This window comes from Podarcis muralis, chromosome 11, assembly GCF_964188315.1.
Source record: "Podarcis muralis chromosome 11, rPodMur119.hap1.1, whole genome shotgun sequence".
Classification (NCBI taxonomy): domain Eukaryota; kingdom Metazoa; phylum Chordata; class Lepidosauria; order Squamata; family Lacertidae; genus Podarcis; species Podarcis muralis.
In genome coordinates, this window is record NC_135665.1 from 21,607,869 (window position 1) to 21,752,047 (window position 144,179).

The window sequence follows — 144,179 nt, forward strand, 5'->3', positions numbered from 1 at the left end:
GTGGAGCAGCATTTCCGAAATGAGGGCTTGCATACAGCTGACCCAATGTGTTCAGTTGCCTCCTTTGACCCCATTGCCAGGTATGGCCCATCTGCCCCTCCCCCAGAATTACAACACACTGTGTATAAGCAATTGTATGCAGTTAGAATATCTTGATATTCTATATCATTGATATTAACTTCTCTTTTTGTTGCAGATCAGTATCATGCCATTTAGTAATTTTATTCAGTTTCAGTTTTCACATTGTTTGGATGTATTTGTATTGAAAACACTTGAGGGCCTCCCTGGCTATGTTGACACATGATACTTCGGCACACAAAGTCCTTGCATGTGAAAGCACAGCGTGGATTTCTGGGCAAAGGGGCTGTTTATTTCTTAATATTAGCAGCACAGAACCTGTTGGCATGTGAAATGTTATTTATTTCCCCCCTAACACTGCAAAGAAGAATTGTACATGGGACTTAAGGAAATAAGCTCCCATATCTGCTGTATCAGATGAAAGGCCCATCTAGCACCTTATCCTCACAGTGGCTGACCAGATATCTGTTGAAAGCCCACAAACAGGCCATAAGTGCAATGAACGCTTGTCATTCATAGCAACTGGTATTAACTGGCATACTGACTCTAACATGAAGGCTCTAAACTTAGCCATCATGGATAGTTGCAACTGATAGCCTTATCCTCCACGAATTTACTAAATATCTATTAAAATCATCCAGTGAAATATACTCTGAGTCGAGTGTGGATTTCATGCTCTTTATTCAGCTCATAGTTGTGAGGAATGAATGTTCCCCCAAAATATCTGCTTTATATACATTATTTATACAATGGGTCGCACGTGATTGGCTAATTCTGGGATTCTCCTGTAGGCCAATCAGGTTGTGGATTCACTTCCACCTGGAGCTGGATTGGGTGGCTCCTGTGGACCAATCATACTGCTGCATTCTGTACCCTATTGTTCTAGGACCAATCAGACTGCTGCATTCTGAATCCTATTGTTCTAGGACCAATCAGACTGCTGCTTTTTGGATCCTATTCAATTCAGTACATAACATCCAGGTTGGTGGCCATCACTACATTTTGTCAGAGAGAATTCCATCATTTAACTATGCATGGTGGGAAGAAGCATTTTTAAAAATTGTCTATCCTGAATCTTCCAACATTCAGCTTTCCTGGATGTCTATAAGTTTCAAGTATTGAGGGATATTTTCTGTCTTTAAAACTAGCCCCTCCCCGACTGTAACCTTTCATCACAAGGGAATTGCTTCATCCCCTTGCTCTTTTTGATTCTCCAGTTGTGAACCCTTTCCAGTTCTAGTCTCTTTGATGAGAAGTGACCATAACAATCAACATCATCCCAAGTGTGGTTGCACTGTATTCTTGTAGAACGGTGTGATAATACTGGCAATCTTATCTTCATTCCCTTTCCATTTATCCCTATCGTGGAATTTGCCTTTTTCAAAGCTGTTGCACAGCTATCCACTGCGACCCAGTGGTCTCTCTCATTCCTAGTCAGCCAGCACCAGTTTAAGCTCTCTTAGCATAGCATATACCTGTGAAATTAGGAAATTTTTTTGCCCTAATGTTCATCAGTTTTCACTTGCTTACACTGAATTGCATTTGCTATTTTACTGTCCATTCAATTTGGAAAGATCCTTTTGGAACTCCTGGCAATATTATTTTAACTGCCCTGCACAATTTGGTGGTTCTCAGCAAACATGGTTACTTCACTGCTCACTTGTAACTCTATAGGTAAAGGTAAAGGGACCCCTGACCATTAGGTCAAGTTGTGACCGACTCTGGGGTTGCGGCGCTCATCTCGCTTTATTGGCCGAGGGAGCCGGCATACAGCTTCCAGGTCATGTGGCCGGCATGACTAAGCCGCTTCTGGCAAACCAGAGCAGTGCATGGAAACGCCGTTTACCTTCCCGCCGGAGCGGTACCTATTTATCTACTTGCACTTTGACGTGCTTTCGAACTGCTAGGTTGGCAGGAGCAGGGACCGAGCAATGTGAGCTCACCCCGTCGCGGGGATTCGAACCGCCGACCTTCTGATCGGCAAGTCCTAGGCTCTGTGGTTTAACCCACAGTGCCACCTGCGTCCCTGTAACTCTATAGGGGTGTTCTTATGTTACCTTCAATAAGTGTGCAGTCTTTGTACCTGAGTACACAAGCAGTAGGGCTGTACATTCATAGTTCTTCACATGTAACATTCAGCAGGTGAACAATCTTTAGTCTGCACACATCTGCTGCAAGCAAAAGGAAATAGATTCAATGACTTATTACAATTGAAACAATTCCATTTTACTGGCAACAAGGCAGGGCATGTCAGTCATGTTGTACTTCCTGAAAAAGTTTCTACAAAGGTTTACATTCAATAGTAAGAATTGCGGCAGTGTGGAATCTAGTGTTGCTCTTCATTTCCCCTCTTTCTCAAACTTGCTCCAGTGAGCTTTATAACTGAAGTTCTTCTCACCCAGTGGGGTGAGAAGAACAGAGGTCATAAGACTATTAAGTCCAAGGTCTAAAATTAACTAGCTTCACCACTGGAGCTTGGAAAATAGGAAAAAAATGAAGAGCAACATTGCATCCCACTCTGCCACTATTCTTACTTGGTAGGAAACTGTTTCAGGAAATACATAAGGACTGGTATGCCCTTGTCTTGCTGCCAGTAAAAGGGAATTGCTTCAAGGACGCATGTGATAAGAGTCATTGAAGCCATTTCCTTTTGGGGCATCAAATGCATGTTGGCTAGTGATTACACATTCTGTGAATGATGCATGTGAATATATGAATGCGTGTACACTCCCTGAATGTAATGTATGAATATAACTAATGAGCAAGTTAAAAAAAACTTGTTCATAAAGCTGATCTTTGGAGGATCTGCACCTCATACATCCCCCCTCTGGGAAAACTGTCCATTTTCTTATTCTCTTACTTCCAGTTCCTTAATCATTAACTGATCCATAGGAGAATTTGTTGTGCCGCAGAAGATGATTTCCTACAAGCGGATAACACATCTGAATTCTTAGAATCCGGGTAAGGCGGTGATTCGCACCCAGCACTTAGCACAGGCATTTCCCGGCTCAAAAGAGGCAAAGGTGGCATTCTGCGTGAAAGCCAAAGCCTTTGAAGAGCACGCTGCTTCCCGATTGGCTGGAGCCGCGTTTCTGATTGGCTGAGCATGTCCGGCGGGGGCTGGAGGAGGAGGAAAGCCCTTTTCCCATCACGCGGCCGGCGTTCCAACTTTCGGGGACCGGCGGGGTCCTAGCGCCCTCTTCCGAACGTTCCGGGGCAGGGCAGAAGCGATGGAGGGGAGGGAGACGCCGGCAACGGACGCCGCGGGAGGCAGAGAAGACGAGGAGCCGCTGCTGAGGCCTTCGGCTCCGGCGAGCGGCCCCGAGGAAGAAGCGGAAGACTGCGGGGGCCTCTGGGAGCTTCCCGTGGAGCTCAGCGCGCGGAGGCCGGAGTGCGGCCGTTGCGGGTGAGTGGGATAGAATGAAGACAGGCCGCCGCGGCGCGCGGAGGTCACGTGACACCGCCTGTCCGCCCGCGCCCCCTAGTGGCGGAGAGGCGGCGGTGCACCTTCGCCGCCTCTTTCCACCCCCCGATTCTCAGTTTTATGGCGCCTCTGAGGAAAAGGAGGATTTCTCTCTCTCTTTCCCTCCTCTCCCCGCTTTGTTGCTACCTTTAAATAGAGAAACAAAATAAAAAAAAATTCTTTCCAGTAGCACCTTAGAGACCAACTAAGTTAGTTCTTGGTATGACCTTTCGTGTGCATGCACACTTCTTCAGATACACTGAAACAGAAGTCACCAGACCCTTATACAGTATGGGGAGGGGTATTACTCAAGGGTGGTGGGAATGGCTGATAGGTGTGGTAAACCTGTTAACGACTGCAATTGGTCTTACAGGAAAAAGCAAGGGGTGAGATGGCTAAAAATAGCTTCATCATGTATAATGAGAAAAGAATCCAATGTCTCTATTCAGACCAGGTCTCTCCATGGTTTTAAGTTTGGTAATAAGTTGCAATTCAGCAACTTCTCTTTCCAGTCTGTTTCTGAAATTCTTTCGTAATAAGACAGCTACTTTGAGATCTTGTATAGACTGTCCTGGGAGATTGAAGTGTTCTCCTACTGGCTTCTCTGTCTTGTGATTCCTGATGTCCATTTATCCTTTGGCGTAGGGTTTGGCCTGTTTGTCCAATATAGAGAGCTGAAGGGCACTGTTGGCATACACAATGTTAGAAGATGACCAATTGAATAGTCCTGAGATGGCATGTTTGATGGTGTTGGGACCAGTAATGGTGTTATTCCCACCACCCTTCTGAGTAATACCCCTCCCCATATAAGGGTCTGGTGACTTCTGTTTCAGTGTATCTGAAGAAGTGTGCATGCACACGAAAGCTCATACCAATAACAAACTTAGCTGGTCTCTAAGGTGCTACTGGAAGGAATTTTTTTGTTTGTTTGTTTCGACTACGGCAGACCAACACGGCTACCTTCCTGTAACTTTAAATAGAGAGAGAGATTAGATAGTCGGCTCGTTTGGATAAGATAAGATATGATAAGATACTGCTCCCCCCCCCATGCTGCTGCTATCAAGCAAGGCAGCTGTGGTGCATAGTGGTTACAGCAAGGGTCAGCAAACGTTTTCAGCAGGGGGTCAGTCCACTGTCCCTCAGACCTTGTGGTGGGCCAGACTATATTTTTGGGGGGAAATGAACGAATTCCTATGTCCCACAAGTAACCCAGAGATGCATTTTAAATAAAAGGACACATTCTACTCATGTAAAAACATGCTGATTCCCAGACTGTCCGCGGGCCAGATTTAAGGCGGCGATTGGTACATATCCGGCCCCCGGGCCTTAGTATGCCTACCCATGGGTTAGAAGAGGGTCAAACTGTGAAGTCCAGAGTTCAAATCCCTACTCAGCCACGAAGCTCACTAGGATGCAGTGAGGCATACCTCTGAGGAAATATGCATAGGATCCTCCCATTACATTTGGGTTTGACAGAATATTACATCTAATGATCTAACCATATACTGTAATGTGACCTTTTTGAAGGCATATGCGATAGCCACTAAGCAACATGCATTGGTGACACTGTGCTGCCATCTAGTGAGCAATTGTGTTCTTGCAAGTTTTTGTATTAAAAAAACCACCCCTGAATCTAAAAACACCCCTATGCATCTTATTTATTTTGGCAATTGAAGTAATCGTGGTTGACTGTGGTCCATGAATTTCATCGCATCTACTCAGAGTACTTATTTAGCAGTATGCAACCCCTTGCATGTTTATAGAGGCACATGTGTGCTGTTACTGTTGTCAATTCCAGATAGGATAGGATCTTGTTTGACGAAAGGTACTACAGTGGTGCCCCGCAAGACGAATGCCTCGCAAGATGAAAAACCCGCTAGACGAAAGGGTTTTCCATTTTTTAGTTGCTTCGCAAGACGATTTTCCCTATGGGCTTGCTTCGCAAGACGAAAACGTCTTGCGAGTCTTGCGATTTTTTTCTCGCTCCCCCCCCCTTTTTCTAAGCCGCTAAGTCGCTAATAGCCTTTTAGCCACTAAGCCTCTAAGCCTTTAATAGCCGCTAATCTGCTAATAGGGTTGCTTCGCAAGACGAAAAAACCGCTAGACGAAGAGACTCGCGGAACAGATTATTTTCGTCTTGCGAGGCACCACTGTATTGGAGATGGAGGAAAAAATCATTTCCCCATGTTTCTTTCACCTTCCACAAGCCGCCCACTTCAGCAGCATTTCAAATAGAAAACTACAAATGGGACCTGCACAAAAAGTAAACTAAAATGTCTTAACCTGGCACCAAAATAGTTGTAATGTTGGCGGAATATTTATCTCCTTAGGGGGGCATTTCAAAGTTGGGTGTGCCACCACAGAAAAGGCCTTCTCTTCCATGTGACTACATAAAAGTAAAACCAGCCTCTTCACCTACTTGCGCAAACTGGGGTGTCCCTTGCCCTTCTTGCACCCTTCCCCACTGTCCCAGGAGGATGATGCAGCCCTGCAAGGAGCTATTATAAAACTGCTAGACCAGGGGTGTCAAACTCAAATTCATCGGGGGCGGCATCAGCAGTTTGGTCACCCTCAAAGGGCCGGTTGTATCTGTAACAAGTGGAGGTTTCCTGTGTAGAATGGCCGGCGCCGCTAGAGGGCAGACGTTCTCTGGTTTGTAGGCTGCCGCGCATGCGCAGAAGAGGTGGCTTTCTTGTGTCAAAAAAAGAAAGAAAGCGAGAATAAAAGGTGAAGGCTGGCGGCCGGCGGCAGCTACACGGGCCGCATGACGAGGTCTGGCGGGCCAGATTCGGCCCGCGGCCCTTGTGTTTGACACCCGTGTGCTAGACCAAGGATGCTGGAACTGGCAGCAGGGTCTTTGGAGAAGGTCACAGAGGAGAGGAAAGCAGGTCCCAAAGCTCACCTTTCCTTATTTGGCCCAGAGCAGGATTAAGATACTCTGAAGCCTTAAACTATGTCAAATTTAAGTGGCCACATAGCATTACCTTAAAGGTTGATTGTTCAACAGACAATGAAAGTGGAAAGAATGAAGTTTAGTATTTGCTATATAGGTTTGTAGGTGAGGATGCAACTAAAAACAGACTATCTGAGTAGCTTTTTGGGGGCAGTGGTATTTAGAGGCACCTCATAATCTGAGGCCCTAAAATGTAGACTACATAAAAGGTAAAGGGACCCCTGACCATTAGGTCCAGTCGTGACCGACTCTGGGGTTGCGGCACTCATCTCACTTTATTGGCCGAGGGAGCCGGCATTTGTCCACAGACAGCTTCCAGGTCATGTGGCCAGTATGACTAAGCTGCTTCTGGCGAACCAGAGTAGCTCACGGAAACGCCGTTTACCTTCCCGCCGGAGCAGTACCTATTTATCTACTTGCACTTTGATGTGCTTTCGAACTGCTAGGTTGGCAGGAGCAGGGACCGAGCAACGGGACCTCACCCCGTCGTGGGGATTCGAACCGCCGACCTTCTGATTGGCAAGTCCTAGGCTCTGTGGTTTAACCTACATAGCTTGTGCATAAATCTGGCATTGCTCAGATCAGATAGTCTCATCCCTTTCTCTTATTGGTGGGCTGCCACAGTTGCTTAATTTGTTCTTCCTTTTGGGGGAGTTTGTGGAGTTTTTTGGTTTCTCTTGAATTGTGAGAATGGTGGACTAGAAGTTAAATTAAATCAATATATACTTGGCCACAGAAGTTAGCCCTCTTACCTATTTTATATATCCTTGGGCGGGCTCTGGCTTCAGTTCACCTAAGAAATTAGATATATGTATAAAATTTGCCTGTCTGCTTTTCCTCATAGACTTTCTTGCTGCCTCCTCAATTTTCTAATTGGATTATGAAATCTTAGCTTGTATTCATGAAAGTAGAAAAGAAGAAGAAAGAAACCTGTCTAAAATTATTTATGTATTATATGTATGTATGTGTCAGTCCAAAAACTATGATTCTAATGTTTTAACAGACCAGGTGGAGGATTCAATTAATTTGCACAGTGGAGTCTTGCAAATAACTGCCTTGTGCTCTATAGCTATGAAGTTGACTGAACTGGTGAAATTTAGTAAATCAGGGTTCTGTTATAAACTATTACCGTATTCCACAGTCACTCTGTGAACTTTCTATCATAATCATGCCAGTGCTTCTGGGCCTTAGAGATATCTGCTAGCCTTGACATTTTTGCTCGTGTGAGTCACGGCTGTCATCACCAAGAGAGTTTTATTAAATTTAACTTTTGAGATTTGTCAGTCAAAGAGAGAGAGAGAGAGGAGTATTTGAAATAGCTCATTCGTAATTCAGTGGAAAGGCTGCCTTGATTTAGAGAATTAATGCACTGGCTAATGTGCTAGATGGTGGGAATAAGCTTTGCAGGTGATGAGAGATGTTTTAGTCCCTCCTAATTAAGTCCCTAATGGGTATGTTTACAAGCCATCAGGGCTTTTCAGATGTAAGCTTTTCAGAAAAAGATAGGCCTTTCAGTCCATCTCGTGCCTTGACAGGGTAGAATTACTTATATGTACTTCTTACAGTGCTTCCTCTAACATAAAATTGACCTGGATAATTGTTGCATGGTGATGTTAGGTGCTCTTTTTGCAACAATTTTCATCATTTAATAGATATATCTGTATAATCCACCAGTTCTTTGAAAGACCCTGCTATTTCAGGAAGCCTTTCTGAAGACCTTTTTAGAATCAGTTTTTAGTTCCAGTCCTCTTTCAGACATCCCCTCCATGTCCGTCTGAGTAATAACCTCAGTTTGTGCATGTTTTGGTCTTGTGATAACAATGTTACTGTATGTACTGACACATGAGCAGCGTTTCCCAAACTTCTCCAATTCCATTTCCCCTTCTAAACCTACTCTACCTTTCCCCTTCTCCCAATGCTTTGCATACAGAAGGTCCAAAACTCAGTCTCTACAATCTGTCCCAAGCTGTGAAAGACCCTAGTCTGAGATTCTGGTGAGACATTGCCAGTGCTGAGCTAGATAGATCAGTGGTCTGGATTAGTTGTTTGATTCGGTATAAGGGAGCTTCAGCTGTTGGTTGGCAGATGTGCGGAGATTCTCGTATGTAGCAGAGTGCATATTAGTCTGCTTTTGTGTACAAGGATGTATATATGAGATAATGGGATATTATTTTGTTGTAGAATGTGTCCCAGTCCTCCAACTCTTTTTGCCCATCTTCTGCCATTTATCTGCTTATGTGATGCATACAGCTCTGAATTTTGTATAGGAATGATGCTTTGCACTCCCCTAGAGCATCTAATGCATGGGTAGGCAAACTAAGGCCCAGGGGCCGGATCTGGCCCAATCGCCTTCTAAATCCGGCCCGTGGACAGTCCGGGAATGAGCGTGTTTTTACATGAGTAGAATGTGTCCTTTTATTTGAAATGCATCTATGGGTTATTTGTGGGGCTTGCCTGGTGTTTTTACATGAGTAGATTGTGTGCTTTTATTTAAAATGCATCTCTGGGTTATTTGTGGGGCATAGATATTTGTTTATTTTGTTTCCCTTTCAAAATATAGTCCCTCCCCCTCCACAAGGTCTGAGGGACAGTGGACCAGCCCCCTGCTGAAAAAGTTTGCTGACCCCTGATCTAATGCCTGCGAAGGGGACATAAAGATGCTCTTGGAATAGAAGAGGATGCAGAGGATTCAAGTTTTTCAGGAAGTGACCTGAAGAATGGGAGGTGAAGTGGTCCCCCTCCTCCTGCTTACTAAGTGTTCCCAACTCTCTCCTCAATGTACACTCCATGTACCAGAATCAAAGTTTTGTGACTTCCAGGGATGAGCAGTTCTGGCAGTGGTAGCTATGGGATCTAGGCCATGTTGCAAGTGTGTGCACATGCTGTTCATCTTGCCCAGATGCATTGGACCATCGTCTCATAGTTTCTGTACCAGCCTATTTTTCTCATATGGGCGAATGACATCATTTCACTTATATGAAAGGATATAAAGAAAATCAAATGGATGCATCCTTGGAATAGGAGATAAGCAGTTTCCTGCCTCCAGTAACACCAAATGAGCCAAACCTCTGAACCCTGTCTTGGGTTTTGTTTTGAAACACTGCAGTCCTTTGCATATGTACTCAGAGGTCTTTTGAGTTGTCACACAGTGTTTAATCCTGTGGTAAGTGTGCAGCTTTGTCACGTAGCATTGGTAGTCTGGGAAATGATGTTGGGAACTGGATGGATAGGTAGATATTGGGAATTCTTAGATAAACTTGAATAGGAATAGTTGGTTTCACATACCTTCTGATTTGTTTGGCATTTGTTTAACAGTTGTTACCAATACTTGAACATCTGTTTGACTAGTAAAATCTAGTCACTGGAATATCACTTGGATATCTCCCACCCTGGAGTAACTCTCTGACACCAGAGAAATCTGAACCAACATATTTGTTTTTATTTCAATCTCATACTTGCATCAATATTAGTATTTGTTGTTTAGTTGTTTAGTCGTGTCCTACTCTTCCTGACCCCATGGGCCAGAGCACGCCAGGCACTCCTGTCTTCCACTGCCGCCCACAGTTTGGTCAGACTCATGTTTGTAGCTTCGAGAACACTGTCCAACCATCTAGTCTTCTGTCGTCCCCTTCTCCTTGTGCCCTCCATCTTTCCCAACACCAGGGTCTTTTCCAGGGTGTCTTCTCTTCTCATGAGGTGGCCAAAGTATTGGAGTCTCAGCTTCAGGATCTGTCCTTCCAGTGAGCACTCAGGGCTGATTTCCTTAAGAATGGATAGGTTTGATCTTCTTGCAGTCCATGGGACTCTCAAGAGTCTCCTCCAGCACCATAATTCAAAAGCATCAATTCTTCGGCGATCAGCCTTCTAATATTAGTATACTCGGGGCTTTTTTTCAGTTGGAAGTTGCCAGAACTGAGGTACCTCTCAGGTAGGCACCATTCCCATTATAAGAGAAAAAGGGAGGTGTTCATGGTGAGTTCCGGCACCTCTTTTTCTAAAAAGATTACACTGGGTATACTGCATGTTCAGTTCTTAAATGTGGTAGCACAGTGAGTTAGGATCACATTTTAAGACTTGGTTGGGGGTTGATTATTACATGATGAGTTCTGATCTTTTCAGGCCATCCGCCCCGCGCTCATTCCATTTGGCTGCTACCTGTTTTGATCTGTTGACATTAAAACACACACACACAATTAGACACCATTGGATGGCCGTGTCCCTTGACTGATGAGAACAAAGGGCCTCTGCCTGTAGCAGTGACTAATCTTGTTAATTAATGTCATTACCTTTTGATTGGCTTTGTCTTCTGTGATTGTATTAACTGTAGTCTTGCCTTGAGGAGTATGGGATTGAGAAAAGAAGGATATTTCAGTGCAGATTGAAACATCATAAGCTGTATCAGTATTGTTATAAGTCGTAGGGTCCCAAATATAAAATAAGCATTCATAAATTTACAAGGCAAACACATACAGTGGTACCTCGCAAGACGAATCCCTCGCAAGACGGAAAACTCGCAAGACGAAAGGGTTTTTTGTTTTTTGAGCTGCTTCGCAAACAATTTTCCCTATGGGCTTGCTTCGCAAGACGGAAACGTCTTGCAAGTTTGTTTCCTTTTTCTTAACACCGTTAATACAGTTGCGACTTGACTTTGAGGAGCAACTCATAGCACGCGGTGTGGTAGCCTTTTTTGAGGTCTTTGAAGACTTTGGTGATTTTTGAAGCTTTTCCAAAACTTTTCCGACACCGTGCTTCGCAAGACGAAAAAAATCGCAAGACAACAAAACTTGCGGAACGAATTAATTTCGTCTTGCGAGGCACCACTGTACATAAGTATATAAACCATGTGTCTAAAATAGTACAGGAGAACAATCCTGAAGTCATTTTGACTCTCCCAGTGACCTCAAATATTTCTCTGCAAGGTGGAAGGAAATGGGAAAGTCTCTCCATTGTCTTTTGCTTACCTGTCTTAAGGGTGTACTTGTGTGGGTGAATAGGATGAGCTTGTGACCTGGATTCAGGAATTAAAGTGTTTACCACTACAAAAGAATGGTCTGGCTGTCCAGGTAATGCAATCAGTGACCAGTGATCTGGTATCCTGGCAGACAGGCTTTCTTCTGTAGACCAGTGTTTCCCAACCGGTGTTCCGCGGCACACTAGTGTGCTGCGAGACGTTCCCTGGTGTGCCGTGGGAGGGAGGCGGGCGAGTCGGGCGGCGAGAGGCGGGGCGGCGGCGGCGAGGATCCACGTCGAGCCGGGGGTGGCTCCGCGGTGGTGGTGCCGAGGTTTCTCTCTCCATTCTCCCCTCACACACACACACAGGAAATAACACAGGATCAGCTGACAGGACCCGGCCAATGGGGCGGCGGCGGGGCAGCGCGCGCAAAAGGGAGGAGCGCGAGACAGCGGACGAGGAGGAGGCCGGCATGTCCGGGCAGCAGCAGCAACAACAGCAGCAGCAACTCCCGGCGACGGCTCCTCAAGCCCCGGGCAACCCTACTCCCTCACCGGCCTTGGCCGCCCTCCTGCTCCACCCGCCGCCGCCTCCCCCACCGCCGCCGGCCACCTCGGCCCCGCCGCCGCCCCCTCCTCCGCCCGCTATCACCACCACCACTACAACAGCCGCCGCCGCCTCAGCTGGGCCCATGCCTGCCGGGAGCGGCGGCGGCAGCAGCAGCAGCAGCGCCCCGGCGCCCTTCCCTCCCGGCGTGACGCTGCGCGCTGACGTCACGGGGCTGTAATGGTGGTGTGCCTCAAGATTTTTTTCATCAAACAAGTGTGCCTTTGCCCAAAAAAGGTTGGGAAACACTGCTGTAGACTGCCTCTTTCTGTGATGTATGTATGGTGTTTTGGGGGTGGTCTCTGGCTACAGGGTGAGCAACTTCAAAAGTCTTTATAAGAGTTTGCACACCATTGTTCTGGGTTCCTCTCCTCCCTCCCTGCATGGCAGGAGTGGGGGACCCTGTTGCAACAGTTTAATAAAGATCATGCTTACTAGCTGCTTTGCTTCTCTATATTCTCTGGTTGGTCTCTGTTATTTTCTCCTACCAATACAGAACCTACATAAGGACTCTATACGGGCAGTATACAGGCTCTTGGATACCCCATAAGGGATAAAGGAGCAGTTTTTCCCCCTTATAACAAGTACCGGTATATTCACTGGAAAGATGACCTATTTTTGAATAACCTATTTTTTGCCTTTCACCACATTTCACATATTGTGGTAGTGGGAAAAGAGAAAATTGTCCCCTCAAATTGTCCACTTACGAAGTGTATTAATATTTCCCCAATAACATTCCATTTAATGAGAAAATTAAAAAAAACCCAAAACCACTGTTCCCAAGATTTGTATTAATGAGCCTTTGGATCATAGACTGGAGGTGTCTTATTAAACATGTTAGAAAATGCTAAGATTTTATCTCTTAAAAATATACACTCTGTTATAATTGGTGAAAGGCTTTTGTAGTATACGGTAGTTTGTAAACTCTTACAAAAAAACAACAACAATACCCACAGCAAAATAAAGTCAATGCATGATGAATCTATTGATATCATTGGAACAATTATATTTGCTTTTGCATCCTGAAAAATCCTTTAAAAATACATATTTGACCGACATATATGTTGATCATTATCTGGCTGTAATAACCCTAATAAAGGTAAGTCGCTGCTTGCCATTCTTGAGGCAAAAGTGTCCGTCTTCATCAGCATTTACATCCTGCTTGATATCTCTTTAATCTTAATTGCTTCTGCCAAGTCCTCAAAGTTTAAACAAAGATTCTGGCTGCAGGCTGTGCGTATAAGACATCTAGGAATGAATTGCTGCCCGAGACAAATGTGATAAGGCCTTCAAAATACTGAAAGAGAAATGTTCAAGAGGCTTTTGTTTAAAGCAGCAAACAGTGTAAAATACTTGCTATTATTCTTGCCCTGCCACAAAGATATGTCCTAAGTATCGGATGGTTTTTTCCAATGGAATATAGTGAATAGTTTTCAAGAGGAAATAGGCTCTTGGATAATCCCCTTTGTCGTTGCTCTCACAATCAGTTTAGGTACTTTTCTCCACTGGCTGCTTTTTTTCTTTGTTTTGGAAATTCTTGGCAATATTCTCGAATTTGCAGAGTAGGGATTTGCAGTGAGAGAAAAGGGAGCAGTGAGCCAAATGTATTTTCTCTGCAGGTACCCCTTGTAGAGAAATATTAGAGCAGGTGGGCCTGCGGCAACACAAGCTGCTCTAAAATGGAGATCTCTCTCCCGTGAAGGATCCACAGGGAATAGCAGTGAGAGCCTCCTGCATCCTGACTGACAGTGTTTAATAATAGTAAATAATAATAATAAATTATTATTATTATTATTATTATTATTATTATTATTATTATTATTATTCCCCGCCCATCTGACTGGGCTTCCAACAAAATATTAAAATACAGTAATGCATCAAACATAAAAAGCTTCCCTAAACAGGGCTGCCTTCAGATGTCTTCTAAAAGTCTGGTAGTTGTTCTCTTTGACATCTGGTGGAAGGGTGTTCCACAGGGCGGGTGCCACTACTGAGAAGGCCCTCTGCCTGGTTCCCTGTAACTTGGATTCTCGCAGTAAGGAAACCGCCAGAAGGCCCTCAGCACTGGACCTCAGTGTCTGGGTAGAATGATGGGGGTGGAGATGCTCCTTCAAGTATACTGGACCAAGGCCGTTTAGGGCTTTAAAGGTCAGCACCAACACTTTGAATTGTGCTCGGAAACGTACTGGCTTTGACAATGTTTTTTGGGTGTGGCTGCATCTCTAAAGGTACTCAGAGCAGTATTCAAATAATTGCACTCATGGATAAACAGCTGCTTGCACAATGGGACTTTCCTGCTCGCCTCCCCCTCTGTGTCCCCTGACCTTCCAAGGCAGGTTTGGGACAGCAAGGGTGGAGGAGAGGGGGCAAAGTCCCACTGCTTTGAAGCCTCGAAGTGTATGTTAAAGATAGACAATATGTTAAGGAGTTTAACAATAAAGAGTAGAGTGTTTTGAAAACTGAAGTATGATACCAATATTTTTTATTGTAAACACCAAATTACACATGTATTCACAATCTCTGATAAAAACGTGATATTAACAATGTGTCTCTTACGTGAATTGTGTATTAGTTCATGCTTAAAATGAATAAAAAGTGTTGCTGACCCCCCCCCCATCCCAAATGACTAGGAATTCTGTTTTGGTTCCCACAACCCAGGTCCCAGGAGCCATTTGGCTCCTAGCTTTTCTATCCCAGTTTCTAACACTTACGAGGAGATGAAGTTTTTAAGGCATTGAGGTCCTGCGCTGTGTACAGCTTTATAGGTCAGCACCAGCACTTTGAATTGGGCCCAGAAACTAATTGGCAGCCAGTCACACACACACATATCATCCAAAACAGTTTCAAAACAAGCCAGATTCCCAATGTGGAATGAGAATGCATGGCAATTAGTCACACTAAAATTAGCCAACCCAGATTAATGTATGTAAAAGAGAGAGAGAAACACAAGTCCACAATGTAAGGCACACAGAGTTGTTGCATGGCTCTTTGGGTTCAGAAATTCAGTTTTCTATTTACTGTAAGGCAGAAAGCAAGCAGGAGAAGAGTTCAAGCAAAGACACTATGCGAATAGGGCTGAGTGATATATCAATAAATCCAACACCGGTTTGAAGTTCACATCATGATAATTGTTTCATAATATTTGAGCCGGCGATATATGGTGAATCACAATGTGTGTAAGGGCTAGACTAGGCAATATCTGGTTTTCAACATTGCGATAACTCACCAGCTAAACGTTGCAATGTTATCACAGCTAAACACTGCAATCTACCGCAATGTCTGAAAGAAGGATGGAACTATACAGAGGCGAACAGGACAATGTCCTGGCAACTGCTACTACATAGGGCAAGGGTTGGCAAACTTTACCAGTTCACTCCAGCGGAGATCCCTTCATGGGCGCAATTTCCAGCAGAAATGATTTCCGGCACAGCAGAAGCAAGTCCTCGCGCCGCGCCAGTTTAGTGCAGCGTCCGGGGACTCGCCGAGCGGATGGCTCGGTTCGGGGGCGGCTCGTGGGCTGGTTAAACGACCCCCGTGGGCCGCTTGTGGCCCATGGGCCTTAGGTTGCCTACCCCTGACTTAGGGGTCTAAAACGGATAAATGACAATATTATCAATCGTCACACAGTTTCATCAGCTGCTCTTCTTCTGTCACCTAGTAGGCCTGCAGGCAGTCTGGCAGTCCCAGATTATTTGTATTCACTATGACTCATCACTGTACTTTGGATTGTCCTGAATACCAACATTTGGTAGCCAAACCCAAAACCCAAAGTCTCAATTGGATGCATTTTGGTTTTCCTGCTGATGAAAGTTGACCATGAGGTGATTAATAATCATCATTTATCAGTTTTAGACCCTTAAGTATTAACAGTTGCCAGGACATTGTCCTCTGTGTAGTTCCTTCCTTATTTCAGATATTGTGATATATCAATATATTGTGATGTTTAGCTGGTGATATATCATGATACTGAAAACCAGTTATGGCCCAGCCCTATATGTGAATAGGAAGAAGTCTCAGTGGTCCTTCCTTGGCGCTTTGTAGATTTAGAGGGATAAGCATGCTCTCCATTTCAGGCTAATAAAAATACATAAGCAAGGTAGATATTGGCTCAGATTCATACTGTGTGTATGTACTTTTGTGATAGGCTTTTATTCTCTTTAAATAATTACCCTAAGCACTTAGAGTGATATGGACAGCTCTTTGTGGTTCTCAAGAAGAGAAATCAATAGAGTAAATAAATAGAGATGAGTGTCCTTTAAAGCTTCATTGAGCAAGTGATCGTCTCAATCCTTTTCCACATCTTTTCATTTTGACGTGCTTGCAAAGTAAATCTATATAAAGCTTTCTTCGTAAGTTATTATAGGCAAGGTGGGTGGGTGTTCCAAAATACACAGATAACAATTAAAGAGGCTTAACAAAACAAAACAATAAGCTCCCACAAGCTTCTGTCTTCCTTAAAGCATGAAAGTGCTCTGCAAGAAAGTATTTGGCAGAGATGCTGTAAAATAGCCGTGGTCTGTTGTTATCTAGATTGTTGCCAAGGGACCAGAAATCACACTGAGTCTTCTCCAACCAAGCACTCATTTCAAAACATATTTACCTAATTGTTTCTCACTTCAGAGAGATAATAATTTTATTTGGCAATCTTGGATTTTAATATTGCTTTTCAGTGAACTTTTCTGAAGTTTGACTCATAAAGGGCATACCTTTGGAAAGCAAGCTGTCTTGTTAGCTTTCTTAATAGAACAGCAGGTTAATTATACACTTCGGTAGCTCAGGTCTTTATAGGATGATGAAAGTAGCTGTGTGTTTAAAGCCAGATGTGCACTTTCTGCTGAAAGGACATAATTCTTCGTGCATTTTAAAAGCCTCATTTCAAACACTTAGGTTCTCATGGTTCAGACATCTGAAGGCTCCTTTTTGTTTTGCATACGGTATATGACATTCTTCATGGCAAATGCATCTAGCTGCCTGCATCTGGACCCAGACAAGGGACATAATCCTGGCTCTCCTCTGTACTGAATAGTGGATGTGCTAGAGACGGTTGTCTTACCTTAGAAATGGACTGGATGAAATCCGACAAACTGAAGCTCAATGCAGATAAGAATGAGGCATTGTTAGTGGGCGGTTCCCTAGACTGGTTGGCTGGAGGTTGCCTGCTCTTAATGGGCTTGCACTCCCTCTGAAGGAGCGGGTACACAGCTTGGGGGTCCTCCTGAACCTTTTGCTGTCTCTTGAGACTCAGGTGGCCTTAGTGGCATGGAATGCCTTTCATGAGCTTCGGCTGGTGGTCCAGCTGTGCTCCTGTCTGGACAGGGATAACCTAACTTCTGTGTTCTATTCTCTGGTAACCTCTAGGTTAGATTACTGCAATGCATTATATATGGAGCTGCCTCTGAAGACAGTTTGGAAGCTTTAGCTGGTGCAGAATTCAGCGGCCAGGTTGCTCACTGGGGCAAGATGATTTGAGCATATTACATTGATCCTGGCCCTACTGTACAGTGGTACCTTGGTTCTCAAACTTAATCCATTCCGGAAGTCCATTCCAAAACCAAAGCGTTCCAAAACCAAGGCACGCTTTCCCATAGAAAGTAATGCAAAATGAATCAATCGGTTCCAGACTTTTAAAAGCAACCCCTAAAACAGCAATTTAACATGAATTGTACTATCTAACAAGACCATTGATCCATAACATGAAGGCAATAAACAATGTACTGCAGTCACACAATCAATCAATCAGTAGCTGAACTGGGTTCCACACAGTCACAAAAACAAAACAAAAAAGCCGCAAAAATGGAAACGCAAAATAAATAGCAAAAACAGACAGACCTCAGCGTAACACTCAAAACGGAAGTGTGGCCCTCAAATCGGAAGCGTAACACTCAAAACGGAGCTCATTCATCTTTGAAAAAAGTTCGCAAAACGGAACACTGCTGGGTTTGCAGTGTTTGGGTTCCAAGTTGTTTGAGTACCAAGGCGTTTGAGAACCAAGGTACCACTGTACTGGCTGCACTGGGTCCAATTCAAATTTCTGGTTTTGATCTATACATCCGTAAACAGCTCTGACCCGCAATACCTCGAGGACTGCTTCTCCCCTGATGAACTGATCCGGACCGTATGATCATCATCCGAAGCTCTTCTTCATGTGCTTCCTCAATGAGAGGCCCGGATGGCAGCAACACGATAACGGGCCTTTTCTTCAGTGGCTTCCCGTTTGTGGAATGCTCACCCCAGGGAAATTCATCTGGCACCTTCATTCTATATCTTTGGGCACCAGGCGAAAGTTACTTTATATTCAGGCCTTTGGTTGATTAAACATTATATGGCCTTTTAAGTGTGTTTGTGGGAGCCAGTTTGGGTTGTTGTTTTTTTTGGTTTATTATGTATTTTGTTCTCTCATTTTGTATTTTTATGTTGTGAACCACCCTGTGGTCTTTGGATGAAGGACAGTATACAAATTTAATTACTATACTACTACTACTACTACTACTACTAATAGTGGCAGCAGAGCAATTTGTTCTCAGCTACTCAGTGTTCATAATACACTTGTTAACATGAAGTGAGGAGTTCCAAAAATATACATGTAATAATAATAATAATTTATTATTTATACCCCACCCATCTGGCTGGGTTTCCCCATCCACTCTGGGCGGCTTCCAACAAAATATTAAAAATACAATAAAATATGCTAATCGTTAAGGAAAGTGGTAAGATCAAACTATATACCGCAGCTTTCTTGTGGTTGATTTTTTTCCCCAAAAAAAAGATTTTGGGTGACACTAGACCAGTTTTCAAACAGCAAATTATAAAAAGTAGTTTTACCCTGGGCTGAGCCACATAAAGTCTAAACCATGGTTTAGTGTTGCACATGCAAGCTTCTGGGAGCCTGTGCAAACCCTTGGATTCAAGCAATCCCCTCTCCTGCTCTTACACAGCCAGGAGGCATAAACCATGATTCGGTTTCTCTCTCCTTGATTTCTGGCTTGTCATTATGTACAAACCAGGAATTGTGGTTTACAATAAACTCTAATCAACTGCAAAAGCAAGTCAGCTTAAAACTGGGGGTTATGAGCCTGGTTAATTTAACACACTGGAGTTTATTTTAAACCATGATTCCTGATTCGCATGTAATGAAAAGCCAGGAATCTGAGAAAGTGAAACTGAATCCTCCTTTATTTCTTCTCCCAGCCAGGCAGCAGGAGGTTAGCAGTGAGGAGCAGAGGACTTGAGTCTGAGGTTTCACTTGGGCTTGCAGAGGTTTTGTGCACATAAAGTTAAATCATGGTTTAGTGTTGCATGCAAACTGGGCCATTGTCGCCTCCTTCTCTGTCCCCCGTCTAATACATCTGTTAGTTGTCTGGCACAAGGCTATATTCAGTCATCAGATATTTTGAATGGGTAAAAATAGACAAAGACACCATTTTTTATCTCGATTCCAGACACAAATTTAGTGCATGAGGCATGTGGAGCTTCCAAACTTGCTTTGCGAGTTTAGGACGTCGTACTTGCACTGGATCAATCTGGTGTGGCAAATAACGACTCTTTAGCCTTTCTTATCCTATTCCCTTAAAGTATCATAAAATACACACCGCTTGATTGTAAACAAACAAACAAAACCCTCAAAGCTGTTTACAAAAGATAAAACAGTAAATTCAAGAAAAACCCACAACCCTAAATTAAAACATACAATGCTAAAACAGATTAAAATCTCCCCAACTTTCAGAGCATCTGGGTAGGTTTGTCTACATTGGGATATTTTTAGCAGGCACTGAAAAAGAGTACCATGTAAGCACCTGCTTGATCTCAATAGGCAGGTAAATGTCAGTTCTACCACACTAAATGGTCAAGTTCTTTCAAATGCAGAATGGGTGCTATGTAGCACCTGTAGTAGTGCCAATTCCAGCCATTGAAGCAGTCGAGTGGGCACTTGTGGGGTAAGGTGATTTCATAGATAAACTGGTCTCAAGTTGTGGTGCTGTGGTCTAAACCACTGATCCTCTTGGGCTTGCCGATCAGAAGGTTAGCGGTTCGAACCCTTGCGACGGACGGCGTGAGCTCCCATTGCTTTGTCCCAGCTCCTGCCAACCTAGCAGTTTGAAAGCACACCAGTGCAAGTAGATAAATAGGTACCATTGCAGAGGGAAGGTAAACAGCATTTTTGTGCACTCTGGTTGCCGTCACAGTGTTCCATTGCGCCGGAAGCGGCTTAGTCATGCTGGCCACATGACCCCGAAAGCTAACTGTGGACAAACGCCGGCTCCCTCGGCCTAAGAGTGAGATGAGTGCCTCAACCCCATAGTCGCCTTTGACTGGGCTTAACCGTCCAGGGGTCCTTCACCTTTACCTTTTTATAATACAGTGGTACCTCAGGTTAAGAATTTAATTCTTAACCTGAAACTGTTCTTAACCTGAGGTACCACTTTAGCTAATGGGGCCTCCAGCTGCCACCGCATGATTTCTGTTCTCATCCTGAAGTAGTTTTTAACCCGAGGTACTATTTCTGGGTTAGTCGAGTCTGTAACCTGAAGCGTCTGTAACCCAAGGTAGCACTGTAATAGTAACACAATGAACATGGCCCAGTAGCAAATTGTCAACCAGTGCAGATTTATGAGCACAGGTGTTATCTGCCAACAAGGCTGGATAGCTCAGTCCATAGAGAATGAGACGCTTACTTTAGGGTCATGGGTTCGAGACCCACACTGGGCAAAAGATTCTTGCATTGCAGGCGGGTTGACTAGATGATCCTCGTGGTCCTTACCATTAGGGATGCGGGTAGCGCTGTGGGTTAAACCACAGAGCCTAGGGCTTGCCAATCAGAAGGCCGGTGGTTCGAATCCCCGCGACAGGGTGAGCTCCCATTGCTCGGTCCCTGCTCCTGCCAACCTAGCAGTTCGAAAGCACATCAAAGTGCAAGTAGGTAAATAGGTACGGCCCCGGCGGGAAGGTAAACGGCGTTTCTGTGCGTTGCTCTGGTTCGCCAGAAGCGGCTTAGTCATGCTGGCCACATGACCCGGAAGCTGTACGCCTGCTCCCTCGGCCAATAAAGCAAGATGAGCGCCGCAACCCCAGAGTCGGCCACGACTGGACCTAATGGTCAGGCGTCCCTTTACCTTTTATGTAGTCTACATTTTAGGCCTCAGATTATGAGGTGCCTCTAAATACCACCGCCCCCCAAAAGTTAGTCAGATAGTCAGTTTTTAGTTGCATCCTCACCTACATACCTATATAGCAAATACAAAACTTCATTAAGCCCCTTTACCTTTTATGATTCTAAGGCCTCACTTCTGTCAGCCATCACACTGCAGCATTCTGCACTAACTGCAGCTTCTCGATCAAGCATGCGAGAAGCCCTACGTAGAGCGCATTGCAATAACCCAGTCTTGAAGTAACCAATACATCAACTACTGTGGCAAGGCTTTCCTGGACTAGCAATGGCCAGAGCTATGGTTTTGTACTGATTGTGGTTTGCATCTTCTTCAAGGCCAATTCTTTTTGAGCTTGGGCAAAAATTGAGCTTTCACGTTTAAAACTGGACTGTAGAGGGCAGTGGTGTATTTCATCATTGCATATTTTCCCTGCTTTAAAAATTTGATACGGAAAAATTCTCACTGGCTCTTTAAAACAATTTCCTTATGCCTGTATATGTCACAAGAATGCTTAAAGCTTCTCTTTTTAATTCATTTTAAAGATATCTCAGCTAATGTAATCCCACTCATTTGACCTACAATATATGCATTCCGTGTTTTATAAACCAGTAGGAAAAAATCCATGTAGTAAGTTGTGCAGAGACTGTAAAAGCAAACAGAAAACACATATTTTAAAAAGTATTGAACCCAATTTTACAGATATTTAGTGTTGTTGTTTTTTAACAGGTTTTCTACAATGGACGGAAGGAGGCAGTTTTTGCAAATTCCACCTTTCTCTTGCAGCCCTCAATGGCACCTCTGCTCCTCCCACCAAATGCTGTCACAAGGGTTTCCCCAACCCTTGGATCAGATTTGGGGATGGGGATAAGGGCTACAGAAGGAAGGGGGAATGATAGAAAATAGGCTTCCCAGCGCCCCTTCATGGAAGCCTCCACTGGATCAAAGAGCTTCTATGAATGGTTACAATTGGGGGGGACGGGACCAATGGCTAAAATATTTTCATTTGAAAGACAGTTAAGATGATCTTTTAATCTACTCCTTGACGATACCTGATGGGTGCTTATTTTTATATGTTTTTATTACAAATATTGTGTGTTTTAAATTCTATTTTCCCTCTCTGATTATTTTTTTGTGGGGGGGTTATTGGGTTTTTCTTGTTTTTATTTTGATTATGTATTTTGTGTTTTCATATTGAGATTTTATCCTGTGAACCGCCATGAGACCTGTGGGCATATAAAGTTAATTAATAATAATAATAATAATAATAGAATAGAATTTTAAAAGAAATGTATTTATAATTCCATGTATTGTCTAGTTTCTTTGTTCTGGAATACCTGAAAATGACAGGTTCTCCTGCAGGTATGAAGTTACAGGAAACGCATCCTTTATTAAAATGTGCATATCTATGGTGTTTTGTTTTTTAAAAACCCTACGCCCAGAAAACTGATTAATCTTTTTCTTCAAGTACCAAACAAAACCCCAGTCCAAACAATGTATATAATAAAATAAAAATAAAATAAAATATTAATAATTCTATTTTGCAGCACCTGGTTGCAAATTGGTTCTTAATTAGTCTAAAACAAGGAGGCAGTGTGCTCCAGTTATTCGTAAGTGAAGGTAACTGACAGTTGCGGACGTCACTACAATTATATATTGTATTATTATTTCTTTATTAGATTTGTATACCACCCAGGGTGGATGCCCAGGGTGGTTCACAACAGAAATACACAGACTCCATTAGTTTCTCCAAAGGTATAAACTCTCAGTTGTACACAGTAAAACCAAGCAAAGCTGCTACTTCAAGGTTCCACTTCATTTCCCCAATTATTAAGGTTATTATTATTATTATTATGCTTATGCATTATAGTGAGAGTCCTGTAGTCCTTGCCTCTAAGCATTGACTGATAAATAGCTTTGAAAATAAGCAGGCCTAATGCGTACCTTAAAAGCATTCAACAACCCTTCCTCCCTTGACAAATGCCCTTTATTTACATTAATCTCAGGCATTCTCCTCCATTTTGCTTTGCATAGATTGTGAGACAATTTATAGGATTCAGCTGATAAACAAAAGAGCATCCTTTTAGCACAGAAGAGAGATCTCCATCAGTGGAGATAGTCCATCTTAATGAGTACCTGTGTATTATATTAATACACAGATGGGCTTCTGTGGAAGAAAGTGGCTTCTTTCACTTGACCCCAATCCGTAGATGCCATTCTACTGGTTTCTGAGTGCCAGGGGTAAGGCAGATAGATGGCATCCAGGGATAAGACCTTCTCTGGGGTGGTACACTGAGGTTAAAAAAAGAAGTCCATAAAAATGTATAACCTTCATTGTGTAGTTTCCTTGTATGCTAAACACACACCTTTTCCCCGCTAGCCTGAGATTGATTTTGCTCTTTGCTTTTGACTTTAATTTGTTTTAATAGATTTTAAAATAGTTGAAACTTGGGACTCTACAGTGAAGGGCGGCTAAGAAATCTAATAAAAATAATAATTTCAAGTACAGTATAGATAAAATCTAGCACTAAAGATCTATTATTATTCTCCCGTAAAGCAAGTAGGTCTATTCTATTGTTAGTTTGCACACATTCAGTATATAATGTAATTTCAGAGCCTATAAAGACACTCAGCTTTTAATGTGTTACAAGATTTCCAACTACTTAAAATATATGTAAGTTGTCTGCACACACGCTCCAATACTCATTTTTCAAAACCTACGCCTCATTTTTCTGGCCCTAGTCTTGTCCCTTTTAATATCAACTTAATATGCAGAAATTAAGCAGCTACAGTGCTTCCAATATTTTATATCTGTTCCAGGAAAGAAACTCCATCAGCCTAATTTCTGCAAGTTCTGCTGAAGGTACAGGTCCTTAAAAAAACGTTGGCAATTCAAGCTCCAGCTTAATGAAAAGCAGTGTTTTTTAACCCAAAGTTATGTGCTGATGTCCTTTAATTACTTGGGTCCCATTAAACTCAGTTGGAATTCAGTGCATAATTTACCTGATATTTTAAAATTCCATTCTATTTTGCAGAAGAAAATACGTGAGCTACAAGTCACTTTTGATTGGTGTTGGTATGTCAGTGTTGGGAAACTAAGAACATATTCCAGAGATGGGATGGCTCAATTGGTAGAGCATGAGACTCTTAATATCAGGGTTGTGGGTTCAATCTCCACATTGGGTGAAAAGGGGGTTGGACTAGATGACCCTTGTGGTCCCTTCCAACTCTACGATTCTGAGATTCTGTGGGAAAGTGGTATATAGACAGCACTACTTTAAACCTGCTTTCGAGGAAATTGGGAAATAAACAAAGTGAAAATATGCTGACCTAATCCTGGAACAGAAGGTGCTTTTGAGAAGTTTCTCACCTAATAAATGACTAAATAGTCATACTGCTGCTTTAAATAAGGTGTATTTATAGAAATATAGCTGGGACGTGGGGGTGGCGCTGTGGGTTAAACCACAGAGCCTAGGGCTTGCCGATCAGAAGGTCGGCGGTTCGAATCCCCGCGATGGGGTGAGCTCCCGTTGCTCGGTCCCTGCTCCTGCCAACCTAGCAGTTCGAAAGCACGTCAAAGTGCAAGTAGATAAATAGGTACCGCTCCAGCGGGAAGGTAAACGGCGTTTCTGTGCGCTGCTCTGGTTCTCCAGAAGCGGCTTAGTCATGCTGGCCACATGACCTGGAAGCTGTACACCGGCTCCCTCGGCCAATAAAGCGAGATGAGCGCCATAACCCCAGAGTCGGCCACGACTGGACCTAATGGTCAGAGGTCCCTTTACCTTTATAGAAATAGAATGACAATTCCCAAATATACTATTACCACTAGAGGGCATAATATACTGAGACCTCTTTATCCAGCAGACCTACGTGAATTAAAATGTCCTATGCACAGTAGTAGAAAGTAATGTTTGGGTACGTATTCCTCATATTATGCAGATCAGATTTTTTTTTAAAAAAGTCTCTTCTATACTCTATCACTTTCTGTTCCATTTTAGTTGATACCACCTGAGAAGTCATATTCTGATTTTTCTCTCCACCTCCCCCCCATCCCTTTTGCTATATCAGAGCTGTGGTTAACCTACAGCCACCCAAATGTTGTTAGACTCCGGCTCTCATCGACCCAGCCAGCATGGTCAATGGTCAGGCATGAAGGAAGCCACAGTCCAACAACACCTGGAGGGCCAAAGGTTGACTACACCTGTTATATCACTTTCAGTGAAGAGAGTGTGTGTGGCATCGTTCAAAGAAATTGGTAGTGACTGGAAAGTAGGACAAAGACATCCATTTCAAAATTCTGAAGAAACACTGCTTAGTGGTCCCCCCCCCCTGAAGTTTTTCTTAATTAAGTTTTCCAAAATTTAACACGTGCATTTCAATACATAATAAAAAACATTTTTTCCGACTTCCCACCCCCCTTTCTATGGTGTTTGTTTCTCTCCCTCTGCTGCACCCTACCTTCTATCTCTTAAACCTTAACTATTATAATCTTTAATCCCGTCTGTTGCTCATCATTCAAACCCTGCTCATGTGTTCATCATATAATAAAATTTCTTTAAATGATCTGAAAAGGATTTCTATTCTTCCACAAAACCTTCTCCATTAGGTTCTCTTATTTTAGCTGTTAACTGGAGTTCTAATTATTTCAGGAGGCCCATCGCAAAGTTAATTCCATCATCTTATCATGAGGTTATTTTACATGTAATGTCTGCTAAGTTTGTAGCCCTGATTAAAATTTCTCTTTAGCAGGAAGCATCTTGAATTCAAGATGCAGCATCAGCGGATGTTTAGCAGGTTCAAAACATCTCTATAGGGTCTTATTTGAAGGTGTAAAAAAGGAACTTGCACACCTGGGAGGGCAGGGAGCAAGGAAGTGGTAAAATCCTATACAGCAGCTTATTGAACAGCAGCTTCCATCATCCTTGACCATTGGCCATTTTGGCTACGCCTGATGGAAGTTGGAATCCAACAACATCTGGAGGGCACCAGGATGGGGAGAGCTGCTCTACTTATCTACTCAGAAATAAGTCCTGTTGAGTTCAAAAGGGCCTACTCCCAAGTAAGTGGGTGCAGAATTTGAGCCTAAAACATAGAGGGGAGAGGGCTATGAGATTTGATATCTAAATGGAACATTCCATGTGCATGAGCTGTATACGTCTAAGTACCTAATGCTGGAGACAATTGAGATATAGACTCTGCTTTCAGAGACTGGCAGTGGTTAGAAATGGAAACTGGACACTTGGCCTAATTTAGCAAAGCTGTTCTTATGCTTTCAGGTACAGTCGTACCTTGGAAGTTGAACTGAATCTGTTGTGCTGGGCTTGGGGGTTAACCTGAGCAACGCGGTCCAGGTCTGGTCCCAAATCCAAGGATTCCGTGAGAAGTCAGTCCAACAGGGCCAAGGCAGGAAACCAGGCTAGGTCAGGCACAGGGTAACAGGCAGGTTCCAGCAAGCAGCAATGTTGCTCCTGTAACCTGGGGTGGGGTCCGGCAGCTTTTTTGATCCCCCGGTGACTCACCTCCCTGTCTCTCCCGAAGGCAAGCACTCCTCCTGCGAGTACTCAGGTCTCTCCTTCTCTCAGACCTGAGTCTCTGCAGCTCGGGAGATGTCGGTGGGTTACTAGACCCAGGGGGCGTCTCAGCCTCCCCTGACCAAACCGGTAGTGGAGCAGCTGTAAGTGATGGCCCAGCTGAAGGCAACGAGGTAATCCCCGCAGCTGGAGCCAGGGCAGGCTCAGGCCCCTGACTCGGCTCAGCTGGTGCTTGTAGCCGGGGAACCTGTGCAGACTGGGGCTCTTCAGAATCAGGCCCCAGACTCAGTTCAGATGCCGCCTGAGGCAGAGGATCCGGTGCGGACCGAGACTCCTCCGGTTCTGAGTCCGAGCCTGAGTCCCAGGCCGTCAACATCCGTTCTGGAAGCCTGTTTGATTTCCAAAATATTTGGAAACCAAAGCGCAGCTTCTGATTGGCTGCAGGAAGTTCCTGCAGCCAATTGGAAGTTGTGGAAGCCCCATCGGACATTCGGCTTCCAAAAATAGTTCACAAACCTGAACAGTCACTTCTGGGTTTGCGGCGTTCAGGAGCGAAAACGTTTGAGAACTAAGCTGTTCGGAAACCAAGGTACGACTGTATACATTTTTATGTTTGTGTTCATACGATCTCTGAGAGGGGACCTGGAAATTTCAGCTAATTCCCTTTCTGTGATTTTTATTTTATTGGTGCTCTGAAAAAGGTATCTGACAGCATGAATATTGCTGCCATCAAAATCCACAAACTGCTGACTGATAACTCACACTGCTCTTAGAAATGCAGGTGCTGGTGGTGATGTGTGGAACAGAAACATCCTCTAAGGTCTTCATTAATGAATTGTTCTTAATGGCTACGTTTAAATACCATTAGCACTACACCTTGTTCAGCAAAATGAAGACAATAAGTATCTCGTGTCATGCTCACCACTAAGTCAACTCACACCACTAAGCAAGATGCATTAAAAATGACAACACTAAGGTTCATTAGTTCTTGACTTTCCCCACTAAGTTAAAAACAAAAAACAATAAACTTTAGCAAATGTCCCTGGCATGAGATTGGTTTTTAGTGCTCTTGGTGTCGTCCAATGCCATTCAATTAAAATATAGACATAACTCAAGTAATCATAACACTGTTCCCTTTTTACTTGTGGGCAACTTGCATTACAATTTGTTAATGGAAATTACCCGCATAAATCCTTTCTTTTTAAATGAGCCAATAGAACCCATAACGTAGAGTTCTTTTCTATTCTTTATTTAATTCTCTCCCCATTTCCCCCCTCTCTGTTCCCTTTCTATCAAATGGTCATTGGAATGGAAGAGTGAAGAAATGCTTAGTCAGATTTTCTGTCATAGTAATGTTCGAGTAAATAATGTGTTACGATTTGTTCTTTGCAGCGATGGATGGGCAATCTTCCCCCAGGCTAGATTTGAAGTGGGCCTGACTGAGACATACTAATTAGGACTCCATTTTGATTGGGTCTAGATTAGTTTTAAATTTTAATTGGGACCCATCATCTCATGGCTTCAGATTGTCAGCATCAGCCACCTTTTCCTAAAACCATGTTTGCAAAAGGGGGGTGGGGTGCCATGACATTCCAAGGCCTCAGAATTATGACCTAAATGCTCTTCTTTCTGCTGCCCAAGATTGCGGGAAATGGCCGGCTGGCAGGCAGCTTACTTTAAAAAATATCTTATTTTGAAATGGGCATAAATTTAAAGGGGTTCGTGGTTGTGGGAGTGAAGAAAAGAAATTTGGCTTTTGAACTCTATCAGTATCTAAACTGGGTGCTACCACTAGTTCTTTGCAAAGCAGATCAGACAAATAGCTGTTTGTCTCGCCATTCTATAGCAAATTCATCATTGTGTTTTGCAGGGATTAGAAGCTTGTGGAAATAACATATTTGTTACAGTCATACCTCATGTTATGTCTGCTTCAGGTTGAGCGTTTTCAGGTTGCGTCCCACGGCGACCCAGAAGTACCGGAAAGGGTTACTTCCGGGTTTCACCGCTCACGCATGCGCAGACACGCAAAATGGCGTCACGCGCATGCACAGAAGCAGCAAATCGTGGCATGCGCAGACGCGGGTTGTGTTCCTTTCAGGTTGTGAATGGGCCTCTGGAACAGATCCCATTCGCAACCAGAGTACCACTGTATTTCCAAATAACATTGGAAGTTCCTGCAGCCAATTGGAAGCCCCATCAGACGTTCGGCTCCCAAAAATAGTCTGCAAACCAGAACAGTCACTTTCGGGTTTGTGGCGTTTGGGAGCCAAAATGTTCAAGAACAAAACGTTCCAAGGTGCGACTACTGTATTTAATAACAAGTTACTTTTATATTTTTCTTACATATTATTTTAACCTTTTACTTGCTACCTATTTTCCTCACTTTCTCTTTCTGTACAGATTTATCTTTCCTTCTTTTTCTCCAAAATATGGTTGTGGCACCATAGGTGCGGCTCACATGGCAATTCACACCTTATCATGCGTGAAGCTCACCTGGAGTATGGAGTTATGGAAGATTTACACAAAGTTTTAATGTTGTTTTCTCCCAGTCCTGTTGGGATGCATTTAACCTCCAACTGTAGACAGCAAGTTAAGACATTATCGGCTGCTTCTGCCGCAAATGTAGACAGCTAATTACTTTGCACCTTTCCCCAGGAGGGCCTCAGAGCAAGGAAGAGGTAAATAGAAGAAGATTAAAGCTCCTTCCAGATTATCTCTGGACTGCATTCAGAATCAATCCTCTGATCATCATAATTTTCTGTACGGGTGCATTTTGCATCAGCCCTGACTATTGGCTCTGCTGGCTGGTGCTGACAGAAAGTTCGAAGTCTCCTGGAGGACCAGAGCTTCCTTATCCCCAGTTTACTGAGTCTTGACCAACTCAAAAAAGATACAAACAACAGATGTCTTCACAGAACAAATCAGGAGACATCTGACACGAAAGTATTAAGTTGTTGAGTTCATTGAACACAGAACTGAACATTTTCTCTTTTTAAAGAGCTAGACATACTGCAGATTATGATGCAAATCAGAGGCACTGAGGCACCACAGGGTTGCCTTGGGCCAGCCCCAGTCGCTGATGGCAATCTATTTGTGGCAAGCCTGAATTAATGGACACCTTGGCCTTTGTTGGCTGCAGCCTGCTCCTCAGTGCAGATTCTGCTTTCCTCCAGACATCTGTCTCTCTTCCTCCCTCATAACATTTTAACATGCAGCCCAAAGACATATATATATTTATGCTCCCAATTGTGCAGAGATGATTTATCTAGTGTATCTTATATTTAAACATAAGCTTGAAATGTGGTTCTTCTGTATTCTACTGTCAGGAATGAGGCTCCACTTATATCCATGGAGAATTGTGTCTCCAGTAGCCTCAGAGCTACTTACCCATACGTAACTAGGAAGCGCTTGCATTGATTTGAGACTAAGAACTTCCAGTGGCTCGTCTTACTTATTTAGGAAAGTTCTTTCCAGCTGTCATAAAATATATCCCAGGGTGGGATAGAGGAACCTTGCCTTCCCCTTTCAAGGGTCTGTAATTGTGTGCCTTGCAGACCCCTCATTTACCCATTTAGAAACACCAAAGAAGCTTTTTACGTTGGTATTCTCAATCACCTCAATTATAATTATTGAAATAAGGGGAATAGCTGTAGCCAGATTCCCAGGGTCCATCCCAAATCTGAGTTTTGTGTAAGCCTCAGTACGATAATGTCTGCTTCACCCTGTGGTCCCACAACCAATACTCCCTGCCTGATGTAGATAGTTAATGCAGCCGCTCAATTAATTTAATACCGTCCTTCCTTCCCAAGAGTTCATTAGCTGACTTTGATGTTCTAAAAGTTGAGCACGAATATTAAACTCACCAGGAAATATATTGGCTGCTTTAAAGGCCTTTCCAGTGGGGATGTACTTCTATGTGTCTCTTCTGTTATTAACTTCAGTAAGTGACACTCTACTACTGTAACCAGTGTCTTTCAGACATTTTGCCACATTTGTCCCATTTTGGACTTGTTGAGTTGTGACTGAAAATCATTACAATCTGATGGATCTTTGGGAGTAATGAGAAGTGAATTGATGATGTCAGGCTAGGTGTCAACGAGAGAAGAATCAGGGTCAAAGCTGGCATTAGTTGTCACCCTTTTCTTTGCTTAAAAGGAAACCAACATTTAAATGGACCTTGAATCCTGACTGACAGCAAGCAGTTCCTTTCTTTGAACTTTTAAGATGCGAAACCCTTCTCCTGTATTTGCCCTAGACATCTGAGTGAATAGCAATTCACTTTGCAGAAAACCTTAGTGTGTCTAGACTACTCTGGCATTAGTCTTGACCACCACCCTTAAACCATCTTCCTCAAATCACCACCTTGCTCAAATTTTCTGTGTATACCTTTTTTGGGGGCATGTTTATATGGCTGTCTCTAGCCCTCTTCAATCATTCATATTCACATGGTTCTCATCTCATGAGGGAGCAGTGAGGCTGTGCTTGGTGGCCTACTGCCATGCACTGGTGGGAAAGTCTGAAAGGAAGAACCTGTTTTAAATGTGTTGGTGTGACGGAAAAGTTGGTTTTGCTGGACAGGTTGAATCAACAAGTGTTTCTTTCCCTACCAGCAAATGGTTAATGAACGGCAGCCTCTGATTGGCCGTGGTTCTAGGAGGGAGAGTTTAAAAGGAGAGGACTTGAGGAGAGACAGGTAGTTAGGTTTTGGGGGTTGGTTAAGGAGTTGAGGGAGTTAGGATGGTTGGTTTTGGAGGGTTGGAATTGAGGTTGGAGAGGTTAGAAGATAGGTAGGGAGACAGCTTGAGGTATAAAGAGTGAATGGGAGAAAGAGTTGCTTCTGGGTCAAAAAACAACTTCCACTCTGAGCGTAGTGTGAAGGACAGAGTGTGGTGTCCTGTAGGAGGAATAGACCAGAATTTTACTGGGAGACAGAGGTTGAGCCAGGAGAAGTCAGAGCTGGAAAGGAACAGCCTACTTGGGACTCAAATCTAGTCTGGAGGGGAGAGATTCTTCCAAGGAAAAGAAACTCCCAGACCCAGTGAAGGGAGGTGATCTGAAGAGCCCTTTGGTCTATTACTTAAAGTACCTCAGGAGCAGGATTGTTAAAGTGGGTGGATAACTGAAAGAAAGTATCACCGTATAAAGGAACCAAACATATACAGTCATACTTTGGGTTGAAGTACAGTAGCTTCAGGTTAAGCATTTTTGGGTTGCGCTCTGCGGCGACCCGGAAGTAATGGAGTGCGTTACTTCCGGGTTTCGCTGCTTGCGCATGCGCAGACGCTCAAAATGACGTCATGTGCATGCGCGGAAGCGGTGAATTGCGATCCGCAGACGCGGGTTGCGTTCGCTTCGGGATGCGAACTGGGCTCCGGAACAGATCCCAGAGGTACCACTGTAACTCAAAAACAACTGAGGATGAATTAAAGTGAAATTGAACTGTTTTCTTGAAACAAAAAAAATTCCTTCCAGTAGCACCTTAAAGACCAACTAAGTTAGTTCTTGGTATGAGCTTTCGTGTGCATGCACACTTCTTCAGATACTTCAGATTCTTCAGATTCTTCAGATGGTATCTGAAGAAGTGTGCATGCACACGAAAGCTCATACCAAGAACTAACTTAGTTGGTCTTTAAGGTGCTACTGGAAGGAATTTTTTTTGTTTTGACTATGGCAGACCAACACGGCTACCTATCTGTTTTCTTGAAGTAACCTAAGTTTAATCCATGTGTGTTATATACCATCTTGCCTCATATAAATCTTTTATTGTTTATTTAAAGAAAACCTGTCTAAGACTCCAACTTACTAGTTATCCCCTCACAAAGGTCCCCTCTCAGGATTCTCAGGGCTAGAATTATAAGAGGAAAGGAAAAGAAACCTTTGGGCAAAGGTTTGTTTAGTAAGGTGGGGGCAATTTATCTGAGTGAGAGCGGGCCCACCGGCGTGAGAGGAAAAAGTGCCAACGCGCCCGTCACAGTTGGCTCCCATCATGATTTAGAACCAAATCAGCAGACCAGGTGCCCATGTATGTAGAGCAGGATCTCTGCTTCAGACCTTGCCCAAACACATGTGGATGTGGGCAGGAAGGGCAGCAGGGGTTGCAAGAGCAGAACCAACTAGTGCAACCTTGCTCTGCCCCTTGTGTATGTAATAGTAGTCTTGCAAGTATGATTGCCCAAAGAGGGCTTCATTTTCAGGCACTATGGCTGCTTCCTTGTAGCTCACACAGGACACACGCGTGCGCACACACACACACACACACCCGCTCAAAAAATGACAGTAATCTTAAAAGTGATTCGAAATCTACTGGGCACAAAGTGAAGCGATATGTCTCAAATGACGATTTGAGAATGGATATGATAGAGGTGGCAGATTGGCAAGCTTGATGCAACATAAAAGAACTTTTAACAGTTAATTCACTCTCCTGCTTGTCTTTGACTCATACTCATCATCTGCATTTGAAACACACAAGCCTCTTGTTTTGGGCAATTGGATTATTAAAAATGGATGGCTTTCTCTAGAGAATTCCCTGCTCATTTTCAAATATCACACTTTATTGAATCATTCATTTAAGAGGAAAAAACGATCTACAATCTCATTCTTATGTAGGAAATTAGATGCATATTATATCCCTATGAATAGATTGAGCTGAAGATTGTGAGCACCTGTTTCAGTGTTTTTCTATGCCTGTTTTTAATTTTTACAAGAAACATCATTCAGTAACTCTGATTTCTCCCCCATTCTTTTCATATAATTTTCTGATGGTTATTACATTGGAAACAAGAAATGTTTTGAATATTTTTCTCCCCAGTTTCTGTTTTTCTGTACACCTGTGATCATTATTATTTTACTGCCAGCTTCAAAAGAGCCATATGCAACTGTGTTTGAAAAGTGTCCTAATGATAGAGTTTGCAGTTGGAAAATATTTATATGAAGATGGGAATTAGTAAACATCCTTTTGAGTTCTAACCAGGATTATCCCTTTGGGTTTTGGTGCTTAAAACCATTTTATGATCTAGATGGTTAAGCTGTACTGAGAGATTAGCACACATATACAACTCCTGTTTCCTAAAACTAGTCACAAAAGCTCATTTAGAGAAGGCTTTTATCACTTCCCAAACTTTCAAGCACAAATATTTACAGAGTTCCTGAAGGAATTATAACATGGGCTGGGAACCTCAGATTTGGACTCCTAATGTGGCCTTCCAGAACTTTCTAGTTCACTCTCAGAAGTTTCCTCCGGCCATATCACCTCCCAAACTCCACCCCTCATCAGCCTTGAATAGAATTGTAGAATTGGGAAGGACCATAAACATCATCTAGTCCAAACCCCTGCATTGCACCCTTCTCAAATGTTTTTGCTTGGCTGATCTATGATATTTAACAGTTGTTATCATTACAGTGGTACCTCGGGTTAAGTACTTAATTCGTTCCAGAGCTCCGTTCTTAACCTGAAACTGTTCTTAACCTGAAGCCCCACTTTAGCTAATGGGGCCTCCTGCTGCTGCCGCGCCGCTGGAGCACAATTTCTGTTCTCACCCTGAAGCAAAGTTCTTAACCCGAGGTACTATTTCTGGGTTAGTGGAATGTGTAACCTGAAGCCTATGTAACCTGAAGCGTATGTAACCCGAGGTACCGCTCTATTAATTTTATGACCTGCCATTCACCAATAGATCCCAAAACAGGTTACAGCAATTTAAAATTCAGAAGTAAAAACCAGTTAAAACAGATTATGATCACAGGAGTAAGATGGGATACTTTTATCAAAATCTGTAAAAGGTTAATGAGACTGCGTTTACCCTTACAGAAGCCGTGCTGATTCTGCTTCAGCCAGCCTTGTTCTTCTATAGGCTTTTTATATTTTATTAAGCTTTTCACCATTTTTCCTGGAATAGATGTTAAGCTAGCCATCCTATTGTTTTCCAGATTCTGGCTGGTTCCCTTTTCAAGCATTAATGTTACATCAACCACAGTCCTTGGGTATGGAAGCTGATCTTAGAGATAAGTTACACATTTTTGTTACAAGATCAGCAATTTTACAATTCAGTTATTTAAATAACTCAGGAGAAAGCCAATGATTTGTCCATTTTTAATTTGTCAGTAATCTTAGAATTTTGTCTTTTGTCACCACTATTTGCCTTAATTCCTTGGATTCCCTTCCTGAGAAATAGGGATAGGATCTGCCCTATCTCTTTTGCTGTGTAGACAGATACAAATAATTCATTATGGCTCTTATGTGATGTATTTATTTTTAACGTTCATACCCCCACCCTTTTGTCCATCAAGGACCAAGGTAGCTTACAGAGTTAAAATTTGCAGCAGCACAAATTGAACAGAAAAAAGGGAATGCGATAAAACAGCCAATTAAAACAGTTGGCTCATAAGTATTAGGAATTGGCTGCAGCCTCCAACTGAAGGCAGCCTTGCGTAGAATATGGCCCAAAATTATCTCCTGGATTCATTTTCACTTGCTTTCATCTTGCTGCCAACATCAGCCAGGCGTTCTGTACATATCAAACATGTACGATGAAGATGGAACGAAAAGAAACAATAGTGTTGGAATGACTGTTGCACTTATGCTGATCTTAGATGGAATCTCCACAACAGGGAGCCTTCTGGCTTCGCTTGAAAGAAAGGGAAACAAGATGGAAACTGGCTGGACACAACAGGACACACTTTTTATCATTGTTTGACATTCATATTATATCATATTGAAGAAAAATCTTTCAGGAGTGGGGGAGAATATAAAATTCTTATCTATGAATGTCATCATACCTGACTATTACAAGCTAGAATTGGCTCAACTGAAAGCTGTATAATTTACAAAGGCTTTAATCAATATTTACTGCAGTGTGAAGGAAGCAGCAATCAATATTATTGAACAGGCCTCCACATCATAAGGCCCATGGGCTGACTATGGCCCAAATCCTGATAATTCATGCCACCGTAGAGGAATTCCAAATGCCTGCTGTTTCTGGCCATTTCGTACCACTTCAGGGAAACATTTACAATCCATATAAGACCATGAAAAGTGTTGTCTGTGGTGCATCGTTAGGTCTGATTGCATCTTTCCTACTCTCCCTGGAATTTAGATACACGTAACAGAAATTGTGCCAGGTTTTCCAGGCTATGCCAGCTAGCCATGCTATGTAGCCTACTTGCATATGAAACTCCCTCACTATGAATTTCTAGGAGAGTGGCATCCTGGTGTGCTGTGCTGTTTAACTCAGCAAGGACCATAAACAGAGCAAAAATGATGGCACAAATGAGAAATACTACTATGCGCACTTGTACTCAAGAACCCAACTAACACATATCGTTTTGAGTCTTTAACTCACTTGCCATAGGGTAAGTTATACTAGAAGAATTAGCACTTGGGCAATAGACCAAAGCTTGGAACCAAAGAATTTAGTAGTGATGTATGGAAGTGAGAGCTGGACCATAAAGAAGGCTGATTCCCGAATAATTGATGCTTTTGAATTATGGTGCTGGAGAAGGCTCTTGAGAGTCCCATGGACTGCGAGAAGATCAAACGCATCCATTCTTAAGGAAATCAGCCCTGAGTGCTCACTGGAAGGACAGATCGTGAAGCTGAGGCTCCAGTACTTTGGCCACCTCGTGAGAAGAGAAGACTCCCCGGAGAAGACACTGATGCTGGGAAAGATGGAGGGCACAAGGAGAAGGGGGCGACAGAGGACGAGATGGTTGGATATGTTTTCGAGGTTACCAGCATGAGTTTCACCAAACTGCGGGAGGTAGTGGAGGACAGAGGTGCCTGGCGTGCTCTGGTCCATGGGGTCACGAAGAGTCGGACACGACTAAACGACTAAACAACAACAACTGGGGCTGAAGGGAGTTCCTCCAACAGCATTTGAAGGGCCACAGGTTTCTCATCCCTGGTTTAGCCAAATACAACTTAGAGCCCATTTGAATTCCTACTCTGTGGAGGTGACAGTGGTGACGACATTTTTCACCTGTCCTTAATGTCCAGATCCATGAGGACAGCCATCACCATGGATAAGTGATGGCCAAAATGAGGAAGTAGTCCCAGGATTCCAGAGAGACAGGAAGGGGAGACATAGCAGGATCAGGACCTTGGAGAAGAACCATGGAGAGGATTTCAGAATCACAGTTAGTACCGTATTGGCCTGAATATAAGCTGCACCAGCAAATAAGCCACACCTTTAAAATTCGGGGGGGGGGGAGACAATACCCGAATATAAGCCGCTCCCTTGAAATTCTGCAGGCATTCACACCTGCAAATGGCAAATGTAGAAGAAAATCTAGAGAGTACCCACTAGAGAGGACCCACAAGTGCGCTAAACACCTGTTCGTTGCACCGTAAATGCAAATAAAAAAAATCAATACTGCACTGTAAAATATGGGGAAAGCGATGAATGACATTAGAATTAATTGCACAACAGTCTCAAGCTCGCAATTTGGCAATAAAACATTTTTTTGTTCCATTTTACCGTATGTCTGTTTCAACAGTGATATCGTAAAATCCAGTTTTTGTAAGTTCACAAATTTAAGCCGCACTTTAACTTTTCATGATCAGAATTTGGGGTGGAAAGTGCGGCTTATATTCAGGCCAATACGGTAATCCTGCAACTGAGGCAGGAAAGTATCCATGTGGTGTCCTGCAGCAACTGGCAGATCCATAAATCCTGGGTTAGGTATTCATTAACTAGAGACTGTATCCCCCAATGCTATATCTGGCCAGTAAAAGGGCCTGGTGTCTTTCTTCACAGTTGTTGCCTTCTTCTGTGTCCTGGAGTTTCAAGCTATGAGGATTTCTCCTTAGGTCTCTCCTGAACCTCTGAGGAGCCTGTGGACCAAGAATCAGAGCGTCTCCTTGGGGTTCAGGAGAAGTGATACAGGTTCCATTGAGAGTGACTCCACATGGGGCTGACCACTGAGAGTATCCATCTCCTCCTCAGGGCTTCCTTTGTCAGAAGACTCTGCTTCCAATAATTCCTGCTCTGGCACCTTCATTATACCATCTAGTGGAGCTCTTCCGAGCAGTTAAGGGGCTTATTCAACATTATCCATATCCATGCATTCAAGGCAAATGTGTGTAGGCTTATAACCTGGAGTCTACAAGTTGTGGCCCCACACTTGCTGGTTCCATTTCGGACCTTCCCATGTTCACCACAGTGCTCTGAAGGAAAGTTCTGAATGCAATTATAATCCTCTCCCAGGATTGGGAACCTCAGTAACTGAGATGTTGAGGGCAGGTCTTACACACCCCTGAAAAAACTAGGTATTCTGTTGCATTGCCACTTCTCCTGGCTGATGTTTTACCTTGCTTAAGTAACATTTCAAATTGATGACCACAGCCATCTCTGTGAAAGCTGCCCTTAGCAAATGTGCAAGCCAGGCATTGACTGGGCTGGGGGCTTATGCCAGGATAAGAACACATTTCAGTAGTGTGAAGGAGATTTCTGCTTGCCGGTTAGTTTCTGTGTGGTTCTGATCTATAAAATCCTAGTTACCGAAGGTCAAGCCTGTCTGGGTTCCAGAGCCATCTGGCCACTTAATGGAAATTCATGTTTAGAGAACTCCAGCTCTCTCTTTTTAGGAGACCACGAAATCCTCCCAAGTATCTGAGCAAAGCGGAAGGTTTGATTCATACTGCTGTTTCATTAATGGATTATTTCTCAACGCTACTGATTAAATCACGTTATTTAATATTGATTTTGTGTGTATGAGAGACAGAAAAGAGCCATTGTGCGTTGTTTCTTCATACATTCTAAAAGTTAGTAAAACAGTGAATTGGCTTCTTGCAAATCTTCATGCTAGATCTTTGGTTTTGAATAATATATGTTGGGAGGGGGAGATGTGTAGATAATTTATGAACATATAATAACTGCCTGTTGCCATAATTGCAAACTGAGATTACTTGAATGGTAAACAAATATAATTTTAATTGTCTAATGTAAGTATAAGCATAAATAGTTAACACCACTGGATGTTTCTTTAATGAGATTGTATTTGAACAGAAAATGTGCAGTAACTATAGAAGTTACTATAGGAATTCATAAGGTGTGTGTTGATCTTCAGACTTTGTAGCGTTTGGCTTTCTCTCACTTTCTCTCTTTTGGGCTGTTGAACTCCTAAGTATCTTTTACTGTTTAGTGAAATTGATGTCCTTCAATATGTGACATGACTTCTGATTGAATCACAAATGAGCTGCCACCATTCAATCAGAAACATCTGCTTCCTAATATTACAGACGTTGGATTGGATCCAAATAATCTGCTGGGTGAGTGGAAGCACTTCTGCTAGGGGAAGGAATGCCAATTTCACACCTACCTCTTTCTGTGCTCCCTAAAAACCCATGCTGGAAAGTTGTAGATCTGCCATCTTCAGCATTTTGTACCACCCCCTCCCGCTCGGGTAAATGTACTAGAAGACCCTCAGAGGTATAGGTGCTCCTTCCAGATGTACAACAGACTCTTAATACCTTACTGAAGTACCTCTGTGTCTGTTCTGTGCCTGGGTGCGAGATTTATATTTGATTTTAATATTTGTATTCCATTTTTCCAATGACAAATTCCAAGCTCAAAGTGGCTCACAGCCGCTATACTCTCAAACACAATAAAGCAAATTAACAACAAATTTCATCAAAATGATTAGTGCAATTCCATAAAGTCATCGTAATTCAAAATATCAGAAAATACAGTGGTACCCCGCAAGACGAACGCCTCGCGAGACGAAAAACTCGCAAAACGAAAGGTTTTTTCGTTTTCGAGTTGCCTCGCAAGACGAATTTCCCTATGGGCTTGCTTCGCAAAACGAAGCTTGCCCCGGGGACAGCGGGTCTTCTCTTTTGAAGCAAGGGGCGGCGGGGAGATCGCTTCTCCCCACCGCCCCTTGCTTCAAAAGAGGTCTGCCCCCGGACCTCTTTTGAAGCAAGGGGCTGCGGGGAGATCGCTTCTCCCGGTGCTCCGAAGCGGGGCGGGGGGGCGGGAACACCTGCCCCAGCCACCCCGCTTCGGAACGCTGCTCCGAAGCGGGGTGGGGGGGCGGGAACACCTGCCCCAGCCGCCGGGCTTCGTAGCGCTGCTGCGAAGCCGGGCGGGGGGCGGGAACACCTGCCCCAGCCACTCCGCTTCGGAACGCTGCTCCGAAGCGGGGTGGGGGGGCGGGAACACCTGCCCCAGCCGCCGGGCTTCGTAGCGCTGCTGCGAAGCCGGGCGGGGGGCGGGAACACCTGCCCCAGCCACCCCGCTTCGGAACGCTGCTCCGAAGCGGGGTGGGTTGGGCGGGAACACCTGCCCCAGCCGCCGGGCTTCGTAGCGCTGCTGCAAAGCCGGGCGGGGGGCGGGAACACCTGCCCCAGCCACCCCGCTTCGAAACGCTGCTCCGAAGCGGGGTGGGGGGGGCGGGAACACCTGCCCCAGCCGCCGAGCTTCGTAGCGCTGCTGCGAAGCCGGGCGGGGGGCGGGAACACCTGCCCCAGCCACCCTGCTTCGGAACGCTGCTCCGAAGCGGGGTGGGGGGCGGGAACACCTGCCCCAGCCGCCGGGCTTCGTAGCGCTGCTGCGAAGCCGGGCGGGGGGCGGGAACACCTGCCCCAGCCACCCCGCTTCGGAACGCTGCTCCGAAGCGGGGTGGGGGGGTGGGAACACCTGCCCCAGCCGCCGGGCTTCGTAGCGCTGCTGCGAAGCCGGGCGGGGGGGGGGCGGGAACACCTTCTGAAGGCGGGCGGGGGGCGAAAGTCTTTGTCCCCCCTGCCTGCCTTCCCAGGGGCTTTTAAATCGCCCCGGACAGCGGAGAAGTCCTCCGCTGTCCCGGGGCGATTTTAAAATGCCGCCCGCCAGCATTTTAAGATCGCCCGGACAGCGGAGAAGTCCTCCGCTGTCCCAGCGTTTTTTAAAATGCTGGGGGTGGGAAGAAGGCCCTTGTCCCCCCCCCCCCAGCCTTCAGAAGAGGTCCGGGGACAGTCTGTCCCCGGACCTGGTCTGAAGGCGGTTTCCCTAGGAACGCATTAATTGATTTTCAATGCATTCCTATGGGAAACCGTGCATCGCAAGACAAAAAAACGGCAAGACGAAGAGACTTGCGGAACGAATTAATTTCGTCTTGCGAGGCACCATTGTATAAGAAATTATTTATCAAAATGGTTAATACAGTTCAACAAAGTCATAGCAACTGTGTACATCACTTGGAGTTCCACCGAAAGAAAGTGGGATATAAATTTAAGAACGTCTAAGACACTATGGACTTCCTTTCTGTAGGACTATCGGGGCCGACCCTGCTATTGGGCAGAGTGATTTTGTGTGTTATGGAAAGTGAGCAAATTGTGAGTTACATAATTTATTTTTGATGTAATTATTCACTTCTGGGAGAAAGTGCTTGTGGGATTTTCCGTCTTGGAGGAAAATAACTTGGCCAACCTTGTATACTGTGCTCCAAGACTTGGGAGAGAAGATGCTATTTTCTATTCCACCTCAGGCACTACAATGTGCTGACATCTATGCCATACTGAGTGATGGTGCCTTGCTGAAAGCTACATGATGACCTTTGTGGCAAGGATTTGAACACGTTGCTGGAACCATTCATCCTCCTTTAGTTTCTCTGGTGTGAAGAATGAATGAATGGTAGATGCAGACTTCTGAGCTCTTCTTTTGTACAATCCCCAATGACAAACGAAGCAGTGCTCTGTAGATTAACCCTAAATGATCGGTATGGTTTCTGAACACATGGTCTTATATCTGTGGAAGTTGGTGTGTTCAGGCACGTTTAAAAATTATGCTTGGAGGGTGCGTGTACATGTGGTACAAGTGAAATATTTCCAACTGTTCAGTGTTTCTGAATTTTCACCTAAGAGTCTGTTTGCTTGTTTTAGAGCGCCTACAGAACCACACAGTTGTTTGGGGTTTTTAAAACATAGCAGAAAAGCACTCAGGCAATGATGCACTTGTTACATAATTAAACTGCATTATACATTAACTCCTGATATAAATATATATATTTCTACTCCTTTCTATCCTATAGGCGTCCTGAGAAGGTGTGTTTGTGTCCATTCTTGCCAGTCCACCCACTGAAAGTCTCCACCTGTTTGTATATCATCCAGCACCCAGCAGAGGTGAGTAAGGTTGTGGGAAATGCAAAGGTTCAACTAGCAAGTTAGCTCAGCAAACAGGAAATAACGGAAGTGAAAACTGGCTTAAGCCCTGTGAAATTCAGTCACTTTTAAAGCTGTTACCAACCTCAGCGACAGTCTCTAACCTTATATGCTAAGGCTTACTTGTTTTGTGTTGGCTCAAGCTGTTTGCTGTTTTCTCCTGTGATGAGAAAAATAGTGCAGTTTAGTACATACTTTCTTTGTTTCATTGTAGCTCTTTTGATTATTGGTTTGCAGTTATTTCTGATTTTAAGTGTGAAATAATTTTCCTTCACTTTATTTTTTCTGTCAGCTAGAAATAGCTATATTACACTGTATATCATATTTCCCAATCAACACACATTATTGTTGCAAGCTTCACATCACATGATTATTAGGCATTGCACAAATACTGTAAATACAAATATAGGTATATGTGGTTCATTTTCTGAATATTTTTGTTTTCCTTCTTTGTACATTTTCAAGTTCAGGTATATGTTTGCTTGGTAATAGGTTGGACCCAATTGTTTGGGGATAGGTATACCATTATTTTGTCAAGGGATATTGGTTTTTAGAGGTTTTCTTCCTTTTCCTGTGAGTCGTAGTGTTTTCAGGTTTATAATACAGGCAAATCGAGTTTTGCATGTGTTCAAAGAATGACATAAATCTCTTTGTTTTGTTTTTATAACCATATGAACTGAAGGAAAGTAGAGTACTACGAACTGTACCTCTTCTGGCTGCTTGTCTACCCGAAGAAAAATGCAAAGTCTTGATTGGTCGTCGCTTCAGTGAAGACAGGTAAGGAGCACTGATAGTTTAACTTCCATTTCTTCTATGAGCCGTTACTCGTAATTGTAAGTTAGGTAAAGGTACCCCTGCCCGTACGGGCCAGTCTTGACAGACTCTAGGGTTGTGCGCTCATCTCACTCTAGAGGCCGGGAGCCAGCGCTGTCCGCAGACACTTCCGGGTCACGTGGCCAGCGTGACAAGCTGCATCTGGCGAGCCAGCGCAGCACACGGAACGCTGTTTTTCTTCCCGCTGGTAAGTGGTCCCTATTTATCTACTTGCACCCGAAGGTGCTTTCGAACTGCTAGGTTGGCAGGCACTGGGAGTGAACGACGGGAGCGCACCCCGCCGCGGGGATTCAAACCGCCGACCTTTTGGTCGGCAAGTCCTAGGCGCTGAGGCTTTAACCCACAGCGCCACCCGTGTCCCATGACGCGGAAACTTACATGAATTGTAAGTTAACTTTGTGTTAATTGGCTCAGTGTTTTATAGTGCACATACAATGAAGGTGAAACAAGCTAATGTTCCAATGTGCCTAAACGAAATAAAACAAATTTTAGACACTCCCAAGCAAATGGCAATTCTCATTGCTTCTTTTTACATCTCCATCTCCGAATCCATCATTCATGCCCTGTTTATTTACTATATGAATTCCTTCGGATCTGCTTCTTGGCTTTTTGCTATATATCTGCTGTATATATAATCTCTATCCAGTAAGTTGACAGTGCCTCACATAAATGTGTGTTTCACTGCCATTTTCTTTGAGTAGGATTCACCTAAGTTGTTGCGTACATGCAACAATGTCTGCTCACACAGTAAGACAGGCCTGGCCAAACTTGGTCCGCCAGCTGTTTTGGGACTACAGCTCCCATCATCCCAACTAACAGGACCCAGTGGTCAGGGATGATGGGAATTGTAGTCCCAAAACATCTAGAGGGCCAAGTTTGGCCATGCATACAGTAAGACTTCCCCGCCTGCTTTATGCCACTGCACCTCCTAAATTTGTTTTGGCAGGTTGGGGGAACCCTCAGAACAGGTTTAGGGAATGTGGGGGGTGGGAGCAGTGGGTGGAAAGTCTCACTGCATGAGTAGTCCACGCATGAATACCACCCTATGTTTGCATCTAGTATAGGTCTCTGGCTTTGTGTCAGGTTTGCATCCATTCCAAACTTCTAAGTCATATATCTCCTAACTCTGTGGGGGGATATATCGATTTTTCTCCCAGGACCAGTATGAGGAGCAGACTGCAATGTCAACTTCACTCAGCTGTATATCACTGGTGAAACCGCCACCGCTCCTGAGTCCCTCTGCTAACAGCATCCACTGGAGAGAGTCAAGAGTCCCTTCCTCCAACAGGCACTGCTAGCAGAGGGACTCACGAGTGGCGGTGGTGGCTTCACCAGAGATATGTAAAGGACCCCTGGATGGTTAAGTCCAGGCAAAGGCGACTATGGAGCACTCATCTTGCTTTCAGGCCGAGGGAGCCGGTATTTGTCCACAGCCAACTTTCCGGGTCATGTGGCCAGCATGACTAAACCGCTTCTGGATTAATGGAACACCGTGACGGAAACCAGAGCGCACGAAAATGCCGCCTCATCAATACCTATTTATCTACTTGCACCGGTATGCTTTTGAACTGCTAGGTTGGCAGGAGGTGGGACAGAGCAACGGGAGCTCACCCCGTCGTGAGGATTCGAACTGCCAACCTTCTGATCAGCAAGCCCAAGAGGCTCAATGGTTTAGAGCACTGGGGCTGTCTCAGCTGGGGAGTGGGGATCTTCCCATTCCCCAGCTGAGCTGCACAAACATGCTGCATTGTCCCAGCCCACGAGCCCCTGGGTGAAACTGCCTCAAGGTGAGAGCTGGGGCAGTTTCACTCGGTGTCTTGCGGGCAAGGGCCAGTGCATCTTGTTTTTTCAACATCGCGGTATATCGCTGGTATATGTTTGGCTGGCGATACACCGCCATGTTGAAAAGCTGATATTGCCCAGCCCTGCTCTGGGCAATGTGTTATCATCCAGATGTCTACTGATCAGGATGCAAGTTACTTCTCTTTTCTCAAGGAAATAAAAACCAGGGGTCAGCAACCTTTTTCAGCAGGGGGCCGGTCCACCGTCCCTCAGACCTTGTGTGGGGCCGGACTATATTTTGAAGAAAAAAATGAACAAATTCCTATGCCTCACAAATAACCCAGAGATGCATTTTAAATAAAAGCACACATTCTACTCATGTAAAAACATGCTCATTCCCGGACCTTCTGCGGGCCAGATTTAGAAGGCGATTGGGCTGCATCCTGCCCCCAGGCCTTAGGTTGCCTGCCCCTGAAATAAACTATAAATGCAAGAATTAGAATTAGTAACTCCTGAACCTGCTCGTGGAATCTAAGGCATCTCAACCCTTTTTAAGCTACTCTTAAGTGTTCAGCTGTTACCTCATAAGAGACCGTACATGGTATTTCTATTTACTGAGTTTTCCACCAGTTTGGGTTATTATTATTATTGTTATTTATTGAATTTATATACTGCCCTATAGTCGGGGGTCTCACTGTGGTTCACAGAACAAAATCAAGATATAAAACCACAAAATACATAATAAAAATAAAAACAATAACCCAATAGGCTCCCCTCCTTTCTGACTCATGGCTAGCATCCTTTGTAGCTCCCTAGTTCTTGGTCCTCTAACCAGAGCCAGCCATCTTCAGAACAAAGTGCCCTTTGCACTAACCTCTTGTCTTCTGTCTTTAGTGAAGTTCTAGCCCAGTTTATCCTGCTTCCACCTAGGTAGTTGCACTCCCTAGTCTGTCACTATTTAGAGAATTGCCACCTGAGGAATTCCGACGCTGAGTCACAACCACTGAATGAAAAGGCGCTGGAAATGTCTCTTCAAGGGCTGGAGGTATAATAAATGTGATGGTATGAGTGGGAAAGATAAGATGTTTTGAGAAGTACAGAGAAATGAAGCAAATCACGCCCCAGCCCAAAGGCACACTGAAGCAGCATAGCATGCACCTCAAGATCAAATTTTAGATTTCATAGTGTGCCTACTATTGCTCAGTATAATCTTCTGGCAGAAATCTTTTCAAAGAAATGTTATTAACTTCATAGCACAGGGGGGGGAAACACCAAGCATTTTATCTATTTACCGTCATGCTTAATTTAAAGTATTCCATAAATAAATAAAGCTATATCCTGTAATGTATAATACTTTATTTAATTATCATTGTGTATTTTTGGCCAAGTGCTTGTTCTATTATTCATCATGAAAGTTCTGATGAAGTAGTGAAACTATTATCCTAGGATTTATTTAACTCTTTTAAGAGATATTTTTACAAGCATTTTTAAAATCGTCAATCCTTTTTCAGTTGGACAGTAGAGTATCCTAATACAGTGGTACCTCGGTTCTCTAATGAAATCCGTTTGGCTTCTGAAATCCATTTGGAAACTGAGGCTCATTGGTTGCAAGAGCTTCTTGCACTCAGTGGAAGCCATGTCGCATGTCCGGGTTCTGAAAAACGTTCAACAATGGAAGCATTTACTTCCAGGTTTTTGGTGTTCGAGAACCGAAACGTACAACAACGGAGGCGTTCGGGAACTGAGGTTCCACTGTACTTTAAAGCAAACACTGCCAAGAGGACTTCCGGGTTGGCGCCAGCGCCGAATGGGAGCCTGCTCGGCAGGGGTCAGGTCCCGCCACGCCGGCGACGCGGGGACCCTTAAAAACCATGGGCGCGGATGCCCATGGACTTGGTCACTCGGCGGGCACCGTTTGCGCACCCCCGACCCGCGAAGGAGCCTTTTTAAAGGCTACGGAGCGGGGGATGGGGGGTGGCGTGGTGCTATGAGTCCTCCGCTTCCCCTGCCGAGCGAAGCCGCATGCCATTCGACGGAGAGCGCTGACTTCTTCTTTGAAAATCTGGACTTAAAACAACAACCCGTGAGTAATTTGGAAACTGGACCTAAAAGGGAAAATGTTTTTTTTTTTGGAATTCGGTACGAGCGGGGGAAGCGTAAAAAGGAAGTCCCCCCCCTACTGTAGACAATTTAAAGCAAGGATCTGACAACTAAGGTCGAGAGAAGAGTTCACTCTTTTTTATTGATAAAAGTTATTAATTTCACGATGGGAAATTACAAGTAACTGTGCTGGAGGAGAATGGATGAGTTAAAATGCACCCCCCCCCCCCGGGAACCAGGAGAGATCTGTGAGAGAGCCTGGTGAAGAGATATAGAGATTTTGACAGCTGTCAAAGTAGCTGTCAAAGTTGGAGAACAAAAAGAGAACTTTGTTACGAGGACTTTGCTGGTTAGATTTGTTACAATTTGGATATAAATTGTTGAAAATAAGGAAAACAAGTTAGCTGGACTTTTGGGTTTGATTTGGAAGGAAACTAAGTTACTATAATCCCCCTAGAGGGGCTTTTGGACATTACAAGAAGGACTGTAAGTGGAAAAATACTCATGGGATGGGACTGGACTATTTTATCTCCTGGGAAAGCTGCAAAACCGAAACATTATTTTGTCTACAGAGGTTTTCTACACTAAAGGAGACAATAGATTTATCTATTGAAGAACGGAAGGGACTTGACGTAAGTTTTTGTTCCTGAACAAATAACACCTCTGTAGAGGAACCAGAAGTTTTTGAACTAGTATGTTTTTGCAGCACAACAGGAAAAGAAATTTGAGAAAGAGAACAAGGGATCCATGACGATTTGGAAGAGAATGAAGGAGGAGCCACATTATTGTAAAGAGTAAGGAAGGCCAAAAGCCTGCTAGGGGGGACACAAAAGAAAACAAGAATTGGACTAAGCTGGAAGTTAGAACATTTGGGACATTCAGACTTAAAAGGATTAAGAAACAGAAGTTGAGTTTTACTCTTAAATATAGAGGTCTGGATGGAAGAAAAATGGACTTTCTTGAGATAGAACTTTTTTAAGACTGGGTGTTTGAAGTTAAAGATTACTAAGAAAACCGGCAAAGTGGAGCTGAGAGAGATTCGGACATGGACGTGAGACCTCCAGGCTGATAGCAGCTAGATTGATGGATATTGGGGATCGACACCGGGAAAGGGGGGAGGGAGACTTGGAATCCAAAGGGTGTAAAATTATATTAAGAATCTTCTTTTTTATCTCTTTTAATTTTTGTGTGTATTAAAAGGGGAATTCGTGGAAGGGAATTGGGGTCGTCCTTAGGGAGAAAAAAAAAATTTAATCTTGAAAGAAGGTATTTTTAAGGGAAAGGGATTATATAAGACGAATTAAATTGAATATTGGGTTAATTATAATAAGTTTTAAATTTGGGGGGAAAAACTTGTGGAATTAATTTAATGGAAATGGAATACTATAGGGAGAGGGGTGGGGAAGTCTTGGAAAGATGTTAATGAAAATAAGGTTTTAAATATTCTTCTTTTCTTTTTCTTTTTTTATGTCTTTTTTATTTTTCGGAAACTTTAATAAATATGATTTAAAAATAAATAAATAAAGCAAACACTGCCAACAGATTAGTAATAAAATAATCAATTTCTCATGTCATTAAGTTATTTTATTGGAGCTTTAAGGGTGATTTTGCACTTGGTTAAACAAACTTTTGTGCTAATTAAATTCTTTGAAAGCCATTTCTCTATATTATCATAGTTCTTCATTTTTATTTTTATGAAGCTAAAATAAGCCCATTTGTTTTTCTGATATCATATATATATATATACTCCTTTTATTATTTTGGCATCTTTTTAAAGGTCCCCCCAAGACCTTCAATTTTAATTTTAATAAATTAAAATGCTATTGATGTTTCAGAGGTACTTACAAGAACAGAATCTTTATATTTTGTGTAGACGAAAAGCAAAACAAATCTAAATCTTCAAATTCGTCACAGATTAACCTGAAAAATCAGTCTGAAAAGTTTTCTATAAACTTGCCGCACTGAACAGCTGAAATACAACAAGGATGTATTGGAAATGAACAAGTTTAGTGGGGGGGCACATTGAAAAGTTGCAGAGACTTTGCAGAATGGCCAAGAGTTTACCTCTCCAAATTCAAGGTGGAAGCAGCATTTTTTGGAATGCTCCTGCCTATAGAGGAAATCTAAATAAAATAAAATAAATGTAGCTCTCAAGTGCAGTTTTGTGGTGATGGTGCCAACTAATTATGTGATGTATTTTACTGAGTGCATTGGCCATAGACAATAAGTATGGTAACTGTCCTAGGAAAAATATAACTTTAGAGACAGAGTGCAGAGAGTAATCCCTATCTACATTATCAAAGTTTGTTTCCTTTTTCCCAAAAAGAGATGCCTAAAAATAGAAGAGAATGGCAAATATAATATGGGGTTTTCTTTATGAAACGTAAGTCTGATAAAAGTAACCTGGAATCTTGGTCTGTAGTCACAACTAGCATTACAACAGACAACATTTTAGTTTTAGATTCAGGAAAGCAAAATATATCTCGGAATAGCATGAAATCCCTGTCCTTTCTTAGATGAAATTGCATGGCCGTCTCAGCCCTGTCTTAAAAGTGGAGCAGCATTCTAAGCGGCAAAGAAAAATGCAGTTCTATATAATAAAAATATGGCTTCCAAAACAAAAAGGACTTAGAATTTTAATCTCTCTTTCAAGATGGGTTTTGAAAATTCCCCTACCGCCCTACAAGTATCTGCATGCATTCTTAAATGGAAGTTTTTCTGCTGATATATCAGCAAAGTAGTCTGGTTTCTTATCAATTTGCCACAACACACCATCCACAAATGTATGAAGGACCATTTATACTCATATCAACCTGGCTCTGCACCAAGATCTTTGGAAACCATTCTGCATGGTTTCCATACTGTTTGAGATGGGGTAGGTAGCAGTTAGGGAGAGGCCCTCATCAGTTGTTGGTTCCCACTTATGAATTCTGCCCGCCGAGGCACACCTGGTACCTATAGAGATGTGTTTTTTAAAAATTAAAAATCTAGACTCTTTAACTCAGGCATAGGCAACCTTGGCCCTCCAGATGTTTTGGGACTACAGTTCCCATCATCCCTGACCACTGGTCCTGTTAGCTAGGGATCATGGGAGTTGTAGTCCCAAAACATCTGGAGGGCCGTGGTTGCCTGTGAAAAGTATGTTCATTTTGGGGTTGAGAGGACCAAAGAAGGGAGCACGTTCCTGTGTATATAGACCAGTTCTGTGAAACATGCACCACTTCTGTGGAGACATTTCCTTCTGGCTTCTCATATCAGTTGAGGATTACGATAAAGGCGAAAACCCCCACTTTCATTTATTTTTAGTAATGCTCAGTCCTTAGCGGCTGGAAAATGCTTGAAGTGGAGTACCTCTGCCTCAATCAACGCTTTCAGTTTGTCCTCAGTTTACATTGAAGCAGCTGCCAGGCTTTTCTCAGCCTCTTTGAAGCACATAAGGCTCAAGAGGAAAGTCCTTTCTTTGTAAGAAAATCACATGTGCATATAGAATGCAACTTTTATTTTTCCCTTTACATCCCGAGATTTAAGATCTTTACAAATCTGGCTCTGATCTGGAGGGGTAGGGGAATGTTGAATTTTGGGGTTCCCCCTCCCTGTGATTCCTTTAGTCTTGGGAACTTCAAAAAGGATGAAGCCACTCCGATTGAAGTGGGATTTACTATTAAAACACCTGCCACTCTTTGGTATTGCAATATCCTTGTTTCATGCTTTGTTTCATAATGGTGTTCTAGTCTTCTATGGATTCACTCCTGCATAGGTTGATACAGTAGGACAGATTTTTTTTTGTTAATTTAAGTAATCTCTATGTTAAACGCAGACCATTGAAGCTTTTATTTTAATAGTTAATACAGTGGTACTTCGGGTTACAGACTCTTCAGGTTACGCGTTTTCGGGTTGCACACCGCGCCAAACCTGGAAGTACCGGAACGGGTTACTTCTGGGTGTCGGCGCTCGGGCATGCACAGAAGTGCTAAATTGAGCTTTGGGCATACGCAGAAGCGGCGAATCATGACCTGTGCATGCACAGACGTGGCGCTGCGGGTTGCGAACGTGCCTCCCGCACGGATCACGTTCGCAACCCGAGGTTCCACTGTACTACTGTATGATTGGGTCAGGGATGAATGTCTTCTCAGGATCTCCCTCAGCTCAGTGATTCTGTAGTTGCAAGCCTTTGGCTTGTGAAAAAGGAGGACTTCTAAAATGATCAGACCAGCTTCTTTTGCTAAGTTGATAGCCTTCTCCGGGTCTGTTAAGTATCTCTTCCTAGTTGGTAAAGCATGATCCTTTTAATCTCAGGCCGTGGGTTTGAGCCCCATACTGGGCATAAAGATTCCTGCATTGCAGGGGTTTGGACTAGATGACCCTCCTGGTCCCTTCCAACTCTGTAAACCTATGATTTTAATGTAAGCTAAGTAGCAGCTGACATATTGAGGTGGCAGTGCTTACTTAGCCGCACAGAGTGGCTGGGGAGACTCAGCCAGATGGGCGGGGTATAAATAATAAATTATTATTATTATTATTATTATTATTATTATTATTATTATTATTATTATTATTATTATTATTACCCCGAGCTCCCGACAGCTGTGCTGCTGCTGCCCAGGGGTGGTGTGAGCCACCCATAGGGGCAGGGCGCACCACGGGGCCTCTGGAGTCTGCCTGCCTCCTCCCACTCAGCCGTCCTTCAGCTGGGGGGGAGAGATGCAGCTGGCAGACTGTTTGGGCAGCGCGGAGCCTGTGTGTGCCCAAACCACTGCGTCTCTCCCACTGCAGGCCCCGCGGTGAGTGCTGCCTGGCATTTTGTCACCCCTCTCAGTGGTGACACCCGGGGCGGACCACACACCCCACCTCCTTCCTCCTCCCCTGGCAACAGGGAGGTTGGCAAAGCGATCCTGCTGATCTCACTGACCTCTCTATTTCCTCACCCCTTTCCCTCTCAGTAATCAACAGTGACTCTGTCAGAAGGTCAGGTGAGTGCTGTGGCTGAACCATACCGTCCACTACTAGCTAGGACTATAAGTTGTCACAGAAACTAGCTAGAGCGGGCGGGAGGCATGCCTTTCTCCTCCCCTATCTTGGCTGTGTTCATGAGAATGCAGACATCCTGGCATAGATATGAATTAACAATTCAGCATTAAATGTGTTTAATACATTGTTCAGTGTTCCTAAATCTAAGAGCTGAATGCAGCCGTTGGATCATTTTATAGCAACCACCACTCCCTAATGTCCATACATGGTTTTTGCTGCCTCTGAAGGAATGAAACTGTTCCACCATTTTATGTTTTCTTCTTTCTTATAAAATGGTTGGCTGCTTCCTCTTTTTTTCCTTTTTTTTTTTAGGGCTTTTCTCTTTGAAAAGGTCTACATTATACAGGAGGGTTCAAAGTTAAGCCCGAGAATTTGATGTTTGGGGAAATAGAAACTATACCAAGGTTCCACTTCCCACTCTGATTGACTAAGACATTTAGGGAGGGAGTTGAAATAATTTATATATAGGGAAGAAAAAGAGAGAGGGAGAAAAATGCTATAGGGTAGAGAGAAAGAGTTGGGGCACAGGAAGCTAGCACAATTGGAGCAATGTAAAAGGAAAAACCTAAAGAGAAGATTGCAAATGGAACCAGTCCCTGAATTCTGAAACAGATGGATATTGATAAACACAGTCTTGTCTGCGCTTAGGATCAGTTTGCCTTGTATTGTTATTATGCTCTAACGGGGAATTGTTCAATTATTATTTAAAATAGGTGTTTCTTTAAGAACATCTTTTTCCAGAATGTGTTACCCTGTAAAAACCATAAGTTGAAAATTGTCTTTTTTGAGTTTAAACAACCCAACCCCATACCCAGTTGCCTTCCAAGTCTAGCCAATAGAGAGGGTTGACTGGGGCATTAAAAAATAATACTTCCAAAGATCAAAGAGCTGTTTAATGAAGGCAGCCAAGGAAAGAAGATAAAAAGGTGAAGGGACCCCTGACCATTAGGTCCAGTCGTGACTGACTCTGGGGTTGCGGCGCTCATCTCGCTTTATTGGCTGAGGGAGCCGGTGTACAGCTTCTGGGTCATGTGGCCAGCATGACTAAGCCGCTTCTGGCGAACCAGAGCAGTGCACGGAAACGCCGTTTACCTTCCCGCTTGAGCGGTACCTGTGTATCACTTGCACTTTGACGTGCTTTCGAACTGCTAAGTTGGCAGGAGCAGGGACCGAGCAATGGGAGCTCACTCCGTCGTGGGGATTCGAACCACCGACCTTCTGATCGGCAAGTCCTAGGCTCTATGGTTTAACCCACAGTGCCACACATCTCCAAGGAAAGAAGATACCTGCTTGCTAACAGTGGGGAAGTCAGCAAAAAAGGAGGGGTTGGCAGAGCTGGTTTGCATGTTTCCCGTCCCTCTCCTGGGGAAGTCTGGTCCATCACACTGCTCTTTGCTCCCCACTATTGTTCTGCCTCCAAAGGCTAACAGCTTTCTGCAGTCTCATTCACAAAGTTAATAGGAGTGCAACACACAGGTTTCTTTCTCCGTGCATTTAAGTAGTCCTTGAGAGTGTTGGGTGGAATTATTTGGGGAAGATTGTAAATAAGTAGTTTCATTCCGATGAATGAAGAATTGGAGTTTCCTAAACCAGTGGGGCTAAGTATGTTAAACAGATTTCATATGTGTGGATACTTAGAATCCAGGTTTATCATGAGGTGAAATGGGATAGGCAGGATCGAAAAAGACGAGCAAGTTCTATATTTGTACTCATCAGAAAGAAAGAAAGAAAACACTAAAGTCACTTTTTCAATATTTCTGTAGGTACCCTGAGCTGGCATCTGTGTGCAGAAATAAAAATACCTTAATATTATATCCTGGAGCTGGAGCAGCAAATTTGGAAGAGGTCGACTTGAGCTCACCTGATCCCTATGTGATCATTATCATTGATGGAACATGGAGCCAGGCCAAAGATATATTCTTTAAGAATACCCTTTTTCGAATACCTAAACAGGTAAGGTTTAACACTCAGACTTAAAAATGAAGTGTGCTTCTGCCTGAGTCAGTTCCCTTTGCAGACTTGCAGACACCTGCAACACAGTATTTGCATATACCTTTTATTATTAATTTAATATGGAAAATGCTACTCCAAGTGGCTCCCCCCCCCCATGCACATTATGCATGGAACTGTTGTTACTGTTGTTGTTGAAAACAATTTTTAAAAGATAATCATTGGGGTAAAATTCTTGGAAGAGATGCTTGAATAACTCATGAGTGGAGTTTTTGCTGACCAACGGCTTTACATATTCACATGTTGATGCAGTAGGAGGGTCATTGACTCCTTTTAGTAGCTGAAATACTAGTCCTGTTTCATGTTTTTACTCAACTATGCATTGGATCAATACCATGACCTAAGAGAAATTTTTACAATGATGGCTTCTGCAGCAACACCTGGTATAATCTCTCTTCATCAAAAGTTATCTTCAGCAAAGGTAACCTTTGATTACATTGACAATAGCCCTTGTGTGCTTGATAGAAATTCCACATTTAGTATGCTGTAAGCCTTTCTGACAGGTTTTAGATCAGGCTGAGAACTGCCAGGTCAGCAACTCACAGAAGTATAGAAAAGTGCCTTATACAAGTCAGATCGTGGATCTGTCTAGCTTGATAGTATCTTTATATTGACTGACGGCAATTCCACAGAGTTTTAGGCAGGAGTCTTCCCAGCCTTATCTGAAGATGTCAGGATCTGAACCTGGAACCTTCTTCATGAAAAGCATTTACTGGACCACCAAGCTGCAGTTCTTCCCCAAACCACAAGCCTTTTAATATTAAACGTAATATGAATTAATTTAGTTATTTTGTTTATAGAAAAATATTGCATCCTGCTTTTCTCCTGCCTTTGAAAAGTATTCTGCATTCTGACTCCAAGACAGGGTTGCAAATGAAGTATAAAACCACAAAGGTCAAAACCGAAATACTGTTATCATTAAAGCAGTTGCAAAAAAAAAAAAAAAAAAAACCTAAAAGCAGCACACACAAAAAACCCCACAGGACACAAAGAACACAGAAACTGGAGGTGATGATAAATTAATTAAATTGATCAACAGCAGAATCGAAGGCTTTTTCTCCTTCTTTAAAAATAGTGTTCAAATGCCAGCGGAACACAAATAGAGGAGAAAGGAACAGTGGAGCAGGGAATTCCTCACAAAGGGCACTGCCTCAGAAAAAAGAAAGGCAAAATGACATACAGTATATCCAGATTTGTACTTCTACAGTGGTACCTCAGGTTACAGATGTTTCAGGTTACAGATGCTTCAGGTTACAGACACTTCAGGTTACAGACTCCGCTAACCCAGAAATAGTACCTGGGGTTAAGAACTTTGCTTCAGGATGAGAACAGAAATCGTGCGGCAGCAGCGGGAGGCCCCATTAGCTAAAGTGGTACCTCAGGTTAAGAACGGACCTCCAGAACGAATTTAGTTCTTAACCCGAGGTACCACTGTACTGAGATTCAAGAATAGAGGCTTGAGGAGGTCTGTGAATAGAATGCCTTATATCTCAATGTATGGCCTGGCTAGCTCAATTGGTTAGAGGGTGGTGGTGATAATGCCAAGGTTGCAGGTTTGATCCCCAAATGAGACAATTGCATATTCCTTCATTGCCGAGGGTTGGACTAGATGATCCTCAGGGTCCCCTTCCAACTCTATAATTCTATGATTTGATAGAGGTGGAATACTGATCATCTGTGTAGTGTTCCAAGTGAGTAAGAATATATTTTTTTTAAAAAAGATTCTCTACCACAAGTAAGGTCTGTTACCTTCTCACCCGTTTAATGTTTTGTTTTGCTTTTGTTTATTAGTTTTATTAATTTCAGAGTGGTTTTCATGGCCTAAATAAAGCCTGAAAGAAGAGCAACTTAAGTTAATGCATCCTGAAGCATTATATAGAGACATTTAAAAATAAAAATGAATTAATGCATCGTTCCAGCTCGCAAGCTCCGTTAGTTATGCTGGTCCCTATCTGCTGTAAAATTCTCATGCAATTTATTAATCCGTTCCTTCCGCATATCATTTTTATTCTTCTGTTACAATTTCTTTTTTTAAAAAATTGCTGAAGGTTTGCCCATATGTGGAACTGGAACCATCAGTACAGTTCTGAGTTTGGTCATCTTAAGCATGGTGAACGGGTGGCTGAGAATTTTGTCGAGTAATCCTAATTGATTATAGGTTGTTCCTGCCCACCCCCTGTCCCCGATTGGACTAGGATCTGGCCCTTACATCCTTCAGAGATGAGTTGTGCAGGCACTGAAACAGTTTGGAGCCAGGTTTTTCAGTTTGAAGGGAGAGAGAATCCAACAAAGAATGGCAGAGTTTTGAGATGTGTGTTGGCGTGTTTAGTGCGTTGTATGAAATTCAAAACAAAAAATTCCTTCCAGTAGCACCTTAAAGACCAACTAAGTTAGTTCTTGGTATGAGCTTTCGTGTGCATGCACACTTCTTCAGATACACTGAAACAGAAGTTGCCAGATCCTTCTATATAGCGAGGAGGTGGGGAGGGGTATTACTCAGAAGGGTGGTGGGAATGGGTGATTGGCAGATAGCTGTGATGAGCCTGTTGACGACTCTTAACGACTGCAATAGGTCTTACAGGAAAAAGTATGAAATTCAGTGAGGGTACAGGGTTTGTGGATGCAGACTTAGAAGATCTGCTCCCTGTTTAGGAGTGCATGTTTGCTTCCAACACAGGCTGCTTATATATTTGTAAAATAAAACTAATATCACAAAGACACCGTAAGTCCCCAGTGCTCATTCAAAGCGTCTAAACCCTGTAGCATCGCTACTGGAACTTTCCACTACTTGAGGGGTAGGGAGCACATTGTCTTGCTGTTATTGATGTACTATTAAAAGCAGAAAATCTTGAATCCACATATAAAAGAAATACAGTCGTACCTTGGTTTTTGAACAGCTTAGTTCTTGAACGTTTTGGCTCCTGAACGCCGCAAACCAGGAAGTGAGTGTTCCAGTTTGTGAACTGTTTTTGGAAGCCAAACGTCTGATGGGGCTTCCACAGCTTCTGATTGGCTGCAGGAGAAACCGCACTTTGCTTTTTGAACATTTTGGAAATTGAACGGACTTCCGGAACGGATTCCATTCGACTTCCAAGGTACGACTGTATAGGGTGGGGAATTAATAAGTCTAGCACTCTCTTAGCCAGTTTAGGAATGTGTTGTGCTTAAAACTATTTACTTGTGACTGTACATCTCCCTTTTGGGTTTGAAGGAACTAGACGACAAGGTTCAGGAGAGTCTGCTATTAGTAGGTGCAGGCAGTAGAAGGGAACTACTATTGCTAATGCTATTTAATAATAAATTCCTTTCTATTCAAGACATGCTTTTTTGAGAGATACTTTTAAACAACAGAAGAGATACAGGGAGCTCTCAAATCTTACCGTAGCAACTAGTAACATGAGTTTTCTATGAGAAAAAAAAAATATTCACTCATTTATAAAGGAGCGGCTTGAGGAAATGAAGATCCCATACAACTAGGGCAAAGTTTATATGTACTGTGTTACCAAGATAATTGGGCCACACTCCTCTCAGGCATGAATAGGCTAAAAATTGTTAAGAAGCAATAGGTACAAAGTTTATGCCTGTTTGCTGTTGTTACAGAACCTGAATACTCATTATGTGGTCAGTTCACACAGTGAAAATTGATATGCTGAGAATATGGTCAGAGAGAGTCAGTCAGAGGTTGGCATGTAAGGAAATGAATATTTCAGTTACTTTGCTGCACTCCCAACACCTAATTCAGCCCTAGCTTTTTAATACAGCAAAACTACTTAGAATGGTTGGGTCATGGCATGGTAAACAAATGTTTTTGGCTTGGTGTAAGGGGAAACAATCTTACATTTCCCCCCGACATTTATCACCAGTTGACCATAAGATGTAACCTGTCAAAGGTGTGTGTGTGTGTGTGTGTAAAATTTGCTAACCTGTCAATGCTAAACTCAAACTAAGAGCTTTCTAATAACTTTAAATCTCATTTTGCATTCATTAGCTGAAACCTCTTCGGAACTGTGCTAAACAGCTGAAAATGAGACATAATAACTGTCTGCAAAGTTCATAATAATGTTCTTTTTCATAAAATTTACATCTGAGGACTGTAATATCCGGCTGCTGCTATCGGTAAAAGTTATTGTTGCATGAACTGCAGCTTCCTTTTATGGCCCCAAAGATCAGCCAAACACAGGTTTAAAAAGCATCTCCCATATTTTACTGCCATTAATACAAAGGTTATATTATGACACTATTTTCTTATAATCAAGCTGTCTAACCCTTTGAGAGTAACCTGTATAACACAGAAGTAAAGCGCAATCCATGCTTTGCTTCTGCACAAAGTATGCAGTATTTCTTTCTTTCTCTAGAGAATTACTAAGATCTTCTTCTTTCAAAATAAGTTCTCTTTTTCTGCCAGCATTTATTTGCTTCTGAAGTTATTAAAGCAAGGTTTTTATTACTAGAAATAATTTAAATTTTAATATAACAGTTGCCCCACAAAAACTTGCACTAGTTGCGGATTGCACTTTTGCCAAAAAGTACATCTGAGCAAATGTTGAGGCCAGAACTTTCTGTTACATTAAACACAAGTCCATCTCTAAAATGACAATTGTGTGTTTAATTCCATTCTTCTCTTTCATAATGCCTCAGATTGCAATCCTATATTCACTTAACCTAGGAGTAAGTCTCGTTAAATTTAATGGTACTTGCTTCTGAATAGAAATGTGTACGATAGTACTCTAAAACAAACCACATAGTACATTTTTCTCCCATTCCTAGCAGCAGATAACTCACAAAACACTTTCAAGGTAATACTTGGAAGATGATAGATAGATAGATAGATAGATAGATAGATAGATAGATAGATAGATAATTTTAAATGAAAAAGATGTCAAACCTCCCAGATCTAGAAACTTCAGTTGTTTGTTAACAATACAGCAGATGCTTCAACTGTTTGATATTTTTTGATACTATGTAAGGCACCCGTATGGGACACGGGTGGCGCTGTGGGTAAAAGCCTCAGCGCCTAGGGCTTGCCAATCGAAAGGTCGGCGGTTCGAATCCCCGCGGCGGGGTGCGCTCCCGCTGCTCGGTCCCAGCGCCTGCCAACCTAACAGTTCGAAAGCACCCCCGGGTGCAAGTAGATAAATAGGGACCGCTTACCAGCGGGAAGGTAAACGGCGTTCCGTGTGCTGTGCTGGCTCGCCAGATGCAGCTTTGTCACACTGGCCACGTGACCCGGAAGTGTCTCCGGACAGCGCTGGCCCCCGGCCTCTTGAGTGAGATGGGCACACAACCCTAGAGTCTGTCAAGACTGGCCCGTACGGGCAGGGGTACCTTTACCTTTAAGGCACCCAGAATGGCTACTACTACTACTACTACTAATAATAATAATAATAAAACATTCATATGCATTTGTGCACACACTTTATCTCAGAGCTGTGGTTTGTTTCTTGGGTATTCAAAATGGTTGACATACATATCTGTAGCAGAGGTAATTATCTATATTGTGATGGGGCTGACAAATAATAGCTTGCTATCAAAGGTACTTCGGATGCGGGTGGTGCTGTGGGTTAAACTACAGAGCTTAGGGCTTGCCGATCAGAAGGTCGGCGGTTTGAATCCCTGCAACAAGGTGAGCTCCGGTGCTTGGTCCCTGCTCCTGCCAACCTAGCAGTTCAAAAGCACGTCAAAGTGCAAGTAGATAAATAGGTACTGCTCTGTGGGAAGGTAAACGACATTTCCGTGTGCTGCTCTGGTTCACCAGAAGCGGCTTAGTCATGCTGGCCACATGACCCGGAAGCTGTACACCGGCTTCCTTGACCAATAAAGCGAGATGAGCACCGCAACCCCAGAGTCATCCGTGACTGGACCTAATGGTCAGGGGTCCCTTTACCTTTACCAAAGGTGCTTAGTGAATTTGAACCTTATCCAAGTCATAATCAGAGTATGACTTCTGAAATGGAGGAGAGAGGCAATTGTGGAGAGTTAAAATTTTCATTAAATTGTTGGAAGCTGCTTACATGCATAGTTCTCATGCTTGTTTCAGATTTATTGCTGTTTATCTTGCAGATGTTGATCAGATTTTCCACAGAAGAGCTTATAATTATGATTTAAGCCTTTTCAGGGAGTCAAAGGGAATATATATCCAATAAATAATATGCAAGATTCCTCTCATTTTCTTGTCCTAAAGTGTAAGTGTTGTATATTCCAAAAAGCATAAAGAATGTTCTAGGACTATAACAAAACAGTTTCCCTTCCCTTTTACATGTAAATTATGTATATGCATTTTGTATTTCAGCATAAGAGTATTTCTAGCATACTATTTTTTGCAAACAGCATTTCTTGCAGATAATCACATAAAATTACAGGCTTCTAAATGTATCCTCTGTATGAGAGATTCTGTTTTATTTTCAGGATGAGGAGTACATTGTATCGAACATGGCCTGCCTGCCTTTCCTATCTTACATTTTTGCAGAAGTTAGTTCTGCTAAATTCAGTGGGATTTGCCATCTAAAAAGTGCCTCCAGCTTTTGTGTAGCCCCCCCCCCCCGTTCTCAGATTCTAAATAGTGCCATTTGAATATAGATATAGAAGAGAATAAGAATCCTCATAGTTTTCAAAATACATTTTGAATGGGATGTTTTTAGTGCATTTCTCTTTCCACTTAGTTTTAATGTATCTATGTGGGAGTTGTGGGTTTTTTGGCCTGTTTTTTGGTTGTAAGTTGCTTTGGGTTGCCCTGGGCAAGATAAGGTAAAGGTAAAGGTACCCCTGCCCGTACGGGCCAGTCTTGACAGACTCTAGGGTTGTGCGCTCATCTCACTCTAGAGGCCGGGAGCCAGCGCTGTCCGCAGACACTTCCGGGTCACGTGGCCAGCGTGACAAGCTGCATCTGGCGAGCCAGCGCAGCACACGGAACGCCGTTTACCTTCCCGCTAGTAAGCGGTCCCTATTTATCTACTTGCACCCGAAAGTGCTTTCGAACTGCTAGGTTGGCAGGCGCTGGGACCGGACGACGGGAGCGCACCCCGCCGCGGGGATTCAAACCGCCGACCTTTCGATCGGCAAGTCCTAGGTGCTGAGGCTTTAACCCACAGCGCCACCCGCGTCCCTGGGCAAGATAAAGTGACTGACAAATTTAATAATAATAATAATAATAATAATAATAATAATAATAATAGATCAATGCAGGTGCATAGAGTATTGCATGCACGAAGCTTCAGGAAACCAAGTTGACAGAGCTTGAAGAAACAAGATAATGTCTAGAAAATCCCGGACCATTTGACTACCCAGTTCTAAACTCTTGCAACTATGTCCGAATAATGTTATTATTCTGTGTGACTGATTTTTATATCTGTCTGAAAAACTTGCATTTTTCTGTTAGCATAGGTAGTCTGTGTGCCTTGCTCAGAGGATGGAAGGGACTATATTGTCGTAGTAAGTTGATAGAATATGCTTGCAAAACATAGCTTAAAGTTGTCCCCTTTTGACTGAGTATTGTTGTGGAAAGCCATCGTTTGTAATGCTTCATATACTTTCCAGGAGCACATCCATGTGCTTTACAGAAGCGTACTACCCTGTGATGTTTTGGTGGAGACACAACTGAGAGAGGCTACGAAGGGGCCTCGCATGCACCACAGGTCTCCTTGCAGCAGCTGTCACATTTGGCGAATGGGACGGTATAAGGAAGCGTTGCATTAAGCTGGCCCAGCGGATACAAATTAGTTCAGCGAAGGGAACACGTTTGTGTGCGCAGCAGGCGCGGCTGCACAGTTAGGCTACTGGTATTTTGCACGAAGCAATCACTCTGCGCTGCGAGAGAGGCTGCTTTTCACGAAGGGCGATATCCATAGCAGAGTGGGGAACAGATGGCTAAAAAGCACTTGACCTTATCATCCTTCGTTATACGAATAAACAAAGTTGCAGAAGCTTTTTCCTCAGTGGCAACAAACCAAATAGTAAACAGAAAACACACGCTTTTCATCTTTAAGCTGTTTGAAGCCTACTTTGGGGGGCACAGAAAGAAAGGCGCATCTAAAACAAGCAAATGTTGTGCCCGCTAAAAGACCCGCAGTGAATTGGCCAGGCATATCCCAAAAGAAGCAAAGCCGCACAAATGTACAGCATTGCACTGTAAAGTTACTGTTAGGCGACTTCCAGAATGGTTTCTTTTCATCAACTCAAGAAAATAAAAACCACGCCAGGCTTCTTTCACTTCACTGGGGTTATGTTTGTGAGTAATTGTTCAATCACAGAAGAAAGGATGGCTCACAGCCAATCCCAGGGGTCAGCAAACTTTTTCAGCAGGGGGCCAGATCCGACCTCCAGGCCTTAGTATGCCTACCCATGGCCTAACCCTTTGACGTATTCACACACACCCCTTTTAAATAGCGAGTCCATACTTACGGTCTTCAAATAAAAACATCCTGAAGGTCCCAGGCCACAGAGAGGTTAGGCTGGCCTCAACTAGAGCCAGGGCTTTTTCGGCTGCGGCTCCAATCTGGTGGAGCGCTCTGTCGCAAGAGACTAGGGCCCTGCGGGACTTGACATCTTGCCGCAGGGCCTGCAAGACAGAGCTGTTCCACCAGGCCTTTGGTCAGGGCGCAGCCTGACTCCCTCCTTTGGCAATCTTTACAGAAATTAAGCTTAATGGTTGCCATCAATTGGATTTTAATTAATTTTTATAATGAAATGTTTTTACAATGTTGCACTATTTTATTGTTGTTAGCCGCCCTGAGCCCGGTTTCGGCTGGAGAGGGCGGGATATAAATTATTATTATTATTATTATTATTATTATTATTATTATTATTATTATTAAAGATATTTAGTGACCTTTTCAGAAAGTACACATCCATTCAATTTATAGAGAACACATTTTTTCACAAACAAACAAAAAACGCAAGAGTTCAGACCCTAAATTCTTTAGTTGTACTTTAAAGCTAAACAGTCGTTGAAAGGTGACACATCAGTAAGAATTTTCTCCATTGTTGTTTCTCTTCATTCCAATAACAAGCAGAATCCTGTTCCCAGCTGATGCGAGGCAAATCGTAATAAAATTTCCCTGGAACCAGCATCTGTTTCCAGCACGGGTGACCAATCCAGTTCCCTGTAGTCAGCGAGAGGCAGGCTGTGCAAGAAACTGCTGTCTTCAGTGATTGTTGGTTGTTTAGAGCTGAGCTGAAATTTTGTAAAGTGCAATTTGCATATTGAAATATTAATTTTAATCTGAGGAGAGCTTTCCATTGAACTAAGTAGATAAGAAAATGGTGTATTTATCATTCAGCCAAATTCTAGGCCACAGCACTCCTCTTAGGAGTTGCAAAAGAAGTCAATGCCTCAAGGAGCCCTGCAGTTCTGAGCTAGTTCCCAAGGGTCTGCTGGAGTAAGCAACAGTCTTGAATTAACACCACTGTACTCAGAGAAGACAAAGACACACTTAAGGGGTTAATGTATCTGGAAGTAGAATGGGTGGGTGGGCTCAGCAGCCTTCCTGTGTTGTGAGCTGCAATTTCTCATTCACTTTCCTCCTTGCTTCTCTTGTAACCAGTAACGCCTGATGATCCTAAGTAAAATATTCAGTTTACGCATGCAGCCATGTCACTCTTCCTTGAGGTGAGACAAAGAACCTACTGTGCAACAGGGCCAACCTCAGGAAAGTTCCCGATCTCAGGAGCAATGAAGCTATATAGTCCATAAACTAGTTTCGAGGCCTAAGTTTGGGGGAGCTCTCTGACCTAACTCTGCACAAACTTGGGCTTTTATGCTGTGGCAGTTTACCCTGTGTGACCTTTCTCCCAGCCCGTATTACTATGACTGAGGTAGAATCATAGAATCATAGAATCATAGAATCATAGAGTTGGAAGAGACCACAGGGGCCATCGAGTCCAACCCCCTGCCAAGCAGGAAACACCATCAGAGCACTCCTGACATATGGTTGTCAAGCCTCTGCTTAAAGACCTCCAAAGAAGGAGACTCCACCACACTCCTTGGCAGCAAATTCCACTGTCGAACAGCTCTTACTGTCAGGAAGTTCTTCCTAATGTTTAGGTGGAATCTTCTTTCTTGTAGTTTGGATCCATTGCTCCGTGTCCGCTTCTCTGGAGCAGCAGAAAACAGCCTTTCTCCCTCCTCTATGTGACATCCTTTTATATATTTGTACATGGCTATCATATCACCCCGTAACCTCCTCTTCTCCAGGCTAAACATGCCCAGCTCCCTTAGCCGTTCCTCATAAGGCATCGTTTCCAGGCCTTTGACCATTTTGGTTGCCCTCCTCTGGACACGTTCGAGTTTGTCAGTGTCCTTCTTGAACTGTGGTGCCCAGAACTGGACACAGTACTCCAGGTGAGGTCTGACCAGAGCAGAATACAGTGGCACTATTACTTCCCTTGATCTAGATGCTATACTCCTATTGATGAGGCCCAGACTTGCATTGGCTTTTTTAGCTGCCGCGTCACATTGTTGGCTCATGTCAAGTTTGTGGTCAACCAAGACTCCTAGATCCTTTTCACATGTACTGCTCTCAAGCCAGGTGTCCCCCATCTTGTATTTGTGCCTCTCATTTTTTTTGCCCAAGTGCAATACTTTACATTTCTCCCTGTTAAAATTCATCTTGTTTGTTTTGGCCCAGTTCTCTAATCTGTCAAGGTCGTTTTGAAGTGTGATCCTGTCCTCTGGGGTGTTAGTCACCCCTCCCAGTTTGGTGTCATCTGCAAATTTGATCAGGATGCCCTTGAGTCCATCATCCAAGTCGTTGATAAAGATGTTGAATAAGACCGGGCCCAAGACAGAACCCTGTGGCACCCCACTAGTCACTCTTCTCCAGGATGAAGAGGAACCATTGATGAGCACCCTTTGGGTTCGGTCAGTCAGCCAGTTACAAATCCACTGAGTGGTAGCATAGTCAAGACCGCATTTTACCAGCTTCTTTACAAGAATATCATGGGGCACCTTGTCAAATGCCTTGCTGAAATCAAGGTAGACTACATCCACTGCGTTCCCTTCATCTACCAGGCTTGTAATTCTGTCAAAAAACGAGATCAGGTTAGTCTGACATGACTTATTTTTCAGAAATCCATGCTGACTATTGGTGATCACAGCATTCCTTTCTAGGTGCTCACAGACTGTTTGCTTAATGATCTGCTCCAGAATCTTCCCTGGTATTGATGTCAGACTGACTGGGCGGTAATTATTTGGGTCCTCTCTTTTCCCCTTTTTGAAAATAGGGACAACATTTGCCCTCCTCCAGTCTGCGGGGACTTCGCCTGTTCTCCAGGAATTCTCAAAGATGACTGCCAGTGGTTCTGAAATCACATCTGCCAGTTCTTTTAATACTCTTGGATGCAGTTCATCTGGCCCTGGAGACTTGAATACATCTAGACTAGCCAAGTATTCTTGTACTATCTCCTTAGTTATTCTGGGTTGTGTTTCCTCTGCTGAATCATTTGCTCCAAATTCTTCAGGTCGGGCATTGTTTTCTTTATCGGAGAAGACTGAGGCAAAGAAAGCATTGAGGAGTTCAGCCCTTTCTGTGTCCCCTGTTTGCATTTCACCATCTTCTCCTCTGAGTGACCCCACGGTTTCTTTGTTCTTCCTTTTGCTACGAACATACCCATAAAAGCCTTTTTTGTTGCTTTTAACCTCTCTAGCAAGCCTGAGGTGCAGCAGTATATCATGTGGTCAGGACTAAAAGCCTATGTACACAGGACATGTGAAAGGTTATGGACAGAGCCACATTTACTTTCTGAAGCCCTTGACTAAGTTTTACATCAAGTCTGTCTATACTTTGTGATCCATAGTTATGCCTTACGCATGTAACTGGAAAACTATGTAGTCTTCTCGCAAGAAACTTTTAGGTAGCCTCAGTTGTTGTAATACAATGGTACCTTGGTACTCAAATGGCTTGGCTCACGAACAAATTGGCTCCTGAACGATACCTGGAAGTAAGTGTTCCGGTTTGCGAACGTTTTTCAGAAGCCGGACATCCTACGCGGCTTCTTCTTGAGTGCAGGAAGCACCTGCATCCAATCAGAAGCTGTGCCTTGGTTAGGTTTCAGGAGTCGAACAGTTTCAGGAGTCGAACAGACTCCCGGAATGGATTTTGAGAACCAAAGTACAACTGTATACAGTTATTGACTCTCACGTGTGTGTGTGTGTGTGTGTGTGTGTGAGAGAGAGAGAGAGAGAGAGAGAGAGAGAGAGAAAGGGTTAACCTGAGCCCTGAGCTCAAGTTACCATTGTGGGCAGGGCTTAGCTTGCTCTCAGCAGCCTCTGCTGCCTTCTCCCACTGGCTTCCCACTCTGTTTCTGGGAGAGCAAGCAAAGGAGGAGCCATGCAGCCATGGCTCCCTGCAAGGGAAATGAATCTCTCTAAAAGAGATTTAAAGTCTGCATTTTTTTCTAACCCAAGATTCCATGTTTGCTGTAACTTCTGGAAACTCTGTGAGTTTCACTTATTTGCAAAGCTAAGATTCTGTTATTCATTCAAGCCTAAGTATTTTCATGGGGAATGTTTGTTTAAAGGTGGATTAGAGAAGATGTAAAATCTAACCAAGTTTTAATGTGCTTGGAGCTATCGTCATTGTGCTAACTCTGCTACGAGAAAAAAGATCTTTCTCCCAAACCTTTCTCTCAATCATTGAATGCAAAGCCCTTGGTTTATTTCCTTTTGTTCATATTCATATGGTTACTGCAAACTTATATGTATGGAGAATACCTCTATATAAATTCAGAACTCAGATATGTTTTCCTGAATATGGGCTTTCTCAATCTTTCCTCTTCATTATGAACAAAACCATAAATACTTGTAAAATCTGCAGCACCTTCACTCGCAAGTGCCATCATTTATCAGCTTTATTTATTTTCTGCCAGTTTTCACTATTGGAAGAGGTTTAATCTTCTCATACTGTCACTGATGAATTTTTTCTTCACAGAACTGGACTGCAGGCTTCTGATAAGAACTAAAAAACATTGTCATCCTGCTGGTCATTAGTTGGAAAAATTATTTTATACTTGTGGTTGTTGGTGGTTGATAAAACATCTTTCTAAAATAACCTAGTTCAATAAGCCTGAGCATTGTTCTTTAAAAACTGAGCTTCAGGAGAAGCTACATGTATGGCTGATTCTCGTGCAAGGTTTCTTCATGGAAGGCACAGAATATTATCTTGAAAGCAGACACGTTGTTGCTTAGGCTTTTTTTTTCACCTTGGGGCCTTAGGCAGATGTCATAGGTGGTGCTGAAACTGGTTATCAGGGAAATGTAAGAAACCTTAGCCTTTGGAGACAGCATATACTCAGGCTTTAATAATAATAGTAATAATAATAATAATAATAATAATAATAATAATAATAATAATACCCCACCCATCTGACTGGGTTGCCCCGGCCACTCTGGGCGGCTTGCAGCATATACTGTACAAAAACATAATAAAACATTAAACATTAAAAACCTCCTTATGCAGGGTTGCCTTCAGATGTCTTCTAAAAGTCAGATAGTTACACATCTCCTTGACATCTGATGGGAGGGCGTTCCACAGGGCGGGCACCGCTGTTGAGAAGGCCCTCTGCCTGGTTCCCTGAAGCCTCACTTCTTACAGCGAGGGAACTACCAGAAGGTCCTTGGAGCTATATAGATCTCAGTGTCCAGGCTGAAAGACAGGGATGGAGATACACCTTCAGGTATACCTAGCTAAAGCTGTTTAGGGCTATAAAAATCAGCACCAACACTTTGAATTGTTCTTATGTCCAATGTAGGTCTTTCAGGATAGGTGTTATATGGTTCTGGTGGCCGCTCCAGTCACCAGTTTGGCAACCGCACTCTGGATTAGTTGTAGTTTCTAAGACACCTTCACGTAGAGCACATTGCAGTAGTTCAAGCGGGAGATAACCAGAGCATGAGTTGCCCCAGTTTTTTTGAAGGGGCAGTGGCTAGCAGTTCCTTTCTAACTCTTTCATGGATGATTCTAGCTGGCTACCATTTGGCTACTTGTGGCATGGAATGGTAGCTTCAGTTTCGCAGACTACATGTGTCTACTTCAGTGCAGGCAAATCTGGAATTTGGGTTGACCCTTCTACATCTGGTAGTCTTCTGGCTTCAAGATGGTAGATAGGAAACCATACGATTGATTGATTGATTGATTGATTGATTGATTGATTGATTGAATTTATATCCCACCTTCATCCTGAAGGAACCCAGGGTGGCAAACACAATTTAAATACAAAAACATTCTAAAGCAGTTAGAACATTCTGATTACAATTACAGTTAAAAAATCTAGAAGCAGTCATAGTTAAAAAACATACTAAAAGTAGTTACAGTTAAAAATATCATTTCATCTCCTGATTTCAGGGTTGCCAGGAACAGTATTCTTCAGCCACCAAGTGTCTGGGTGATGTTTTTAAATTGTTGCTGAAAGTTAATGATGGAGACCGATGCACCTCACTAAGGAGGGCGTTCCACAAATGGGGAACCTATATCAATATTGCCTGAATAATGCATCTGTTGAGGGCATGACTCTGAGTAGTTACAGTTTCCCAGCAATTTGGAGCTTGAAGGAACATAGAAAACCCTTAACATGAAATATTAAGCCAAAAACTTTTTTGTTAACTGAATACAAAATTATATTTGTGGTTGTGTGTAATGTGTGTGCTGTAAATTAAGCAGTGCAACTTAGGTTTGTCTTTCCCTTTGACACTGCATGCTGCCACACAGGGCCTGCTCTACCATTAGGTAGAATGAGGTAGCTGCCTCAGGCAACAGATGTTGAGGGACAGGAAGCAGACTGAGCTGTATGTGCCATCTGGCCCCTACCCTGTGACATCTAAGCTAGCCGACTGCCCTCGAGTACATTGCCCCATTGTCAGTGCTGAAGAAAGACCCAACTACCCGTCCAGTCAGCCTTTGTCTAGGAGGGGAGGGGTGCCACCTTGTCGTTCACCTCAACCCAGTTTCCTAAAGTTAGGGGAAAGAGAAACGCTTTCACTCGTATTTCCTATTAGTTAAAATGGTAATTTTAGCTTTTAACAGTGCAATCCTGTGCATGTTTGCTCAGAAATATTGCACTGGGTTTACTGAGCCTTACTCCCAAGTAAGTGAGTATAGGATTGCATGGTTCATGCTATACATACCTCATCCGATAGGTCAGCCATATTTACCTTAAATACATTTTGCTACTGCATGTGTCTTCTCCGTTCATAAAATGTATTTGTTTACTGTAAAGGGTAGTTATATTTTTTGTAGTGTATTTTTATATGCAAATGATATAGAATTTTAAAAAGACATGCTCTTTCACTGCAGAAGGAGGGCTATCCTTTGAGACATTTTATTTTTGTTTCGATCTATGGGCTTCAAACAAAAGTGGTAGTCACTGGGACTACATAATGTTCGTCCTTTTGGTATGTTTTTGGAGCAGTGTTGTACAGAATTTCCTCAAGAAGTTTTCTTATTCCTTTCCCCTGTTGCTTTTTATTTGGTTTTTTTAACTTTTCACCTAACAGCACAATGTACAGTAATTGGAAGTGAATGCTGTTTTCTTGTAGAGCTGGCTATCTTATGTTTCTGGGAATCCTTTAATCTTCTTGCTCTTTCTGTTTCCTCCTGGATTAGCAGGAAACTGTCAGTCACCATCATCTGCCGCGATGCTGGTGGCCTTCTTTCTTCAATAGCTGTGTATTTTGTCTCTGTAAGTAAGGGGGAAAGGTAAAGATAGATGCACCAGCCTTGTCTTGGACTGCTAGAGCTGGCAGATAAAAAGCATTTCATCTTTTATTATTCAGTGGCTGCACACCCATGTTATTCCCTGTTCCTTACCAGATTTAGACTGCCATCCTTACTGGAAGAAGGATTTGTGCCAGGTTCATTGAGCTAATTGTAAATAATACTGGTATATTGTAAACGATAATGACAGCGATGATAAAATAAGTAGAAGCCAGAAGGAGAGACAAGGGCTCCTTTTAAATCTTAGAGGCTGTTTTTTAAAATGAAAAATCAGGCAAAAGATAGGTAGATTAACACTAGTCTTGAAGCCTGATGTTTTACCAGCTGTCTCTGAAGAGATGGCGATTTTTCGCCCTGTCAAGCTAGAGGGGAATGTTCAGTGTACATAAACTACATTTTCCCACTGCAGATATAACAACACTTCTTTTTTCTTATGGTACAACATATTATTTGCTATCTTAATTAAATTTTCCTTAGGCTAATTACCCACTTCTAAATGCCATTGAAATGTGTATGGTATAAACACTTTACAATATCATTTTTAATTTTAAGAAACCCTAGGCATTCCTAGCTCACATTGGTCTACCTTCATTTCTGGGTTGCTGCATTAAAAAAAAGAAATGTGTTCAGTTTTACTATCTAGTATATGCAAATAGATGATGCTGATGAAATGCACAGGGTAACGATATCACTCAGCTAATAACTTGACACATGCAGCATACACCCTGCAAACATGGTTATTTTCAATTAATTCTAATATATGTCTCAGAGCACATGTAGAAATGAATCCTTCATAGTAGTAGTTGCCAAAACACACATTCTTTTGCATTAAGTGAGGGTAGGGGCCTTACACTGCAATCCAGACCGCAGCCAGGGAACAGCAGGGTTGCATCTGCAGTCTTGCCATTCAAACAGGATTGAAGGCATAGCAAGGCAAATCACTGGAGTTGGTGCAGCAATCAGATCCAAATTGGGCCCAAACAGTAGGGCTGAACTTGGGATCCAGCCGATCCTGGGCCATCTCAGCCCCACCACTGAAACATCCCATTTGTGGGCTTTCTGTGGGTGCCACTGATGAAGATCCTGCCAGCGGCACACCAGAACAGTTCCACATCAGATTGATGCTGGCATCACTCCAAGGGCAGAGGCCAGCATGGCTGGGCAGAGGGGCATCTATCCCCAGTCCAAACCAACAACTCCAGCTTGCACAAAGGCGGTTTGGATTGCAGCCCCATTTGAGTAGTTGAGACCTCCAGGTATAAAGGTAAAGGTACCCCTGACCATTAGGTCCAGTCGCAAATGACTCTGGGGTTGTGCACTCATCTCGCTCTATAGGCCAAGGGAGCCACCGTTTGTCCGCAGACAGCTTCCAGGTCATGTGGCCAGCATGACTAAGCCGCTTCTGGCGAACCAGGGCAGCGCATGGAAACGCCGTTTACCTTCCCGCCAGAGTGATACCTATTTATCTACTTGCACTTTGACATGCTTTCGAACTGCTAGGTTGGCAGGAGCAGGGACCAAGCAACGAGAGCTCACCCTGTCGCGGGGATTCGAACCACCGACCTTCTGATCGGCAAGCCCTAGGCTCTGTGGTTTAGACCACAGCGCCACCCGTGTCCCATCCTCCAGGTATAGGGCAGTGAATAAATTGAATTAATAATAATAATAATAATAATAATAATAATAATAATAATAATAATAGGAAATCTGATCATAAGTCAGAGAGTTCCTTGGGAGATTTGGACAAATCTGAACAACAGACAGTATCTGCAGATTTTATATGTCTATTTATGCATGCATTTTTAGTTAAGTGGGGCTTGCAATGATGGCAAATGGGGCAGTGCCCCCCCTCCCCAATAGCTATATCACACTCTGTACTGAGTCTTTACATGCATTCACTCTGTAAGAACTCACCCTGCCCTGGTTTGATTAAGAAGTCATAGGGTTGCCATATTTCAGAAAGCAAAGTTGTTGAACCTTTTTAAGGAAACCACCAAAATTGGGAGAAACCTACACCAAAAATAGTGATTTTTGAGCTGTTCCCACTGCTTTTTCCCATTGCATTGCCATACATCCGGGTTTCCCCTGACATTTTGCCACTTTGGCAAAATTCCCTCCTGGCGCCATTTTTACACCCGAAAACCAGGACAGAATTTTCCTAACGTACAGCAAGCCTAGGCTAGTATAGCAGTAGGAGACAGCTGCTACTGCGTGGATCTCTTTTGGCTCACCAGAGGTACATATTTTTCCCCAGTGTAAAAATAGCCTCAGGTTTGCTCCTGGGAGCTACCGCTCAGTCCTTTTGCCCAGTTTCGCTGGGGTTGGTCAAAAAGGCATACCCAGAGCCAACTGGGGCACAGCTTTTTGTGGCTTCCATTGCTTAAGGATGCCTCTAGCCAGCCATGTGGCAAACAGCATTGTTGCTGCATTTAGCAAGCAAAGCTGTGGGGCTTAAACCTTGGTCAGCAGTGATGGGAGAGACTGACACTGCAGAGCCACCAGCCAGCACGACTTGCGCAAGCTTCTGGCAGGAGGGATTGCTTAGGGGGCACAGAGACTGCTTTGAGGGATGAGGGGAGGTGCTGGAGAAGCCATGAATCCTCTTTCACTGTGTATTTTTCAGCTAATTTTAAAACAAGCTTCAGAGATTGTTTCCAAGTCTACCCCAGATGAACATAGCCACTTGAATTCTTTTACTCTGATCCTTGTGAATTCCAGGAGCAGCGAAAGGTACATTTCTAGTAACATTACATGCAGATGGGTGCTGTCAAAGGGGCAACTCTTCATGCTGGCTTGCATGGGGTTATGCATTCATTAGCTGCTTGATTAATGCAGTTACTCTAGCATGCCTGTGCCCACCTCATATAAGCCAACTTCTGCACATGGATCCTGCTCTCTGCATTTGATTCTGAAAGTTGTCTTTACTGATAGAATTGGGGGAAAGGGCCTTGCAGAGGAACAGGAAGCAGTAACAAGCACTTACTTCAGTCAAGTCAGACAGCTTAAGACAGATCAGCACCATGGACAGCTCCCTTTTAGCCGAGCTATATAGAAGATGCCTCAAGAAAGGGTAGAGTCGCCTTAAGGCAGTGGTTCTCAACCTTGGGTCCCCAGATGTTTTTGGCCTACAACTCCCATGATCCCTAGATCACAGGACCAGTGCTCAGGGATGATGGGAGTTGTAGGCCAAAAACATCTGGGGACCCAAGGTGGAGAAAGGCTGCCTTAAGGCATGGGTAGGCATACTAAGGCCTGGGGGCCAGATGCGGCCCAATCGCCTTCTAAATCTGGCCCGCGGACGGTCTGGGAATCAGCATGTTTTTACCTGAGTAGAATGTGTCCTTTTATTTAAAATGCATCTTTGGGTTATTTGTGGGGCATAGGAATTTGTTCATTTTTTTATCTCCAAAGTGTAGTCTGGCAAGGTCTGAGGGACAGTGGACCAGCCCCATGCTGAAAAAGTTTGCTGACCCCTTAAGGCTGGCAGGACCTCACTTCACCCCACCCGGAAACTGCCTGCAATTATTTAAGAGCCCTTAAATGATTCTGCAGCCAAATGCTCCTATGCAACTGTGAAGTAGGAAATGCTACAAGGAGAAAATTCAGACACATTCTCAGGATGGAACTGTAGAATGTGGGGACAATGTCTTCCTACAAGTGGAATGACCTATAAGTTGTCGGAAACACAGTCGTGTTTTGGGTGACTGTGATGTCCCAGATGCAGGGGACATAATAGTTTGGGGTGCAGTATGATGACAAATAAGGAATGGGATATGTTTTGCCGGCAAGGGGCAGGTGGGGCAGGGGGAGAGATCTTGCAGTTGAGAAGAACATCTATTGAAGTTCTAGCAAACTTTAAAAACCATTTTTTAAAAACCCATTAATTATCCATTTCTTACATTCCTATCTTTTCTGTGTGTTCAGATTAATGGTAACCTATAGGTACGGATTTGTCATTTTGTTTCTTTTGTGTGCAGCAACTAACATCATGTTAAGAGCATTAACAGCAACTACAATATACATGGCAGCTCTTCAGTGAGTACTAGGACAAAATTAGGCCACAGAATAATTTTAGGCTCTAGGTGTTGACCCTGTGGCAGAATGTCTTAAATGGGATAAAAGGGGGTTTGCTTTTTATCTTCATTTTTCCTTTCATACTTGTATAATTTAGTTCCGTATGAGGAAATGCCACTGTGGGAGTAACTGTGTGTCGTGAAATGCATTTTGCAGATGGCAGTTTTTATATATTTCTTGGATGTATTTTGATTTTAATATCAAATGAAGTATAAAGAAAAAAGAAGCATTGCAACTGTTTAAATTATAATGTAGAATATAACAACATGCAGCTGTGGCGCAGTTAATCTTCCAAAGCAAGACCAAGTGTTGACAAATTTTGGAACATCTCCATTTTGCTTCCTTACAAACCCAGCTAACTTGGCCAGCAGTACTATTGCCTCATCAATCACTCCTCCTAGTCGCAAACTCAGCTGGAGAGTGCTGACAGGATTGTTGCCAAAACAGGGCTACTGAGAAACAAGGCGGAGGTATCAGCACTCTCAGGTGAATCTCAATATATGCACAAATCCATTTTTTAAAGCTCCCCACCTCCTGAAAATGTAAAGAGGTGACCTCACAAAAAACAGTGAGGACTGAGCCCAGTAAGCCAAGGAATGTAGTTAGGATCTGAAATAAAGCATGGAGAAGTGGGAAGTGGAATGTCCCACTTGATGAAAATGTCTGGTGAAAATTCTGAAGAGAAGCACTTATTTTAGCAGTGTGGTTGCACTGCAACATTTCATTGCAGGCCCTACATCTTGCCTTCTCTTTTGTATGTGTCATAGCAGCCCTTCTTAATTCACAGCTGTGTTCACTGAATTTCATTTTATTGCTTTCTGCCTCCTCTTCCCAGTTATTTAGAGCAAAAGGGACACATTCAGTGCTATTTGGTAATCTATTCCTATCAGCTAAATCATTTGCCATCCTTTCTGGTTAGATTTTATCCATAATTCTGAATTTTTTAATCTTCTTAGATATTGTTTTATAAGCATTGCCCTACATAACTTCTTTCACTTCCCTTTCATGGGTCAAGAAATACTCAGTGCCATTAACAAAGAAAGAAATGGAAGTGTAAGTAATTAGTAGCCCTCAAAGCATCCTGTGCACAGGTATTATTTTTGTCTTTCGGCACTTCTGATATTTACAGTTAATTTAAAGTTAAATAGCTCTGGCAATCTGCATAATTACATTTCTTTTCTTTGTTTCATGGCCCTGCCTTGAGATCCGCACTCTGCTCTGTGCCTGCGCTTCCTTGCAGCACTTTTCTTGTCCATTAATTATTAAAAGAATAGCACTGCATAAAATATTGATCTGTTGCCTGACATTCATTTCAGAAATATATGCGGGGGGGGGGGGGGGGAGGTAACATGAGGAGCCTTTTCAAAAGCTCGCCATTCCACTCTTCTGATTCCTGAGCAGAGACTTTTAAAAATGCTAATTCTGCTTTACTCGCTATCAATTATGCATTCCATAACTATTCAGTATGAATATTTTTCAATGGCGTGCTATTTTTTAAAATTAAAAATTGACATTTTGACCAGTCAAAAGCATACGTCTCTATAAAGGGATGTCATCTTAGTGAAGTTTCCTGCCCCAGAAACCAAGAGGAGGCTACTTGCCCACATAGCAGTGATGCTTGGTTGTAAAAAAAAATTTAAGCGTAGACCCAGAATATCTCATAGTCAAACTTACCTACGGTCAGCTCCTCTCAGGGTAACTGATACCTCTGAGATAACACGCAGATAGAATTGCACTAATTGATAGCAATACAAAATGTTGATGGCACCAGCCTGCCAAAGGAATAGATTCCAAACATTTGGCAATGGTTTCCAAATGCGTAGGAAGCTGTGATAATGAAGAAAAGTGTTAACTAACTCTGTTTCTCTGAATAGAACTAAAGCATCACACTTTCAGATTATATGGCTCCCTTTTCTGAAACAGCCCCAAACATGGACCCCTCATTTCCAGTCCTGAGGTAGAGCTGCATCACTCTGCTTCACTGTTTATCATACATGCCGGCTCCGCACCCCTATTTTGAAAAATAATAATTAGGGAGCCAGTCCCCTCCAATGTTCAGAGGGCATTCAACTCTGCTCCCTGGCTCCTTGCAACATCAGGACGTCGAGCAATGTTGTGAACGTGATGTGTTAGGCTATCATGTCGGGCCCTCCATCATCTTGTACTCAGACCCCTGAAAAATGTTGGTTCGCATCAAAGTACAGTCCGTTCAACTTCCAAAACATTTGAAAACCAAGGTGTGGCTTCCAGTTGGCTGCAGGAAGCTCCTGCAGGCAACCGGAAGCCGCAGAACCCCTGTCGGATGTTCGGGTTCCAAAGAACATTCACAAACTGGACCACTCCCGGGTTTGCAGCGTTCGAGAGCCAAAACGTTAGACTTGCAAGGCATTCAGGATCCAAGGTACGACTGTACAGAAAAGTCATACGAAAAAACATGTTACAGAATTTGTATGCACAGAAGCAGTTTTCCCATAGTGTCAGGGAACTGCCATCAGCTCAGAGGTGAGAGGTGGAAGGGCAGTTGTGTTACAGGGAGCCTCCAAAGATCTTGCGAAGCAGTTCCTCCTCTGGCAAGGAGGAAAGCCCCGCCTCCAGTGGGGAGGGGGTGCAGGGACCAGGAGATGCTAGGGAGAGCCTCAACACGGAGCCTGAGCAAAGTGGAGGGGAGGCAAGTCCCCCTTTGCCAGCGCCCACTCTGCGCAGTAGGTTTGGGCGCAGAGAGGGGAGGAGAAGGATGGGGGTCACACGACTGTTATGCTGGGGTGGTACAAGGACCGGCCACGCCCAGATTCTGCTAGCGACTGAGCAGACATGGACTTGCGATGCTCTGCACTGTAAGTAGTTTGTATTAATAATAAAGCCTGGAAAAGACAGGTTGGAGTTTGCCTGTTTGCTCTCGAGCAACCACACCACCACCTGACAGCAATCTGAGCGTCTCTGAGGTTGCTCGGGGGTAGCAGCGAAAAGGCAGCATGATGAGCAAGCCAGGGACAGGCGCTGAGACGGAGCAGGAGAAAGCCATGAAAGCCCTGAAGGAGAGGAACAGGGACCTGGAGGCTCATGTCGCTACTCTCTCAGCCCCGTTGGAGGAGCGCCGAGCCCAAGGTCAGAGTCACTCCAATTGGGAGGAAGGTCCCAGCGCTTGTGAGCAAGTTTGGAGGGAAGCCTCAGGATCACAACGCTTTTAGAACTGAGACAACCACACCACCACCTGACACATAGGAAGACTCACTTGGGAAATCTTTGGGTTGTCCATACAGGCTTCCTACCTGCAGTTCCATGTTTGTGTGTTGAAAGAGAGAGGCTCTGTAGTCTCTTTTCTGGCAGCTTGGTCATGCAATTCCTCTGCTACTTTTCTGATTGATGCTATTTGTGCATGGCCAGTGTGGGAGTGTCATCAAGTAGCATTATGATTAACAAGTGACAGCAGAATTTCCAGGTACACTATGAGAGTAACCTGGCTTTTGTAGATCCTGTATAGCTGTTGCTGTGCTTTCGAATCTACTGCTGTGTGGACATAAGAGCATGATTCCATAAGTTAGCCCCAGTGTGGCATCCACCCAACATATGGGGACCATATGATCACCTGGCCCATGTTCTCTTATTCCTTAGCTTCGAATTACTTTATTTTAATTCAAGTTTCTTCTAGCAAGCAAACTCCTATTTCTCAGATGCTTACTAATAATTCTCCCTCTTCCAAAGTTTTGGAGCAAAATACTTCTCATTGATTCTCTTGTGCTGCGCATCAAGACTAATATAGGGCTTTGTCTAAATGCCAGCATCTAGCTGTAAAGAAATGCATTTAATAAGATGAGCTTCCATACCTTGATAGCAGCAATCATGTAGGAAATTATAGGGGAAAGGATTTATGACCTAAGGGGAGATGGAAATTTAATAAGAGGCTTTCATCATGGCCACGGAAAAGTCATGGAGTTCTTTTAAGTGCAGTTCACATTATGCATAAAATGCACTTATTTTCCTAACATTTCTGTAAATATCTCATAGGTAGCGTGATTACATACTCATATGGAAGCATAAGAACATGAAAAGCAGAAAGGTTTCGTGACATCAATTTACTTTTTCTGCCTATCCATTCCTAACAGTTGCATGGCAGCTATTCCCTGTAGAATATAGCAACATGGAGCTCTTAAAATGCCACTTTAAATTAAAGTCAAGATGTTTGAAATGGCTAACTTATTTATGCTCTTGATGCAAATTGCAGCAATGGGCTGAGGCTTACTTTGTGCATTGCTTTCTCTGTCAAGAAAGCAGCTGGTGGAACTTTAGCAGCAAGCAGAGAGAAGTTAGAGCTATAGCATATAAAAGCAAAAGGAAATATGCACCCCTATTCACCTTAAAGAAGGCATTTTATAAGATTTTGACATGTAATGCTATACTTTTTATCTGGGCCGTATTGACAAATAGATAATACCTGCACGATATTTCACATTGCCTAAGACCTGTGTCTTTTGCATGTGCTGTTTGGATTCCTTTCTTTTCACTGCTTTTGCATTCCACTTAATCACCACTAATACGTTGCTCATTATATCCCCCTGATTTTAATGTTAATTCTGTTAAAACCTCAACATCAAATGTTGCTGAAAATGACAGTGGCAAAAGAACCATTTCCTCACTTCATCTTAGAGAAGACTCTTTGTTTCTAAGAGTTACCTTCTTCTGCGATATCAGGAATCTGCAGCCTCACCATTCCACCTCTTTTTGGCTATCTGCTACACCTGTCTTCCATCCTTTTATAGTAGTCTTGTTCTACTGTTATGGACCGCCTGGATGCAGAGGAGTGGCGGGAGGCACCAGCTAGGGAACCCTCAAGCGAACCTCTTGGAAAGAAGGCTCAGAGCTTGGTGGTGGGACAATAATGAGTGGTTAGAGGGAGACGGAAGCAACTTGGAGGAGGAGGTGTTGGAAGCTGAAGAGGGAACAGGGTTAGGTGAGCAGGAAGAGGCCGTGGCAGAGAGCAGGCTAGAATCAGAGGCAGAGGCTGGTGAGGAGAGGGGCCAAAAGGCAGAGGGGAGGAGGTCCGCTGAAGAATCCAGGGAGTCTCCCCCTCCCACTGCAACCAGCTCCTCTTCTCCCTGGCCTCCCAGAACATAAAGAGGAATAAAGAGAGCAAAGCATAGAGAGACAAGACAAAGGAGCCTCAGGTTACTGGAGAAGTACCTGGGAGGAGAGGAGCCTTAGAAAGCTGTGGAAGGATCTGTGTGATATATAATAGAACACACAAACTATATTTGGCATTTCATACGTTCGACACAATAAAAACCTGATCATATATTTACTCAGACCACTCGACTTCAGTCTAATGTCAAAGTAAGTAGGATTGCACTGTCTAAATATTTCATGGCCTCTGTGCAGTCCCACAGAGTAACAATGGAAACTTAACAGGATAAAAGACTTTTGGTGAAAGCACACCTTCAGCCTTTAGTATACATGCACAAAGCGGGGGCTTTGTGGAGCATTGCGTACTTTGGCCTCAGCATCCCTTGCCAAAACGGACCTTGGATCCACTAAACTTGCAGCTTAGGCAAGCAGTCTCAGCATGCCTGCCTTGTGAAATGTCGGAAATGAAGCCACATTCATCTACTTGCACGTCCTTCACCAAAGCAGAGGAGGCAGCGGTTGTGCCCATTGCAGGTTTGCTAGTAAACGCGGAACAGCTGCATCAAGCTGCCTTTTGCAGTGTAGACAAAGATGTCCCCTTGGCACTGAAAAAAATAAACTTAATGCAGATGTACAAATAACAACACTGTAGAGAGAAAAGAGAAAAGAAAGTAAAAATGGAAGGGCCTAACTTACATTCTTGGGGTGAAGCGGAAGTTTTCTGCTGGGATAGCTCAGTCGGTAGAGCATGGGACCCTTAACCTCAAGGCCATGGGTGCAAGCCCCACATTGGGCAAAATATTCCTGCATTGTGGGGGGGTTGGACTAGATGACTCTCGCGGTCCCTTCCAAATACAGTTTTATGATTCTATTCTTCTTGATCATTGCCATATCCTTTTGGTCATGCGTACTAATGGTTGAGACTGTGATTCCTGCCAAAACTCTTTCACCTTTCATTACAAAGTTAGGTGAACCCAGGGCTCGCTCTTGCGACAGTACTTGTCAGTACAGGGTATCAGCACATGCTGCCCATGGCAACCATTTTGTGCTAGCACCCATGATACTTTTATTAATACAGTGGTACCTCGTTTCCCAAATACCTCCATTGTCGTACGTTTCGGTTCTCGAATGCTGAAAACCTGGAAGTAAATGCTCCATTTTCGAACGTTTTTCGGAACCCGAATGTGTGACGCGGCTTCCACTGAGTGCAAGAAGCTCTTGCAACCAGTGGGAAGCCTCGCCTCGGTTTTTGGACATTTCAGAAGCCGAACGGGCTTCCGGAATGGATTACATTCAAGAACTGAGGTACTTTATATGAGTGCTGGCATGAAGTGGGGAAGCCCATATGTGTGACTACACAGATGACCACTCAAAGAAAGGCTAGCTAACTATTTTCCTTACCTACTAAGCCTGAGCTTAGAGCTGGTTTACCTAAAATTTATTTATAGGGAAGAAAGGTGAGACTACAGAAGTCTATAAAAGAGAAGTATGTGTTTTACAGTTTTCGGGAACATTCAGACGCATTTCTTTATTAGCAGTAGCCAAGAATTGGATTCTGCCATCTTTACTTACTTGCACACAGCTCTCATCTGTGTTTAGTTCCATTGACGTCAATGAAATCTACTCACTAAGCACTCCATTCAGATCAGGAATGTGAACATTTTGAATAGCTGTATTTTAAATTACAATCAGACTTGTGATTAAGGACAGTCTGGATTTCTCCCTAGATCAGCAATTAACTTTAAAAAAATGTTCTTTCACTTAAAGTGACACATAGTTGTCACTGTGTAGAAACATATTTCAATATATTACAATGAGCTACTGAGGATAGCATAAAAACAAACATAATCTGTTAATGAATCATTAGGCAATAAGCCCCTTTGTGAAGATAAGATTTAGTACAAAGATTGACACTCTGGGCTTTTGCATTTTGCAAAAAAAAAAAAAAAAAAGAACTATTCTGTTCTCAAAATAATCAGACACTAGTAATATATCTCTTACTTGCGAACTATAAAATTGTAATGTGTGCATTAACTAAAATATCAGTCATATGCTTTGCTGATCCATTTGCAAAAATGTGCTGACTAGCAGCTGTAGATGAAGATGACGTTAAATAAAGAATTATAATGAATCTGCAGCAAGAAACTTTAAGCTTTTTCCTCTACTCATTATAAAATGTATTAAAGTAACCTGCAGACAGGGCATATATTTTCAAGTCCCTCCAAAGTATTCTAATCACTCACTAATAGTTCATATCCATTTTGACCCATTTTTCCTGACAGTCCTAAAAATAAAATAAAAAACCAACGAAAGCCAGTATTGTCGAGTTGGGACTAAAGTAAACATGACTGTCCTTTTGCTCCTCTGTGACTCCCAGTTGTCTACAGAGTTGCCTTTTCTGCCACAAATGGAAGAAAATAATTAATGCTTCTCACGATGAATGGCATTCTCCCTGCAAGAAGGATCATTTGATATTCTAGATGGATAGACATGGAAGCACAAAGTGGGCAGCCACTGTCTTGCACTGTACTTAGATCCATCATAAAGGAAGTCCTGGAACTAACTTATTGGGGCTTGTTTTGGTCAGTTCAGTATATGCTGAACGTGTTATAAGGCTGGGGTAGCTCAGTGGGAAAAGCATGAGGTTGTTCATGCCATGGTTGTGGGTTTGATCCCTATGTTGGGCACAAGATGCCTGTATTGATGGGGATTGGACTCGATGACCCTCACGGTCCCTTCCCACTCTACAACTCTATGGTTCTATGGATGATTTAAATATTCCATGAATTGCTTTTATAGTGAAACAAACTATTTCCCCACCACTTTTACTAAAAGGTATTCTCTGTAATTGCAAGTAACTGGGTAGCAATCCATCTGCCCTGTGATCATGTGTGGTATAAGGTTTTGTTTGTTTTTTAAAAAAATGTATATACAGTGGTACCTCGGGTTACATACGCTTCAGGTTACAGACTCCGCTAACCCAGAAATAGTACCTCAGGTTAAGAACTTTGCTTCAGGATGAGAACAGAAATTGAGCTCCGGCGGTGCGGCAGCAGCAGGAGGCCCCATTAGCTAAAGTGGTGCTTCAGGCTAAGAACAGTTTCAGGTTAAGTATGGATCTCTGGAATGAATTAAGTACTTAACCCGAGGTACCACTGTAAACATCTGAGATCCTGGTCAGCTGTTGAGTCTGGCCATATGGAGAGGACAGTAGTACCATACTCATACTTCTCCATAGTTATTGTTGTTAGCAGGGAAATGAGAATACACACACACACACACACACACACACACACACACTACAAAATCTAGGCTCCCACATAGATTTAGGAGTGCATCAGTGTTGACAAACCCTGGAATAAATTCTGAACTAGATTAGAAAACATTTTGTTATCCCTAACATCTAGACTCAGGTGAAGGTGTGCCTGTTCTCTGGTTCTAGAGAGACTTACAGGTATGATCTTGTTATTTGGTTAATGTGACTGTCAAATAGGTTTTTTTAAAATAATAATAATCCTGTATTTCCTTGACACTACAAGGTGTCTACTAAATTCAAATTCCATAGAAGTAAAACAATCGCAAAAACTTAAAAGCCCAAGGAATGCTGACCTTGTAAACCCCTAAGATATCTTGCCTCTCCTTCAAATGTCAATTCTGCTTAAGTGGGAAAAAGGAGTTGTGGATCAGCGAGCACATTAGAAGTTCTAGCACTGCATAGCATTTTATAGAGGTTCTTTATTTAAGGATTTGAAAGGTCAAGTAGACCAAAAAACCCCTGCAACCAACCAACCCGACAGCAATGTCCCTTCTTTTTGATGGTTTTGTCTGTCAGCCCCAGTACTCACCTTGCTTTGAGCATCTTGTGGCTTTATTTCCTGTAAACATCTGTAAAGTGAGGGAACTGGTAATATCCATCAGACGTTTTGTCAAGGCTTTTTATTTCACTATGCTTTTAATGTTTAATTTTTATTCTTCTAATTGCTGGTCTTTGCTTTTTAATCTGACTGCTGGTTTTAAGCTCTCTTTTTATTATGCAAACGCCGAAGTATGGTGACAGCTTTATTAGAGAACCGACCAAGGTGTCACAATGCCATGAGCGTTCTCCAACTTTTTGCAAATGTGAAACCTGGTAGTTACTTGGTTCTGTTTACTGTTCTAATTGGAATACTCCAGAGTAACTGTGAGCTTTTATTTCCAGAAATAAAAATGGATGAATGTCCATTGTTGTTTTGTCCCAGTGGTCCTTGCTGCAATCTAAAATCTGCTAACGCATCTTTCATAGTGTAATCTAATTAAGTTTGCATAATACCTTCTGCACTCCATCTTAAGAGGGTTTGTTGCAGGCTGCAGACTTTGGGACTTGTCCGTCATGTGTGGTTTTCCTTTCTCATTTCCCCTCCCCCCCCTTGGATGTTTTGTTTAGCATCCAGCAGCGCTCGGAGGATCTCCAAAGCTTATTATTTGGTGACATTTCAGATGATGGTAATGAAAGTTTTACCCTACAGTGATTTTCTCATTTATTTTAATAACTTAGCATTCTTTTGAGACAGTAGGTCTGAAATACATGCAGAGCCCCAAACATGCAGGTACACCCCATTATCTTAAATGAGTGGGACAGGTTGTGGGGTGGGGTGGGGTGGGGGGAGAGACGCTCCATATCTACAATAAGATACCTGTATACACATGCATAAGAGGGATGCGGGTGGTGCTGTGGTCTAAACCACAGAGCCTAGGGCTTGCCGATCAGAAGGTCGGCGGTTCGAATCCCCGCAATGGGGTGAGCTCCCGTTGTTCGGTCCCTGCTCCTGCCAACCTAGCAGTTCGAAAGCACATCAAAATGCAAGTAGATAAATAGGTACCGCTCCGGCAGGAAGGTAAATGGCGTTTCCGTGCGCTGCTCTGGTTCGCCAGAAGAGGCTTAGTCATGCTGGCCACATGACCCGGAAGCTGTACGCCGGCTCCCTCGGCCAGTAAAGTGAGATGAGCCCCAGAGTCTGTCACGACTGGACCTAATGGTCGGGGTCTCTTTACCTTTACCTTTAACCAAGAGGAAAAGGGGCAAGGCAGCAGGAAGGTTGGTCTGGTATAGCCAACGCAGCAAAGACAATCGGCCACTGTGTTTGTGCTTCCTTCCTGCCCATCTTACTCTTCTTGGTTACTAACAGTGATCCCCCACATTGGGAAGCCAGGCAAACAATACTGCTCTATGGCTGCTACTTTTAGAGGCCCTAGTTAGTCTCCCTCCCCCCTTCAGTGGCAAAGGTTGCCACAAAATCCTCTCTCTCTCCCCCCCCCCCATTCTTTTCCCTCTTCTTTTTGTAACTGTGGCTGGGTTGTGGCGCTCGTGTACACACGACTCCCAGAGGCACGACACTCTGGGGAAATGAACATGGCAGCCACAACAGTTTGGAACTTTTTCTGCAGCATAAAAGGTAAAGGTAAAGGTACCCCTGCCCGTACGGGCCAGTCTTGACAGACTCTAGGGTTGTGCGCCCATCTCACTCAAGAGGCCGGGGGCCAGCGCTGTCCGGAGACACTTCCGGGTCACATGGCCAGCGTGACAAGCTGCATCTGGCGAGCCAGCGCAGCACACGGAACGCCGTTTACCTTCCCGCCAGTAAGCGGTCCCTATTTATCTACTTGCACCCGGGGGTGCTTTCGAACTGCTAGGTTGGCAGGCGCTGGGACCGAACGACGGGAGCGCACCCCGCCGCGGGGATTCGAACCCCCGACCTTTCGATCGGCAAGTCCTAGGCGTTGAGGCTTTTACCCACAGGGCCACCTGCGTCCCTGCCTTCTGCAGCATACACACTCTATAAAACACTCTATTAAAGAATAAAATAAAAATCTGTGGAGGGAAAAGACATTGCAGCAACTGCAACCGATAGCCATTGTCGTTTGGAGGCCTGTATACACTATGGGTGCCTTTATCTGCACTCCATAATTGTGTCCTAGCAACACCCCCAAACTGTCAAAGCAGTGAACCTGTCACACTTATCAGGCATCATCAGCAAGTTATAAGTATCAAACACTTAATAAAAGCCAAAAAACCCTTTTAAGAGTAGTTTATAAATTCACCTGTGAGCTTCACTTGTTGGCAGTGGAAATAAACATTGGCTGATTTACCTGAAGCCCACGCAGCCAGCATATCTCTTGTGTATTTTCTGTTCCTTCAGTGTTCCTGGATGTTTTTCATCTGTAAGTGTGGACTGTGATGGTTTCTTTGGTTGCTGCTCAATACTCACTCGACCTTGGATGTTTTTATCACCAACCTCTCTAATCATTTTCATTGAAAACCGTCATTGATTTTGCCTGCCAAGCTTTCCCCCTTGTCAAACATCTGAAGAGTTCTGAGAAGTCTGTCCTTTAAGTATTATTTCCAGGTTATTTCCAGATTGTTCTGTTTGAAATTTAAAATTAAAACAATAGAGTTTTATCACCCCAATTCACTTCATAGCATTGATCATACTCAGAAAGTCATCCTTATAAAACAGCCCGAGGAAGGAACGGCGTTCATTTTTTCCATGTTACAAGTACAGCCAAGGGGAAATAATAAGGTAATCTCTGAGGAAAAATACGTTATATCTGTGTAGAGTGAGAAATTAAATTAGTAAATCAATCATAAACCTGAGAAGGAGGCTTACTATTAGTGTTCTGTGGGGAAATAAAAACTTTGTTGGTAGAATCGTTATCGTAAGCTGCCCAGGGAACTTCATTATTGGGTGGCATAGAAATACCATTAATAAATAAATGCTGCTAAGCCAGGTAACAAAATGCTTCACGTGGTCAGACACCCCTTCTGAACACAACACCACAGTGCAACGTGAAACTCGATCTTCGGATGGCTGCAGCTTTATCCAGTTCCCTAATGGGATTAGAAATCCCCTGCCCTGTTTGGGCATTCAGTTTCCATGTGTGATTGGAATGGTGTGAGGACAAACTGGCCAACTGCCCTCTCCACCACATCTCCATGCCTATCGCCACTAACCTCCATGCAACGGAGGGTGAATTTCTGCAGCAGGGAGCTCCTGATGTAGCTGTCAGGAGCTCATCCTACACTCAAGTAGTAATAATAATAATAATAATAATAATAATAATAATAATAATAATTTGTTATTTGTACCCCGCCCATCTGGCTGGGTTTCCCCAGCCACTCTGGGCGGCTTCCACAGAGACCAAAATACACTAAAATGTCACACATTAAAAACTTCCCTGAACAGGGCTGCCTTAAGATGTCTTCTGGATGTCAGGTAGTTGTTTATTTCCTTGACATCTTATGGGAGGGCGTTCCACAGGGCGGGCGCCACTACCGAGAAGGCCCTCTGCCTGGTTCCCTGTAGCTTTGCTTCTCGCAATGAGGGAACCGCCAGAAGGCCCTCGGCGCTGGACCTCAGCGTCCGGGCAGAACGATTGGGGTGGAGACGCTCCTTCAGGTATACTGGGCCGAGCCCGTTTAGGGCTTTAAAGGTCAACACCAACACTTTGAATTGTGCTTGGAAAGGTACTGGGAGCCAATGTAGGTCTTTCAAGAACCGGTATTATGTGGTCTCGGCGGCCGCCCCCAGTCACCAGTCTAGCTGCCACATTCTGGATTAGTTGTAGTTTCCGGGTCACCTTCAAAGGTAGCCCCACATAGGACCCTGGCAGAGACACATGCACAACTGGCATGTTCTCTCCCTCCTGTTCGATCGTTCGGGAGCTTCAGAAGCTTTCTTCAGCCCGAACATCACAGCGACTGATGCCAACAGACATCGGCACACTTAGGGATCCGCAGAGTTTGCGCAGCTTGCGTAACAGACCTCAGCAACTCAGCATTTTGGCTAATCTATTTTATTTACGTATAAACGCACACGGAGCACTGCATCAGACATCAAAGAGCACTAGCATCAGACAGCAAAGAGAAAAAGAACAAAGGACAATAGTCCCACTTCACGGAACACAGTAACACAAACATCCTGTCTCCGTCACTTCCCACTTTATGGAGTCAAAACATGTGAAAGACAGCAATCCCATGACTGCAATCATGGAGCAGGAATTCTAACATCAGCCACCCTGCATGGTTGTGAACCCCGATCATGCATGAAATACTGCAATAATGGAGGGACAGTGGCGCCAAGCATATCCACACTCTCACGTGTGGGGAAGCTGAATGCCTGAATAGGGCTTACCTTGATTATGATTCTGCAGCCTTCTTATATGTTGTACCTTAGATCTGCTATCAGTTATTGCTTTGGGGCAGGAAGTGAATATAAGCAGGTGCAGAATCGCAGTGTCCATTGCTCAAGAGATCTCCCCCACCTTCAATACCCTTATGAAACACTCAGATATCGAAAAGCAATCCATAGTGATTTAATAGATACAATCTGATCCACACCACACATTTAAAACAGATCCAATGCACACTTAAACCACGCGACTTCTCCCAAAGAATCTTGAGAACTGTAGTTTCAGGGTGCTGGGAATTTTATCTCTGTGATGAGGAAACGGCACTTTTCATGTGCTTTTAAATCACCACCTTTCTTCTCCATATCTGGTACAGCGGAACCTTGGTTTTGGGGCATCTCGGAAGTCGAACGTTTCGGCTTTCGAATGCCGAGAACCTGGAAGTAACTGCTTCAGTTTTCAAACAATTTTCGGAAGCCGAAAGTGCCACGCGGCTTCCCTATTGAGTTTTCTGGACGTAAATGTTTCTGGAAATGCAGGCTTTGGTTTCCAGACGTTTCAGAAGTCAAACAGTCTTCCGGAACAGATTATGTTCGAAAACCGAGGTTCCACTGTATTGGGAAGGGGTGTCGGAGGTGGGTGCTGTACACGTTAAGGAAGTGTTCGTGAAAAAAGAAGTCTCTCCAGGATGAAGTGTTAAGAAAAATTTCAAAGGCAATGGATTTTGCATGTGTCTTGACACTTCAGACTCACTCTGTATCAACTCTTTTATCATCATTGATATGAATATTAAGAGGATGTTCTACTTTGGCTTTCCATCCAAAGCCATTCCATGCTATTATGTCTGAATCTGAAGGATCATAATGAATAATGTCTGAATACTATCGCAAAGGCTACTGTGTCATTTTTCAGAGGCTGTTTATAAATCCAGTGAAAGCCTTTGCAGCTGATAAAACACACAGCCTAATGGGAGATTGGCATTTGTCTTTCTTGAAAAATGTTTAAACATATGTGATAGTGTGAAGTGCTTATCACTTAAGGCAGAACTAATTAATCAACTTAAAGTATTTTTAAAGTCTGCAGATATATATTAAAACTCTCCAATAAATCACATGAATCCATTTTTTATTGCACCTTTTTATAACAGTGTACTAATTTTCATTTATAAAATATTTTGCAAGTACATTTTTAAAAATTAACCCTTATGCGGTATTATAAAATGGTTTAGGTTTTAAAAAAAGTTTTTACTGTGAAATATAACATGTGAACAAATAGAATGACAGGATTTAAATCAATATAAAGGTAAAGGTAAAGGGACCCCTGACCATTAGGTGCAGTCGTGGCCGACTCTGGGGTTGCGGCGCTCATCTCGCTTTATTGGCCGAGGGAGCCAGCATACAGCTTCCGGGTCATGTGGCCAGCATGACTAAACTGCTTCCGGCGAACCAGAGCAGTGCACGGAAACACCATTTACCTTCCTGCCGGAGCAGTACCTATTTATCTACTTGCACTTTGATGTGCTTTCGAACTGCTAGGTTGGCAGTAGCAGGGACTGAACAACGGGAGCTCACCCCGTCACGGGGATTCGAACCGCTGACCTTCCGATCGGCAAGCCCTAGGCTCTGTGGTTTAACCCACAGCGCCACCCGCATCCCTAAATCAATATAGGAAATGATAATGATATAGCAGATTCAAACCAGAGTTTCAGAATCACGTTTTTCAAAAATATTATTATGCTGACTTTTTTTATTTATTTAAAGTATTTTTAGACTGCTGTTCATCAAAGCTTCATAAACAGCTGTGCTAAGTGTAAAGACCAAATTTATTCTAAATACTGTTTGCTTTACTATTTAATATATAACTATTTTTAAAGATTATTAGTGAATTATAACCAAAAAATGTTACACTATAGCAAGCATAGGCAAACCTGGCCCTCCAGATGTTTTGGGACTACAATTCCCATCATCCCTGACCACTGGTCCTGTTAGCGATGGATGGTGGGAGTTGTAGGGCAAAAACATCTGGCGGGCTGAGTTTGCCTATAGTATATACGTATGATAATTCTCAACTACTACAAAGTATAATGGTGCATATTTTAAGGACTGCTTTTCAAAATAGAGAGCTCTTGTAATAACTTGTTCCTTTAATCTACAATTGTTGTTGTTTTCAGGTGCAGCTGAGAACTAGCCTTTCAAGTCAGTATGTAATTCGTACCCAGCCTACAAATGCATGCCTATCAACACTTGAATGTGCAGCTATTTCCCTGGCCATCATGGAGAAGAATGATGGTATTAAAGAAGTAGGTAATTTTACTCTGCTAATGGAATAATAGGGTGAGAACAAGGCTATTTCACAAGGCTGATTCACAAACAGGGCTGTATTTATTAGCCAAGGACCATATACCATGCATATTTATAGTTGCAAGTTGTTAACTTCAGAGATTTAACAGAAGGAAGAAGCAAAGTTCTCCTAAGCATTTTGCACTTCCTTGCATGCCATACATCAACATCTGTCAAAAGCAGCTACATAAGTACTGCTTTTGGGATACTTTATTCCATACATTTAACTATGTTCTAAGTAAAGTTGCAACCGTAATCCCATTTACAGTGGTGCCTCGCAAGACGAAATTAATTCGTTCCGCGAGTTTTGTTGTCTTGCGATTTTTTCGTCTTGCGAAGCACGGTGTCGGGAAAGTTTTGGAAAAGCTTCAAAAATCACCAAAGTCTTTAAAAACTTCAAAAAAGAGGTTTTTAGGAGTTGCTCCTCGAAGTCAAGTCGCAACTGTATTAACGGTGTTAAGAAAAAGGAAACAAACTTGCAAGACGTTTCCGTCTTGCGAAGCAAGCCCATAGGGAAAATCGTCTTGCGAAGCAGCTCAAAAAACCCTTTCGTCTAGCGAGTTTTTTTGTCTTGCGAGGCATTCGTCTTGCGAGGTACCACTGTACCTGGGAGTAAGGCCAGTTGAATTCAGTAGGACTTACTCTGAAGTAGACATAGTTAGGATTACGGTGCAAATTACATCTTTTTAAACAAGATGTTTTTTAAAGTCAGCAAAAATATTTATAGGTTCTAAAGTGAATCACAGACATATGTGTAGTACCAAATTTTGACCCTTGGTTCTTTGTTCTTCTGACATTGGCTATTTACAAAAGCAGAATAAAGATATTAGTGTTGTTAGATTGAAAAGTGTGCCACTCCTCTTTCCCCTCTGAGGTTACATAACTCTCCTTTTCTTATATTTCATAACATTTCATGCCGAAACAAAGGTTGTTGAAGTCAGGCTAAGCAATTATCTTCTTTCACGGTAATGAAATACATAAATGTTTATAAATAGGTTAAACAGCTACTCTGTGGTCCAAAGGCATCTGTGGTGAACCCCAAAGAATAATAAGTCACTGCCAATCCAATTTCAACTAAGCAATTAATAAGAATCATTCCTGCATGAGATACTCTGCAAAGATGACCTGAACAACCCTTGAAGTGAGCTTGAAGATTAAAATATATTTGTAAACTCATCCCAATGACTGAAAGCATTCTTCTAGCCTCAGGGTACGACCCACTGGGTTATTTCAATCTACTAATCAGCTTAAAACTGTCAGATGTCATTATAAGAATTGGGAACATGACAGCTCTGGAGTTTAAGTTTATTCTACTGGGTCAAAGAACCAACAATAAGACATTAGCCTTTGCTGTGCAAGTGGATCTCATGGGTCTGTGATGGAAGACTCTGTCAAGATTCTAAAATGTCTCCAATACACTTTGGTAACTAACACTGGAAACGCTACATGATTGTTAGCACTCCAAATGAGAATCCTAAGAAACAGTACTGTAATGACTGTTTCTCATTGTGGGTTTTCAGAATAAATAGGCTTTGGGACAGGGCTCGGGAACCTTGACCCTCCATCTCCCATCAGCATCCATCACCATGGCCAGGGATGGGGAGAGCTGTCATCCAGCATCATTTTGTCAGCCACCACGCCTACCTGCCCTACACCTGACAGGTAAAGGTGTGACTCAGTTGAAAGTAGGGTTTACAGGCGTTATCAATCACCTGATTGTCAGGCGTGGGGCAGCTTGGCTGGGACCAGAGTTTGTGATGCATGCAAAGCCTTGTACCTCTGCCAGCACAAAGTGTTGTTCCTTGGCCTGCATGGCTTGATTTCAAACCATGTTGTCAAGGGGAAATGGGTCACCTGGTGATAACTGTGATGTCAATTGACTGACAGACTTGACCCGTAGGTGGTGAGGGAGATAAAGATCTGTGCCCCCCCCCTTCTCCAGATCCAGTTCCTCACTCCTGGTCTTTAAATGAGTTTATGGCCTTCACAGCAATGGATACCCAATCTTAGGTAACCTGACAGGTTTCTGTTTCAAGCTACAGTGGAACCTTGTGTTACGTACCGCCCTCCTTACGAATGCTTCGGGTTACAAGCTGCGCTAACCGAGAAGTAGATGCTCCCGGTTGCGAACTTTGCCCCGGGATGCAAGCGGAAGTCATGTGCTGGCGGTGCGGCAGCAGCGGGAGGCACCATTGGTAAAAGCGCACCTCATGTTAAGAACGGTTTCAGGTTGCAAATGGAGCTCCGGAACAAATTAAGTTCGTAACCGGAGGTAAGGTAAAGGTAAAGGGACCCCTGACCATTAGGTCCAGTCGTGGACGACTCTGGGGTTGCGGCACTCATCTCGCTTTATTGGCTGAGGGAGCTGGCGTACAGCTTCCAGGTCATGTGGCCAGCATGACTAAGCCACTTCTGGCGAACCAGAGCAGTGCACGGAAACGCCGTTTACCTTCCCGCTGGAGCGGTACCTATTCATCTACTTGCACTTCGTGCTTTTGAACTGCTAGGTTGGCAGGAGCAGGGATTGAGAAACGAGAGCTCACCCTGTCATGGGGATTCAAACCGCCGACCTTCTGATCGGCAAGTCCTAGGCTCTGTGGTTTAACCCACAACGCCACCCGCATCCCTTGTAATTGGAGGTACCACTGTACTAAGATTTGTAGCCAACGTTTGCTGAATTATTAATGGGTACAGGTTGTTTCAAACCTATCTGAATTGCGTTTAGCAATGAAAAACATATTGTTAGTGAACCTCCCTGTATTTTGGTGTTTCTTTACTCCCAGTTTTATGGAATAAAATTTATCCCGTGTGTATTTGGAATATGAAGGTGTACTAAATACTAGCACACTGTTTAACAGCCCTTTGCACATTCAGAGTAAGGGAGTGGGTGGCGCAGTGGTCTAAACCACTGATCCTCTTGGGCTTGCTGATCAGAAGATCTATGGTTTGAATCTGCGCAACAGGGTGAGTGCCTGTTGCTCTGTCCCAGCTTCTGCTAACCTAGCAGTTCAAAGCACACCAGTGTAAGTAGATAAATAGGTACTGCTGCGGCGGGAAGGTAAATGGCGTTTCCGTGTGCTTTGACACTTGTCACAGTGTCCTGTTGCACCAGAAGCAGTTTAGTCATGCTGGCCACATGACCCAGAAAGCTGTCTGTGAATTAATGCCGATTCTCTCGCCCTGAAAGAGAGATTAACACTGCACTCCATAGTTGCCTTTGATTGGACTTAGCCGCCGAGGGGCCCTTTACCTTTACATGACTAAACTGCATGCAGTTCAGAACTCTGCCTACCCTTCTTGTATTTTAGCCTTTGCAAGAAAAAATTTAGTTTTCTGTTGTGTTCCCCCCGCCTCCACCTTCCCACTTTTACCTAGCACCAACACAGTAGAGCCAAAATTAGGAACACAAAGAAATATGTCCAGGAAGCTTAGAGCACGACAACAACAAAAAGCATTGTATTAAGATCTGCAACTACTTTAAACAATGTGCTTGCAATTCTTCTGATCATTTTTATATCAAGCACACATTTCAGTATATTAAATATTTCATCTCAACATGTGATGAAATCCAGCCTGCAAGCTTGAGCATAATTCAGTGGAAGCTCCCTTTGAAATCAGTGTGAGTTCCAGTGTGCTCAGGAGTGGGATATCAGTCATTTACTTGGTGCAGTGACAAGCCTGTGTTAACTCAAGATGAAATAATATCTGAAACCTATGTAATAAAAGCTTTTTTTCTCTCTCAGTCTCCATCTGTCTCCTTTTTTCCAGACTGTCCTCCGTCCTCTTCAAGCCCTCTGCTCTTTCCAGCTTCAACACGGCGCCCAAGTTCATCACAGCAAGGAGCACCTTCTTAAGAATGGTTTATACGACAAGCCCATGCCAAAAAACAAGCGCAAGCTCAGAAGAATGGAGCTCTTAGTGAATAATGTTAAAATTTAGCAATGTCATGTAGAATTAGGTTTATTTATTTTTTTAAAGAAAGAATCCTTTAAAATGATGAAGTGGAGTTTGATATGGATTTAATCCAGACAGTCATCTCTTTTGATAATGGACAAAGTTCAGGTGGCAACTTGCCAAGGAGTTCAAACATTATAATAATAATAATGAAAAGCAGAATGCCTGGACCATCAGGGAATAAACAAGAGATATCCATCCCCCATACTCTCACCCCTGTTTATCAGTCTGTGATCTTTAGTAGGGCTTCTTTAATTTTTTTTATGGGAGGCTTTTGGCATTACTGCACAAGGAACATAACTTTTTTACAAGACAGCGGTTAGAAGAGAAAATTCCAGTATGGGGATTTTGATTTGCAACAACAGTGGGAATGAAATAATAATTTTAACATTTCCCCCCGTTTAATTTCTTGTTCTGATTAAACAATATGTCATATAAACCTTCATGTCCAGTTCACATTGCGGGATGCCGGTAAGAACAGACTAGTAAATGTGATCATCGGAGAACAAGGTATTTTGTCCTGTCACTCAGGAGAGCAATTACACACTGCAATACACTTGTATGTGATTAGCATGTATATTGTCAGGGGAGAAGGCATCTCCAAAACATGCAATGGATGTGAGCTAGAAAGCTGCAGCCAACCATAGATGATGATTAGGAGCTTAACCATGATCAGGCAACACACTAAGCCAAATCTTGGTTTAGCTGCTGCACGGAGCTAGAAGGGAACAGAGAGCAGCAAAGCGGGTGCAAATCTCACTCCAGGAGCCTGCATGCTTCTGCAGTCCTGATCAGCAATAGTTTGGCTTCCTGTGAGTTGCAACCTGTGTTTCCTACAGCCTGGCCACAGTAATCCATGCTTGAAGAACCTCACAATGGGATTGCTACAGTGCACTTTACATGAGCTACCATGAAGACAATCTGATAGCCTCACCTCATGCAAAATACAGCTAATGCAAAACAGCCTAGCTGTTGAGCAAGTCAGCTAGATGGGACCAGGAGGCACTGATCCTTAAAGCTCTTCACTGCCCACCTTTGACCTACCAGGACAAATTTAGGACATAGGTACTGATACATAAAAAAGCATCTCCCCAATATCTGCTAGCCTGCGTTCTTAGCTTGGCAGATAAGGCCCTCTTCATGATCCCACTGGTTGATATGGCCTGTGGGGCCGTTGTCTGAGACAGGGACTTCACAGTGGTGGCTCCCTGACTGTGGAATTCCTCCCCAGGGAAGTGCAGTTGCGCCTCACAATGTTAATATTCAGATGTCAATTAAAAACCAATTCATCCGTGCATTTGGGCAACAAACTCTGTGGGATTCATCAGTTTTGTCATTAATACCGATTTTTTTTTTTTAAAGGATTGTAATTTTTAGTTATTAATTATTGGCTGTGTTTTTTACGTTGTGCACTGCCCCAAGCTCCTTTAGAAAAAAAGGTGGTATATAAGTGTAAATAAATAATAATAATGGGTGGTATCTGACAAAGTAGTTCCATTAATGCAAGGACTTTGGGCTCCACAAAGGAACTGTGCCTCACGTCTTTCTTGCACCCCACATGCGCCACCTAGATGCGTTCTGGGGGTTCCCTCAACCCTCCAGAGCACATTTGGGGAGGGTATGCAGAGAGAGAAAGAGGAAGTTCAGTTGCACAAACGTAAATCCTTGCGCTGACGAACAGGGCCGTCTTACCCATAGGCGCTAGGGGTGCGGGGCACCCAGGTGCCGGGCTCTCAGGGGCGCCAGGCCGAGAGTCCAGGGCCCGAGAGTTGAGTCTGGGGAAGAGCCCGTCCATCAGTTGGAGCTGTTCTGCTGCGGGCGGCTCTGCGCAGTGAGTTCGGGGGAGACCAAGCCACCCAGAAGCTGAGGCGGCTGGCCAGTTCTGCCCTCCTGTGCGCCTGGGACTGGGCAACCAGGGTGTGTGTGTGTGCCAGGTGGATCATTGCACCCCGGCACCACATATGCTTAAGACAGCCCTGCTGATGGAACTGCTTGGTTGGAAACCACCCAATACTTTTTAGTCATGTGTCAGGGATTGACATTTTATAGCAATGTTACTATTGTAACACAAAATGAATATGTGGTAGAAGCTGAAGAAGAATGTCCTGAATCAATAATGTATGGTTATTTTGTCTAGATGAAAGAAATTAAATCAATATTACTGAAAATATGGGTTGCAAAGAAACACTGTTAATGCTGACATAGAACATTCTTAACTGTAGATGTATCCTGGCTGCAGCAGTTGTTCCTGTGAAAGCAGCAGCAATTAAGCTTTGTAGCCAACATATTCCTCTTAATGGAGGATGCACTCGCTTCCTTTGATTAATTTTCCCTTGCTTCAGAATCATTAACGTAGTAGTATTTTCTTCTGTACCAAAAATATTTTTCCCGTTCAAGTTCTAAAGAAGAGAGGAAAATCTAATACCCCAGATTCACAGTTTAAAATGTCTTGGTATTATTAGTCAAATAAACCCCTGCATTTATAATACCACAGTGTGAATTTTTATTAAATGTGGATTAATGTTTCATGTATATGAAAGAGGTCTGTTTTGGCACCCTTTGCAAGTCTTCTTAATACATTAGTATGTTTTTACTCCTTTGGAACTACTCAAAAGAATGCTTTGTATAATGGGATCTTTTGGAATCTCAATCTTTTAATTTTCTTGAGGTTTTTGTACATTTAGAAGTGGTGCTGTTCCTGTTTGCCACATAGAATATAGCTGGATCAGCTTTCTTCATTGTTTCTCCTCTAATAATTAGTTCTGTTAACTCCGTCTTATATCCATGTTTATTAGAAGTATAGCACACTGGTTGCTACTGTTTTCAGGAAATGTTGAACTGTTTTTCAGTTTATAAGTTACTAGCAGCCTTATACACAGCATTGTTGGGAAATTATAAGAAACAAAAAATGAAAAAATGAGTGCAGTTGTGAAATAAGTGGTCAAAATCAGTGCACTTTTCAAAGGTTCCATCCGCCATCTTGATTCAAAATGGCATCCAGTTGTAGCCAAATATAGACAGAATTACTGCTCAGTGCACAAAAGGCTCCTTCCATTCACTGATGGGACTCTGATCCAGTAGAGAATCCTGCTAGAGAAGGGATAAGGAGCCTGATTCAAATTAGGTGCTTGCTGTAGCACTCTGGGGGGACTCTTAAAATGACTGAACACACGCCAAAATGGCCAAAATGGCCAGAAGAATCCGAAATCAGGAAGTCAAAAATTTTAATACAGAATGAGGAAAATTTATAACTTATCTTAAAGACCATTGTAAACAGTTAAAATCATCAGTAGGGTTGGAATATCACTTGTAGTTTAAGGGTGAATTCTGGACACAGTGGAGATGTACCGTATTTTTCGCCCTATAGGACACACCGTCCCATAAGGCGCACCTAGTTTTTTGGGGGGGAAATAAAGGGGAAAAAATTATTTCACCCCCAGGCGCGGGGCTGGGGCGGGGGAGGCCCGAGCTTCCCCCGACCCCAGCCCCCAAACAGGCAGCTCTCTGCAAGCCGTGGGAGCCCAGCGCTGGCTCCCGTTGCTTGCGGAGAGGCCCGCGAAGCCTGGAGAGCGAGAGGGGTCGGTGCGCACCGACCCCTCTCGCTCTCCAGGCTTCAGCGAAAGCTTGCATTCGCCCCATAGGACGCACCCAGATTTCCCCTTCATTTTTTGAGGGGAAAAAGTGCGTCCTATAGGGCGAAAAATACGGTAAAAGATTTGGATCATCATAAAAGATGCAGGAAGAAATGATTAATAATAAGAGCCACAAAGGGGAGGATGGAAGTGCAGGAGGTTCCTAGGAATCCTGTTTTTATTATCTATGTTTGATATATGACTGTAAAATTTTGATCTGAAAAACCAAATAAATTTAAATAAAATAAAATAATTGAACGCACATAACACCCAGCTTAAACACATATAGGTCTATCAAGATTAGTGATGCAGTGTGTTTTACGGTTGATTGCATTGTCTTCATTATTTACAGAAGAGCTTGTGTTCCTTTAGGAATCAGGCTAAATGGACATCTGGGAGACCTGTATAAGCCTTCCACTTCCTTTAACAGCCTTCCTGGGCATAAATGGGAAGGGAGAAGAAATCCAGGCTCTTGTTTCATGTATAGCAAGGATCATGTCCATTAACTCTGCAAATGTATTAAGCAATTTATTTTTCATACAAGTTGGTCTTCAGTTTCGCAGTATCTTCTTTTAGTATTTTGGTTTCTTTCTATTCAATTTGTTGATTACTCTTCCCCATTTGTTAAGAGAAAAACACTTCAATTTGGCACTTGTCTTATTTTAGTTTATCTCTTTAGTATTTTTTATTCAAAATGGTATTGAAAGAAAGCATCATGAAAGTCTGGACTTTTTACGGATGGAACAGTTTTAGGGTTTGTGGTATAAGTTTTCTGAGCAAGAATTGAGCTCTAACTTCACTTTCCCCTCTATTCCTCATTACTGTTAATTATCCAAATGAGAGAACTTACAATGAATTAATGTTGCATTTGAATACTTGAGTAATTTCCTCATGTTTCTTTTCTGTATTACATAGATGAGTTTTGTTATTGCGAGTACAAATTACATGCACTTTTTGTCAAATGTGAAGGCTCAGTGTGTTTCCTTAAAATGCTCAGAAGTTGCAATCAGAGAACTGCCTACTTGCAAGTTATTTTAAGGAGACAAACTTTTTTTAAAAAAAATGCATTGATAGAAAACAAAGTAAAATTGACCTTGAAGCAAGTCTCATTGAATTTTGCGGGACTGCTAAGTGGACATCCATACAGTTGCACTAGCATGAATGTGATTTGTGATTATGCCTACTCCAGAACAACAGTGTGGCTTTGTCGTTCACCACTCTGGGGAAGCTGTGTGGATTTGTTGCCTCTGTACTGGCAACAAGTGAACTCAGTTGTTCCTCTCTCTACCTCCTAGACTAGTTTTGAAGATAGAACAGATTACAGTCATACCTTGGAAATCGAACGGAATCCATTCCGGAAGTCCGTTCGACTTCCAAAACGTATGGAAACCAAAGCGCGGCTTCTGATTGGCTGCAGAAAGCTCCTGCAGCCAATTGGAAGCCACGGAAGCCCCGTCTAACGTTCAGCTTCCAAAAATAGTTCGCAGACCGGAAGACTCACTTCTGGGTTTGCGGCGTTCGGGAGCCAAAACGTTCAAGTACTAAGCTGTTCAGAAACCAAGGTACAACTATATTACCAGCTATACCACCTGGACATCCTTAGCAGAAAGACTGGTGTGTGTGTGTGTTTTAAGCAACATAACAATTTTTTGTTGTTATTATTCATTTTATACCCTGTGGAATCCATTGGAGAATCTTTAGCAGCAGTTAACAAGAAGTGATTATCTGTCATTGAATAATCTGCACCTATCCTGTGGCAAGTTACTCTTGGATACGAATGTGGTCTGATCAAAATCTCCATGTGCTCAAGTCCAAATCCTGCTATATGTACCTATATAGTCATTGTCTTGCCATTTAAATCAGATGTGGTAAAACTTCACTGAACTACAACTCCCATCAGCCCCTGCAAGCATGGGAATTATAGTTCAGCAACTACTGGAAGGCCAAAGGCCTGATTTAAATATTCAACTCCGTATTTGCTTCAAAGCACATTCTGTTAAGGACGTAACTGAAATCAACGTGCCTTTTAGCAGAGCAATTGGGTCACCAGCATTTTAGAAGGAAAAAATATTATTTTTTCTTTCATTCAAACTGCCGCTTCGGATATGTGCAGGTTTTAGACATGCATAAATACCTCATCCATGGTGTGTGTTGGTGGTGGTGTGGTTTAATTGGAAGAAAATAAATGTTCATTTCTTGACTCTGTGCTCAGTTCAGGAGACAAAAGAAAATATGTTGACAGAGTATAACGGCAGAGCGGTTCCCGTTACGTTGGTGATTTCTACATGAAAATACCTAATACATAATTTAGAGAAGGCAGAAGCAAGTGCCTGGGTGGCCAATGACTCCAATGAGAAAATCATGTTGGAACCAAAACATGCTATGTAAAATGCATGATAAGACTTAGTGCTCAATTTTAAATTTTAATTGACTTTGGTCGCATGAGGCAGGCCGATGTACAGTTAAGGTGAATTCCCAAACAGCTTTTTGACATGCCAGCTATTAGAAGTGTTGTAAGTGGTTTGTGGTAATAAAGAAAAAAAGGGGTAGGTAGGGGAAAATCCAAGAAAGATGCATTAGTTAACCTGAAGTGATACCAAGTGGTCGCTTGACATGAATAACAAGCCTTCATTTATAACATTAAGGCTATAGTGTGCAAATTTGGAGTCAGTGCTATTGAAACAAGTTTTAAAAATCTCCTTTTCAAGTAGAGATATTAAGAATTTAATGCCGCATGCATTTTTCTGAAGCCCTGGAATTGATGGCACTGCCGTCAGTATTGTGGGTAGAAGGCTGTGGCTTTCAAACTTTCTGCTTTCAAAGAACCCTTTCCACATTGGCCGGTCTGCCAAGGAACCTTTACACATCTGCCAACAAACTCATGTATTGCAAAGAATTTTAAAGTATGTTCCAGTTCACACAAGACAATGCCAAGTAACATCACCCTGCAAAAAATTGATGCATGGAGCATAAGGAAATGGTAGAATGCTGAGGGAAAATAGAAAAACGTGTTAAGCCAGTCCAAAATGGCGTGTCTCACAAATTGCCTGAATTTGGACAGTACTTGCAACTCATCTCCAGCTCATACTACAGGTGATTTACATGTTACAGGGATAGCTCCGTTGTTCAAAGAACTGTGTCTGCTGTTATTGATCTCAGAAGAACCTCAAAGAAGCTTCTGAATGACTCAAAGAGTTGGCTGCTATGCTGCTTGCAAACAGGCATTTGAGATTGAACTGAAACATCAGACTGGCTTCATGGTTACAAGGAACTGTGCCAAAGAAACCTTAGCCCAGTTTTAAAATTTACAGCAGAATCTTTGCGTCTTTGGCATAAAGAATATGAATAACATAGTATGTACTGCTTGTCTTAAATGCTTGTGGTGCTTCCCATACCTTATCTCAAAAATCCTTCGAACAACTTGGCAACTACTTCAAGATTAAAACTTAAAGATATTGGTTTGTCTGATCCAATGAATTTATGATGGAGTTGAAATACAAAATATACTCGCTTCGTGCTCTTTAGCACGACATCAGACCAGCTATCAAACTGCTTAAAATATTGTTTCTACTTCCAAAGTCCAGAGGTGAACGTGGATATATACTGCATGCAAGGGGAGGTATCAGCAGCCTGAGGGAAAGGGAAAAGAATGGAGTATTCTGGAAGAGGGGAAGTGACTGACTGGAACACTGAACGGGAACACTTTACATCACAACCTTCCGTTGCAGGTCCTACTTTTTCAAATACAAATGTATATGTGTCAAGAGAATTCTCAGCATGAATATATTGGATGAACAAATAGATTGATCACTTGTAGTGTGTGCACCCCCCCCCCCCAGTTGTGGCATTACGACATCTTTTACTCCTGATTCAGTGGTACCTCTGGTTATGAAATTAATTCGTTCCAGAGGTCCATTCTTAACCTGAAACTGTTCTTAACCTGAGGTACCACTTTAGCTAATGGGGCCTCCCGCTGCCGCCACACGATTTCTGTTCTCATCCTGAAGCAAAGTTCTTAACCCGAGGTACTATTTCTGGGTTAGCGGAGTCTGTAACCTGAAGCGTCTGTAACCCGAGGTACCACTGTAATTGTTTCGCCCACAGGTTATAGAGGCAAAATTAGTAGTTACCAGATTCCTTCAAGATGAGGAGGTTTCCTGGTTTTCCAGCCCTGTCTTGCCAGGATCCATCGTGTTGGTCAGTGAGCAATACTGAAAGCTGCCACAAGCCAGGCTTTATCATAAACATAAGGGAAGCTTGATAATGAAGCATAGAGTTGGAAGGGACCCTGAGGGTCATCTAGTCCAGCCCCCTGCAATGCAGGAATCTTTTGTCCAGTGTGGGTTTCGAACCTATGGCCCTGAGATTCAGAGACCAACCGAGCTAGGTCCTAGCTCTGAAAGTGTTCTGAAATTTTATTTTACTCACCAAAGCAAGTGTGGTAGTTCCTAACTCAAGAAAGAGAATACATTAATTCTTGCACCGCAATAACATCTAGCACACTCTCACCACTGTCCTGCTGCAAATATCATTATGAAGGTTGCTGTGCTTAGCAACTCTGTAGCTCGAGGATTTGGGCTTCTGATATCTGCTGCCTCTTTTTTCATTAGTTATTTTAGCCACAGCTTACAGCTGTGGGTTAGGCCTGGGAGTCTTTAAGCAGAAGCACTGTCCATGTAGCGTTGACATGAAAGTGCTGCAATAGCAGGGCCTGTCAGAAACCGGCATTAAAGAAATATATGGGAGTTCAACTTGGAGAAACTTCTCTCCCTCTCTTTTTAAAAGTTCATTAAAGCATCTTAAGAAGTGTCAGCACAAAGCAGCAAGTTTAATGGGGCCATACAAAGCCCCTGCAATGCTCAACACAAGATTTAGAGGCAGCTCATCTCCCATTGTTCCTTACCTGCCAGTAAAATGTTTATAACTGTGCCAATTTATGAATGTATCAGCATCTTGCCAGAAACTAAATGTAAGGTGCTCAAGTCTCTCCTGCAACTGTTATTATACTCTGAGATAATTTTACACGATAATGATTCCACGTGGCCCCAACGCATCACATTTCAGTACAGATCGGCTGTCAGATATACAGTGGCACCTCGGGTTAAGAACTTAATTCGTTCCGGAGGTCCGTTCTTAACCTGAAACTGTTCTTAACCTGAGGTACCAATTTAGCTAATGGGGCCTCCCGCTGCTGCCGCTGCACCACCACCACTCAATTTCTGTTCTCATCCTGAAGCAAAGTTCTTAACCCTAGGTACAGTGGTACCTCGGGTTACATACACTTCAGGTTACATACGCTTCAGGTTACAGACTCCGCTAACCCAGAAATTGTACCTCGGGGTAAGAACTTTGCTTCAGGATGAGAACAGAAATCGTGCTCCGGCGGCGCAGCAGCAGCAGGAGGCCCCATTAGCTAAAGTGGTGCTTCAGGTTAAGAACAGTTTCAGGTTAAGAACGGACCTCTGGAACGAATTGAGTACATAACCAGAGGTACCACTGTACTATTTCTGGGTTAGCGGAGTCTGTAACCTGAAGCGGCTGTAACCCGAGGTACCACTGCACTCGGAAATGTCAAGTGATTTTGACCAGCAACAACAAAACCACATCTGGCAGGAGAACAAGAGAAGCAGAAGAGAAGCAAATTTGTTCCATTGGTTGCAATCTTGAGCAAGTTATGTTCAAGTTTCATTAAAGATAGAAATACTTCCGCACTAGACTCGTACTTGAGGGGCTGGGACCGAAAGAGACATAGCTGCTGTGTCCTCACTCCGCCCTCCCTGAGCCGCATTGCGAGGCTGGGATCTGATCAGATCCCCAGCCTTGCAAAGCAGCGCAGGGCTGGCTCAGGGAGGGCGGCATGACCATTGCACACATGCGCACGCACACACATACTCCAAGGTGAAAAATGCGCCTGGGGTGATTGCCCCAGCACACTCACACACCCATGATATGCCCCTTATGGGTGTTGTTGCCAGGTTGCTGAAGGCTGCAGCACAGCATCAGAAGAAGATGGCTTTATAGAGCTGGTAGGCATTCTCTCTTTTTGCTGTGCCCTGCAGATTGTGCCAGGAGTGGTTAGTGCAGCAGGTCAGTTGCCTGCTCTCGCTCCCCCTCTAAGCCGTTTGGTAGCATCCTGACACATTAATGCAGGCGTCAGCAAACTTTTTCAGTCCACTGTCCCTCAGACCTTGTGGGGGGCCAGACTATATTTTTTTTGGGGGGGGGAATGAACAAATTCCTGTGCCCCACAAATAACCCAGAGATGCATTTTAAATAAAAGCACACGTTCTACTCACGTAAAAACACCAGGCAGCCCCCACCAATAACCCAGATGCATTTTAAATAAAAGGACACATTCTACTCATGTAAAAACACGCTGATTCCCGGACCGTCCAGGGGCCGGATTGAGAAGGCAATTGGGCCAGATCCAGCCCCCGGGCCTTAGTTTGCCTACCCATGATGTAATGCATCATACTTTTCCAGACACAGAAATAAGTGACAGGGAATAAAGTTGCTAAATTTCTCTGTGTTAGGCTGCCATTAATGACACATGAGCAGGTGCAGTTTTTAAAAAGATATATATATATAGCACCAGGGATAATGTAATGGAATTGGTGGTGACAACTTGCTTTGGCCATCGCTCACCTCCTGGAAGAGCCCTTTGAATCATCCATGTGGCCACAGTCTGAGTCTGTTGTAGAATAAGGGATAGGTGAAATATAGAGTGAATTAACTATTGAAATTGCAGATAGATTAACTCTAATCTTTAGCACCCTTCAAAGGTTTGCCTCCACACTTAGGGTTAACATCTGGCGTGTCATGGGCCAGGAGTCAGCTTCACCTGCTGAACTGCAGCCTGAAGGGGGAGTGACTCCACCTGCAGCTGATCAGCCTTCAAGGACTCAGAGGAGAAGGTGCTGATGAGAACCAGCTGGCTTCAGCCTTCTTAAGCAGAGCTTCCAACAGCAGGCAGATGTTGGAAACAATGTTTGTAGACCTACCTTGCTGCTTCCTGTTTGTCTTGACCCCAGATTTCCTGACCTCTGGATCATGTGACCACACGGATTGCTGTTCACTTGACCCTAGGACTGAACCTGACTTTGGGTGCTGAATCTGCCTGCAGGTGAGTACAACTCAGAGACGCTTCTAGTTGGCTGGCCCCCACTGAGCTCTGCATGTTGTTGCTCAGCAATGTGACTATGACACGGAGGAGGGGTGAGGTCATGGCTCCAGCCCTGTTCCCAACCTAGAATGTCCAGCTCCCACCATCCCCATGGTGATATCTAAACAGAAGGCTACTGGAGCATGTTGGGTCCATAACGCTGGAGAAGTAGAATCATAAGGCATGTCCTGTATGTATTGGACCAGGGGTCAGCAATTTTTTTTAGCCATGGGCCGGTCCACTGTCCTTCAGACCTTGTGGCGGGCTGGAGAAGCAGCACGGGGGGGGGGGGGCTGGAAGAAGAGGCGAGGGGGGCAAGTAGTCCTCCTCCCCAGCCCCAACCGCTGCACTTACTTTCCCAGACCGGTGATCTGAGCACTCCTGGCCCCTTCCCCGTCTCCCCAGAAGGGGAAGCGGGAGCCCTTCCCTGGCGCTTCAGCCTTGAGGACTTTCGCCGGACGCATCCTTTGGTGGTGGGCTGTGCTTGGGTCTGCTGGGAGCTGGCCCGCCAGGCCGGGACTTATTGCAGCGGCTCTCTGGTTTCACTCCTTTGCTCTGTACCCGGCTCCTCCTGCGGGGCTGGAACTCGCCTGGGCTTGCCGGGTGGCACGCTTACAGTGCACAGTGCTTCTGCAGTGGTGGCGGCAACGGCCGCGGTGGCAGCTCCTCCTCACGCTCTTTCCCCGAAGCTCCCGCAGGCAGGATGGTGGCTGTAGACCGGCAGCCCTCGGCAGGCCACAGGAGGGGTCAGTAACTGGTACGTGAGAGGTAGGGGAGGGAAGTGGTGCAAAAAAAATATGGTGGTGCAAAAAAAATGGCAGTGCAAAAACAGAATCCCCACAGCCCATGCTAATCCATGGACCGTCTGTGGGCCGGATCCTGAAGGCAATGGGCCGGATCTGTCCTGCAGCCCTTAGTTTGCTGACCCCTGTATTAGACTAGCAGTGGGAACCTTTTCAGCCCATTGGGCCAGATCCTTAGCTCCCCCTCCTCAGGGGTCACTTTTCCCACCTGTCAACCATCTGTCATAACCCTGACATCGGATGTGCCATCTTTCAAGCTGCACTGCAAAGGAAGATTCCAAAGGCTTAGATTAGCTGGACTCTGGAATTCCCAATCAGAAACTCTGTTGTGTAGCCAATACTGCGGGAGCTGAAGTCACTGCCAATCAGCTCACAGGAGCTGTCTTTAAGCACTGCTTTTAGCAGGGATTGGCTACACTCGTTTGTCGCTGGACCTAGGTGGGCTTGAAGTCACTCTCACCTTTAGGTGCCAGGCAAAAGTGTTCCTCTTTAACCAGACTTTGGGCTGATTGACACCCAATGCGCTTTAAAAATGTGTTGGGGGTTTTATTGAGTGGTTTTTGTTTTTATTTTGTGATTTTATCTTGTGAGATGCCCTAAGACCTGAGGGCATAGGGTAGTATACAAATTTAATAAATAGAAATAATCTAAACCCTCTATGTTTCACTGTTGTTTCTTCAGTGTGGCTGAAAACTCTTTATAATTTAAATCTGAATTTAGTAGTGGTCCATTTTATACCTGTGCACAGCATAGCCTTGCCCACAAATCTGGAAAGCACTTCCTGAGTTCCTGACTTGAGACGAGTCAAATGAGTTATCTTTGATGGGAGTTTGAGAGAGAATGGCGAGGGGAGGTTTGTCATAACTTTGGAAAAGCCAAAGAGAAGACTACAAGAACTAGGAAGGTGAGCTTGTCATGCCACATTCCGGATGGCTAGAAAAACATCTTTGTACAATATCAGCTTTGTCAGTAGTGTTACTGTCCCTTCTGAATTTCCATCTGTTCATGCTTTGTGGCATGTGGTTGTCAGGAGAGCCTTGTCTGCTAGAGAGGGCTAGAGCAGAGGCTCTAACCCAGGTTAGGAACATCCTTGGTAGACATATGGCAGGTTATGTTGCCTCTCTAGGAAGAAGCTAGCTGACTTTCAAGAGAAGTGTGGCCTGTGGCTTTCCAGACATTGTTGGTCTAAACTTCCATCTATTGATTTTTTTATCACGCTGGTTAGGGATGATGGGAATTTCCAGCATCATCTAGACCAGGGGTCAGCAACCTTTTTCAGCTGTGGGCCAGTCCACTGTCCCTCAGACCTTGTGGGGGGCCAGACTATATTTGGGGGGGGGGGAATGAACAAATTCCTATGCCCCACAAATATCCCAGAGATGCATTTTAAAGAAAAGCACATCTGCAGGCCAGATTGAGAAGGCGATTGGGCCGCATCCAGCCCATGGAACTTAGGTTTCCTACCCCTGATCTAGACAACTGCAGCTTCTCTATTCCTGTTCAAGAGATTAGTTAGAATGGATAGCTGTCTGATCATATTGATACCCTGTTTTAAATAGTTTGATCTTCTGTTTGTTTCTTCTGGGTCTGAGAGCAGCTACGTTTTACAAGCTCTCCTGTACACCAAAAAATATATGTAAATGTAAATGTAAATGTGTAATTCTTTGTATTAGTCAGTTCCTGGGTATAGTGCATGATTTGTGATATGATCACAGTCATGCTATTTCTCCGTTCCTCTGCTTCTATTATTATGCATTGCGCAGCACACTTCCAACAGGACTATAAATTAGGACAGTAATTCCATCTGGGTTTCTGGTGACAAAAATAGAGATTTTAAGCTGTTTCTGAAAGTTCCTGATGATGCTGAGACCCCTCAAGTGATATTAGCAGTCTCCTGGTGTGTGGCTGAGGCAAGTTTATTAATTCCCTTCCCTTCCAAGAAGATGTAATTAGTAATTAACCACAATTGCCTTGTCCAGAGGAAAAGTTACATGATGTAATTAAGATGAATGCATGTGGTATTACCAGGTGTTCAGATGGGTAAAAATGAATTAATAAACAAAGGAGCAAATCCATTGTGAAACTCAACTGCAAATGAATCATTGGTTCACTTCATAGGATATCTGTCCAAGGTCGTCACATTAGGAATCACTATGGCTATCACCTGGGCTAAAGGGGAATTAATTTACATCTGAGGTATGCTGATCAGTGTTCTCCATGTGGTACAAGAGTCTACTTTGAAGTCGGGCAGCTCTTTGAATGTCCATAATAGTTGTGTTTACTGTATGGCTACTGACACATGGTACAAAACAGTGCCATTGATCACAAGGGCTGATATAGATAAGCAACAGAAAATTATTCACAGAACGGTTAAAGAAGTTCTGAAAGTATTCCTAACAAATAAATTAGGCAGTCGCAATACTGAGAGAATGTTGACTGAGACAAATGCCACTGCACTTTGACCCAAGTTGAAGGGTCAAGTTTTAGTCTTTTTAATTTTTATTATTCATTAAATTTGTACAGTGGTACCTCTGGTTACGGACGCTTCTGGTTAAGCACGCTTCATGTTATGAGCTCCGCTGACCTGGAAGTAGGTGCTCCTGGTTACAAACTTCGCCCCAGGATGTGGGTGAAAATCGCATGCCCGGGGCACTCGCAGAGCTGGAAGCACCATTAGCGAAAGCGTACCTCAGGGTGAGAATGATTTCTGATTATGAACCTCCGGAAAGGATTCAGTTCGTAACCAGAGGTACCACTGTACTCCCTTCATCTGAACATCTCAGGGTGGTTCACAGCGTAAATAGTCTTACCACTATAGACAAGTATTTTTTTCTAGCATCCTAGCTAGGGCCCCATCTTCTGTATAACTAAGATGAAGCAGAGCCAAGATCAAACACAGATATTCTAGAACCAGGAAACTTGCCTGTATGATAAATTGGCTGTTCTTAGTTTAATTGTCTGCTGCATTGCCTTTAAGGGCCCCCAATTAATATGTGGTTCCTTGTTACAATTCCTGTTCATTTGTGCCATTGATCCATATCTCTTGTACAGTCAAGTCTTCTATAGGTGATGCGCTGCATGCAATGAACACTCAATGTGCCTTACTTTCCTTCTCCAACTTTAGAACATAAGAAGAGTCTTCCTGGATGGGACTCCAGAATTCTGTTTTTCATACTGCCCATCCAAACACCTAGCAGGACCTGAGCACTCTCCTCTCCTGCTCTTTCCCGCAACTGGAATTCAGAAGGATGCTTCTGTTTGTCCGCCTTGCCCTATGACATTTTCAGTTCAGGGTCATACTTGTTTACCTTCTCATGATAAACCTGCCCTATATTTCCTGAATCCTGATAAGGACCAAGCTCTTCAGGGCCCGCTAGCCACCTATTCCGTCCCTTTGTCCAGTGGATGAAGGAAGAGGTTTATCAGAAGAAGGGAGCATACTGGCAAAACCTATCTAGTTGATGTTGATCAGAGTGGATCTAAATTTAATGATTGTTGATGTGCCATTTTAAATGTTGAAAGCATATTGCATTCTCTGGGCTCATCCACACTCCCGCTTGTGCCGTGTCTAAAAAGCATGGGTCAAAGCATGGGTCCAAGTGGTTTCCCACTTGACCCACGCTTTCTAGACGTGAATCCAAGCAGTTTTCGCCTTGCTCTGCTTCTTTTCTAGGGAAAACCTACTCTCACGTGTTATATCAGAACTAATGGCATTCTGTGGAAAAACCGAATTGCTGTTTGTTCCGATTGAGTGCTAAAGAGCAGTTTTTCCCAGTGGGAAAGCAGTAGAACAAGAAGGAAGGTGAATAAGCCCTCTGTCTCATCCATGATCCCGTAAGGCAGATAATTCTCACTGCTGTTGCCCTGGGCTCCTTTTGAAGGAAAGTTGGAATATAAATAGAATAAATAAATGGTATGTGCTGAGCTGCCCTGACCGTGATTACTCTGAAGTAAGCCCATTAATTCAGCAGAGCTTTCTTCCAAACTTACATGCAGAGGATTACAGTCTGAAACTTGAACAAGTGACTTCAGCAAAATGTAAGTTTTGCTTTTATTTGCATTCCAGATATCCAACTTGTATTTCATCCCCTTACCCAGATTTAACAATGTAATATATACTGAAAAATAACGATAAACTGAGGACATGACTAAGAATGTGCACCAGATTCAGGCTTTAAACTCTCCTCATCATAGTAATCTTTAACCAACATTAAAGCATTTGGTATTTTTTCAAGAGCTTAATGTACAATCAGCAGGAGAAACAGGGCACCTTATGCCTGTTTCTCACTTATTATTACCCCCATACATTTATCATTTAATGTACATACATGCTTCCAATCTGCATTCTTCCAGCACTGTAAAATGGTCTTTATAGTCAGAATATGAATGAAAATAATGCTTGCGATCTCTAATGGCTTAACTTTAACAAAACCCACTAAGAACTTTAATGGGCACCATTGCTATTCCACTTTTAAATAATAACTTCTAAAGGGCCCTTTTGTAAGAAAAAAAGCATTCTAGCAACATGAGCAAGAAGTAAAGTTGTCGTGACTTTACTCTTTGCTGGGGGGAAATGAGCAAGTCACAAATATGTCATCCTAATGAAGTCTTCTTGTGATTATATTGCAATTTGGTCCCTGCTGCTCGCAAATGGAGAGGCACTTCCCTGCCCTGACTTTCTAGCACCCAGCCGAGTTAATGCAAACCGTGTAAATCTCTTCAAAGCAAGGAGGTTTGCCATGGCTGGATGGAATTCCACTATGCTGAGGTATCCATTAGGTTTGGAGACAAGCTAATTAGATGTCTGTCTTTCGGCGGGAGATATTAAGTCTTAAATTCTAGGGCATCTAAAGTTTGTGCAAATCCAGGCATCAATCAGTTAGACAAAGGGAGAAAAAACAAGTCAATTTTATTAGACTACAAGACCCAGTCAGTTGATTATACTGAGAAAAAACAGGACTAGTTACTTTAACGGAGGGTTTGCTCTTGTAATTGATTAACTGCTGCCATCTGCTCTATTGACCTTCGTTAATTTGTTGTATTGCCTGTCATTCCTTATCTCAGGCTGTGTGGAGAGGATTTTTAGGTAAACATCGACATGGCTAAAGTCAGAAGGGAACTTCAGCTGCTTCTGTAGTTTAAGTTTAATTGTATGCATATTCAGACTTTCTTGTTGATATCACTGTTGTGCTGTTACTATTTCAAGCACAGGAGCTTATGCCTGAAGCAGAGGAGAAGGAAAGGAAGATGCACACTGAGCTGATGTGAAACAGGCCACAACTTTAATTCATGAAATTTCCATGACAGCAGCATAAGAAGAATAGGGAGACATTACCCTCTCCCCACCCAAACTGAGTTTATGCAGAATCAATTTCTGGTGGCTTTTTGTTTGAGTGGTTACTAAAAGAGCAGATCCAATGTACAAAAGCAGAAAAAAAGACAGTCTTCCTTCTCCCACAACCCACCATTTCTAGCCTGGGAAGATCATTAGTTTAGAAAACGTATGGAATGCTAGAACTCGGACAAAATGTGCTGAGGTGTGGGAACGTAGAGAACAAATTAGCTGCCATTGATTTACTGGCTTCCTTGTTCCAGAAGATTGCTTCTTGTAATAATGCTAAGTTTTTGTTTTTAGGCCTTCTGTAAATGTGGAGTTCGAATGAAGAAGTTTCTAAAAGCATTGGTTTGTAATCCCCTATAGACCTCTTGAACTTGAACCCACCCCCCTTATACAAGTACATAAATATTAGAAATGTGCTGTGTAAGCTGGGGAAAAGTGCTATGCTGATAGTGAAGCTAGGACTGCATTAAAGATACAGTGGAACCTTGGGTTACATACGCTTCAGGTTACATACGCTTCAGGTTACAGACTCCGCTAACCCAGAAATAGTACCTCATGTTAAGAACTTTGATTCAGGATGAGAACAGAAATCATGCTCCAGCGGCACGGCGGGAGCAGGAGGCCCCATTAGCAGTGCTTCAGGTTAAGAACAGTTTCAGGTTAAGTACAGACCTCCAGAACGAATTAAGTACTTAACCCGAGGTACCACTGTAATCGCATATGGATCTTGATATCAGATGTCAAGGAAATAAACAACTATCTGAAGGCAGCCCTGTTTAGGGAAGCTTTTAATGTTTGATGTTTTATTGAATATTATTATTATTATTATTATTATTATTATTATTATTATTATTATTATTTGTTGGGAGCTGCCTAGAGTAGCTGGGGAAACCCAGCCAGATGGGTGGGGTATAAATTCGTTATAGGCCAGAACAGCTCACACTATGGATTTGATAGTGGGAAAAATATTTGATCTTGATCTTCACCTTGTCTTGCTTGTTGGACCTTGCTTCCCATTGGCTTTGCAGAGAAAGGGGCATTTTTACATTCTGGGCCTGTCCCCTTCATTTCCATCCTGTGATTCTTCCTTATGCTGCTTAAGGAAAAAACTGTACTCAAAGGACTCAGCTGTACAGCTGCAAATAAAAGTTTTAAGTGTGTCTTAAGTACAATATATAATGTGGCACTAGATGGCAATGGTGAGCCTTATGGAAAATTCAATGTACTTTTAAAACAAGCATTTTCAGAACGGTTTTTAAATATGTGTAGATTCCACCAAAGTTTATTGAAAATTTAATTCTATCAGCCTCTGATAATTTTAAAGAGATACCTGAACCTAGGTTCTTTTAAATATTGTTAAATAGTTCCTTCCTATATCTTTCTAACTTTCCGAAGTCATTGAATATTTTTTTCCTGTCTTCCCTCTAGAATTCTGCACATATAATGTCGCTTCATCAGCATATTTAATTAACACCCCATTTAATTCTTCTTCCAGCTCATTAATGGAGATAGAGAAATGGTGCCATGATTTGCATTCTCTAATTAGGTAAGGGGGAGTAAAGAACTTCTTGTTATACTTTAAACACTTGGATGCAGGGAGGGGAAATCCTCATTTAGTCCTACCATTTCGTGTTATTTGTCCTACCATTGCTAATCTAGGAGGAAGAGATTTTGTTGGAATCAATGAACAAAAAGCCACATTCCCTTTGACAGTTAAGAGTCAATGAAACTCCATTTAATGGCATTATCCAACGTAATCCATTCTCTTTTCAAACTTGGCTCTGAAAAGCCAACAAAATCTTAGGATGGGGGTGCTTTATAAACCCTGCTGGATGCTAGAAAACTCCTGGATTCCTTTCTTTGCATCATGATGACTAATTAATAGAAACAGCTTGATAAATGTTCAAGTTCAAGAATCTGGCTTCCTCTGAAGTGTTTGCATTTGGGATGGCAGTCAAGCTGAGACAAGAAAGTTGTTGCCTCCAGACTCGGAACTTTGATCTTGCTTTGACTGATGTTGTAGAGAACTGAGAATTCTTCCAGGTGATGCACCGTAAATTCCCAGCAGTTTTACCTTCAGGATGAGGCTGAAGAAACAGTAAGACAGCCAGTATACATATTTAACCCTCAAAGTGCATTGTTCCCTCTTGTTCCCTTTAACTTATACCATCTGCCGCTATCCCTCGCTTTACCAAGATTGCTGCAGGTGAATACCAATATTTATGGATAATGTCAGGAGTTTAAAGCTAATCTCACTTGTCTGATATGACAAAGCACCCCGGGTGCCTACTACAATGGCGAAACCCCAACACGAGAACCTAATAGAATGAAAAATTGGTACTTAGCTTAACAGGCAGGAGAATCCTCAGCTCAAGCTGAGTTCAGAGCGATAACAATATGTCTGTTTGAAAAGCTGCTCTAAAATACTCAACTCGCAGGTACAATTTCCACATTTATAGGTATGTTAAGAGAAATAGAGGCACTCTCAGCAGGGTGAGGGGACTGGGTGAGGTCAGTAATATAAAGTGTTTCTTCTTCCCTGTCTCCAGAAAAAGGAGATGGGGGTGGTGAATTTTGGCACAAAGCCTTCTTGTGTGCAAGTGTATTTTCTCAAAGCTTGGCTAGATGGCACTTCCCGCTTCCTCAGTTGCCCAGTTCAAGGAAGGTTCTGTTGAGGAGTTAGCTAGAGGAATTACAAGCAGGGCGAGAGCCAGTAAATGCATGCTTGGTTTCAATAGGTATTTGAAAACCATTCAGAAGCAAAAAACCTTTCAAAGTGTTTTCCCACTTAGTAGCTGTTTTACCTGACCTCACTTCTATGTCAATAACTGTGGGGAAGAATAGAGTTAGGACATGTTCATTGGGCTTTTTGTTTGTGGGAAGTAGAGGTGGGTGTGTTCAGATGCATTAGCGCAACCCATCTTAACCCTACAAGGCACATGATACCCATATCAAGTTTTGACTTATCACCTCAATAATCTACAGGACAATATAATACTCATGAAACCAACATGGGTAACAGTATCCACAGCTGGCAAACATACCAAACCGTGTTTTGTAGGCAGAGTCTGTTTGTTTCTGCATTTCTGTTTGAGACATGAGTTCTAGGAAGCTCCTGTGTAAGTCCATAATTTAACTCCAGACAATGCAAGCTGTAGGTTTAGTTGATAACATTGCTTACTAGGTTGGAATGTAGGTTCAAGACTGAACATTGTGCTCCCATAAAAAGTTATACTCAACTGCATAGCTTGATCTTCCTTGTATGTGGGTGTTGGGACAGAAGGGAACTGCTTTAGTTGCGGTAATTCAAAGAGTAACTGTTGCTGCAGCGTCAAGTGACACCCTGCGCTTGCTTAGTAGCATGGATCTGTGGAGTATGCCTCACTGTTTATTCAAATACATTTGCGTGCCAAGGCCCCGTGACCAACGGTCCCCTAGTGGATGGATAAAACACACAAACAAGCAGATTTTGGTTTATGGGTTCAAATAGGCCACAACTTTATTGGTTACAGGTGTGAGTGGTTTGGCTTATGCGCTGGGTGAAGCCAGACTATATATAGACCCACCTGTCTGCAGAGACTCCATCTGAGGGTAAACCACTGATAGGGGGAGCTCTAAGACTTATATCAAATAAGGGGTCCCCATTGGGGTAGTGGCATAGTCCTAGCCCACGCCTGGGCATTGGACAGAATCCATACCCTTGGGTCCCTTTCCTTAATGAAGAGGGGCAGGCAGAGACTACAACCTCCCCTCCAACTAAACAAAGGCTTACCCACGATGCCTGACCTCACAGCGTTGTGACGATTGCTACGAGGTAGGCGAAAATCAAATGGTGGAGCCAATTTGCCAAGTAGAAAAAATCTCTGCCTGGTCCCAGCAATATGGCAACTGACGATTAGTCCATAGCAAGGTCATAACGCATCAAAGCAGAAAAAAGAGGGGAAAGGTGAATGGGAGATCTGGCAAAGGGCACAAGAAGACTGCCTCCCCGCTGCACTGGAGTTTAAATTCCCTGCGGACACACCCTCTGGCGCTGAATGGTTGGTGAGGCCCACTCCTTGAGCGGGGCCCCACCCAGCACTGATGGCGTGGGGAGGTGACAGTAGGACATGCTCCAGTCTCCAGCCCTCGGCCGGGTGATGCGGGACCTGGTGCCCGGCTGCAACACCACCCACCAAATGAGCTAAGCGGACATATCACATAGCACTAAGGTACTGGGCTGGGCTGGAACAAGAGATCCCATGACTGGGATCATAGGGAGCTGCCATTTGCCATGCTGTTGTAGACCCATTCCCAACAGAGCTCTGTATAAAGCCTCATAGTTTCCATAGTCATGCAGGTCAGGTGACTGCCATCGCAACAAACTCGGTAAAACATGGACCCTAGAAAGACTACTCAGGATTTATTTGTGTTATCTGAATGTTATATTCTGGGTTAGGCAGTAGCACAAGAAGTCAATATTTGAGCTGTGCCCTCAAATGCCACTGAAATATAGATAAAGAAAAAAATAAGAATAGTGTGTCTATGAAGAATGGCTGGAAGAGCTTTACATTTTATGATACTACAGGGCTGGAGAACTGGATTCAGCCAGAAAGGTGGATCCTTATCTTCCCCCGTCCCCTGCAGGCTAAGTTTGACAGGTAGATGAGGCCAGTCGCGCATTAATCAGCTGATGACACAATATGCAGATGACAAGCTATCATTGTACTATCATAATACTGTGCATGGAACTGTAAGGGTCTGACAATCAGCTGATCACTGGAGCTTTCACAGTGCTGTGCATATTAGAATAATTGACTTCCTATAATGTTGTTTGGGCTTGTTTTTCACAACTGCATTTATGTATTTTTGCACAATTGCATCTCTGACTTTAAAACAACAGACCTTGTTATAATTGGGTGGATGACTAAGACTTTGCATTGGGTTTGTATGGTCTTTTCTTATTCTTCTGAACATAAACACACCCCTTATCTAGAAAGCTAACATGTCCATAGACGACTGCTAAAACATATGGGGGTTTTAGCTCCTGAAAATGTCCACATATCATAGTCTGCAGTTGGGATATATATGCATCAGCCAGGTGTGGACAGGATAGGAAAGAGATGAAAGCAGAACATAAGAAAACCCCTGCTTTATGGTCCAAGGAGTCTATTTAATACGGCTTTCTGTTTCCAAGAGCCGAGTGGCCAGGCAATTCCTTCCAGGAAAACAACTGTTCATCTCAATCCCTTAACTGACACACAGAGGTACTTTTCAGTTGCTATAGCTACTGAGGGACATATCCTAGGTGCACAAGTGAAACTTCCTTCCCACCCTCTTCTCTGCAGCTCTCCCCATCACGAAAAAACTATCCAGATCTACTGAACATTGTGGGGTTTGTTTTATGGGGCTGCAGTGGGACGGGAGAATCATCTGAAATCAGGCAGAGGAATCTTCCATCTTTACTTCTTGTGTGCTTGTTGTAAGCTATATTATTATTATTATTAATTATTAATTAATTTAATTTGTATACCACAGGTCTCAGGGTGGTTACAACATAAAACCAATAAAAAAGAAGAAGAGTTTGGATTTGATATCCCGCTTTATCACTACCCTAAGGTGTCTCAAAGTGGCTAACATTCTCCTTTTCCTTCCTCCCCCACAACAAACACTCTGTGAGGTGAGTGGGGATGAGAGACTTCAGAGAAGTGTGACTAGCCCAAGGTCACCCAGCAGCTGCATGTGGAGGAGCGGGGAAGCAAACCCAGTTCACCAGATTACGAGTCCACCGCTCTTAACCACTACACCACACTGGCTCTCTAAAAAGCAAAAACAACCCAATAACCCCCCTCCCTCGCACTAAGCTATAGTGTAAGGTGCACAATAAGTCATGCATTAGCTGATGGAAGTTCTTTTATCTGTCAAGGACCAAGTGAAGTGTGTTGTTTGACATAAATTCTTTGTTTTGAAAACTGTTTCCTTGTAACCAACTTCTATCATTTCCATAACTTTGGTGGAAGTGAGGTGAGGGCAATGCAACGGGGCCTAATATCCATAAGGTGGCAGTTATATAATTGTTATGGCATGACAAAGCCCAGGAGCCATTAGTTAAATATTGCTGCCCTTTCCAGCCTTGGGACTTGTTATAGAGGTGGATAAAATGATACTTTAAGCGGCTGAAAGGAAATGTCTTAATGGAGACATGCTATTACTCAAACCACCTCAAGCATCCATTCCTGTAACGCTGTGGTGTTACCCATAATGAATTCAAAGGTTGGCAGGCTTCATTTGTTTGAGATGTGTTGCTCAGGTTCCAGCTACTTTCCCTTCCTTTGAAGAATACTGCTTTAAATATCATGGGGGTAGAACATAGGAGAGGCCGTGTCTGGTGTTTTCTTTAGTTGTGTTTAATACCCTGGAAAACTGTTTTTTTTTTTTTTTTTTAGCCAGGCATTTAGACTTGTTTCTTGAGAACAGTGCGATGGCCGTTTCTCATTACAGTCTTTCTTGGCAGTGATCTTAAGCCATGCCTATCCAGTTCGGCTTAAAGGGTGTCAGCACAGTTACCGCATGACTAACAAAACTGCCCATAAATAAGTAAATCTGTATGCACGCTTCCCTCCCCCTGAAGCTGTCAACCAGGGCATATAGGGATGAGAAATCCAGTCAGAATTCTACTCACATTCTCCATTTGTAACATTTCTGTGGACTGCCAGAAAGGTTGGGCAGAAAGATACTGCCTGCAATTCTTTTAATGGCTGCATGTTAACCTGCCGTTTCACCCACTTTCATTGGGCAACAAATTACTGACAGTCTCTTAGATTCTCATGGACCAGAAAATAGACAAAACCAAGAGAGAGAGAGAGCACTTTTTGTTCTAAAGTGCTTTATTTTAAAACAATGGGAGCACTGTTACAGTTCTTATGTTCCATTACTCAACATGTTTCTTTTTATAGACTGGTCCTTGTGGTATTCTGTTCTTCTTGGGCTTGGGGCTTGCAGGGGAAATAGTAATGAGTATACCAGACTAGGCAGATTAGGACCCTGGACAGTTCCCTGTGGTCCCTACTTTCGGAATTAAGGAAAACATTGTCTCAGCCACAGACCAAGATCAGCTGAGAATTTAAGAAGGCTGGCAGGGCCTTCCCTTCCAGTGGCTCCATCCCCCTGGAAGATCGGCAAGGCATCTTTAAGGAGCCTGTAGCCTATTCTCTACTTGCATACTTCTGCAAAATAGAAAAATATTTATTTGTATCGGCCACTAACCATAGCAATAAAATAAGTAAAATAAAATAAAGTGTACTGAAGATAGAGGTAAAAACGTAACTACAGAAAATACATTTTGGGGGTTTACATCAGTAATCAAATAATAGATCTTATTCTAATTGCCCCCAGTAAAAACCTTGCCGTTTTTGCTGTCACCTTATCTTGATCTGCTAAAAGAAAGGACACAGTAGCAATGGTTGAGCGACCTGGCATGGACAATAATAGAGGGGTAAGAATCTCCTGTAATCTCTGGAGTCATTCTCAGGTGATTCTCAGATTCTGAGGATGATGGGAGAGCCATTTCCTCACACAACAGAGAACGAACAATCAATCCAATCAATCAATCAACCACTTTATTTGTATGCTGCTTTTCCAAAGTTAAAACCATCAAAAACTACACAACAAATTCCACATAAATCATAAGATCCAAAATAAAGATACAAAAATTTGCAGCAGCAACACCTGCCCCTCCCCCCCAAAAAATCTAAACGGTCTCCCAGCCCAAGATTCTGTTGAGTAGTCTCAGCTTTTGTAGCTGGAGTCAGTCAGGACTCTGCTCTCCCCCCTCCCAGCCAGGTGGGACAAGTTCTGCAAGGCAGGCTGCAGGTCTTTCAGGACTCACAACCATGATGGTCTCTGGCCTCTTCATCAGCTTGAGGTCTCTCCGTTGAATGGGCCAACTAGCATAGCATCTGAATCTGAGTCCTCCACAGACATACTGAGATTTTTGGAGGAGAGGGATATGACACTTGATAGGCTATACTAGCAGGCTGTTCTCAAAATATGCCTATAGTCACATATTAAGAAAGGAGAAAGCTGAAGCTACCTCTAGAGTTGCTGCTGATTTTTTTGCCTACCCGGAGTTTTCATGTTCATTTTCTCTGAATCAAGTTGGACTGAGCTGATTTCTCAGCACATGACTCACTAGCAGAGGAAGTGACATCACAGCCTCAACATAGACAAGTCTTCCAAGAAACATTTGCCTACCCATTGACGTTGGTGTACCACACTGGGCTTTGTAACCAACTTGGGAAAACACCAGGCACCTGTGTTCTTCCCCCTCAAGCGCCCCTCGGGATGATCCATCACTTCTCTGTCCTGGTGCGTTTCTGTGACACACATTCGAAAATATGTGCACACAATACTGTAGCAGAGTCCAGGCAGAAATTAGACATAGGGGTGTGAAATCTTAGCTAATTTATTATGTACAAGATCAAGTGTTACAAAACAAAGGAAACATGGCTCCTCTCTCCTCCTTCTCTGAGAGAGAACAGCAAAAGCAAAAGTACAACAATAACAGAACAGTGTAACTCAACTTCCATTCTCATGACTCCAATAGTATGGAATGTCAACACAGACATGTGATGAAAACAGTCACACATCAGCAGCGGAGAGAATGAAATCCCAACAATTGACACATTTTAGTAAGGAATGGCTCGTAATCTTCACAAGGCATTTTCATGCATCCTCTGGAGAAGGCAAACATGGATCCAGTGCCATTAAGAACACAGAGCCTAATGTATATGTTATTGAATAAAAACATGAGAGGTATTTTTGGGGAGACATCTGTTCAATAGGTCAGCACAATGGAAGTGAAGCACATTTATGTCTTGGGCAGCTTTACTTACAGAACCTGGAGTTATTTGCTTCCAAAGCTTCCATAGGTGTGTAGTATGAACATTTCCAACAAGCATCTGTTAAGCCATCTGTGTTAGTTTACAGCATGCTGTGCTCACTGCAGTGCTTCATATATGTCCTGTTCAACCCCCCAACTGCCTTTTCACCTTCAATATAGCTGTCTCCTGTCTAATGTGACAATTCCACTAGGAGCTTGCATATAATGGGTATTCTTTATTTTGACTTTGTCAGCCACCTTGGGCGTCTCTTGATAGACAAAGTAAAAAACAAGCAAACCACTGTAATAAACTTTTTTGTTTTTACATTTCTGCTAAAAATGTCAACTCCGCTTTCCCCTTCCAACAGACTGCCGGAAACCCCCAATAAACAACATCAGAAATAAACATAGCAACAAGCCACATCATTAAAATAATGAAATGCATAACACAATGCTAAACTAAAAGCAGCAAAGAACTCAGAACGCACCCACGAACAAATAACAACCCAAACAGCGGGAGAATCAAAAGCCTGCCGAAAGAGAAAAGTTTTCAGCCAAACACCAGTAAAGAAGAGACTAATTTAAGCTCTTAGGGTAGGCAGTTCCATACTTCAGATGTCACTGCAGAAAAGGCTCTCTGGCATGGTTCCACCAATAGTATCTCAGAAGGTCTTGGCTTGCATAAGAGGGCAGTATCAGTTGATCTCAAAGGACAGGTAGATTCACAGAGAAGGAGGCAGTATCTCAGTTAGGTTAGTTCCAAGCCACTTTGGACTTTAAAGGTAGGGAAGTTTTTAATCTGTGATATTTTACTGTATCTTTGGTTTTTATGGAAGCCGCTCAGAGTGGCTGGGGAAACCCAGCCAGATGGGCGGGGTACAAATAATAATTTATTATTATTGTTATTATTATTGTTATTATTATTATTATTAATCAGCACCTTGAGCTGCACCCAACCATGAACCCACCCCAAACAGATGGGAATGCAATTCAGTGGCCTGGTTCTTTTAATCCCGTTAGGTAGCCTCCCTGTTGCATGGGATGTGAAAACAAAAACCTGCTGCCTTTTCTTACGACAACAGCATGCTACACATATCTGAAGAAGGCCTTGGAGGCCCCCAGCACAGTTTAAGGTAGGGGTAGCCAGTGTGGTCTTCTTCTTTGGCAATTACTTGTCGCCGAGTAAGATTGTCTTCCATAAACACGGTTTTAACAATGACTCTGTAAGTGACTGTGGAGGCCAGTTTTAGATCCACACATCCTTCCCCAGTGGGGACATTGGTTTCTGGGCAGGAGCTGATCATGGTGTGGATTTGCCAAGCAGGCCTTCCTCTTAGCATGTTTCTCCCTTGCGTCTTGAGTTCGAGTGTCTTCAAAGCCCATAACACCTTTGGTAAAGGCTGTTCACCAATTGGAGCGTTCGCAGGCAATTGTGTTTCCCAATTGTTGGTGTTTATACTACATTTTTAAAGATTTGCCTTGAGACAGTCTTTAAACCTCTTTTGTTGACCACCAGCATTACACTTTCCATTTTAAAGTTTGGAATAGAGTAGTTGCTTTGGAAGACGATCATCAGGCATCCGCACAACATGAAAGGTACAACAAAGTTGATGTTGAAGAAGTGTGGTACCCTATAACTTCCATCAGCCCCAATGCACAGTCAATTGTCAGAGGTGAGGGGAGTAGAAGTCCTCACTGCCAGTTAGGAACCACACTGACTACCCCGGTTTATGATCCTTGATCAGCAGTAACACCACGGTTTTAGTATTTTTAAGGGTGTAAGACTGGCATGTATAGCGGGAAACTGACAAACCTTTCTATTTTAACACCTGGTTTTATGTATTTGTGGTGCCCTGCCCTGGAGTCTCGTGACAAAGGGTGGGATATATAAATCTTACAATAAATCTTCTACCATGACAGCGGCTGCATACATGACAGCGGCCTTGCTCCCTTGCAATCACTACATTGTGTTAGGCCTCATTTCCTCTTTCCAAGCCAGACACAGAACTCACATAGAAACACACACACACACGCTTCTCCTGCACTCTATAGGCTCTGCACTTCCTGATCTGCAAAAGCCCCATGGGGGAAGTTATATTGCAGCTCTTTAACTGAAATATGGGAAGCTGGAGAGATTGGCTACCAAGTGCCTGAGATCGCTGATTTTGTTTCTGAGGGAAGTCCTTCCTTTTAATTTTCCACACTGATTCTGCAGTTTGGCTACAAGTCCTCTGCTTTTTTCCTGAATTGCACATGGCATAATTTGGATAAAAACCAGAATCCCACCTGTGTTCCTTGGCCACCCTCACAAGGTTCTGGGCAGTCTGGCTCACTTTTCCCAGAAGCCTAGCTGATCAGTCATTTCTGTTCTCATTCTGCTAAGCAGCATGAGATGTAGGCTGCATCAGGTTTTCTGGAGGGAGAGTAAAGCCTTTACTTCCCAGCAATCCTGATTTTGCCCTTTCCCTCCCCAGTGATCCTGGTGCAGCCAGAAAGCATCATCCATGCTGTTAAAAGTAGCGTGGTGTGGCCTCTTTAAATTCTTACTGGTTCTCAGCTGAGAATGGGCTTTCAGCAGGTCAGCTCTATAACTTAAGAACTCAGTTGGGATCGACCCACTGTTGATTTCAGAGTATTGAGTCTGATCCTGCTTCCTGAAACCTGTAAATGCTACCTGTAACCTTGCTTGGGCTGCGTATACATCATACATTTGAAGCACATGATGTTCCCCCAAAGAATCATGGGGATTGTAGCTTACCTGCCATCAAGTGACAGTTCCCAGCAATCCTAACAAAAGACACTTCCTGGGATTATTTGGAGGAAGTCATGTGCTTCAGATGTTTGGTGTATATGTCGCCTTGGTGTTTTAAGGGCTCATAGCCTAGCCAGGCACAGACCATGGGAAAGGTTCTGAGTTTAAATTCCCCATGGCTTTCTGCCTACTTGTTTTTGTAGTACAGTGCTACCTCGGGTTAAGTACTTAATTCATTCCGGAGGTCCGTTCTTAACCTGAAGCACCACTTTAGCTAGTGGGGCCTCCTGCTGCCGCCGCGCCGCTGGACCATGATTTCTGTTTTTATCCTGAAGCAAAGTTCTTAACCCTTACTATTTCTGGGTTAGCGGAGTCTGAAACCTCAAGTGTATGTAACCTGAAGCGTATGTAACCCGAGGTACCACTGTACAGTTGTACCTTGGCTCCCAAACGCCACAAACCCAGAAGTGAGTGTTTCGGTTTGTGAACGTTCTCAACACAGGTTCCATGGATTCCGATTGGCTGCAGGAGCTTCCTGCAGTCGGAAGCCACACCTTGGTTATCAAACGTTTTCAGAAGTCGAATGGACTTCCAGAAAGGATTCTCTTCGACAACCAACGTACGACTGTACTTTTTATGAGAATCATTTCCCCCCACCCACAGCCTATTTGTGAAAATAGTTTTGACACATGAACCAATATAGTCACATTGAAACATTACATATTCATGACTATTGAAAGTCGTTTTCTTTTTCTCTCCCTACATTGTTTGATTACTTAGTAGTAAAAGATGCTCAGGTGGTTCCCATTAGCTGCAGCTTCAAAATTAGGAGGGATCTATCCCTTAAGGAGTTTGGCTTTTTTCCTCCCTCATATTTCCCCTTTCCCTTTTTATAGACAAAATTGGTTTTCTTTCTACACAGGAGCTTCAGCTTAAGTAATGGAAACACTGGTGCTTCGGCGTTTCTGACCAAGTGCTTAAATGTGATTTATTGCATCTTGTGTGCAGTTCTTGGAACTTGCACCTTTAAAAAAAAAAGTGTGTGTGTGGGGGAGAGATGTGAAACCAGTACAGTGGTACCTCAGGTTACAGACGCTTTAGGTTACAGGCACTTCAGATTACAGATTCCGCTAACGCAGAAACAGTACCTCAGGTTAAGAACTTTGCTTCAGGATGACAACAGAAATCGCACTGCTGCGGTGGGAGGCTGCATTAGCTAAAGTGGTACCTCAGGTTAAGAACAGTTTCAGGTTAAGAATGGACCTCCAGAACGAATTAAGTTATTAACCCGAGGTGCCACTGTATATATTTTATTTGAGTGCCTGTTTTGTTCTGCTGCAATTTTTCTGCATATAATTGAATTCTGAGCTTTCAAAAACCACGAAGTCTAGAACTGCAGGGCTTGGGGTCTACTGTAATGGAAATCTTGGGTTGTACACTTCTAAAATTAATGCTGCTGTTGAAATGAAATGTATGGGTGTAAGCCGTCACATTTTAGCTCACTTTCCTTCTGCCAGAGTGGCAGTGCAAAGCAAGCCCTCCCAGAGTGATGTCAACAAATGACAAGGCCCCAGAGCCCTGTCAGCTCTGCCCCGCTTTAAACACATTTCATGGTGGTCTAATAAACCCCTGGCTGGGTCCAGGACCTGCCATTCTACAATGTCATGGAGAGGCCCTATATCAGGAGCATTGTGGGAAATTAAAATGGCATCTTCACCAGTGTGTGGTTGCTGCTGCCTGCTAGTACTGCCACTCCCAGCAGGGAAGCCCACCAGGGGTGAACTGCTGCAATAGGAGGGTGCCCACCTGTTTGTGGAGGACTGGGGCCACCCCTTTCTCAAGCCTGGGGCCACATTATTCCTTGACCCACAAAAGGCCTAGCTCCTACTCTGACCTGAAACCCATCAGACAGTTATCGCCAAATCCTAAATCTGCTCCCTTGGTAGTATTGTACTGCCATTGAGGGGATTTGCTGCATGGAGGGATGGGCATGTACCGTATTTTTCACTCTATAAGACACACTTTTCCCCTCCTAAAAAGTAAGGGGAAATGTGTGTGTGTCTTATGGAGCAAATGCAGGCGGGAGGCTCTGCTCAGAGCTCCCTTTAAAGAGCCACGTGGAGTGTGTGTGCGGCTCTTGGGGGCTTTCCCCCTCAGAAAAAGCCCCCAAGAGCCGCACACACTCCGCACGCTCTTTAAAGGGAGCGCAGCTCTTGGGGGAGCCTTAGCAGTCCGCAGCCTCTTGCGGATAGGGGATGAAGGCTCCCCTTGCCCAGGAGAGGCTGTGTGCAGCTATCCCATAAGCCAGGACAGCAAGCGGGATCACTGCACAGCGATCCCTCTTGCTGTCCTGGCTTTTGGGATTCAGAATCCCCCCACTTGTTTTCTTCTTCCAAAAACTAGGTGCATCTTATGGTCTGGTGCGTCTTATAGAGCAAAAAATACAGTATGTCAGTTTTTGTTTCTCATTTTTCCAATCTTAAATTAAGTCAGTTGTTTGGATAGCACAGTTGGTTAGAGTCTGATGCTGATAATGCCAAGGTTAGGGTTCGGTTCTCATACGGGACAGCTGCATATTTCTGCATTGCAGGGGTTTGGACTAGATGATCCTCAGGGTTTCTTCCAGCTCTACGATTCTACATTTCCACATCCGTTTGCAAATTGTGTTGGGATTTTTTTTTAAAGTTCTCACAAAAATTCACCAGCATTTTAGTGAAAATTTCACCTAACTAGGGGTTGATGTTCCTGCTTGCTTTGTCCCCAACCCCACCAACCTACCTTCCCCAAAGCCCCCTCTTCTTTTACTTATGGTCCATGCCCCCCTTAGCCTCCCCTAAAAGGTAAAGTATCCCTGACAGTTAAGTCCAGTCGTGAACGACTCTGGGGTTGCGATGCTCATCTAGCTTTACTGGCCGAGGGAGCTGACGTTTGTCTGCAGTTTTTCCAGGCCATGTGGCCAGCATGACTAAGCTGCTTCTGGCGAACCAGAGCAGCACACGGAAACACCATTTACCTTCCCGCCGGAGCGGCACCTATTTATCTACTTGCACTTTGACGTGCTTTCAAACTGCTAGGTTGGCAGGAGCTGGGACCGAACAACGGAAGCTCACCCCGTTGCGGGGATTCGAACCGCCGACCTTCTGATCGGCAAGTCCAAGGCTCAGTGGTTTACACCACAGCGTCACCTGCGTCCCTTACTCCTCCCCTGTTGTTTAGTAGTTTAGTTTTGTCTGACTCTTCGTGACCCCATGGACCAGAGCACGCCAGGCACTCCTGTCTTCCACTGCCTCTCGCAGTTTGGTCAGACTCATGCTGGTAGCTTCGAGAACACTGTCCAACCATCTCGTCCTCTGTTGTCCCCTTTCCCAACATCAGGGTCTTTTCCAGGGAGTCTTCTCTTCTCATGAGGTGGCCAAAGTATTGGAGCCTCAGCTTCAGGATCTGTCCTTCCAGTGAGCACTCAGGGCTGATTTCCTTCAGAATGGATGAATTCAAAAGCATCAATTCTTCGGCAATCAGCCTTCTTGATGGTCCAGCTCTCACTTCCATACATCACTACTGGGAAAACCATAGCTTTAACTATACGGACTCCTCCCCTACTCCTTGCCAAATCTCTGCAGCTTGCCTGCACTACCTTGCTGCCATGCCACCCTTCTCGCTTGACCCAGCCCCACCAGCTCACTCACCCAGACCTCCCCCCCCCCAGCCTTTTCTCGCCCACTACCCTGCAAGGAAGGCTCTAGATTCCTCACAAGTCATTGCACATTGTACTTGTCCCCCTCATGTACATGCAAGCACACTCCCATCATTTGGGTGCCATATTGTGGCCATTTATGCAGGATTTATTCCATTTGTTTTAGGAGATTTACAGCACCGGAGTCAATTTCTGCCAGAGTTTTCTGCCGGTTCCCGCCCTGCTAAAGCAGTTTATCAAGACTTTTCTGTGCTGCTGGTTGCTGCTTATCAGTTAATGATCTGTGCCATTGAGTGGAAAGCAACAAGAAGCAGCTAATAAAGGCAGCTTAACTTCCTGGGGTTGCTCACAGCTAGCTTCTCTGTGTCTGTGAGCCAATTTCTCTTTTCTCCCCCCCCCCACTTCCCCAATCTAAATATCCTGCTCAACCGTAACAGTTTTCCTATAAGTTCTGCCAAAGCAAATATTTCCCTCGTGTTATCTCTTGAGGCAAGCTGAAGTTCTATAAATTTCACTTTCTAGATGTGCTTTCTGCTCCACAAAGACTCTGTGTCTAAATGGAGTTTGTTGTGCAGACTTTCTTCTACGTTGTGGTTGTGGGGTGGTCTTTTGGGAGGTGCACATCAAAGGGTTCCATGTCTAGTCCCCACCCCTCAAATCTTGCTGCCAAGAAAAATGTGACATGATGGAAGTCAGCCAAAAATATATTATGCTAAGTACCAGCACACAAGCCCACCAGCCCTTTAAGGCATAGGTAGGCAAACTAAGGCCCAGGGGCCAGATCCGGCCCAATTGCCTTCTAAATCTGGCCCACGGACGGTCCAGGAATCAGCATGTTTTTACATGAGTAGAATGTTTCCTTTTATTTAAAATGCAACTCTGGGTTATTTGTAGGGCATAGGAATTTGTTCATTTTTTTTCTTCAAAATAGTCCGGCCCCCCACAAGGTCTGAGGGACAGTGGACCAGCCCCCTGCTGAAAAAGCTTGCTGACTCCTGTTTAAGGGCTGTTTCAGAACCATGTCCACAGTCACAGATTAGGAGGCAATCCAGCCATTTCTTCGTTTAGGGTGGGTAAATCAGAATCTGTGTAGTTATTGCTCTATAAGTTTCCTTCATGGGATCACCTCTGTTAGATTCAGGACCAATGGACCCGCAATGGTGGAACCCAAGACTGTAAACCTCTGGATTAGGAAGAAGAACCAGGTATATCTAGGTTTTCCTTATTGGCTATGGGCTTTCCCTGTCAATGAAGTAATGGCCTCTCCTTTCCTATTCTAAGGTCTGGACTGGAAGCCTTCACCCCCCCTCTGCAAGCATTTTTAACCTGTGTAGGTCCCTTGGATAAAACCAGTGCTGGTTCCTGGTAAACTAAGGAGCTGGCTCTTAGCCTTAGGCCCCATCTGCACTGTGCATTTCAAGCAGCATCATACAACTTCAAACAGTCATGACTTCCCCCAAAGAATCATGGGAACTGTAGTTTGTTAAGGGTGCTGCGAGTTGTCAGGAGACCCCTATTCCAGAGTTTCCTTTGAAGGGGGTTTGATTGTTAAACCACTCTAAGAATTGTAGTTCTCTGAGGGAAATAGGGGTCTCTTTAAAAACACTACTGTATTGGCCCGAATATAAGCCGCACATTTTTCCAAATTCCGACCGTGAAAAGTTAAAATGCGGCTTATATTTGCGATGTTACAGTATTGCTGTTGTAACAGCTGCTCGTGAGGGCCATCGGGGGTGCAGGACAACGGCGCCTGTCCCGACCGCGGCTCCCAAACCTCCCTTGAACCGCCAGAAATAAGGGGGAAGGGGGTAGGCCGCCGGCAAAGTGGTGCGGCTACCCCCCAGGAAGCAGCCCAGGAGCGCGGTGCAATGGTGCGGTGCCCGTCCACCGTCTCAAGCCTCCCCCAAACCGCAAAAAAGAAGGGGGAAGGCCACTGGTAAAGTGGTTACTGTATTTGGCAGCGGATGACCACGTAGGCTTCGGTAGTGAGAATGTGCTTATTTGGGATGGGTGCTTGTTGACCCCCTTTTGATTGCCTCCCCCAACCCTCCCTGGGCAAACTTTGTGTGTGTGTTCCTCATTGTGTGATCGCGCTTCATTGGGTGGGTGCCTTTCGGAATCCCCCCCTCCAATTTTAAGGGAGAGGCTTATACTCGGGTATTGCCTTTTTTTCCTCCCCCCTCCTCCAATTTTAAAGGTGTGGCTTATATTTGGGCCAATACATTATTTTATTTTATTTTTTATTTGTATGCCACCCATCTGACTGGGCTGCCCCAGCCACTCTGGGCAGCTCCCAACAAAATATTAGAAACGCAATAAATCATCAAACTTTGAAAATTTCAGGTGTCTTCTAAAAGTCAAACTTGTTCATTTCCTTGACATCTAATAGGAAGGCATTCCACAGGGTGGGTGCCACTACCAAGAAGACCCTTAGCAAAATACAGCTCCCAGGATTCTTTGGGGAAAGCCACAGGACTTTAAAGTTTTATGGAACTGCTTAAATGCGTTGTGCATATGGGGGTTTATTGAGGATTGTGACTCTGACATTTTATTGGACTTCCCTGGCGGAGTGGGGAGAGGGTTGAACTATCCTGGTTAAGGGACTGTTCCCTTTGACCTCCTGCAAAGGAGCTTGCCTACTCTGCTTGGGTGGTGTCGTTTTCTTGCAAACAATCTACGTTCTCTGATGAATGGGAATGTATATACTGTGTTGCTTGTAGACACACGGCAGAATTATGTCCCAAATAAGCACTGGAAGTGAAAAAAGGACATGTCAGAATTCATTGTTTGTTTTCACTGCAGGTCAAAACAAAAGCCATTCTTTATGACTGCTGTACATTATAGCAGTCAGTTGTTTGCAAAGTGCTATGTATAATATTGGTGAGCTGTGAAGTGTTCTAGCTTTTTTGCTTTTGTTTTTTAATGCCCTGGACGGCTTTTCCCATCTTGCAGCTGTAACCTCTGTGCTTGAGGGGAGAGGTGCTTGCTGACATATGAACCAAAAGCATATGCTGCCCCTCAAGGTGTGAATATTTTTTACACCTGCATCATTGATGGAATCAGTCTTGTGGAAGATCCATGGCCATGATGAAATATAGCACAGAAGGCATGCCTTGATATCAGCAGAACAGTGCAATGTCTTCTGATTTAAATCATTTTCTATAGTATCCCTTTTCCACAAGCATTTGCAAAAGGATGCTGAAAGACACTGACCTGTTCTTTGTATTGCATTTCGCTTCTCTTTCAATATTCCAGACCTTGAATGAGTTGGCTGCTAACTCCAGAGTACTAAAATATCTGATATTTGAGAGTTTTGAGTCCTGCCTCATGACAAGCTCTGTGCAATTGCTATTAAATAATATTGGGACAATTGGCTGTTTCTGAAAAGGCCGTTGTTTGCTGCTTCACTGGAGACTTGAAGAATCGAGAACCAAACTCGCAAACACTAGAATGTGTTCATGAACCAATCAATCTTTCAGTTCACATCTTTCCACTAGGCAAGCCTGCCTTTCCCCGCACACCGTCCTTTTCCCCAAAGGCATGTGTGTGCCGTGTGAGTAAAATGCACACAGTGCTGCAGCAAAGGCTTTGCGAGAAGAGTGACTGACCCCTTGTCAACTTTATAGACGATACATCTACTTGTCCAGAACGACCCTCTTAGGGATCAGCCGAATGCCTTGCCAAAAGTAACAGGTTTAAGCAGAGGACATGCGAGATCTGAAATATTTTGCAGCTCATAAACAAAGCTGGCGGAGTAAGAAGCAAAGAGGAAACGCAGTAGCTTGCTGTATCGCTTGTGGCACCTCTGTGGCAATGTGGGAATATTTACTAGCCTGCGATCGCTTCCCATGAAAGCACCGTATGAATAATTCACGGCTATTTGGGGATTTGCAAGGAGTCCCACCCCCTCCCTGGCATCTTATCACATTGCACTGGTAGATACTTTTATTTTTATATTATTTTTCATTAATGAAGCTAGCCAATACCTTCGTATGAGGTCCCAAATACTGGAGCCTTTATCTAATGCTTTTGATTCTGGCTTACGCCTCATATATATATTTTTTTCTTATCTTATAATTAGGACTGTCAACTAATTAAAGTCCTAGCGGCCAATTAATTGGGCTGATTTAACTTGGCGCTTAATCAGTTTAAGCAACTAAATGCTACAGAACCTCGATAAATCTCTAGGGTCTTCTTTTCAGAGAAGCCTGGCACTCTGCTGCTCCTGTTCTAGCACAGTGATGCCCTCCTGCAACACTGCGTACATAAATGAATAAAAAATACTGATCTGGAAGGGCTTTTTCTTAGCAGAGTCCTTTCCCCTGACATGCCTGCAGTCAAAAGACGCCTGCCTTGATCACATGCATGCACGAGCCTGTGGAGGCTGTTGTACATGGATGGAATTAATTGCATTTTCATAAAAACGCAAGAGTCCTGCTGAATCAGGCCAACAGCTCATCTAGTCCCGCATCCTGTTCTTCATGCTGGCCAACCAGATGCCTGTGAGAAGCCTTCAAGCAGGATTCAAGCACAAGAGCACTCTTCCCTCCTTTAGTTTCCAGCAACTGGTATTCAGACGCATTGCTGCTTCCAACCATGGAGGCAGAGCTTAGTTGTCATGCCTAACAGCCATCAATAGCCCTTTCCTCCATTAATTCGTCTAATCCTCTTTTACAGCCATCTGGCTTGGTGGCCATCACTGCCTCCAGTGGAAGCAAATTCCATAGTTTAACTATGAAAGCAACATCCCTTTAAAAATAACTCAACCAACAACAAAAACAGGAATGACTCTGGCTATACCTGCAGTATATAGAGATTGCCTCAAGGTGATTCCTACCACCCACTTAAATGGGAGAGACACTGTGTGAACCAGTCTTTAGGACAGTTCTTGTACTAGAGTATTAAACCCCTTCATTGTTTTGATTATTTTTTATGATGCTCTGATTATTTTTATGATGTTTTGACTATTTTTATTATGCATTTTGTGCTTCATATACAGTGGTGCCTCGCAAGACGAAATTAATTCATTCCACGGGTTTTTTCGTCTTGCGATTTTTTTGTCTTGCGAAGCACGGTTTCGGAAAAGTTTTGGAAAAGCTTCAAAAATCACCAAAGTCCTCAAAAACCTCAAAAAAGGCTACCACACCGCGTGCTATGAGTCGCTCCTCGAAGTCAAGTCGCAACTGTATTAACGGTTTTAAGAAAAAGGAAACAAACTTGCAAGACGTTTCCGTCTTGCGAAGCAAGCCCATAGGGAAAATCGTCTTGCGAAGCAACTCAAAAAACCAAAAACCCCTTTCGTCTAGCGAGTTTTCCGTCTTGCGAGGCATTCGTCTTGCGAGGTACCACTGTATTGTAACTTTGTGTTGTGAACTACCCTGAGACCTACGGACATAGGGCAATATATAAATTTTAATAGTAGTAGTAGTAATAATAATAATAATAATAATAGAATACTCCTGACATTCCTACTGGAATGAGGTTGTGCAATGACTGATCTTCCCTCTTAAAATTGCATAAAACTATCAGGGTTCAGCTGCCCCTGTTGGTACACATGGAACAGGGGTGGCTCTGATGAGCAAGCGTGAAGATTCGCCCTCCATGTGTCCCACCCCACAGCACCTGCTACCTGGAGATGTCAGGGACTGAATCTGGGATATTTTTTTTACATGCAAAGCATCTAACTCTGTGTGTGTGCAGCATGGTGTGTATGGGTTATAGCCCACCATCCTTGTTTCACTCCTTTCCCCACTTTGCAGCCATTTCACCCCTGCTTTCTTCCCACTGTTTCAGCTTGCAAGCAAGTATTCCCTCCCCTCCACAATTTTGCACATGTCTGTGGGTACGAACAGATCCTGGTGCTGATGAGCCAGAAGAGGCAGTTCAACCAACCGGCATCCTGGTCAGAGCCTGGAGAGGTAGAATAAATGTACTAATTGACAGAGTGATTTACGGATGCTGATAATCGTTCTCCCTGTGGTCAGCTTTGTCATTTACTAGTAGAACCAAGATTACTCTGCGATTTCTAACACTGGACTCCTTTTAAACTGGTAATAACTTAAAATAGCCTTATAACAGGCAGTACCCACAGCTGTCCATGTTGTTACTCTTCCTGACACCCTCATAAGGGAATTGTTGTGAGCATATCTCGTTTTATAGCTTTGCCTTCCTCATTTGCTCCTGCTGGCCTTCACAAGGGGTGCCACAAAGCCTTTCCGCCACAAATGTTCCTGGCCAACTCTTAAGGTACTATTTTATCCACAGACTCCCCTCTTTTTTTCTTGCTCCTTAAGCTTCCCAACATTTTTATTTTTTGTTCCCATAAAAAACGAGGGTAGAGAAGCTGTTTCTTAGTCCCCCACAAATCTCCCTCTGATCCTTTCCACTTAAATATGAGGAAGAGGAAGTGCAGGGATGAGGCACTCTGCCCTTGTGAGGAGATCTTGAAAGATTACTGTTATCCTTCAGAAAGAAATGAATGAATATCCTTGCAGCAAGCCAGCCTAACTACGTCTGCCCTAGATTCTGTTTCTCCCCTTGTAATTTATATCTTTCTAAACTTGCTAAAAAGCGCAGCTGCTAAGCCAAGCTGAAAAGGACATTTAACAATTTGTGGCCCCATCTGCACTATGCATTTAAAGCATAATTACAAATTTGAAGATTCATGGCTTGCCCCAAAGAATTCTAGGAAATTAAAGGTACTGAAGGTTGTTAGGAGAGCCCTATCAACTCCATCTGGCACAACCAATGGGCAGGGATAATGGCAGCTCCTATGCCTTTGTTGAAACATTTATTTATTTGGAAGCCAATGTAGACTTCCGCATCTGAAGACTGTTACTGACTATATTCTCCAGAGTTTACATCCTTTGACTTTCTCACACTTCTGGCATCCTCCTATTGATATTCCCTTTGTTAGGAATCCTCACTTTTTCTAACAACCCACTCTCTGGGGAAATTTCACATATTGTGTGCTTTGGGATGGGCCCTCCATTCATTTGTTGACCCAAGCCCAAGCGTATCTTTTCAAAGGTTTGTGTTGTATAACTCTACTAGAATGGCTAAAGGTCTCTTTTAGCACACAGTGATAGGTGAGGAAGAAGGGCGGACACTTTCTGCGGGCAAGATAGAGCTTAGACTTTAATATCTGGTGAGGGGAAAAGCCTCCCACTTCCTGTCTAGTTTGTTGGACCCTTGTGTTTTTCAGTTCCTATCAGCAATGTTCCATTGCTCTACACCCAACATAAAAATAAGCTTTGTGGGAAAGAACAAAATTATGTTTTAAGGGTATGTTAATGTGTGCTCTTCTCAGAATGGCCTTTAGTCCAGTGGAGCTATCTATATATTACAGAACATCTTAGTGTTATTGAACCTAACTGGCTGACCCCTACTCACTCACTCTCTCTCACACATACACGTTTAATTGTTTTCCAAGACGTGAAGGAAAAAGGATAACTGGAGCATTCCAGGCAGTGCCGGATTTATGTATAAGCTAAACAAGCTATAGCTTAGGGCCCCACTCTCTTGGCCCCCCCCAAAAAAATTTTTTAAAGGAATAAAACCCTGGATGTACATTTCCAAAATATAAGATAAAAAACAAATAAAATCAAATCCACATACAGCAGCAGTGTTGTGTGTTGTGTAGGCTCCTATGATGTGCCTGCTAGCCTGCTCCCTAAAATATCACTGGTTTGCTCATTTCTATATATAGGGTGCCTGTATTCTGCATGTGCAAATGGCTTTAGATACCTATTAGGTCCATAAATTACCATATAGCATATATTCAACACAAAAAACAGCGGCAATTTGTTGTTGACAAAGGAGAGCCTGACATATAAAGGGCCCCATTACCTTCAATAGCTTAGGGCCTCATCAAATGTAAATCCGGCCCTGGTTCCAGGATCAAATCAGAAACCGGAATGGCTTCTGTAATTCTGGGACTGTCCCTGGAAAATCAGGACACTTAGAAGGGTATGTTATACACAATCCCACTTTCAGTCCTGTTTGTGGCTGCAAAGGTATTGGGGCAGACTGCTTTGTTTCCAATCTCTGTGTATCTCATAGTTTTCATCTGAAATACTGGAACGTTTCATAGCACCAAGGTTCCTAGTTTGTCATTGTTTTGTCTTGCTTTTGTGGCGCTGTCGTCGAAAAGGGCCCCTCCGGACAGTAATAACATGGTAATGTTGGGGAAGAATCACAGAAGAACTAATAAAGTGGAATGAAGTGTGGATGGTCTAGTAAAAATCCAGCATTTAATGCAGTATTATCGGTCAGTGACAATGACCACTGGTCTGGAGGGACCTTTTATCTTCTGTCCGTTAGATTGTACCTATGATGGTGACTGTTCCTAACATAACTTGGCAGTCCCCTGAGCCAGGCTGGTTAATCTAGCAATCGGAAGCAAGATGGCTTTAGCTCTTATGTCAATAGTTCTTTTTGCTGAATGGCAGCAGAACGTGAGGATGCCTGGTTTAGCTTACAATGGCTTATGACAAATATTTGCCCTTAATTACCTGCCGCACACACGCACAATTCCCAAAGAAGGGGTTTGGTCTGCCTAGCACAATGTAAACAGCCGCATTTGGCAAGGAATGGCTTAGTCACTTCACACCCAAGGTACTGTGTTAATAAAAGAACTAATCACTCTTTATAAAAACTTTATGCAAATATAGTCAAATTAGATTTATTAAAATGATGAAAGAGAGCAGGGGATTTTTTTTAATAAGTAGTTATGTTGTGCAGTATCTGTTCATAAAGCAGATGTAATGATGCATTATAAACTCCGGGAAAATGTAATCAGTCTAGGAGAAAAAAAATTATAATGAAATGGTTGTTTAAACACTGTAAAGCTAATGTTATAGTAATTACTTCCCAGCGAGAAAGGCATGGAAGGCAGGCTGTGTTTGATTAGTGATCTTGCCAGCAACATCTGGCTATTTGCTCCATTTTATTTTAATACAATTAATTTAATATGATTATCAAACTTAACGTGAGTGGCAAAATAAATAAATAAATAAATAAATAAATAAATAGTTGCAGGTTGGAAATGAATTCTTTGCAGCACCCATAGTTTCACTACATGGTGTGTTTCTTTCTTCTGTACTAAACCAACTTTTGAGTGGGAACTTGATGTCTGAGTGGTTTTTATTTATTTAATTATTTAACCTGAAATAATTAATTGATTATTCCGTATATATATATTTTGCCCCCTCCAGTGAGCGGAGAGCAATACATGTTATGGGGCTATCGCATTTTGACCTTTCAGAATCCCTGGAAGGAAGTTAACATTGAGAGACAGTGATTGACCCATGATCACATCGTAAGGTGAGCTATGGGCATTTTGCTACCTGAGAAAAACTGAGGTGACCGAAAGTCCAGAGGTAGCATTATTATCAATTTACAATGGGGTGGAAGGTTCACAGGCTATGTAGGGCTTGCTCACTAATTTATTGACAGCCGCACGAGTTATGATAGCTAGGAAGTGGAAGGGGCAAGCAGAATATAAAATAGAAGAATGGTATGAAGAGGTGTGGGATATAGCTATTAATGATAAATTAACATGTGCCATTAAGCTAAGATGGGGAATACGAAGGAGAAATGATTCTGAGGAGATATGGAAGGTGTTTGTAGAATCTGTACTGTTAAAACGGAAAGGGGTCAAACCATCACAGAAGGTGTTGAAATTTTGGGAGGCTGGATAGTTACAATGGAATGGTCTCCGGGGTGGGGTGCCCATTTTTATTCTTATTTATTTGTGATTATTACTTTGTCAAAATATAAAATAAGAATAAAAAATAGAGAAGAAGAAGGAGCAGCAAACTGAACTCTTACTTCAGCAGTGGTGATGGGCAGTGCCGGATTTAAAGGTAAAGGTAAAGGGACCCCTGACCATTAGGTCCAGTCGTGACCGACTCTGGGGTTGCGGTGCTCATCTCGCTTTATTGGCCGAGGGAGCCGGCGTACAGCTTCCGGGTCATGTGGCCAGCATGACTAAGCTGCTTCTGGAGAACCAGAGCAGCGCACGGAAACACTGTTTACCTTCCTGCCGGAGCGGTACTTGCACTTTGACGTGCTTTTGAACTGCTAGGTTGGCAGGAGCAGGGACTGAGCAACGGGAACTCACCCCGTTGCAGGGATTTGAACCGCCAACCTTCTGATCGGCAAGTCCTAGGCTCTGTGGTTTAACCCACAGAGCCACCCGCGTCAAGCTAAACAAGCTATAGTTTAGGGCCCCACTCTCTTGGGGGCCCCTACAAAAATTTAAAGGAAAAAAACTGGATGTACATTTCCAATTGTATTTCAGTTCAACAATTAATTTGATAAAATACATATTTTGTTATGTGCAAATTGCTTTAGATACCTATTAGGTCCATAAATTACCATATCGCATATATTAAACACAAAAAGCAATATTTTGTTGTTGACAAAGGACAGCTTGACATATAAAGGGCCCCATTACCTTCAGTTGCTTAGGGCCTCATCAAACCTAAATCCAGTCCAGATGATGGGGCAACATCCTTCATTATGACTGAGGACTTCAGGCTAGCTTAGAGGGCACAGGGCAAACCAAGTACCACAACCAGCTCTGTCCACCAACAGCTCACCGCTACTCTGTGCCCCAGTATCTCTTTCCTCAGGCCGCCTCCTCACTCTGGATAATCATAGGGATGGCCCTGATGCAAAAGCTGTTATATGAACTCAAGTTGTCCAGTCCAAGCCCAACATTGTATCCATGGCACTTTCTGGATCATGCTTGTTTATATCATGTTGTAAGGTTGTATGGCAATGACAAACCTAGATAGCATCTTAAAAAGTAGAGACATCACCTTGCCAACAAAGGTCCGTATAGTAAAAGCTATGGTTTTCCCAGTAGTGATGTATGGAAGTGAAAGCTGGACCATAAAGAAGGCTGATCGCCGAAGAATTGATGCTTTTGAATTATGGTGCTGGAGGAGACTCTTGAGAGTCCCATGGACTGCAAGCAGATCAAACCTCTCCTTTCTTAAGGAAATCAGCCCTGAGTGCTCACTGGAAGGACAGATCATGAAGCTGAGACTCCAATACTTTGGCCACCTCATGAGAAGAGAAGACTCCCTGGAAAAGACCCTGATGTTGGGAAAGATGGAGGGCACAAGGAGAAGGGGACGACAGAGGACGAGATGGTTGGATAGTGTTCTCAAAGCTACCAGCATGAGTTTGACCAAACTGTGGGAGGCAGTGGAAGACAGAAGACAGAAGTGCCTGGCGTACTCTGGTCCATGGGGTCACGAAGAGTCGGACACAACTAAACAACAACAACAAATATGGTATGGATGAATCCAGAAGGATTTCAGCGATGATGCTTTATTGTATTTTTGTTTGTAACCTCTTGATTGTGAGCCTTTGGAAGGACATTAGGTTTTGAAGAGCAGCATATAAGTTTAATAACAATAAAGTTGTTGTTGGCATCTATTTTTTGACAGTTCTTTCATGAACTGCACTCGTGAACTCCCAATAAATGGGAAACACTAATGGGAAACGAATCATGTATTTATTTATTGTGGTCCAATAAGTTGTAGCCTATGACTGGGGGACAAGGATAGCGACATCATCAAACTCAATTCATAATACGGTATGTGAACTTTTGAGTTGTACAGAAGTCTTCCTCCAGATGGATTTTTTAAAAAAATAATGTGGATATTTAAATGTAGCGACCATATCCTAGTAAGGAATAATTGATCAGCAGAACAAGAAATAATTATTCATCAATGCTATAAGCTGTGACTAATTTGACCAGGAACAACAGGGCATCTATTAAACAATGAATGACTCACTGAAGGTCCCCAAGGATCTTGCCTGCTTTTTGGAACAGTTGTTACCAGATGGGTATTACAATGGAATGAAGAGCAATTTCATGCTATTTTGAGATTGGGACAGGTGAAGTTTCAATAACTTTAGGATCAAGAAGGAAAGGAACCAGTGACATCTGCTTCAAGAAGCATGAGCTCTGCCAACAAATTTGTGACTTTATCTCTTTGAGAAGGCCTCCCCTTTCAAATAAACAGAGCACATATGGCTCCCACAGTGATAATCTACAAAGCGGGCCTGAGAGATTCACCCTTTCTGTGTGTGTTTGCTAAGCGTGCTTGAATAATAAAACACTATCCTTTTTCTTTATTTTTATTAATTTGCATCAGTGCTTTTATTACAGTAATTTTGTAGAGGATGATATTTCGAGAAGTGTTTTTAATGGATTCCTGTTTATTTTTTCTTTATTGTTGTTTTTAAAATTAGCAATATTACAGTGCTTTACATAATTTCAGAGGGGCATGATAGGTAGAATTGTCCAAAAGGGAAGCAAAGTGTAGGAGTTCAGCTTAAAACACCTTCTATAAGTGCGTTTCGGAATCATATCTGAAATTGCAACCATGCTATGACAATGCAGAAAAAAACCCTCCAGCCTGATTTATCTTTGTCGGAGTGGTAATAATAGTCTTGAAATCCAAAGGTATACATGATTCTAAGAAGAGCAATTTATCAAGCATTTCATTTGACACAAATTGAAATTAAGCTACTTCTCAGACTCTAGAGGTCACTTTCCAACAGGAAGAATTCACTGTATAATGTATATCCAGCAGCAAAAATATAAAAATGAAGTAAGCACAGTTGAATGAAATTTGTGAGTATGAAACTAAAATGGCAATGGCGCCCACCTGAGAGGTGCCGGAACTGAGTTTCAGCTGGAGAAAAGCCCTGATTATAAGCCTCCCTGTGATTTGGAACCTGGATAAACTTCAGAGTTTCCTGTTCAGTGCAGGAAGGTCAGTGATCAAGCAGAGATTCACAGTGAGTTTGGGGCAACAGTTGCATGTGCACATAAGTTGCTATACCCTTTCAGTCAAAACTAATGCCTGAAAAGGGCTAGAGTAGACTACTTTGGGTAAGAGTCCTCTCTCTCTCTCTCTCTCTCTCTCTCTCTCTCTCTGTGTGTGTGTGTGTAAAATGTACTGATGGAAGATGGAAGGAAGTTCTCACTGGGACAGAAAGGGTGCTGAAGGACAGCATCCTCCACAACATCTCAGGCTTGCAAGCTAGTTTAGGAGGTGCAAGGACAGAAGCAAGGAAGCTTTGGTTCTGTTGGGGCACTGACTCAGAGGACGGAAACATCTGTGGTTGTCCCCCTCTGTACCTGTCACCTGTCTCATTCTGCCTAACAGTAGCCCCAGTCCTTACACCTGGGGACTATGTGTGTCTGAATAAGCGCTGTGGGTACAAGGCAGCTGAAAGTACTTCAGTACCACCTTTTGAGAGTGGGGCATCTACGTTTCCAACTCAACTCAATAATAATAAAGTTATGCTTTTAAAATTTATTTTGTGGAGGAAAATAAAGCTACACTAGTGGTAGCATCTCACTTTCTTTTCCTCAGTCCCCAGCATCCGTTGTGCTATCAGTATAAGGCAGCAAGTGGAATAAAATATTTCAAGGTATAAATTTCAAGTAATTTGGCAGCAAGAGGAATACAAATGTATTTTAATTGGGGACATGAACATAGAAAAATTGCTGCTGGTGCAAATAATGAAAGGATTATGGGATTTTCTGCAGACTGAAGGAATAGTAGAAACTGAAATATTAACCCCATGTGAGGGTGATATTGTGTGGGTTGTGTGTGGTTTTTTTTTACTAGCATTAGCCATGTGTATAAATAAATCCAGTTGTTCTGCTGTTATTCACAGAGGAATATTGTTGTTGGAACACGTCTGTCTCAAGAGACAATGGAGTTCGCCTCTGGGAGGTGAAGTCAAACTGCTCCATTAGCAGCACTGAAGGGACCTCCCCGGGGCACAAGCCTTGGTAGTGAGTATGGAGGTTCTGGGCTGCCTAGACAAGAACTCCTCCACCCCCTGGTCTTGCTGATGTGGTCCAAAGGATAGCAAAGCAATACATTTGGCACCAGCTTGGCTGCAGGAGTTGCTGGAAGGCATCATTGAACTGTCTTAGGGACGCCAATCTGGATATGTGCATTGTATACTCCATAGCCTTTTCTTCTCCCAAAGATATCCTACAAGGCAGCAGAGGTTTAGAATCCGAGTTTTCCTTCTCCCAGATGAGCTACCTTCCCATGCTGAAGGCCATGTATTGTAGAGTGGATTCCATACCGCAAAAACCATGTGAATGACTGTCACACCAACTGGACATTGATATACCAGGTTTTGAGCATCAGAGCCTAAAACTTATGGGGTGGAGTAGACCAGAGTGCATGGCTGGCCCTTGTGATACCAGGGGGCTAACTCAACAGACAGCAATCTTAGGGCTGTAAAAAAAGGAAAATTTGTGGAAACATTGAAAGAAAACCTTATACATTTTAAAAAAAAATGATATTCCATGGAGATTAGTGAATTTTTAAAAGCAGTGTTTTAACATAAGCCAAAACACCTGGGAATCCTTTGAGTCTAGCTGGTGGCCCTGAGACCAAACTTGCCACCCTTAGAAAGGATCCCAGAGCCATAGTCCTGGGCACAATCATACCATTGGCTCAATTATTTACATGAGGCTTTCACAAGGAACCACCCATGATGGTTGTTAGAAACCTCATAGGTTTCCTCCTTTATATTATGGTCACAAAAATAGGCTTGTGAGTACCACCCAGGCCTTTCCAGTTGGTTTTGTCCTGCCTTTCTTTTCCATAGATAGCCCAGTCTCCCCACTACCTTCATTCTTGCATCTCACGTGCATCCTTAGTTCAGCAGCTTCTTCCTTCCTATTCAAACGTTATCCATCTCTCTGTCCATGTTTGAGGGAATGTGAGCGTGCTGTTGGGCCTGGACTGAGGGCAACTGGTCCCACCAGGCCAGATTTAGGGCCTTGAACCAAGCAGCCACTGTTGAAACTCTGTTTGACTTAAGATAGCTTTTTCGATGAGGACTTTGAGTCTATTTCTATCCCTGTCCCTGCATCACTTCCAATCTTGCTTCTGCAAGGCAGGTCGGGAGGGCAATGGGCTCCCAGCCTAAGGCTTTGTTGCTGCACACCTGCCCAATTTAGGGTGCTTTTCTAAAAAAGAAAATTCCTGCAAAGAGGTATACTATTTGATCCCAATTGCAATTCTGCCATTGTGCATTCACGAAACTCTCTGCCCTTGAAACCCTGAGCTCTCCACAGCGTTAAGGTAACAAAACATGCTAAATTTTGAGTGAAATATCAAGAAAGAAAGTAATTTATTTTTACACAGCTGTCCCTGCTCTATCCGACTCCAGTTGTGTGATATGATCAGTGTTTAATTTCAAGTAGTTGGAGAGTTTGAAGTGGCAGAATATTTCCCAAAAGCCAAGACAGCTTTAGGGGGCATGTGAAATGAAACTCATAGCTCTGAGGAATCTGATTCAACAGAGGCCCCTCAGGAACTCTAAATTAAACTTCCTCTCTGTGAAACAAAGGAATTCTTTTATCTACTCCAAATGCTGTTAAACACTAGGCATTCTCCTTTTGGACGTACTAAAATTTCACTCATACCAAGCCAAGAGCAGAAAGAGATTACTGAAATAAAAATAAGCTAAAACAATTGTAACATTTAAAAACTGGCCCTGGAATCTGCTGAGGTTTCCTCAGAAGTCCAAAACACCCAGAGAGCTGTGCTGCCAGAGCTAACCCACCACAAGGTTCTTCTGTCTTGGTCTGGTATATGACATGGCAGTGACTTACCAGATTTGCAAGTACAGTGGTACCTCGGGTTAAGAACTTAATTTGTTCTGGAGGTCCGTTCTTAACCTGAAACTGTTCTTAACCTGAGGTACCACTTTAGCTAATGGGGCCTCCCGCTGCCACCACGCGATTTCTGTTGTCATCCTGAAGCAAAGTTCTTAACCCTAGGTACTATTTCAGGGTTAGCGGAGTCTGTGACCTGAAGCGTCTGTACCCCGAGGTACCACTGTATCTGTTGGCAATTACAATACATAAAATATTATGTGGGAATTATATACAGAGGGCTGGCCATGATGCTGAGGAGATGCTCCTGCATGTCCTGAGTGCTGCTTTCTGGCTTGTCCATGTTCCTCCAACTCCCTCTCCTATTTCCCTCCTCCTTGAGGGAGAAGGTGGTGAGGCCTGGCAGGGTCAGTCGGGACTTTGGTGACAGGAATGGGAGGCAGGTGAGGTTGCTGCTCCTTTGCACCTGCAACATCGGGAAGGGTTCAAAAGCAAGCGGGGGGCGGGCAGGGATCACAAAAGGCCAAAAGGATCAGCACGGGCCAGGCTTTGCAACTCTTCCCTATGTGTTCCCCCTTTCAACCTCTGGTGCTGGGATTCAGACAGATGAGCAGAGCAACCTGCCTGCTAATAATAATAATAATAATAATAATAATAATAATAATAATAATAATTTATTTGTACCCTGCCCATCTGGCTGGGTTTCCCCAGCCACTCTGGGCTGCTTCCAACAAAGATTAAAAATACATCAAAATGTCACACATTAAAAACTTCCCTGTCACTTGAAATCACAATGGTGCCCTGTGAATTGTCTTGCCCATCTGCCAAAGTTGTCCCACAGGGATCCCCACCCCTGGCCTAATGGGTTAGTGTGTTTGTGGGGAGAGATTGGCAATGTCTAGGGGGTGGGAAGGTTGTTGGGGAGTAGGGTTGTAAGTGAGGTTGGTGAGCAAGCAGGGATGGAGCCTCTAGTACAGTGGTTTTCAACCAGTATGCCGTGGCACCCTGGGGTGCCTTGAATGATGGTCAAAGGTGCCGTGGGCAACACTGGCCTCTGTCCCTCTTTCCTTCCCTCCCTCATCTGATTCCGTCTTGCATCTCTGCCTCCCAAAGGCTTGAGCAGCCCTGGCTACAAGCCACCCAGGTGAATGGTGCCTCTGGGGCAGGCCAGGAGGTACTTCCCAGGCCCCTGTGGGGCAGTGTGAGAAAGTGCCTCTCTTTGGGGAAAGGGGGGCAGCTCAGAGACCAGGGGTGGCAGCTGTGGCTGCCCAGAGGGCACCCAAGGAGAGGAGAGGAGGCTGAGGTAACACTCGACAAGGGTGCATGTTTGAAAAAGTGTGAGAGGCTGCCACTGCCAGATCTGCAGGCAATGGGTGACATAACTGGACTCCTGAGCCCCACAGGGGTGTTAAGGAAAAATGTAGTTGCTCAAGGGAGGTGTGGACTCAAAAAGGTTGGAAAACTCTGCTCTAGTATATAACTATCTGCCAACTGATAACTCCTCACAAATGAAAAGCTTATGGCACCATAAATTTATTATTGTTTGAAGGCTCCACTACTATTGCTGCTACTAGTAGGAAGCATCTATATAGCAAGATTCAAGTGCTCAAAAGTGCTTCCTATATTACCTCAGCAAAAGCTTAAAGCAGCTTCAAGTTTTTGGCGTTTCAGCAAATCCAATATTTATACATTATCCTGTCTTATAAAGAAATGGAAATTGCATATTGCATGTATAAACTTTGAAACACACTCTAAATTTCTTCCCGTCTAGCCAATATTTCTACGTTTTTTTATGGATGGGTAAGTGCAAGTGACATGAGTGGTGCCCCCCTGTTTGCTAGCACACCGGTGGAAATGGTGGAGTTCTGACTGACTGCAGGAAAAGAAGCTTGCTGCTTGAGGGTATGTCCCTCAGAAGCCTTCTTGGCCATTCTCAATGCTGTCTTCTGGAGACTAAATGGATGTGGACCAGAAGCACTCAGATATTCCCAGCTTACCTACCCAGCACTTTCCTTACCTACTCAGTATTAGGTTTGTGGAAAGATGTGATATTTTACTGCCCTGATTAATAGTGAACAAGTTTCAATCTTGGCCACTGCACTGGAGTTTGAATTGTGGAATTAAAATGACACATCTGTACAACTGGAGTTGGAGTTTGATTTTAAATTATTGATTCTCATACCTTCAAGGAAGTGGCTCAAAGAGGTTTGTAAATCCAGGGAACGTTTCACCAGGGGGAAGGTAGATTGGGCTTTTAGGTCTAGGTGACGATATTTTATGTTTAGAAGGTGCATGGGCAAAAAGAACTGTAAAGGGAAATCCTACCTAAATAAAAAGACACATGCACACCAACAAACTTAGCTCCATCTTTATATTGTTCTCCGTTTTCATGTGACTATAATCTGCTAAATTGTCCATCCTGGTTGGTCTCTCATGAATGTATATTTTAAGGGTCTGAACAATGTTCGCATGAACTAACATAAATGACTGATGGATCATACTTGGATTAATTATGTATATAAGGGGTTAAGATCTAATATAGAATCATAGCTGAAAGAGAAGTTCAGAGTTGGGAGACAAGGACCTGTATAAAAGTGGTTGGAAAATTAGACTCTGGGTGATCTCTTGGACTTGGTTGCATTATTTGCTTGGGTTTTTTTGGATTATTTATTACTTGTTGGGATGGACAGAATCTGGCTTGACAGGTCACCTCAACTCATAGATTATTTGTGTCTGGGAATGTAAGTGATAGCTATCTTATATTTTTGTAATCTGCCCGTGTGAAACTTGTGAGAAACTTCTTGCATATGCATTCTTCAAAAAATGTGTTAACCTGCAACTCAGGCTGACTCTGCCAACTTGAGTTTAGTGAGTTCCCAGGGACTAGTGAGGGACCTAAATGAGGAGGTTGTAGGATAATTACTGGTCCCAACTCAAAAACTCTATAAAAACAAAATCCTACAATATGCACCCCAAAGCAAAATATTCATGGTGCAACACCCATCCCTCACTCAAACATAGAAGTAAATAATGGAAACTTTGTCTGCCCCCAGCTTCTGAAGCTTTGTAAGAAACCCTGCCCATTGATGAAATCCTCTTGTCTTTGCTGTGCAACATCTGCAGTATGCTGGGTAAGAGTTGGTCACCTCCTTGTAAGGAAGTTTTGCAATAGAGGCAGTGACCATTTTAGGTGTGTCCGATATATGCATGAGTACTCATGTGTGCTGAACCCGGAAGCGACCCAAAAACATCACAAAAGTGGCTGGAACGGTGCAGAGACAGAATTGGGTGT

The 144,179-nt window shown here is 43.3% G+C and overlaps 1 protein-coding gene across 2 annotated transcripts; it reads left to right on the top strand.

Moving 5' to 3' along the window:
• Nucleotides 1-3,117: 3,117 nt before the first annotated feature.
• Nucleotides 3,118-95,487, top strand: DTWD2 (DTW motif tRNA-uridine aminocarboxypropyltransferase 2). Of its 2 annotated transcripts, none has more exons than XM_028748594.2 (6): nt 3,118-3,484; nt 41,726-41,816; nt 42,538-42,632; nt 53,363-53,552; nt 88,839-88,967; nt 92,751-95,487. In XM_028748594.2, the coding sequence occupies exons 1-6, from the start codon at nt 3,309-3,311 to the stop codon at nt 92,859-92,861; spliced, it is 792 nt and encodes a 263-aa protein (XP_028604427.2). In that variant the 5' UTR covers nt 3,118-3,308; the 3' UTR covers nt 92,862-95,487. The 2 variants fall into 2 exon arrangements, with proteins under 2 accessions (XP_028604427.2, XP_028604426.2); XM_028748593.2 differs by having other exon boundaries at nt 3,131-3,484; nt 92,776-95,487.
• Nucleotides 95,488-144,179: the final 48,692 nt, after the last annotated feature.

Coding starts and splice junctions, on each gene's coding strand:
- DTWD2 (XM_028748593.2), top strand. CDS start 3,309: ATGGAGGGGAGGGAGACGCCGGCAACGGACGCCGCGGGAGGCAGAGAA. Junction 3,485..41,725: donor CCGGAGTGCGGCCGTTGCGG/GTGAGTGGGATA, acceptor TCTATCCTATAG/GCGTCCTGAGAAGGTGTGTT. Junction 53,553..88,838: donor TTTTTCGAATACCTAAACAG/GTAAGGTTTAAC, acceptor TGTTGTTTTCAG/GTGCAGCTGAGAACTAGCCT.